Source organism: Pantherophis guttatus, chromosome 13, assembly GCF_059756535.1.
Source record: "Pantherophis guttatus breed Tessera chromosome 13, ASM5975653v1, whole genome shotgun sequence".
In the NCBI taxonomy this organism is placed as follows: Eukaryota; Metazoa; Chordata; class Lepidosauria; order Squamata; family Colubridae; genus Pantherophis; species Pantherophis guttatus.
The window spans coordinates 25,154,156-25,278,128 of record NC_142075.1 but is presented as its reverse complement, the minus strand read 5'-3'; the positions used below and the strand labels follow the sequence as shown (position 1 = coordinate 25,278,128).

Here is a 123,973-nt window from a genome sequence, read left to right as displayed (position 1 = left end):
TATACCAATCTCCACTTATCTCTGGGGGAGAAGGGCATAAACTGCAACATTTAGTTCCAGAGCCAACCTGTCCCTAATTTATTGCTATTGAGCAACAGATCAGCTTTGCCAAAAGGCATCAAGTGGTGCACTTTCTATTTCTTTCAAACAGTCAACCCTGTTTATTACTTCTGGAAAGGAGCTGGGGGGGGGGGAGAAAAATCCTCCAAGCATCATCATAGCATGAATGAAAACATATGTCCACTCATCTCTCTCTGTTAGAGCAATTGCCACATCAATTTTTCCTGAGTTTCTGAAAAGTGCTTTTCTGGAAACAAGCAGTCTGTTCAACCCAGCGTAGCACGCAGGAATGCGATGCTGTGTGCTGTGCTGTGGACGAACAGACTGATTGCATTTGCCACTGATAAAGCCAGGTAACTCACCATTCAGGGGAAGCAGACAAAGGAAGACAAACAGAACATTCTCGAGCGTCATCAGCAAGGACGGAAAGAAAATCTGCAGAAATAATATCCATGGTAGAGTCATCCCTTAAAAATGGATGGCATTTGTTCAAATTCCTCATGGTTTCCAGAGGAGAAATTCCAAATCATTTCAACAGAAAGATTCATTCTTGAGAAACAGTATGATTAGGATTTCTGTGCATTTTGATGGGCATAAAGGTCTAGATAATTATTCTAGATATTTACTATCGCTCACAAAACATGCGATTGCTTGAACCAAACCAAATATCCCAGGACAGCAGGTGTTTAGGCACGTGCTGAAAGATTAAACATCCAAGAAGTAGGTAAAGATTTAAGAGAGGAATTTGGGAGGCAAGTCAAAAAAAAAAAAAAAAAAAAAGGTATAGCAATTAAAGTATTGAAGTGGGCAAGGGACGATGGATAGATGATTTCTTTATTTTTGTATTGTTGTCTTGATTTACTCCTCTTCTTTCCCATTTTTCTTGTAAAGCATAGCAAATAAAGTATTGAAGCGGGCAAGAGATGATAGATGGATGATTTTTTTCCCTGTTCTGAGTTATTTTTCTCTCTCGCTCTCTTCTTCCTTTTCGTTTTTTCTTTTTTTAAGTAGGTAACATGATTAGAAGTTAGACATGAAAGAAAGGAAAAGTTTCTTAATAAAGGGTGATATGATCAAAAGCTAGAATAGGTGATAGAAACAAGGGGGAATATTAGTGTATACTTTTTACATCATAAAATGAAAGCAATAACAAGAGAAAATGTGGAATAATTGAATGATAGACTATAAATTAATATAAGTATGCATTATTATTAGAAATATATAAGCGTATTGAATGTAAAGATTATGATTAACTTGATTAGTTTTATTTGTATTAGAATGTATGACACTCAGGTGCCACACTGTTCACACATTGATTTGGTATTTTGATAAAAAATAAAAAAACTTGGGGAAAAAAGAGGAGCGTGCTGAAAGCTCTTACAGATTGGTGGGCTGCGTTCAGATGAGATGTTTAGCCATCACACAGCTTCTTCAGCTGAGACATTTTGCTTTTTAAACTACGGTCTCTCTCTATGCCCAACCAGTTCATTTGTGTACGTCATCCTTGTCTTCCAGGAGGCCATTCCTTCCCTCTGAAGGAGGAGACCACAATCCACCAAACTTTATGCGGGGACAAATTGGTTTGAGTTAAGGTCTCATCGGAGTCCTTCATTTGTACATTATCTGCTGCAAAAACCAGCCCTTTAGGAAGGGCAGCACCAATGGTGGCTTGTTCAGCACCGACGATTAGGCAAATTCTGGTCTGCCCCAAGGTGCAAATGACATGATGACAATAACCAACAAGGAAAGAATTTTGGATGGACGCAGGGGTGAAATCCAGCAGGTTCTGACAGGTTCTGGAGAACCAGTAGTGAAAATTTTGAGTATTTCGAAGAACTGGCAAATACCACCTCTGGCTGGCCCCAGAGTGGGGTGGGAATGGAGATTTTGCAATATCCTTCCGCTGCCACACCCACTGAGCCACGCCCACCAAGCCACAGAACCGGTAGTAAAAAAATGTGGATGCCACCACTGGATGGATGGATTCATCCACAAGCGTCATGGAGGAATTGCTCCTCTGTGTGGACCAGGGTTGGGTGGGCTACCCAGGACCAACGCAGGGCCCAGCTCTTTATTGCCTTAATTTCTCCTAAAGACGGATCCCGCCCAGAGTCAGTGGGAGCGGGGCGGCATCTTCATCTGAAATATTATCATTTTCCCTCCGCAGGTGTGTCATGGCCAAACACCCTCCGGATGCCAGCTGATGCCAGCTGCAGGCCTGCCATTCAAGACACCCCTCTGGCCGCGTTTGAAAACAACGTGGCTGTGAAGTAAAAATAGCCCCAGGACGTCAATGGGTTTTCCTCCCTTTTCACCGGAGGCCTCCCCCGCCCCATTCACCCAAGGCAGCCGCTGCCTCTGCGTGCCAGCCGGGCAAAGGTCGCTGGAAACGGCACCCAGGCGCGCGAGGCCCTTGCAGCTGGGGAGGCCGGCGGGGTCTTGGGGAAGGGACCGGGCACAGGCGGCTCCCTTGCTCTGCTGGGGGTGGGGGGAGGGCCGGGCCGGCCAGGTGGGCAGTGCCAGGAGGGGCGGGGCTGGTTTGGCTTCTGCTGCAGCCACTGGAGCTGGAAGGCCGACCGAGGCAGCCCTGCACGTGGGGACGCTGCGCCTTGCGGGTCGGGCTCCCTCCTTGACCGCCTGCTTTTCGCGGCCGCCATCCCCGCCTCGGCCTCCAGGGCTCTTCCGAGGCTGATTCACCGCCCCCAAACTCCCGCGTCCCCCCACCCCCACCCTCTCCGTTGGCAGCCGCAGCCCTTTTAGGCTCCGGGCGAGTCAGCGCGTTCACACGACGCGCGTCTCACGCCGGCTCCCGGAACCGCCTCCCGGGCGCCACGTGCGAGCGAGCCCAAGCCAATCAGGGCGCGGGGAGGGCCGCGCGCCGCCTCGCGCTCTCCGGCGGTCGAATAGGGGGCCGCCTGGGCGGGGCTGGACAGCCTGGCCACGCCCATCGCGCGAATCTCTCCCCCCCCCCCAGGCGCTCGGCCAAAGCGCGGGCTGGTCCCTTCCTCCTCCTCCCCCCCCCCCCCGCCGCCGCCTCGAGAGCGCGGGTGAGAAAAGGGAGGGAAAGCCGGCTGGTTGGGCCGAGCGCGCATGCGCGGGACCGCCGTCGTCTGAGGGCGGAGCGGCGTGGCGGACGGGCGCGCGCCTCCTCCTCCTCCTCCCCCCTCAGCCTTCTCGGGCGCGCGCCCAGCTGGCTTTTCCCTCCCGCCCTGCGAGGAAGGCCCGCCGCCGCCTTCGCCATGGTGCTGGAGTCGGTGGTGGCCGACCTGCTGAACCGCTTCCTGGGCTGCTACGTGGAGAACCTGAACAAGTCCCAGCTCAAGCTGGGCATCTGGGGGGGTAAGCGGCGCCGGGGGGCTCCCCTCCCCCACACTACGGCGGCCTGGCCAGGCTCGGGGGGGGCAGCTGTCAAGGGGAGGTGCAGCCCCCGCCCGGGGCCCTCGCAGGCAGCGGGTGGGAGGGGGGGCAGCCCCGGGGACCCCCCCTTCTCCCCTCCCCTCCCCTCCCCAGCTGCCCCTTGGAGGCGCTTCCCCTCCCCCCCCGCTCCCCTGCAGAAGGGGGAGAAGCCTGGAGGGTCCCCCGTGGCTTTATGGACGCCAATGCATCGCCCCCCCGCCCCCACCTCAGTCGCCTCTGGTGGGGGAGGGGTGTTCTATAAAACTGGGGGGGGGGAACCCAAAACAAAACCAGCTAAAATCTTAAAGTCAGGCAGACAATAAAGATCTTGCTGGTCTTTGGAGCCGCATCCGACCGCCAAGCCTCCCTGGGTGGCCTGAAGCAGCAACTGACTCTTGGGACTCCTGGGCCGCCTTCCCACCCTGCAAAACTCGGCTTCAGTTCCTCCCGCTCCAGCAATCATAGTAAATATAGAACAGTACACAACCTCGTAATTCCTGTTCTCAAAACTTGGCCCCTTTTCCTTGGTTTGTGTCCTTTGAACGATCTGTGGCTCTTAAGTTCTGCTATGTAAGAAGACTGACCTAGTTTTGCTTCTGAAAACACGTGTAGGTCAGTGTTTTGCTCTCATGCTAGATTTCTCCTGAACACCCTGGCTTAAAAGTTAAAAGAATGTTATCGTGACATTTAAGTGTGAGTAAAAAAAGAGAGAACATTTTAATGTCATTTCTGTTAGTCAGAAGAGCCTTAGGAGGAAGACTTCTGGCATTAACAGAACTAAAACTGAAGTTGTTGCTTTGGTTGAGATAAATTTCTCAATGACTGGATAATCCAGTTTTCCCAGTTGCAGCATAATCGGAAACATTTTCTCTACAAACCACATTGTTGTTTTGCGATTGTTTGCATTGGAAAGTCTCCAATTAGAATACTTATACCTGGAAGGTGGATTTCAGTTGTACAGTATTTACATCACTTCTGAAAAAAGGGCCAGGCATTCCTTATTGACTGAGTTCTATTTCCTCGTTTGAAAACAGACTCCTGGAAAAAAGTCCCTTAAAGTTTCCTTAGGTTGCATATAATCTAAGCTTATTGTAAAAACAATTCTTGCTTTTGTGGAGTCAATTTTGCAGAAAGTGTATTTACTTTATGGATTGGATTGAAACTTCATTTGGGTTGAAGCCAGACCAGGGGAGGGGCAGGAAAGGGCAAGAAAGAATTGAGGGTTGCCTTGAAAAATAATCTGGCCTGTGGCAACTAAGAACAACTGTGTGTAACTGTGTTGCAGATCATGAGATGTGCAGCCACGAGATAGCAGAGTTATGAAACAATAGGGGCGTAGCAGGCTTGAAATCACAATGGATTCTTTCAAGGTCCCTATCAAGGTTGGCTCCAGGCTTTTCGTGGAGATGTTTTGCTTTTGCTTTTAAAATCTGTTTGCCATTGGTTGGAAAATGGTATTAAAAAGATAGGATGTGTTTTGTTACGAAATGGCAGTTTTTCAGGAATGAGATGTCCTCTTAATTCTTCCTGTGGGTTTGCGATAACAAAACACATCCTATCTTTTTAATACCATTTTCCAACCAATGGCTTAACGCATTGTAAGCCGCCCTGAGTCTCCGGAGAAGGGCGGCATATAAATCAAATTAAAAAATAAAAAATAAAAAAAAGAGCTAAAAACACAGCGCAAGGACGGAGTGCTCCAGAGTTTGCCCTTTCATTTTAGCTTCCCTAACTTTTATTGTGATTAATCAGCATCTATAGTTTCCTCAAAAAAGTTCACCTTGTATTTAATCAAGATAAGCGGCTGATAGTTTTCTCTGCTCTTCGTGGTTGTAGCCATGATTCAACCTCGCATCTGTGGTCTCTGGCTCCTTTCCTCACCAGAACTCATAGAAAGCCCTCCTCTGGTTAGAGGTAACTGATATGAGGAGAGCTGTATGCATCTTCTTCTGATTCAGGCTGTCAGAACAACGGGTACTTCACATAAAATGGAAAAGTTCATGAAAAGGGGCTTCCGTTTCAGTTCCTTTCTGATCTTCAAGCCAAAAAAGAAAGTACTTCGAGGATGCAGCAGTTTGGTTGCAAGAGTCTAAATTTGTGTCTAACTTGTAACTAAGTTTAAAAATTGCACTGCTGCTTTTTTGCTTTAAAACTGTAGAACTGCAGAAAAAACAATTACTACCAACCTGCCTTCCATTGAGGACCTGTATACTGCACCAGTCAAAAAGAGAGCTGTGAAAATATTTACAGACCCCTTGCATCCTGGACATAAACTTTCAACTCCTACTCTCAAAACGACACTATAGAGCACTGCACACCAGAACAACTAGACACAAGGACAGTTTTTTTCCCGAACGCCATCACTCTGCCAAACAATTCCCTCAACGCTGTCAAACTATTTACTAAATCTGCACTACTATTAATCTTCTCATCGTTCCCATCACCCATCTCCTCCCACTTATGACTGTATGACTATAACCCTGTTGCTGGTATCCTTAACATTTATATTGACTGTTTCCCTATGACTACCATTAAGTGTTGTACATTATGATTCTTGACGAATGTATCTTCTCTATTTATGTACTCCGAGAGCGTATGCACCAAGACAAATTCCTTGTGTGTCCAATCACACTGGGCCAATAAAGAATTATATTCTATTCTATTCTAAAACCCGTGCCGGGTGCAGTAGGAAATTGCAGCAAAACACATTTCTAGAGATTGGCCCTGAGTCAAATACTACAATAAAATTCAGGGTTAGTCTTTCACAGTAAAATTCTGGTGTTTCTTTCCTGCTCAGATTGAGGAAGTTCCAACGTACATAGAAGGTTCTATTTGTGCTCTACGTACGTTAACTTTCTTTTTGCAGATGTGTCTGCATTTTCTCTAAAAGATTAAAAACTACGTAACTGATTAACCTTAACTTTGTTTTTCCTCTGGGTCAATTATTTATTTGTCACTGCTCAGTTGATGGCGCCTTCCAAATTTTGTTAGTGTTGCTGCTGTTGAAATTAGCATGAGAAAGTTAACACAATTCTTACACTGCTTTGTTCCTTTCATGGTTTTATAACAAGAATGAAATCAAATGTGTCCAGCACTGCCTATTTCATTCCTGTTTAATTTTCTGTTGCAGTCATTTTTTTACACTTGTTTTAATTTTTATGTTGTCTCCTAAAACTGACAAGAAGAGAGTAGGCTACAAATACTGACAAATGCATAAATAAGCCAATATTTCATAGTCACTAAATATGCTCAATACTTAGCTGGGGAGGCATTCCCCTCCCCTGACATTTTTAAAAAATGCCTTGCTTTTATTTGTGGATGTTGTCATTGTGGCTGCGTAAACATCAGCTTTTGTGATTAGGCAGATATGGTGGGAATGTGGCTTATAGATATCTTGTTTTCTTTTATAGGCAATGTGGCCCTTGATAACCTCCTAATCAAGGAAAATGCTCTGGTAAGCAACCTGGAAGTTATCAGCAAATTCTTTTCATTACCTCCATGGATCCAAACTATGATTTACAAACTTGTTAAGATCCAATCTGGGTCAGTTCACCAGGACCAGAAGTTCAGTTTTTCCGAGCTTTCGGATTTGTGCTGGAGCCCATCCTCAGGGAACTACTCTCTACCAAAATATGTGCTTTGGGCTATTTTAATAATACATTAATAAGTGTAGTTAATGCAGTTTTGATTGGCTTAAGAATCCTGGATTTTGAGTTTGCCACTCAAACTCACAGCATGGGGGTCATGCCGTAGGTTTTGTGGTGTTGAAGAGATGCCCCATCCAGATAGTCCTGAAATGAGGAAATGCCAAGCCAGAGCTTCTAGCACTTTCTTTAACTTCCCATGTTAGAGCAAGCATGTTTCATCTTCACCCTGGCCTAATTGATCTCTCATCTGTAACGAAACTAGTCAGAGTTGGGAGCAGATTTATGGAAAATCTAGTTTGTCATCACAAAAAAACTATGTGAGTCATTGCCCCCCCTCCCCCCCGTCGTCCACACCCCAGTTGCCTCTCTGAAATATGTTTCCACTCTTGCATGAATAGGAAGGAAAACTCAGCATCCCAACCTCAGGGCTGACTCTTCTTCCCAAGAGATTCCAAACCAACCATTGCTATAATAAGGCAGCTTGAAGCGACTGGTCCCCTTTCCTGCTGGGACAAAGCCTGCCTGACTTGACCATTAACTTTTACTATGGGTCAGTGCTAAAAAAAAGTATCTTCTTTTTCTTGATTAGAGTGAATTGGACGTACCGTTTAGAGTAAAGGCTGGTCAAATAGGTAAGTTCTTCACTCAGAATGATTTTTAGGTGGTTCTGGGCATCCTCTGGGGCTGCACTGGAAAAATACCTGGAGATTGAAGCTAGCCAACATTCAACAGCCACCCATTTAGCAAAACGGGCTTCGTAAATTTAGCATCAATCAGGGACGCAACAATTTTACTATTGTTGGTTTGTTTCCAGGCACAGACCAAGTGCAAATCATGGAATAAGCAATAAGGTGCATTTGAATATTGTTCTTACAAGCAGAAGGCAGAGGCTGGTATAGTCGGTCTCTGCTTGCAGCTTATTTAATGTGTTAGCAGAACAAATGAAAGCTAAATGGAGGATGTCTTGTTTTTAGATAAGCTTACTCTGAAGATTCCTTGGAAGAATTTATACGGTGAAGCAGTCGTTGCATCCCTAGAAGGCTTATATCTTCTTGTTGTCCCTGGGGCAAGTAAGTTTCTTGGGGTAAATTTGCATTGCTCAGTGGACTTGTATTGGGTCGATGCCCTGCCAATCTCCCTATGTAGGATGTATGGCCAGCAGAGCCTGTGCAAAGCAGAAAGGCCTTGGCTGTTTTGAACACAGAATGTCATAACATTTCCCACTTTGAGTATTGAGAAGTCTTTGTGGTTTGAAACGTTCTCAAAACGCTTGAAACAGCTGTTTTGTACTCAAAATAGAAAAGTGGGTGAAATTTCACACTTGGAACTAATTTGAAATTAAAAAAATTTCAACCTTGAGTTCCTGCTGTCCTTTACAAAGTATCCAGGCAAGGTAAAATGTTGGTTGAAGTAAGCCGATGTGTCTCTGAGGCTCTCCTTGCAGTCCAGGACTTCCTAAGATTAAGTCCTGTGAATACGTGGAACCTACCTGGCTGCCAGGTGAATCTGCGTAGGATTACACTGTTTGTCTTTCTTTGTTGGTAAATCTTACATGAAACATCCTTCCAGCAGGCTACGGTTACCCCTACGGTTATGTCATTGGCCTTAAGTGTGTGGTTTAGATGAAGAAGATCAGGAATATCCAATAACAGATGGATGCTAAGAAACAAATCATACTGAGGTTCCGATTCTTAATTTCTGCTCTCTGGAGATTCTGAGAATTATAATTATGGAACTCATCATCACAGGAAAGAGGAGCTGCATAGGTTGATGTAAAAAGAGCAGGATGAGGGTCTGATCGAGATGCTACCTTAAGGATGCAATATTGAATAAAATATGACTTCCTTGTTTTTTTCCTTGCAGGCATTAAATATGATGCAGAAAAAGAAGAAAAATACCTACAAGATAATAAGCAAAAGGAGTTGTCAAGAATTGAAGAAGCCTTACAAAAATCAGCAGAAAAAGGTAGATTATTTTTAAGAGGTGCACATGACTGATGTGTTCAAAACTACTTCAGAGTCCTGGAAAATGCCAAAAGGCAAAATAACTGCATTTTTATTAATTTTACAGAAGAGACGTGAAAATCTCATTTTCCATGCTCTAGAGATATCACCATACTGGGAATTTTATGATTTCATTTTCGTCTTTTACGTTGTCTTCAGACAGAAGCCCCTTGTCTTGCCTAATTAAAAACCAAATAGGGCAGAGGGACGGTTCCCTTAAAACATGGAATCTCCCTGTAAAGGGAAGTTTTCAGAGACAAACATGGCTGTGGGACACGGTTTTGTTTCTTGAATTGCGTAGGCGCTCTCTTGCCTCAGTGTTCAAAAACATGTATTGGTTCAGCTTGAAGAGTTGCTTCTCTGCTTTGAAATGTCTGCTTTTTGATTATGCTGTCCTGTGGATGAAGGCGCTCCTTCAGATCTCATACATGGCCTGGAGAGCATTGTGCAGTCGCCCGGTGGGTATGCATGCTTAACCACTCTAGTCAAGCAGTTGGAGGAGGGAGGTGGAATGGCTGGATTGCAGGTTAGCAGTCGACATCAGGGGTCTCTTTAAGATTTGTGGACTTCAACCCCCAGAATTCCCCAGCCAGCCATGGACTCTCAGTTTCTGATGACAAAATCTTTCTTATGATGGACATTTGAGAAAAAGCAATGCTAGTAAAATACCTTCTCAATTCAGATTGAAATTGTTTAAGACTATGCTAATGTTTCAGTTTGAAGTAGCTTTGAGAATTTGTTAGCTAGAAAATTAATCTTGACAACTGAAAAGGTTATTCTATTTCATTTTATCTACACTTACATGAAAAATGTAGAAACGCCTATAAATATTGCAGTGAATTTTTTATTTCAGGCACTTGTGGAAATTTAATTTAGCAGTTCTGATGAAAAATGATATTTTCCTCAGTTACCTTCTTAATTCCCCCCCCCTTTATTTCTGTTGCTTGCTTTATAAGACTTTCCTAACTTTATCCTTTTTCTGTAAAATTGCTTACATTATGAAGGACGTAAGTCTAAAAAGACTAAAAAACATTTTAAGAAACCATTTAAAGCTCGTGAGCACTCAAAAGGTAGGTACAATGAGCAGAATTTGCTGAACATTTCTGCTTGCTGCTTCTGTTTTTTATAAATTGATTTTAATAATTCTGCAGTAATATGTGTGAATTTATCGTTGCCAGTATTGTTTTCATAAGAAATGAATGTAAAGAGAGAGAAACAAAAGGAAAACTAACAAAGCTTTTTCATGTTGTACATTGTGTTGAAAAGAGGGCTGCAGATTTGGAAAAAATGTCTTCATAGCACTGGGGAGAAAATGGTTTATTTAAGACACAATTCAGTTGTGTGTTGTGTTTGATATTTTCCATGTTGGCTATTTCTCAAAAAATATAAAAAGTGTAGCCTCTCTTTGGAGTGTGTTGTATGATTTAATAAATTAGGTTAAGGTCTAAGATCTTCTTTAGACTTTGCTGTGTAACAAAGAAGAGGGAAAAAAAGGGGAAATGCTTAGAAGCGATAGTAAACAGATGATGTTTAATATGATAATTGAAGGAATGCGATGGAAACTAACTTACAAATTATTGTTTAGATAAGCCAAAAGAACAGAAGAAAGATACTTTCTTGGAAAAGCTTGCAACCCAAGTCATCAAAAACGTACAAGTCAAAATCACCGGCATCCATATTAAGTATGAAGATGATGTAAGTGGCCTGGAGCCTGTGCAAAACTGACAAAGAGTAAGAAGCAGCAGCCTCTTATATGAAGGGCTGGGCTGCTTATCTAAGGACCAGTACAATAGTTTGTTTAAGCCATTGTTTAAGCCATAAACAATGGCTTAAAAAGTAAATAAAATATAAAATACATTGTTTCTTGAAGAGGCTGGCAACTTTCCTGTGCAAGATTTACAGAAGGTTGTTTTTGCTTCAAAATATGTGAAAAGAAAGGAATTGCAAAACAACTAAATCCTGTATTTTATTTGTTAGCACCCATTTTGGATCTGATGCAGTTTTTTTTTTTGCATGTAACTAAACTGCAAATGCATTTATGCTGGGGTGTTTAATATTCCTTATGAAGTATTTTCTTCTGTACTTGTAGATCACAGATCCTAAGCGACCGATTTCTTTAGGAATGACTCTGGCAGAGCTCAGCTTGCAGGTAAGGGAAAGAGGGGTTTAAAACTTCCTGGTGGGCTGACAAAAGAATGGCAATTTATTTTAGGCTGTGTTTATTTTCACACTGGAAACCATTCTTAACGACAAATGTTACTTAATTACCGTGGAAGCCCCATTGCAGCTTTATTAACAGTGGGAAATTAGTGGGGAAGGTTCAAGAGACATTTCTAGCTGTGAGACTTTGACTAAATAAATCCTTCCCTATGCGAGAAAAGCTTGACACCTGAAAGAAGTGTGAAGCTGGCAGGATCATGTTAATGTCTTTTTTTTATTTCCAGACCACAAATGACAACTGGACTCCTTGTATTTTAAATGAGGCTGCGAAGATCATCTACAAGGTACAGCTGTCCTTGGGTCCAAGCACAGCAGTTTCTCTTTAGCAGCTCCTAGAGGTACCTGGAAAAGCGTATTCAGGGACATGAATTTTAATGGCCAGCATGCTTAGTGATGCACAGTGCTGAAGCCTGAAGGGTTGGACCCACCGTGGCAGGGCTTTTGATCTCTTATTCTCCCTGTGAATAGTGGATTCTCGGTGCCTCTTTCTTCCTCACTTCCCCAAAAGCTCAGATACCGGTTTTTGAAAGCTGGCTTGTGCTCTGGCCTTTTAAAAGCATATTTTGATGCTCCCTCGGGCAAGCAGAACAACTCCTTAATTGGCTGCCAGCCCCAGAAGTCCTTTTGGCAGCTTGTCTAGATCAAGGCAACGTTCCTCTGAAACAACATTGTTCTGGCTGGCTTTGTATCTGCCTCGGTAAACGCCTGTCCTTTGATGCGCTTCTGCAAATGCTCCTCTGACTCTGTTGCTGTTTGAGGGGTCCTTGGCACTCTTCGTTGCAGCCCCTAACCAATTGCATCTTTCCTTTCAGCTTTTGAGCCTTGATTCCCTCAGTGTCTACTGGAATGTGGATAGTGAAATGTATTACCGCTCTTCCCGGGAGCAAATCTTGGTAATTTAAATGTTATTGTACTTTGTGAACCGGCTTCTTCCTGTCTTTTCACTGATAAAGTTGATAGACCAGTAATATAAAATGAGATTAGCCAGCAGCCAAGGACTTCCACTTCAGGAAATTTCCTTTGCATGATGTCACCCCCAAAGCCCACGACTGGCCAGATTTAATGGGCAAGTTTGTAAGTTGAGAAACGGGAGTCTTCTTCCACACCAGTGTTTCTCAGGCTTTTCAACTTTAAGATGGGAGGACTTCAATTCCCAGAATGCCTCAGGTAGCATTGAACAGTGCCCTAGATAGAGGGAGAATTTAATAAACATTAACTTCAAATCAGGCAATTTCGCAATGGGACGCTGCCTCTCAAATATAATGCCTGGTTTTTTTTTCCTGCATTGTTTCCTCTGATGAGGCAAGAGAGAAATGACACATTCTGACATGTTTTCCTAATTAAAAAAAAAAATCACCAGACCCATCACTGTGTGGACATTTTGCAGCCAAAGAGCAGATATTGTAGGCTACGTGTGAAAGGCTAATCGGGGATGTTCAGTACACAGGTTCTCTGGAAGGAAAATAACTTCTAAGTTAAGTTATTTTTGTAGCATGAACTCTGCCTCCTTTAAAAGTGGTGAGTTCTCCACATTGTCACATGAGCTTCATCCAGACTATGTTGTCCTAAGCATTTATCACTGAAATACTTGAAAGGTTGTTGGTTTCTTGCCGTGTACAGGAGCGGTTGAAAAAAGGAGTCCCTTCTATGAACCAAGAGCTTCCTGACTATCAGTACAGTAAGTGGGAAGGACAGAACTGAAGGCGCAGAATTCACCTCTGGTAATGGCAGATGGTCCGTGGGTTGGAAGAGTGGGCAAACTCGTGAGGATGAAGCTGGGGCTTATTCAAAGGAGGTGTGGTTTCTGTAGGGACTCATTGAAGCCTGCCACCAGGTAAAGAAAATGGGTGCGGGGTGGGTAAGGCTCTCATGGCCATGGAGTTGTGCTGTGGAGAGGAATTTAGCCAAGAAGTCTAATATTTGGATAGGAATAGAAGCAGGAGGAGAGGATAGGATGAAAGAAATAGGTCAGACAGAGTTCGTGTCGTCTCTTGTGCTGAAGTTTGCACCATCATGCTGCCTGAGCTCACCTACGGGAGTTGTGATTCATAAGCCACGTTTTTTGGTAGCGCATGACAGGTATCCTATGCCAAAGCCGTAGCATTACTAGTATAAACCCAACTAGTAATGAGTAGAGTAGCATATTTTAATTCAGAAAATTTCAGCGATGGTTTCACTTCGATTTTTATAGAAACGAGTTCCTAATTTTCTCTCTTTCTCTCTTTTTTGAAAGTATTTAAACCCGTATCAGCTTCTGCAAAACTCTACCTTAACCCTCATGCCGAAGAAGAACTGGAAACTCCCAAGGTTGACTGGGCCATGGAAATCCAGAGCATCGCCGTTGAACTCACCAAGCCTCAGGTAGGGGGATGCATGTCACCCATTCGGATCCCCCCCGGAAGGCAGGTGACGACTTCTGTAAACTCTCCTGGATGAAGGGGTGTTCCCAGGAACTCTGGGCTGTGTACAGTTGTTAGAAACATTTGATGCATCTTCTTGGGCAATGCTTCTCTGGTTAAGATTCCTCTTGTGTTTTTTTTCTTCATTTAGTACCTTAGTATGATTGATCTCTTGGAATCCATTGATTACATGGTCCGAAATGTCCCGTATAGAAAATACAGACCCGAAGTACCTGTGCATGGGAATGCCCAACAGTGGTGAGCTGCAGATATTTCTGTATTACAAGAGTTCTTCAGTGCAGCAAAGGGCAGCCTTTGTTGAATCCCAAAGGAGAGGGGCGGAAAAGTCCTCCTAAGCAAGTGGTATTTTCAGAAGTATTTTAAAATATTGAAAGAAGAATTGTTTTGTCTGCTTTGGCCACAAAAATTAAGGGAAGATTTTGCAGAGGAACAACTAGGAGCACAAACTCCTTCAGTTGAGGAAATGCTAGGTTTAGGAATTCTTGCCTGCAAATATCCTGCCTGCTCCAGGTCTTGTTCCTGTTCGTTCAAATGGTTTCTTGTTTATTTCCCAGGGTGAAATAATGTGATTGTTTCTTACAGGTGGAAGTACGCAGGAAATTGCATTCTTGACCTTCACATCAAGCGATACACACAGATGTGGTCGTGGAATCATATAAAGAGCCACAGGCAACTTCTGAAAAGTTACAAAAATGCTTACAAAGTTAAACTGACACAAACCAAATTGTCAGAGGAAAATCAGAAACAAATCCAGGTAATTGAACCAAGGCCAGAAGGGCTGGCAGCTGCAGGGCATAGCCTTAGCAGGAGGAGGAGGAGGAGGAGGAGGAGGAGGAGGAGGAGGAGGAGGAGGAGGAGGAAGGTCATAGAAACTCCATGTCTGCATTTGCTCCACAGGACTTGGAGAAGGCTCTCGATGTTTTCAACATTGTTTTAGCAAGGCAACAAGCACAAACCGAGGTAGGTCGTTTCCCCCTCCTCTCCCCCGGTTCCTTTTATAAGGATTTTACAATAGTTAATTTGAGTGAGCTTTACACACCTGCTTTAGAAATGGCTGCACTGACCATCAATAGAAATACTTCCAGGGCAAGTTACATTGTCAGCAAAACTGTTTAGAAGTGTTTCTAAAAACAGCACATTGAGAAGCTGTTTGTAATATGCTAACACAACTTTGTGCCCTTTGCAAATGATTTCATTCGAAGAAATCTTGCCATTTTATTTCTTCAGTAGTGATCATAAACTAGCTATTGGCATACATACTCGACGATTGCAAAATGGCCGTTTTTGGTGGTTTTTCCTACAATTTTAGTATTTGGGGGATTGTTTAGTTTGTATAAATAATACATTTATTTCTGTTTGCTGAACTTGAGGCTGGTGAAAGTGCAGAACCTCTGATCCTTTGATTTGTAGATTGTGAGGTCAGGACAAAAACTCTCCAAGAAATCCGCAGATGGGGAGAAGAAAAGTGGCTGGTTTTCTGGCTTTTGGGGCAGGAAGGAACCCAAGAAGAAAGACGAAGAAGAAGACACGTCAGTCCCTGAAAGTAAGTCTGAGTCTGTCCAGGAGCCCCGAGACCACAGAGTGGCTGGTTGCAAAGGGCTGAGCATTAAAGCAGTCATGGGATGAAGCTACCAAACTGAACAGAAGCGGCTGAAGGGAAGGCAAATGAACCCTGGTACCAGCTCAGCCTCAGGGGCTAAGTGCCAGCCCTTCCTTCTCCAAGATAACACCTTCTACCCTTTCTGCAGCTATCGATGACCTCATGACCCCTGAAGAGAAGGCAAAGCTGTTCACCGCCATCGGGTACAGCGACAGTTCCCACAACCTGACTTTACCCAAAAAGGTAATTGCGCCTTTGGATTAAAGCTGGAGCACCACAGATGAGCGTCTCCATTTCTCGCGGGTGAAACTTACAAGTGGGCTGTAATTCATCTTTCCTACCCTGTGTTGGGGAAGGGGAGGGGACCCCGGGTGTCGTGTCTGCCTGACGTTTATGATAAAAACACCCCATTCGATAATACGACTAATGCTCTGCAATGCTTTGGTCTCCCGTTTAGTATGTGGCCCACGTGGTCTCCCTGAAACTCCTAAGCACTTCCTTTACTATTAAAGAGGACAGGGATGTCCCGGACACTCTCAAAATTCAGATCATCGATTTAAGCACTAAAATCTCGCAGAGGCCGGGCGCACAAGCTCTGAAGTAAGTGCCAGTTCCAATTTCATTCTGTGCGTTGTGTGAATCTGGGCTTCTCGGTTTATTGAAAAGGTGATTTCTGTGGTGGTATTGATGGTAGGCCTGTAACAGTTTGGCAGAACAAAACCAGAATCTCATGGGCACTTCTTAGGTTAAAGTTTGGGCCCTCTTCCTACTCCTGCATCAGCTGGGCTGTCAGCCTTTTCATTTCTTTTTCATTAATTGTACAGGCATTTTCTCCTCTTTAAGACGGAACCTCGTACAATTGCTTCCTTATAGTTTGAGGAGGAAAAACCAGTTGCCTGTTGATAATTTGCAGGATAGAGGCAAAGCTTGAACATTGGTACATGACGGGCTTGAGGCAACGGAACATTGTGCCTTCTCTCGTGGCCTCCATTGGGGGCGCTGAGTCGTCTCTGCTTGAGATCAAGTTTGAGACCAACCCGGAAGACAGCGTGGCTGACCAGAGCCTCTTCGTTCAGTCGCAGCCCGTAGAAATCATCTACGATGCGGTGAGTGAGAGTGGCGTGAAATGCTTCTCGGTTCTCAGTTTGATCGTCTTCCTTTCCTATCTCTGTGTTTGCCGTTCCATGAGAAAAAAAAGAGATTCAATTGATAACTCTCTTTCTTAGAGAACAATCAACGCCCTGGTGGAATTCTTCCAAACTAACCGAGGCATGGACCTTGAACGCTTAACCACGGCCACCTTGTCGAAACTGGAAGAAATTAAAGAGAGGACTGCCACAGGTCTGTTTTGGATACATCAGATGATTAAGTAGCCCCTTTTTGACCCTGTAGCTGCAGAGGAGTTTCCCACTGCCCCCGGGGGTTGTGGTGTATTTTAAGCAGAATTCTGTTCCAGCGGGGGAAGGGGAAGGTGCTCGTCTCAGCTCCATTCTGTTTCTTGTCTTAGGGCTGATGCATATCATTGAAACAAGAAAAGTGCTGGACCTCAGGATTAACTTGAAGCCTTCCTATCTTCTTATCCCACAAACTGGCTTCCACCATGAAAAGTCAAACTTACTTATTTTGGACCTAGGTACTTTCCAGGTAGGTCATGATGATTTTTCTTAAAGATTGAAGGCAAGAAATTAATAAATTAAAATTTGGCGGAAAAGAGGAATGTGTTCCTCTCAGGTCTAACATCATCCCATTGAGTGCTGATGAATACAGCTGTGGGCCAGTTGTGTTTAGGGACACATTTGTGAAAACTACGTGACAGTTGCATGTTAAGCTGCAGAGAAACTTATCATTCAACAGCTGAAGAGCATCAGCCAAGGTCACCAGCAGAACTCAGGCAGTTCCTTGGAAGAGATCATGGACAAAGCCTATGACAAATTTGATGTAGAAATCAAGAACGTACAACTGCTGTTTGGCAGATCAGGTATGATGCCTCTAAACCCCAAACATTCTTGACTGCATATCAAGTGGAAAGCAGTTGGCACAAATGGTGCAGTATTAACTCTATAAACCTTGAAATTTGAATCTATTTACTTCTCTGGAATTTGGCAGGTGCGCATACTGAATTTTTCGTATTTTTTTTTGTGGTATCGCTAGGGCTTACTAGACTTTTATGCATCAATATTATTTATTATCATGCTAGAATTACCAAAATATTAGCAACTCTTTAATTGCATTTTAGGGGAAGATTGGAAAAAAGCCCGGTCTGAGCCCGCATCCTTGCTGCACATATTGCGTCCCATGGACATGTGTATCCAAGTTGCCAAATCAATGGTGGAGAAGGACGTCAGAATGGCAAAGTAATGTAGCAATTTTAAAAGCTGTAAATATGGTTCAGTTGTTTCATATTGCCTAAAGGTGGAGCAGGCCACGTTTTTGTGGCTAGGGAGCTGACCTTTTATTCAGTGTGCTTGTTGCTGCTCCAGACCTCTTAAAATATTGCTAGAGTGGCATCCTGGGCAGGAGTGGGAATTCATGGCTTGCTTTTCATTTTGGGTTTTTTTGGAAGAGTTATTTTTAATCGTGGCCTTTGGCACACTGAAACTACTGATCAGTGCCATGAAATTTATGTATCCAAATCTTCTCGGGACAAAGTAGCCAGCCAGTCTCCCTGGAGACCTTCTAATGGTCTTTTAAAAAGCTTTCCAGATGTACCTTAACATTTCTTGGATGTTTCTCAAAATCATTACTTTAGGCCCAATTGAAAGAAAGCTGTTGAGCTGGCGGTTCACTTCATATCTTTGTAGCCAGAGATCAGTGCATTTGTTTGTAAAAACAAGATGTTAATTACATTTCCTTTGATGGTGCCTTCTATGCAGTGTGTGCCAATTTCACAGCCCTGCTGGGTTTTGGTCTCTCTGTGTGTGTGCGTGCGTGCTTTACCTTCTAGATCAAGAGTGTAGCGGCATTATTGGCAACCTAGTTCTGTTTCTTCTACATTTTTATATCCTTAGGTTTAAAGTGTCAGGAGAGCTTCCTTTGGTTCACCTGAGAATTTCTGATCAGAAGATCAAAGGGGTTTTTGAGCTTATTGACAGCATTCCTCTCCCACAGAAATCCGATGTTTCAGTTTCAAGTGCAAAGGTATCAAACTCTTTATACATTTGGGGAAAGTACAGCCAGTAATTAGCATAATTGTTGGCATTTCCGAGACACAGAAAGGTCAAATGTGTAATAAATACTAGTGAAGCAGTCATGCCAGCTTGGCACTGCTGTGAGAACATTCCAACCTGAAGTGTTGTATGTAGATTGATATGAAAATATTATCCAGTGGTTTCTCACTGTCTCGCATTCTTTTGCAGGCTCCTGCCATTCCTGTGGTTTCTGATGGAAGGAAAGACTTCCTTGGTGCCACACTATTGCTGGAAGAATTAGAATCAGGTAAAAAAAAAGGGGGGGGGCATCTAAAATTACGGCAAATCCAAGGCGCTTGGCTATTTTAGAAAGCATACTTGTGGCTCAGACAACTTTGCGTTAAAATCTTTAAATGGGACATTTAAAAAAAATCAAGTTATGGCAAATGGAATTTCCCCCCTGCAAATGACTGTACAAATCCAATTTTATTTAAACATTGATGAACTAGTCCATTCCAAAGCGAATATTTTGATGCCCACAGAATGCCCTAATAGCACTTTCTTTGTTCCTTAGAATCTGAGGATGAATATTTTGATTCTGATGATTATCCCCAACAACCAGAGAAAGTGGTTTCCCCGCCCAAAAAACAGCTAAAGAATGAGACTAAAACTATTCAGGAAGAGCTGACAAACCTGCAATTAAAATTTGAAATTAAGGAGGCAAGTGTGAGGGTTTTTTTCTGCATCGCTTTAGAGATTGAAGTTCAGTTCACAAATTGAGGCCTGTCTGTAACTGAAGATGCCCAGATTTCAAAATTCAACAAGTGTCTCTTATTTAGGTGATTTTGGAACTGACCAAGCAGCTGCAGAGAGAAGAAACAATACTTGTATTTAACGTGCAGCAGCTTGGGATGGAAGCTACTGTTAGAACATTCGACCTGAGAGCTGAGTCTTACTTGAGAAAGATTAGCCTGAATTATTATGAAATTCAAGGTAATTTCGTTAATAGGTTAAGCAGTTACAAAAATGTACTTTTGGACAGGGGTGAGAAAGAATGATTTGATTTGTGATTTGATTAGCCTGAAAAAAACTTTCTACCCAAAAAATCTAAAGTTTTAGTCTAAAAAAAACAAAACAAAATTGTTATGGATTTTGTTTAAAAGAGCTAATTATAGAAAAGACTTAGTTTAAAAAGCCATGCAGGCTTTACATAACCTGTCATTTCTTAGATCTCCTATATTTTTGTAGGTAAACGGCAGGAAGTTCATTTGATTAGTTCATTGGATGTCTCCGGATTAGACCTTTTGAAAGTAGAATATATCAAGGTAAAGACCTTTAAAAAAAAATGTTACCAAATGATACGTACTGAACGGCATGGTCAAATAATTGCTTTGTGTACAATATGAAAATTGTGTTTCAATTTTCAGTCACATGTTATGTTTCCCCTCAGGCCGATAAAAATGGTCCAAAATTTCAGACAGTTTTTGACAATACCGAACAAAGAATGGAGGTAAGGAAAATTTAAGAAAACTCATCCTAACCTTAATTGTAAATAAGGCTGAGTTTGCTGCTCCTAAGGAAGACCCCTCAACTCCCTACCAAGAGAGTGGGTTGGGTAGAAAAGACTAAGCAGGGTTCTGAGTGGTGCCTGGCTTTTGATAAACCCTTGTTTGTGTTGCTGCTCTCGACCATGTCCAGGAAGGTGTCCCCTCTCTTTGGCCCTCCTTCATTTTGAAATAGCCTGCTGTGTCCTTAGCCTGCTAAGTCAGATGAAGAAGGGGCCTTGAGTCCCTTTTAGCCATCGTGAGGTGTCGGATGACATTTGGAAGTAAGTCTAAGAATAGAGAACCCAAACTACACTTAAGAAAATGGTTGCTTCACTTGGGGATGTTGGACTGAGACCCATTTATGAAATGTGCAGGAAAGCCAGGATGCAGGGGTGCCCTATTTTCCCCAAACCAACAATGTAATTCCTGGGCATCAAGAAAGTGATTCTGGTGGAGTGTTGGGTGAATGGGGAGATCATGCTTTTGAAGAGGTGCCTTTGCCCGCCCCCCAAACCCCACAGGTGACCTTCTCCTCCCTCCAAGTGGTGCTGCACACCCAGGCTCTTCTCTCGGCCCTGGGGTATCTCATGGCTGTGGTCCCAGCAAGGGAGAAGCAGCCACCAGCCCTGCAGAGACGGGAAGAGACCCAGAGGAAGGAGTCTGCTGGGAAGGAAGGTAATGGGCAGCCATATTTGGGTGCCATTTTCTCCTCATTCAGGATGGCCTGGAACAGGTCTACATCTTGTTGATTTGTTAAAAAAATCTCTCTCTACAGTGGCAAAAACGAGCAAGGACAAGGATGTGTTTAATTTCAAATTCTTTGCCAAGATGGAGGCCTTCTGTTTGAACATTTGCGATGAGAAGAACAATATTGCTGAAATAAAAGTTCAAGGTAACGGGAAAATGCCTGTTCTGTCAGTTCTTCCAAGCTGTCGAGAACATTCTCTTAAGCTTGAATTATTGAAATATATCCCATCTATTGGAGGACTTTGATTTCACTCGTTTCTGATTTCTCAATTCTGATCTTGTATAGCGGAAGGCCAGTTAAATAGATGCATTTCCGCTGGTTTGAAATGAAGGGGGGGGGAAGGCAATTGGGTATAGATCTGGGCACTTCAAGTGGTCCACAAAGACAGGACAGAAAGAGATAACTTCCTCGGCTTTTGTCCCAATATATTCAGTGGCCCAGAAATATTAGAAATATTTCTACAGCAGCTTCAAAATACTTTTGGAAATTGAATAACACAGTAAAGGTTTAGTTAGGGCTCTGAGATTTCATTTCTATGGTTCTTAGCAAATAATTAACCATTTTTTTCCTTTCAGGCCTTGACTCCTTCCTTTTTCTGCAGTCCAGTCAAACTATTCTCTTTGTCCGGCTGAAAAATGTTGTTGTTATTGATGTTGACTCGAGGACAATTCATAAAAAGGTACAGTTACTCCTTTGATTGCAAGACTTTTGAGCACCAGAATGGCTCTCCTGTATTTTGTACCAAGAGACACCCCACAAGGGCATCCGGGAAGTTTCTTTTCCAGGTGTTTTGGAAGAAACAGCCTGTGCAAACTCGGTCCGAGCCCATTTGGGTATTCTCCATGTCCAGCTTGGCTTTAGAGCTGCAGTCTTGAAGAACCAGCGAGGGCTCCATGCGCTTGTTGAGCATTGCAAACTCATCTTTTGGATAACCATCTAGAAACTACCAATCCAGCCCATGATATTTTTGCTTGCCCACCTTCTAGGCGGTTTCCATAGTCGGCGATGAAGTCTTCAGTTTCAACCTGGCCTTATATCCAGACGCCACTGAGGGAGAAGCTTACATGGATATGTCCAAAGTGGATGGAACTGTGGCTCTCAAAGTGGGCTGCATTCAGATCATATATCTACACAAATTCCTCATGACACTCCTGGTAAGACTGCCAACTGGGAGTTGTTGTTGTTCTGTTTTTCACATGGCATGGAAGGAAGTTTTTATATTGGGATGCAAAAAACAGTCTCTCTCTCTCTGTGTCATACGAGTAACAGGAAGCTGAAAAATGTGTCACTTAAATATCACAGTTAAGTAATGGTCCACTGCTCCCTCGCCCCATTCCTGACCTGCAAACCTCTTAACTTTGTCACAGAATTTCCTCAGCAACTTCCAAATTGCCACGGAGGCCTTGAGCGCTGCTACAGTGCAGGCCGCCGAGAAGGCTGCCACCAGCATGAGGGACTTTGCCCAGAGGAGTTTCCGCCTCTCCATGGACATCAACCTGAAGGCCCCCGTCATCGTCGTCCCGCAATCTTCCGTCTCTTGCAATGCTGTGGTCTTTGATCTTGGGCTGATTAAAATACAAAACCAGTTCAGCCTGGTGTCAGCGGAGGATTGCTCGCTGCCTCCCATCATGGATAAAATGGAGGTGCACCTCACCCAGCTGAAGCTGTCCAGGTAAATCCGGTTCCTGTTTACCCGTGAAGCGCAGCGTGATTGGGGAGGGCTCCGTCACGTTAACCCCACAATAATCATGTGACTTCCTCTAGGACAGTCTTGCAGCGAGGGGCTTCACAGCCTGACATTCAAATTCTGCACCCCATTAATCTGGACCTTTCAGTCAACCGCAACCTGGCTGGGATGTGGTATCACAAAATACCCCTGCTGGAAGTCCGAGGTTACCTTGATACCATCAGCGTAAGTTAATTTCTCTTCCCAGGGTCCCCATAGAGGGGCAACCAAAGATAGCAAGAAAGACATTTCTCCATTTAAAAGGAAAGGAATGGCAGGTCCCCCAGCTGGCTTCGTTCCCAGATGCTGCTGGGCTTTTAAAAAGCAGCTCATGTGACTATGCTGCAGCTCTATTTTTTGGGGGGCAGGGAGAATCCTTCATTGTACATTCCCCATTCTATCAGGAATTCTTGGATTCTGACCTCTTCAACAGCTCTTGATTAATTCCATTATGAAGAGAGGTGCCTTTTCTGGTCTACATCCTCATCAAAGGGTTGTGTTCGGCTTTGCTGAACTGTCCCCCATTTAGAGGCCTCCTTTGAGACTATGGTGACTTGGGGGAGTAACCTTGTTATCCTGGCTTTTGCTGAGGCTTAGCCCCTCAGGGACCCCCAAATGTGGCCTTTGGGATATTGAAGGAGGAAGAAGAACCACAGAGAGGATTTTTAGATGGATGATGGTTATAGTGTTATGGTTCCCATAATGGTCTTGAATGGAACCTTCACTTTGCCCTGTTTACCACAGAAGTAAGAAAGATTGGAGTGATAAAAACTGTGGAGGGATTTGCCAAAAAGGCGGATGAATATTTGTATTCGACAGGCAGGGTTGGGGTTCGTCCCCCTTGTTCAGTGGCGGTTCATTCAGTCTGAAGAAACGTAACCTCCCCTCGAAATGCCCCTGTTTCTAGGTTATCCTGAGTCAGGAGGATTTAAATGTTCTGCTTAAAGTTATGAATGAAAACCTGGCTGAAGCAGACAAAACCGACCCTGGGGCAGAACCAGCAGCGTCAACGGAAGGTAGGAAATCTTTGTGTGGGTCCCTGTTCCCAGGTTGTGTAGTTGGAGCGTTTTTCCTGCAGGGAGTTTAGGAGGGAGCTAATCTGCCAGTGCTCTTCTGTGGACAGGCAGGCAGGTGGCAGCAGACCGAAAGGTGTTCTTGGCCTGATCCAGGCTCACAGCTCATGACTTAAACTCACAAAGAAGCACTGGTTTTGCAGCAAGGTGTGAACAGGCCTTCTTTAAATGGACGTCTCTTGTTTTGGAATTAGCAGGCAAGGTAAAAGAAATGGTGCCGTTGGCTGGGACCCCGAAATCCAGCATCTCGGAAGAAGCCCTGACGGAAGATAGAACCAGCCTGCTGCTGAACTTTGAAATAAACAAGGTAGGGAACTTATGAATCTCTGCCTTGATTCAGTTGTAATTGCCCACGGATCCTCCTTTGTATTTATTTATTTATTTATTTTAAATACCGCTTATTTGCTTGGCAGTGGAGCATTCAACTTCTGAATCGGCCTGTAGCAGCAGCAGCTTAAGGCTAATTCAGACCCAAGGTATCCCGTTTCCTGAATAAGTGCTGGCAAGGATGGCCTTATTTGTTCTCCTTCCTCCAGCTCCTTTCTGGCTTCACCCAGACCGGAAGAGCGGGTTATTGTTAGTGGTCCACCCGTCAGTTTATTCCCAGCGGGCTTTCAGTATTTCTCTGGAGGGCCTCTCCCTGCCCTTGCCCTTCTAGGTGATGCCAATGGCTGAACTTGGCAAAGCTTGTGTTTTGCCTTCCTGTGGGCAGGAGGGCTGAAAAGAGATGGGGCAGTAGGTTAGCACCCCACTTGCCAGGCTCATTCTGGCTGGTGAGAAATGGTGGGGCGTCTCAGTACTCCTGAATCAGAGCCATTTGGATGGTGCCTCCATCAGGACAAGTCGAGATCATAACTTGCTCTGTTCTGATTAAAGGCTCTGTTGATTCCAGGATTTTTGGCATATTTGTGAATCTGACAGACGTGAATTCTTGTTTCTTCCTGCAGCACACTACCCCCCCTCCTTGGAGATGGTTTGGCAAAATGGCAAATGTAGATAGACAACTGGAATATGAATGGCTGGTGTATTTTTATGTGTCCATGCTATCTTTCATATACTTTATTTTCCCCCTTTCAGGTCTTAGTAACATTAACAAAGCAAGTGGAAAAGCAAAGCTTTCCTTTATACAGGCTCACAGTATTAAAACTCGGAAGTGAAGGTAGAATAAAAATGCACGATATGACTCTTACAGCATATCTTAAGAAAGTCCAGATGAATTGCCTTGAATTCACTGGTAAGTCTTATTTAATGAAGGATTTCCCAAATGAATGTAACTCAGATTACACACAGGTTTTTAGAGGACAATGTTAAACTGCAGATCACATTTCTCTAATTATTTCAATTTTGTGTTTTGAATTTTTATTCTTATTCGTCGTGCAAAGCTCTATTTGAATTTTAAGCATTTTAAAGGGTTTTGTTTAACTTGCTATTTTTCCATAAAGACTCCCATTTTCCGTGTTCCTTTAATCATAAAATTTAAAATTTGGGTAGTTTAAAAATGACATTAGAGAATATCTATGGCTAGAATTGTGAGAGTTTTGATTAGTTTTGACTAAAAAAAAATCCCTAAAGAGAAAAACTAACATTGAGATATGGTATAACTTGGTGAAATAATGATTAGTGGAATGTAAATTTTTAATCCTAAAATAACCCAGATTCTCCTCCTTAGGCAGGAGGATTTCATCAAGCTTATGAAGTATCTGTTTACTGTATATTTTGGGTAATTTCTCTGAAATTCTACTGATTATTCTTTTGAGGAAGATTGTATCGATGAAGAAATTACCCTCTTTACTGTATCAATCCACTTTTCCTTTCTTAGGGACTCTGTGGTCAGTGAGTGGCTTTGGCTTACAATGGTTTAAGTATGAATTTTATTCTTTCTACAGATTCCAAAGGAGATCCATTAAATATTATTAGTTCTTCAGATGAATCTGGCAAGCATCTTCTAAAGATGGAATATGTTAAGGTTAAGCACTTCTTTAAAACTAAAAATTACTGTGGGGTATTTTGAGTGGATGCTTAAAGCAAAAATGGCAGTGTATTTTATACAGAGGATTAAAGTGAAATAATGCAAATTAATGTATGTTACAAAAAGCCGAATTAAATCTTAATTGCTAGAGGTTTCTGCTAGAAGGCTGGATTGGGTTGGTCTCTCTGTCAGTTACATACAGAGGGGGGCTCATGAGGAAGGCAATGCATCTTCCTTTCGCCTTTTCTTTCTTGGGAATTGAATAATGCCCAGCTTGGACTCTTCTGTGGCATTTCTAAAGGTGACATGGTGTGGGGCTTCCTCTACTGAGATAGCAGTTGGCAGAAATAGGTAGATGTTGAACCCAGGGCTGCCTGCAGGATACAGTAAAAAACGACGAGGTGGCGCAGTGGTGGGATTGGACCAAGAGGAGCTTGGATTGCAGTGCTGTGTCCCACAGCTTGAATGTTCCAACCGCAGGTCCCTGCCTGAACGTAACAGTTGGCGTGAATATGCGTGTGCTTTGCTATGGCTTCGCCTTCTGCTGCAAACTGAAATTGTGTTTCTCGTTTAGGCCGATGTTGATGGTCCTCACTTCGACACTGTTTACAACAAAACAAAGCAGTTGCTGAATGTGAGTATTGTCACCTTACTGACTTAGCTACCCAGGGTAGGATGTCCTTTGGAGAACAAATGCTAGTTTAACTAAAAGAGTTCAGATTCCAATTGGATTTTTGAGCCAAATAACTCCCATTTATCCTAAATGGGCTGAAAGGCCTTTTTAAATGAGAAAAACCTGTTTTCAGGTGAGCGATCCCTCCTTCATGTTTTTTCCAGGTATCCTTTTCTTCGTTAGACTTACTTTTGCACACCGAAGCCTTGCTTTCTATCATGAATTTTTTCACATCTGCCTCAAGTGGCCTCACGCCAACTGAGAAGGGGGCTGAAGTAGAGCAACCATCAGAAGATCCCAAAATAGCTGTTGCAAAATCAGGTATCGGAGGGTTGATCTCTCTCTCTCTCTTTCTGCCAATCCTATTTAATACTGAGGAACCAAGGTGATCCCTTTTGATCATGATGAGCCAATTAAATTCATTAATTTAAGAAGCATTTTGAATTTCCAAGTTTCTTTGCATGGGTTTGAAGCAGCAGGAGGGGGGGGGGCACAAAGCATCGGTGTGTTCACTGCTACAAGACCAGGGAGGAGGAAGAGGAAGATTGAGGCGCATGGCTGGGGAGGAAGGCCCACCATGCTGATCGATCTCTTCTTGTTCCTCAGATGCTGCCCCTGCAGCCATCCCTGATGATGTGTTCGACTTGAAGCTCACTGCCCAACTGAATGCCTTTAACGTTTTGGTCTGTGACCAGAAAGCTAATATTGCAGATATACGAATTCAAGGTAAGCGCATTTGAAATAATGCACGGGAATTAAAAAAAATCAGCTCTCTTCCTTCCCAGTTACCGTACTTAACTCTGCTATTGCTGTAGGATAGAATTCTTCTCTTTCAGTCCTTGGGTCAAATACATTTCCTATAGCAGCTAGTAATGGATTAAGTGTAAATTCCCTAAGAAAAATCCCGGTGTCCAAACTTCAATCAAAAATGGAAGACATCCCCTTTTATTTTTGTCCTCCTTCCTCCCCAGGCATGGAGGCCTGTGTGTTTACCACAACAAAGCACACTGAAGTTTTTGCCCGGCTTCGGGATTTCATCATAACCAACGTCGATTCGGAAACGGTTCATAAAAAGGTGAGTGTGACATTGGGAGTGCTGAAATGAGCCTCATGGACCAGTTTGGCAGAGTTAGGAACAGAAGAGACGCTCAGAGGAAAAAGAAGCACATCTGAATGCATACTCTGGCCCGTTCGCACGTCGCCTTTTCCCCTCAAGATGGAGAAACTGAATTGGAGGACAGGGAGGGCGGCCTGGTGGAGCTGGAAACTTCTGAGGGGCAGGGGCTGTTTTAGGTCATGATCCGACAGCCCAGGGACCCTTTTTTCGTGCTGTTGGTCAGGGCAGACCAGCTCATGATGGATAGTATCGAAGAGAGAGATAATCATGGTCTCTGTGATCTTTGCAGATAGTCTCGATAGTGGGAGACGAAGTCTTCCGGTTCACTATGTCCCTTTATTCCGATGCCACCGAAGGAGACGCTTACATGGACATGTCCAAGTTTGATGGCAAAATGTCTCTGAAAGTGGGCTGCGTTCAGATCGTCTATGTGCACAAATTCTTCATGACGCTTCTGGTAAGAGAGCTTCTTCTTTCTGTTAACTTACATTGGTCTTCCCTAACCTTGAACACTTTTAAGATGTGTGGACTTCAATTCCCAGAATCCGCTTCATCTCTCAGATCCGGAAGATGAAGCGGATTCTGGGAGTTGAACTCCACACGTCTTAAAGTTGCTAAGGTTGAGAAACACTGGCTTACGCTGCAGTTTTCAAATGTGTAGGCTCAAAATCCCAGTCTCCTCACAAAGGACGGAAGAGAATAAAATTGGTCCTGGCAGTGCAGAGCTTGGTCATTACTTCTTCTTCCTTTACATTGTGACACTTGAGAATGAGATGGTTGGACAGTTTACACAACAATACTTGTTTTCACTTCTTTTTACTCACCTGGGGGATCCATTTACACCGTCCTTTCTTGACCTTCCAGCGGTGCTGCTTAATTAGGCTTGTAATTCTGTCCTTGTTTAGCATTTTCTCAACCACTTCCAAACGGCCAAGGAGGCACTGAGTGCTGCCACGGTTCAAGCCGCAGAAAAGGCCGCCTCCAGCATGAAGGATTTTGCTCAGAAGAGCTTTCGCCTCTCGATGGACATCAACCTGAAAGCTCCTGTCATCCTGATCCCTCAGTCTTCCGTGTCCAACAATGTATTGATAGCTGATCTTGGCTTAATCAGAGTTTGGAACGAATTCACCCTGGTCTCTGCGGAGAAGAAGATGCCTCCTCCGGTGATTGACAAGATGGATATCCAACTCACCGAGTTGAAGATCTCCAGGTATGTCTGTTGTGAGCTCTTTCCCCTCGAGGTCAGCAGACAGATGGCTGCCCATGGCAGGCTTTCCTTGCCTGTTGCTGTGGGGTTTCTCCTGGCAGTGGGAACACCTTTCTGCAGCAGAGAAGCCATTCCTTGAAGGTTTGACAAGAGACCCTGCACAGCTCTGTGAGAAGGTCTGAAGCTTTAGCCGTCTTCCGCCACCTTTGGTTATGAATGCAAGCATAAACCAGTGTGCAAATGGCAGTTCTAAGCAAACCATCTTGCTTTTTTCCCCCATCAGGCACCGGGAGGGCTTTCGAAGGGCTTAGTCAGGGTAGGGCCCCCGTAATGAGCTAAATTGTGTTGGGGCAAAGCAGAAAGCAGAAACCAAAGCAGACTTTCCCCCAGTGAACCTCCATGGAAAAGCCCCTGTGGCAGGATTTGGATTAGAACAGGGGTTGTCCAAACCTTGGCAACTTTAAGACTTGTGGGCTTCAACTCCCAGAATTCCCCAGCCAGCATCCCAAGTAAGTGAGCTTTAGGCCTTGGAGGGCTATTCCCAGTGACGCCATGCGCTGCCGGCAGCAGGGGCTGGTTTACTCAGAGGGCCACCTTGTGACTCTCCATTCCCGTTTAATTTGTAGGACGGTGGTGGGCAACAGACCTCAGCCAGAGACCGAAATTTTGCAGCCAGTCAATCTACAGCTGTCAGTTCAGAGGAACTTGGCCTCTGATTGGTATCTGCAGATTCCAGGGATCGCCATCCAAGGAGACTTAAAGGCCATGCTGGTAAGGTCACAAAAAGCCCAGAGAGCCATGATCTCTGGGAAGATAAGCTGTGGATTATAATTATCACTTGGGTTCTGATAGAGGTTACATTGATTTTGCCCTTGAAGAGGGCTTTGATTTTCCAGTTAGGCTTATCTCCACTTACAACTTTTTTACATAAGGTTTTTTTTTTCCCTTCTGGCTGGAAGGATTCCTGCCCGTTTTGAACACAATAGAAAACCAACAATTTCTGCCTTTTTTGACAATGCCGCAATCACTCTGTGTGTATATGTTTGCTACTAGCTAATTCATGCAGACCCATCAGAGTGACAGGCAGGTATTTCCTACCTATGCTGGCAATGAAATGCATCCCCCCCCCCCCCCCCCGGAGTCTGCAATCTGGCCTTTGGAGGTGTTTTAATAAACCCTTGTGGGAAGGTCTTGTGCCGGCCTAAGATTGATCTTTACTATTTGCATAAGGTGGGGGTGGGGGGTGGAGGGAGGAAGCCAAAATGGGTGGCGTTGCCAGAGGAAAGCAGTTTAATAATAGATTCTTCTCTTTGCAGATCTCACTCAGTCAGGACGACTTGACTTTGCTCATGAACATTTTGCTAGAGAATCTCAGTGAAGCTGCTGCAGATCCCAAAGTCACACACTCCACCTTGCCAGACGCTCAGAAGTTTAAAAAGCCCAAAGCTGAAGCTGTGGCTGGCCTTGATGAAGGTACGTCTTTCCCCGAAGCGGAGCATTTAATTCAAAGAGTTGCAAAATGCATCATTTGGTTGTTACCACCATCAGGACAAAAGAGTACCTGGGAAGCAATGGGGAAAACAAGTTTGGGGTGTTAGCTAGAAACCTGGAGACTTTGGAGGTGAAAGTGGCCGGGTGACTTTGGGTTAGTCACTGTGTCCCAGCCAGACGACCTCACAGGGTTGTCCTTATGTATAAGAGAAGAGAACGTTATAATGGGTTCTTTATAATTCCCCTTGAATTATAATTTGAATTCCCCTTGAATTCAGCAAAAGGTAAAGGGGGAATAAAAAGAAATGGCATCACGTTGTATGCTGGTCTTTGGCTCTAATGAAGTCTCCATTTGTGAAACAGGATCAAAGGGGGCTGGTGTTGAATGGAAGGTCATGCTCTCAATTGCCAGTCTTCAGGCAAGCCATGGACATGGCTTCTTTCTCGTTTCTCAATCACCCAGGAACCCCTGAGATTCCTGCAGGTGAAGCATCTGGGGAAGCCCAGCTGAAGAAAAGTGTGGCCGTCATGTTTCACTTCAACTTTGAATCGCTCTCCGTCGTTCTCTACAATGCTGATAAGAACCAGGTTGGTCACAAGACAAGATTCTTGAAAGCCAGTTTCCTTGGCACCCCGAGATAGAATGTTAAAAAAAAAGATCACAGGCCAAAATGGAGAGTTTGTTCCAAAAACATGTGAAATTTGATCTTTGAGTTTGTTAGCCATTTGTATGTGCCCCTTCATATAAGTGCGCGCGCATGTGCATGCACACACACACATGTTGTTGATCAGGCCTCCAGCCTTCCCTGCCCCATTCCAATTCCTGGCCCCCTCTCCCTTCTGATATTTTGGGGGCTTTCTCCATTGACAATCTGGGCATCATGATGTCAAAGTCTTAAGACGTTTTTCTTGAGAGAGAGATTTCTTCTACGTGAATTGAATTTGGTTGTTTTAATAGAAAAAAGTTCTCCATCCGTGTTCTTTCTCTGTTCGGATAGATAGCCCAAACTAGGAGAAGTGTCGAGTCTCTGAGCTGTGAGACTTCATCCCTTTATCTCGGCCATTTTTATATCTCATAGAAATCTCAGCTTTCGCTTCACAATAGCCACTTGCGCCTTGGAGAACTCCGGCTGCATTTCATGAGATCATCAGGACAAATGTTTTCGGACGGCTCTCTGGATGTCAGCACTAAGATGGAAACATGCACCTTGGATGATCTCAGAGAAGGGGTCGAGAAAGCATCTGCAAGGTCAGCTATCCAGCAGTCCTTTGAAAACACCACCTCCTGGCCATGAATGCCATCGGTACTTTGCTTAACATACGTGGTCAGCCGTGAAAAAATCTACCTCTTGTACAGAGGCGGTTTGGAATTTGTTTGAAGGTCTGTTGAATCCGAGGCCTTGCAGATGGTGGCCTTCTCATTAGAAATTCTAGGAATCGGGGTAATTGGAGGATACAAAATTGGATTAATCCATTCCAAGTTCTTCCCCCATAAATTCAACCATCTCATCTATGAATGCATTTCTGTTTTGCAGAATGCTAGCCAGAAAGGACGGTAAAGATGATATTGTCATGATTGATATCAACTACAAGCAAGATAAAAACGGGACCGACATCGTAGCTGTCTTGGATCAGCTGTATTTGTGTGCCAGCATGGAGTTCTTGCTGACAGTGGCCGACTTCTTCATTCAGGCCCTGCCTGCAGCCAAAGTGGCGGAAAAGCCGGCCCAGTTTGCATTGAAGCCAGCTTCCCAGGGAAAGCCTAAGCCCGAGAAAGGTCAGCAGGCGGAAGGAGTTCTGCACAGCCGATCTGAATATCCTTAATCCTTACTCACTGGGCAGTTTTGCACTCTTAAGGCCACTGGCTTTATTTTCAGTTTAGGATGTGTTGCTCCATGGTCAGAGCAGAGATGCCAAGGCAGGGACTTAAGCGCAGGATTGCTTTATTTTTATTAGCCATGGTGATGATGATGTATGCTATTACTCTGTTGTGATAACCATTTCATAGAGCCATGAACTGAATTTAAACTTTTACAGCTGCAGCTGCGCGATCAAACATGTCAGTCGTAGCCCACATCATGGATCCAGAAATTGTGTTTGTGGCCAACTTGACCAAGGCCGATGCACCCGCCTTGGCAGCTTCCTTCCAGTGCAGCTTCATGCTGTCGGGGGGCTCCGAGGCGCAGCAGATGACCGCTCGGGTCCTGGACCTCAGGGTGCTGGCCTGCCCCTTCCTCCGGGGGACAGCAAAGAAGAACGTCACCACGGTGAGCCCCTTGCTGGGATCTTCCCCTTTGCAGGGGGCTTCTTTCCTGCCAGTAGGAAGCGGGCATTGACCCCAATACTTTGCTGGTGTTCTTTTAGGTGGTGCATCCATGCTCTTTAACTGTGGAAGCCACGATGGATACTTCTGGAGTGCAAAGCGTGGATGTGAACATGGACACCTTGATTGTGAAAGTTAGTAACAGATTGCTCACCCTGATGCTTAGGTGCATGTCTAGAAAAATCTGTGGCTGAGCTGAGATCTACAGTGTGTAGAGTCCCTGGAACTATTCACTTCATTCCTTCCTCATCCCATAGTGAACCTTCATTCACTAATCCACTATTCCAGGGAGGATCCCTGCAATACACACACAGTCCTGAGCTTCTGCCTTCTGATCCTCCACAGTAAAAATATTGGTTTGATTTTATCAGGAATAATCTCACCATCACTCTGAATTTATATGTAAATAGCAGCTCTTCAATGCAAGCTGATAGGTCGAAAGCCCTTGATTTAACCCAGACATTGACTCTGAAGGGAGGATCCGGTGGCTGGGGAATTGTGGGGGTTGAAGTCTACACCTCTGAAAGTTGTCAAGTTTGAGAAACACTGGTCTCCAATTACTGCATGCGTTATAAGTGAATCGCTCAGCTCTAGTATCCTTTTTCATTTTTAAGGTGTCACCAATAATTCTCAACACTGTCATGACTATCCTGGCTGCTATGAAGCGACAGACCAAGGAGGAAGAATCTGGAGGGACCCTTTGTAATCCTGTGGACCTCTGGAGCATCAGATCTGTGGACGAGTGCCAGAGTTGGTTCCTGGGCGTTGACATGGCCACAGAAGCCACGGAAGCCTTGCTAGCCAGCGAGCAGAGTGAAAAAAAGGAACGTTTTGAGGTGGTGGTGAAATCGGTTCAGGTCACCCTGGAGTGCGGCTTGGGACATCGTACTGTCCCTTTACTGTTAGCAGAATCTGCATTTTCTGGAACCGTAAAAAATTGGTCTTCTCTCATGTCAGCCCGAGCTGATGTGATGCTGGAGGTGCGTAAATAGGGTCCATGCCTTGACCTTCTGATAGGTCTCCATGCCTCTTGAGTTGGGTTTTGTTAGTCAGGAGGAGAAAGCTCTGCATGCTTCAGCTTTGTGTTCCATCCTGCACCCCAGGTGAATTATTACAATGAAACCCATGCTCTCTGGGAACCTCTGATAGAACAAGTGGATAGAGAAGGACATCGCTGGAACTTAAAATTGGAAGTAAGCAAGCATTTAATGTTCCTTTTTAGCCATTTGTTTTCTGTGCATAATAAAAATGCAAAGTGTATTTTTATCATGCTTTGGGGAAATTGGTGGTCTGGAACTTCATTAGGCAGGGGGCATTTAGTTTCAGTTGGTCCTCTGTCTCCCAGATGAATAGCTTTTCAGGACCAGTTACAGAATTAATATTAATTCAGTGCAAGCAATTATGCAAATGTTTTCTCTAATGTTTGAATAGCTGAAGAAAATGTATTGTTCCGCATTATGTTTAATACTAAAACACCACATATTAAATGTATTTAAGCCAGTGCTTCCCAAACTTTTTCTTTCATCACCCAAAACCACTCATCAAAAAGTCCTTTTTACACATTGTAATTAAAACACCAACTGCACAGAAAAACATATGGGTTTTTCTGTGCAGAAAAAAGAAAAACCACTTTTATGCAATTCGGGTAACTTACTTGAGTTTAGGAAATACTGATTGGGAACTTCTAAAGAAGAATTTGCTTCCCTTTAAATTCACCTTTGTCTCATCTTGCTATTTTTCTTCTTATAAGATTAAAGGAACGCTTTGTCTGCATTCATAGCTCTTCCTTTTATTTTGGGGAAATAAGCAAGTTCACAATTTGGGTATCATGCTGCCTTTATTCTAGACATTCATAGACCAAAGGACGAATTACTGTCCAAATTTGGGACACCACATCGGGCCTTCCCTGGGATTCAGATGGGCCTTTATTGGACTTTCTCCTTTTCCTCCTTAGATGAAGACAAACCCCGAGCAGGACAGAGGTCTGTTGCCAGGAGACGACTTTATCATTCTACCTGAACCCCAGCAGCTGATCTCTGTCTCTTCAAAAGACACCATGAATATAACCATATCCAAATGTTGCTTAGCTGTCCTTAATAATCTAGCCAAGGTAAGTTTGATGAGATAGGAGAACGGACCCTTCCCCTCCTACGGTTTGGATAGAATTCTCCCATGTTTTAATTTCTTTGATTGGCATTTCACCCCCGTTCTTCAAGTAGTAAACATGGGCTTTGTTGTTAGGGCTTCTCGGAAGGAACCGCTTCCACTTACGACGCTACTTTGAAAGACCGGGCTCCCTTCACGGTCAGAAACGCTCTGGGAATCCCTGTCAGTATCCACACCTGCAGAGGCCTCCAGGTTGTGGGGTTCCCTAAAAGTGATAGCATTCAGGGGGTCGGACCTGGTCAGAGCTTAGAACTGGAATATGCCACCTCGGAGTCTCTGGACAGAAGAAGGCTTAGCATCCTACGTCGCCAAAACAGCTGTCTGCTAACTCTGAGCTTCGGTAAGGTGCTGCAGCTATTCATTGCTATAATGGTATATTCTCTTTCTTCATCCTTTTTTCCGTTTTATTTTTTTCACTCTTAAGCAATTTTTATGCTCAGTGTATTTGTTAAGCGCTGGAGAAATCAGAAGCTTCAGGCAGTTCAAATGAATATAAAGATTGATTGCACTCTTAAGCTTCCTACAGAAACCTGAGCTACTAACAGTCAAGGGAAATGAGCGGGAATTAAGGAAGCATTTAAGGGTGGGCTGAACGTAGCTCTCTTGCGGACGGGCTGGGACTCATCAAACTTCTTACGCATTTGACCCCTCCCTCTGGCTCAGCCTGGTCATCTCCTACATCTGTGTTATAATTTGTGGGGTTTCCCCCTTTTTCTGTTATTTTTAAAAAAGGAATAATCAGTCAAATAACACTGAGCTTTAGGAAGGTGAACAAAGCATTTCCAAATGATCGAGAATGATTTTCAGACAAGAACTTTTTAAACGCTTCCTTTGGTTTATCACGGTTCTGTGACAATAAATATTTTATTTTCCTTGTAAGCAGATCAGGTTATGTACAGTAGCTGTAAGCTTCTGGAGCCTGAATTATAATTGAGTTGTAAACTGGTTTTATTTTTTGCAAGAAACAAAGGTGAAGGGATAACATAAGGAAAATTGCTTTGATGCAAAACAGGGCCTGAAGGCTACAGTGAGGTCTCAGCTGTTCCCATAGCCAAGCCAGGGCGGAGGCTCCACAGTGTGAGAGCGCCCCAGAGCAGCTCCTCCAACTCGGTCGTGGTGCAGATAGATGCAGAAGAAGGGAACAAAGTGATCACCCTGCGCTCCCCTCTCCAGGTAAATCCTGTGTTGTGATTCTGCTTCGGGGTGTGAAGCCTTGCACACGTTGAGCGTGCGGTGAAAAAGTGGTGCTTTCCTGCAGCCCCGATCCCATGTGGAAAACCACACCCTACTGGCAGGCAAGGGTACTGTATAGAATCAGGGAGAAAATCCCATTCCCTTCTAGCAGTGATGATCTTCCCTAGTCAGGTCATGAAATGTCTGCAAGAAAACCACCAAGCTTAGAGACCATCAAGAACTCTACAATTCAACCCCGAACGACAGAAATTCTCTTCTATTGGAACCATTAATCTTTTCACGTATTATTCATGTTCTATTTTCCATTTCAGATTAAAAATCACTTCTCTGTCCCGTTTATAATCTACAAATTTGTTAAGGATATTAAACAGCTGAAGCCTTTAGGTGTGTCTCTTCCAGAAGAGGAATTTCATGTTCCATTAGATTCGTATCGGTAAATATTTCACTTATTCAGATACTTAAGCAGTTCTATTTATTGCAAAGGATTCCGAGGATTTGCGCTGTTTTTTCCTACAATGTCTTCTGCTTTCTGTGATTGGCTTATTAGATGTCAGCTGTTTGTTCAGCCAACGGGCATCTTAAAAGGACAATATGAGCCATCCACAACCTACATATCTTGGCAAGAAGAACTGCACAGGAGTAGCGAAGTTACCTGTATGCTTCAATGCCCGGCCACCGATACCAGTTTCCTGCCACTCCGCTTGAAAGCCACGGCCGTGCCCGATGAGCTCAACTTCATCGCAACTCACAAGGAGAACTGGGAGCCGGCCTACATTATTCATTTCTACCCCACACTTACCCTGCAGAATCTTCTACCTTACTCTTTGCAATACATCCTCGAGGTACGTTAGTCAAGAGGGGCTGTGATGCAACTCAAAAAGGCCCAGGGGATTTCAACATTCAGTACATTCCCCCCCCCACTTTTTTTTTGCAACACATCAATTTGTCTTTCTTCCACTCTAACTCTACTTAGTGATACTTAACTTTGCCCTGACTGCTTTTAGCTCCCTCCATCCTCTTGAAAGGGAAATAGTTTTTAGAAGCATTTTAAACATATGGTGATGAACTGGAGAGCTTATTATTTTCCTTTAAAAAACAAAAAAGGCCCAAGTTCAGTGTATCCTAGGATACGGGTAGCACCTGTAAGCAGTCTGGGTGGGTGCACAAGAAGGAATTCCTGAGCTGTTGTGTCTGAGGCAAGTGAAGACTGTCTAGTCCAGGGATCTCCAATCTTGGCAACTTTACAAGCGCCTGCTGGCTGTGGAATTCTGGGGTTTGAAGTCCACGAGTTGTAAAGTTGCCAAGGTTGGAGACCCCTGGTCTAGTCCACTGTTTCTCAGCAACTTTCAGAGGTGTGGACTTCAACTCCCAGAGTTCCCCCCACCAGCGTGGAAACTGAAGTCTACACCTCTGAGAGTTGCTGAGATTGAGAAAGGCTGGTCTAGCTGAACTGGAGCATCTCCGCTAGGAATTGTGCCATGCTCTCGAAATTCTGCCATGATGGATGATGGAGAATTGCTGTTCCCGTTTGTTTTTCATACTCTTGCCTGGAGAAATTACGGTCATTTTTTACTTCCACACTGTTCCAGACAGATGGTGTCCCCAAGTTGCTTTTACAATATTTGAATTGTGCATTGCAAACATGAAGGGCCTAATTCTGTCTCAGTGTCCCAAGCAGACAATGTCCATCCACGTCAGCCCCGCCTGGTTCTGCTCCTCTTCTCAGGCCCTTAACGGCTTCCAATGCTCTTCGCAGGGCACAGCAAAGGCCCACGAGCTGCATGAAGGAAGCGCTGCTGATGTTCTTCACTCGAGAATCAGCGGGGAGGTCATGGAGCTGATCCTGCTCAAATATCAGGGCCGAGACTGGAGCGGGCGCTTTCGTGTCCATGAGGCACTGCCGGAGTTCTTCCCGGTCTGCTTCACCTCACATTCTGCAGAAGTGGCTACGATGGATCTTTACCTTCACGTCAGGAAAGCCAGCACCCACACCACCCTCTCGGTGTATAGTCCCTACTGGATCATCAATAAGACTTCCCGCGTCCTCCAGTACCGCGCCGAGGACGTTCACGTGAAACACCCAGCAGACTTTCGAGACACCGTCTTATTCTCCTTCAAGAAAAAGAATATTTTCAGTAAAAACAAGGTACGAGGCCAAGCTTCTGTCCAACCTGCCTGAAGAAGCTCCGGTGATTTTCACTAATACCGTCTTCTGCAATTTGGAAAGGTTGGGCTCAGCCTGCTTATAAAAATTGCCTCTTTCCTTTGGTTAATAGCCCACTCTTTTTGAGGAAGCTCCAATATATTTAATCAGCCTAGTATTGATTCACCCTCTAGACAGTGCTGGACTAAATGTTTCCTAATTAATTTTATAGCTTTTTTTTTCTTATTTGGTTTTTCTGATTCACACTTTATTGCAGATTTCCCCCTCATTTTTCTTAATAGGAAATGAGCAATTTGAATGCTGCTTTGAATGGATCTCAATTTTCTTTGTTTATGCCTGCAGCTATCCGAGTATAGATCCAGTCTCTCTCCCTCACTGCCACCTCAGCGGTGAATTAACATTTTTGTCGCTATCTTTTCAGGTGGTCAAGAATGTATGAGATCTGATTTCTTGTGATTTTCTATACTTACCTTCCTAACAGTCACCCCTTGTGACTTGTTGCTGGAAACCTGAAGCATAATTGTAGCTTCTTGATATTAGGAACGGACATCTCTGATTTTCAGAAAGAAGCTCTTTGTTTTCTGTCCTCCAAATTCTCCCTTTTTAATCTAGATCCAGCTGTGCATCTCCACCAGTACTTGGTCAAGCAGTTTCTCCCTGGATACGGTGGGAAGTTCTGGGTGTGTGAAGTGTCCAGCCGGCAACATGGATTTTCTGGTACTGTTGGATTTCTGCACTTGCTTCCTGCTTTGACAAATTGCTCTTGTTTGTTCCAGCCGTAGGTATCCGAACCCCTTATCCTGGTCTCCTCTCAGTGGATGGGATGGGATGGGATGGGATGGGATGGGATGGGATGGGGTGATCCTTGGTCAGGGGAATCAGATTCCCTCATCCAAAGCCATCCCTTAGATCAGCACAAGCCAAAACTTTCCTAAACCATGTTAAAAAACACATTCTGCTGAGTTTTCTTGAAATATAAATGATAATATCATTCTGCAGGTTGGCGTTACTATTCAAATGAGCAGCTTCAACCTGACTCGGATCGTCACTCTGATGCCATTCTATACCATAACAAACACCTCTTCCTTGGAGCTGGAATTTGGAGAAATAGGAGCTGATGGATCGTTTCCTACTAATAAATGGAATTACTTCTCACCCTCAGAGGTAAGAGCATTGGGAGACCGAGTTTGTCAGTTTAGCTGGCTTGCTCTCATGTCGTGTTTTCTGAAACAAAAGTTTGTTAAGAGTTTCTAGTTGTAAAACATAGTTGCGATGTTAGCAGTTCAGTGGCCAGCAGCATGACTTGGAAGGAGCTCTATTGTTAAAAATGATCATTGCTTATTATTGCTCTCTGATTTAATCCGATCCGTTGGGACACTAAAGCAGCACATTCAGACAGAGATCAAGTGGTAATAATTGAGCACCAAACTTTACAACCTTCCTCTACAGCTAATGTGGAATCTCTAGAGGGCACCAGGTTGGAGAACATGCCAACTCCAACTTCTTACAAGACATTAATCAAAACAATTGGCCCACTTATTTCTTTATCTACACCTGTTCCCCTTTTTCCTGCTAGTGTGTTGCGTTTTGGCCTGAAAGTCCTTCTGGCAAGCTGTGCGTCAGAGTGAGCGGCTCCGAGCAAGTCTCCAAGTCCTTCTTCTACAACCGACAGGACAAGGGAACGTTGCTGAGCCTGGAAAAAATGGTAAGATTGCAAGTACGCTTGTTCTTCTCTTTTAAGGCTCTGAAAGCAACCTGGGGTCCTGGCATGCCTGTCCCCCCGACCTTGCAGGTGGGACTCATGGTCAAGAGCAACAGCAGGAGGGAGCTTCCTGCCACTTCTGGAACTGCAGTGAAACTGCCAAGATGCTGCAGGCATCACTTCTGTTCCTTCCCATAGAACACGGGTATCCTGGTGAACGTCAGCGTGGCTGAGCATTCCATAGTTATCAACTTCTCCGATTATTACGAGGGGGCTGCCCCTGCATTGGTCATTAATCAGACTTCGTGGGCGACTCTGAAGTACCAGCAGAGGTAGGTGGGAAGGCGCCCATGTCTTGAGCGAGAGGCGCTGCTGTTGTAGAGCACGGGGCATCACAGGAGTTTCCCATGGGTGTTTTTTAATCCATACAGCGGCCTGCAGGAAGTGATGGAACTGAAGCCGAAGGAAGTTAGATTGTTTGTTTGGGCAGATCCTACAGGGATAAGAAAATTAAGTTGGAACTATGCACAAAACACCGGTGAACTCGATCTTCTCAAGGTAATCTGTATCTTTAACAAACCCTGTCAATCTAGCACTCTCAGTCTTTATATGCTCCTTCCTTCCTTCCTTCCTTCCTTCCTTCCTTCCTTCCTTCCTTCCTTCCTTCCTTCCTTCCTTCCTTCCCTCCCTCCCTCCCTCCCTCCCTCCCTCCCTCCCTCTGGAAGTAGCATTTAATTTTTGAATCCTAAAGCCTCCTGCTCAATATATTCATTTGGGCAGCTCATTATTTTAGAGCCTAGCAGCCCCTTTTCAGCAATATTTGTGTTACTGTCTTCAATCCCTTTTCCTTGCTAATCAGCCAATGACTATTTTTAAAGCTAAATTAAAGGATTCACTATTTTAACAAAAGCGTATGCAAAGGGTTTCTATTTTGCTGCTTACCATCCTTCCCCTTGCTTCTTCTTTCCTGCCCATTTAGGACGAGTGTGGTCAGTTTCCATACAATGCCAACACCCCCATCCACTGGGTCTCTTTCCTGGATGGGCGGCAGAGGGTCCTGCTGTTCACGGAGGACGTGGCTTTGGTGTCCAAAGCAAGGCAGGCTGAGGAGATGGAGCAGCCTGACCAGGAAATAAGCATCGCTCTTCAGGGCCTCGGCCTTTCACTGGTCAACAACAACAGGAAACAGGAGATCTCTTACATAGGCATCACCAGGTAATGTTGGTCGGCAGGGTGTGTGTGCAGGTAATGCTTTCGGTGCAAAGCGTTAGTTGGTCATATTTCCCTAATCAAATGCCCATTTTGGATTCCTTTAACATAAGAAAAAGCTGCTGAAGACAGATTTGGGAGGTTTTTCTTTGACTCTTAAGTGACATTCGGTCTCGGTCACATTGCAGAGAAGCAGCAGCCTCACCAATTTAGAAATTAAATAATTAAGAGATATTTCCTTTAGCGGCGTGCAATATATTTCCCTGTAAGGATTTCGTTTCTGATTCTCCCTTTACTTTTGCAGTTCAGGCATTGTCTGGGAACTGAAACCAAAGCAAAGGTGGAAGCCCTTTAATCAGAAGCACATCAACCTCTTGGAACAGGCTTATCAAAGGCATCTCTCTGTGCAGAGCACGGAGCCTTCCGGCTGGATGAAAATCAACAACAATTTTGAGGTAGGCTGGAGCCACAGAGGAAGGTCAAACCCTCCAAATGGCAGGAATACAGCTGAGCCTAAGATGCTTGGCAAAACCTCTTCTTTGTGACTCTCCACTCCCTTCCAGAAGTGAGAAACTCCTCCAGCCGGTTCTTGAGTTGTGGGGTCCTTGGTGCTCTCTGAGCTTGGTGGTCTCCTTGCAGACATTTCACTACCAGACTAGGCAACACCATCAGTGCTAGGCTAATGCTAGTTCTTGAGTACATGGCAGGGCATTTGAGCGTTGAGAAACACTCTAGCATATTTCAGCATTTAAGGTTTGTTGAGTAGCATCGAATCAAGTTTATTGAAATTTGAGCTCCTGAACAATGCCTGACTTTGGGCCTTGAAGACAAGCAAAATAGTCCACAGCTATTCAAGGTGTAGTTTTCAGTGGGGCAAGGGGCAATACTGTGTGTTTGTCACTGTTGTTGTGTTTGTAACAAGTGACAAACACAACAACCGGGATACAGTTGGAGAGGAAGAAGATTTTCACTGTTTCTCAGGAGTTGCATTTTGGTCTGAAATGTCCCTGTATCTCAGGGTGTGAAGTGAGGGGCAGCTCACATAATAGCAGCTCTGTAGCTCTACTTTCTATTTCCAGATAAACTTCGATAAGGTGCCAATGGAAATGCGCCTTCCATTCAAATGCATAATCAAGCGAGACTTTCTGTCGGCCATCCAAATTGAATTCAAGCAGTCAGCACATCAGAAGAGCTTACGGGCTCAGTTATACTGGCTTCAGGTAGGTTCCTTTGCTCTTAGAGAAGGCTAATCTCTCCCCAGGGATTAAGAGGCTGGGCTTCTTAAAGATGATCACCCCAAGGTCTGCCAGAGTCCCTTATCGCTGTATTTATCCAGGGTTGGCTCCTAGAAATTCACTTGGTGGTGTTCCTGAAAGAGAAAGGACAATAAAAATGTTACAGCCGTGTTTTGTAAGAAACATTAACATCACAATTTTTTCCTCAGCAAATCCTCTAAGGTTTTCCTCTTAATCTGGTGTCACAAGTCTACCGCCTTTCTAATCCATTGGCATTTTAGTTAAATAGATGCTGGCACATCCCACCTGCAAGGTTCCTTGTTCAGAAATAACCGCTAGACTGGCAGACTGGTTAATGCTCTCCATATATCCCTGTTCTCCTCCCTTCAAGGTGGACAACCAACTCCCCGGTTCCATGTTCCCGGTGGTGTTTCATCCTGTGGCTCCTCCCAAATCCATCGCACTCGATTCAGGTGAGATGAATTTCAAGCACCGATGGACCAACAAACTCAGGGGTGTCCAAGCACATCACCCTTGATAACTTTTTAAGACCAGCCGACTGGGGAATGCTAGGAGTTGAAGTCCACCGGACTTAAAGTTGCCAAGGTTGGACATTCCTGAAGTAACCAAACCAGGTAAAATAGGCATTCAATTCATCTCTCTCTCTCTCTTTCTTTTACTTAGAACCGAAACCTTTAATTGACATCAGCATCATAATTCGGTTTAATGAATACAGCAAAGTGTTGCAGTTCAAGTAAGTAAATTATATTCAGCCATATCTGAAACATGGTTACCAACTAAAACAACAACACATTCTTCACATTCAGAGAAAAGGTAAAACAGTCCACTGATTCCATATTTTTTAGCTTTTGGCATCATGTTCAAAGATGACTTCCTCCACAATTCTCTCTGGAAGATGTGGTGTCTGATGGCAGGTTCTGGCAGATAGAATCCGGGGGTCCTTCCTGCTTTCCCCATTCTAGAAGCAGGTTTCTTGTGTCAATTCTGATTCTGATTTCCTTCTGCCAGGTATTTCATGGTTCTCATCCAGGAGATGGCTTTGAAGCTGGATCAGGGGTTCCTAGCAGCTGTGATTGACCTCTTCACTCCAGCCACAGACCCAGAAGCTGGGAAGCAGAAGGTAGTCACCGTCTCCACTTGGGAGGGATGTTTTAAAAACTGGAGGGATTAAAAAGAAAAAAAAAACCTTTGAAAAAAGCATAAGCATGGGTACCGAAAGGCTTAAGATATTAACTAAAGAAGTTTCAGTAAACAAATGTGAAAATGTGTAATGTTTTTCTTGAACCCAATTGAGGATACCTGTTCAAGCTTATTTCTGTTTTAACAGACCGGGTTGATACAGAAAGATATCGATGCTCTTAACACGGAGTTGATGGAATCCTCCTTGACGGATGTCTCCACTCTTAGTTTCTTTGAACACTTCCACATTTCTCCACTGAAGGTTTGTTTTCAGAGAACAGCAGCTCCTCCCCCAGAGATTGCCCCTGGCACAAGGCAGTCACAGGGCATTTGCAAGGGGCGAATCATTTGCCCAAATGCCTCAGATTTAGGTGGGAGCTTTGAGGTTTGCAGTTTGGCCTAAGTGCCAAGGCTTTAGCGCCAAAAGCACTTATTCCCTCCAGTGAGCACCGCCTGAGACCCCCCTCCTCTGAGGAGAACAACACAGCCCCTTCCTCATTTTCCTGTTTTACATCCTTCCATGAGCCCAGCAGGGAGAAAATGGCTTTGTGGCGTTCGGGCTCTGCTTCCATATATGGTAAAGTTTAATTTCTTTCTCCATTAGCTAGCTAACTAGATGGAAGAAAACATCTCTTGGGTTAATTTGGAATAATTTGTGGAACCTGCCTTAAATTCTGCTTTTTTTTTTACACTTTTGAGCCTAAAGCCTTGTTTTAGAGGACCACAAATTCCATAATTTGCTTTTCATTATCACGGCCCTAATAGAAGGCATTATTTCTGGTTCTATTTCTCCCTGTTCCCCAATATTTTAAAAGTGTCTTTTTTATCAGATGGTTTTTGCATTTAAATTTCTTAAGTTCTGTGCAGAAATGCTAAATTGAAAATTCAACGGAATGTTCCTTATGGAATTCTTTGATTCCCTCCTCAATTTAATAAAATGCAAACAGGATCGAGAGCCAGCTTTGAAATAAGGTTGATGTTGAACTTTTTGAAAGTAGACCATATGAATGAATGAATGAATGAATGAATGAATGAATGAATATGAATATAAAACATGCCAGAATTAAAAAAGCTGACAGAAATGAGTTAACTGAAAACTCAATAGTTTTTTTAAAGTGGTATTTAAATGAATCCTGCATTCAGCAAAGCTTAATAACTAACAATGGCTCTCTTGTTGTTATTGTCGTTCAGTTGCTAAGTCATATCCAATTCTTTGCGGCCCATGGACCACAGCACGCCAGGCCCCCCTGCCCTCCACCGTCTCCTGGAGTTTCCCCAGACTCACCTTCATTGCATCGATGACCCTCCCTAACCATCTCCTCCTCTGCCGTCCCCTCTCTCCTTTTGCCTTCCGCCTTTCCCAACACCAGGGTCTTCTCCAAGGAACCCTCTCTTCTCATAAGGGGGACAAAGTATTTGAGCTTCAGCGGCTGTCATAAGCACTGCTTTCTCTCTTGCCAGCTCCATTTAAGCCTTTCCTTGGGTTCTGGCACCGACGGATCCGAGTCCGGCCAGGGTGACGTGATTGCCATCCATTCTGTCAATCTGCTCCTGAAGAGCATCGGAGCCACCTTGACCGATGTGGATGACCTCATCTTCAAGTAAGGGGCTTCGGGGTTCATCTCAGGAGGTTCTTGGGAGTAGAAGCAGCCCGGGGACCTCCAGTGGGACAATGGGTCAGGGACTGTACAGACAGGAATTCCTGTATTTCCTGGGCTCTGTGCTGCTCCTGTCAATCCAGATGTGGAGCAGCAAAAAAACCCATTGGATCAATAAAGATTGAAAAATCCATACGCAACAACATCAAAATGACAGTACCTTTCCAAGGCAAAAGATTTAAATCAAGTCCCAAACCACAAGAGGGATTAGATTTCATAATGTATCTATCCACAAAGCCAGGCGGTGATAGCTTTTCTAAAATGCAGCCACGGAGATCTCAGGCAGGAGTTTAGGTCCCTGCAGACGACATTCCCTGCAAGGAAGGCCTGGGAAGGACAGACAGGGATGTCCCAGAGACACCCAGGCCTGAGCCATGAGCTTCTTGTCACCCTTCAGACATGCCTTAGAGGATGAAGTTTTGCAGGGCTCAGTCGCTTCCCATTTCCTTGCCATCACATGTGTCAGTTCTTGGACATGCCAACCTGGGCTTGCTAGCAGGGAAAGGACTATCACCCACACAAATAATCTCACGCTCTTTAAGCGGTGAGGAATGTCAAGCCTCTTCTCTAAATCTGATTTTGACCCCCAATCTGCTTCCTGGATGACTTGTCAGCTCTGCTGGGTTTCAGTAGAATGGGATGAAGATAGCTTGCTCCACAAGGCCTTCCTATAGAGTAGTGTCTGTAAGATTCTTTACATGCAGAGGACAATAGAGTTCTAAGCTACAGATCTTCATGAGGCTGTTTATCTGCTGCTTTCAGGCTTGCTTTCTTCGAAATCAAATACCAGTTTTACAAAAGAGATGAATTGCTGTGGAGAGTCATTGGCCATTACAGCGGGCAAGTAAGTTGTCCCTGTCCTTTGCCCGTCCCTCCCTCCCTCCCTCCCCCTCCCCCCTTGCATAAACCCCATTAGCAAGTGCAGCCCGGAGCCGTTGCGGTTTCTCCCCTGCTTAAGTGCTGCTACTTTAGACCTGATAATCCCTCCTCCTTTCACTCCCCTCCTCTCCTGCTTCCAGGATAGGCCTGCCTATCGTTTCAAACACTCATTTTTTGTGTTCTTTTTTGTTTAAAGTTCCTGAAGCAGATGTACATTCTTGTGTTGGGGCTGGATGTCCTGGGCAACCCCTTTGGCTTAATCAGAGGCCTTTCGGAAGGTGTGGAGGCCCTATTCTACGAGCCCTTCCAGGTACAGCGCGATGATTGACAGCAGAAAACCTGGGAACCTGGTGTCTGGGGAGGTTCCACCTTCCCACCCCACCAAATCCCCCTGCCCCAATGCTTTTTTAAGAAAGGCCTGTTTCGGATGGAAGCCCTGAAGACGAATAAACCCCAGGGAAGGGGGATATCCGTGAAATCTCGGCTCTCCTTCATGACTCCCTTCAGGGCTTCTGCCAGTTGTGCGATAAGAGTCAGGATGTGGAGTCAACCTGAAGGCTCCTTTGGCTTTTCCATGCTGGCAGCCGTGTAGTTTTAGGTAAATTACTCCAAGGCTTCAGCTGCCGCCTGAGCCGTCCACAGCCACCATTGACAAGAGCAGAGTGCTGGACGCCCTTTGGACGCTTAGCTTTGCTCTCAAAGTCTGCTTGGGATCATCTCCTTCTCTGTAGGGAGCTGTCCAGGGACCTGAAGAGTTTGCCGAGGGGCTTGTGATTGGCGTGAGGAGTCTTCTTGGCCACACTGTTGGTAGGTGGGGCACCTTCGGTGGGTGGAGAAGCTTTCTTGAGCTGCTCTCCATTGGCGCATCCCTAAACTCCCCTTGGCTGGCAGGTGGTGCTGCAGGCGTGGTGTCCCGCATCACTGGCTCGGTCGGAAAAGGCCTGGCTGCCATCACCATGGATAAGGAGTTCCAGCAGAAGAGACGGGAGGAGATGGGGCGCCAGCCGAAGGACTTTGGGGACAGCCTCGCCAAAGGTGGAAAGGGCTTTCTGAGGGTAGGATGTTCTTTAGATGCTCCTTGGAATTCTGGGTGTCTCTCCCCCCCCACCCCAGCTGTATTAAATTAACTCCACCTCCAATTGGTGCTGTGTGTGTTGTGTTTTGGGTCTGTGTCATTTTCTCCTGCTAGTGAGTAAAATAAATAAATAAATAGACAGCCTACCAAAACAACAGAAATAGAACTATTAATTACATGCAGTAACATTCTGTTTTGATATCGTTTTCAAGTGTTAGGTGTTTCCTAGACATTTCGGGGACAAGACGTACCCTCCCCCTCTGTGTCCTTTGTTTGTGCGTGGGTGAGGGTGGCCGGAGAGCCCGTTTGAAGGTGGGGAATGAGTTTCTCCAGAGACCAAGCTGGGGATCCCAGGGTACCAATCGCCTTCAGGGGCCTGAGTGCCTCCCTTTCAGGAGCAGCAGGAGTGATGAAAGGATGCAGTGATGTAGAATGCAGTTGGGATTTTTGACCCTACAGCATTTGGCACTTTTTTCTATGGACCAGAGTTTTCCAAACATGTCAGAAACGTGAAGCTGGGTTGGAATTCCTAGGGCTTGTCCAGCTTCTTCTGCCCAGCCAGCCAGTGGCCCAGAAGACCTCCTGGCACCAGAACCTGGCAAAAGTTGCAGCCAGTTCTTGAAAGGCGGGATAATCTCCTGCCCCACAAGGCTCTGGTGCCTCTGCTCTCTGGGGTTTAGGTCGATTTCAGCCAGGTCAGCTGGATTCATGCTGAGGAATTCCTAGAATCGACACCCAGCCTTCTCATAGCTAATAGGACAAGCTAGTTTCCCAAATTACTTTTCTTCATGGAAAGTGGATTATAGCCTTGTTTTTTACAGACTGGGTCGTGTGTCTTGTATTATCAGAATTTCTGCTTCTGATGAATTGCTTTCAGATGAAAATTTGAGCAGGCTGAACCTGTCTTAGCTTTGAACTCAAAATTTCCCCCAAAGTGGAGGGTTGGGGTGAAATGAATGGGAAACTTTGCCATTCCAACCTGCAACTCCATCTTTTTCCCCCCTGCTTTCTTTAAGGGAGTTGTTGGCGGAGTAACTGGGATGGTCACAAAACCTGTAGAAGGTAAGTGAGCTGGAGTAAAGTTAATTCTCACAGAATTCAGTCAAGAAGCATATAAATGACAGCAACTTTGTAACTGCTTTGCTGCATGTTCCGTTTAAATGTCCCTGATTGGAATCGCCTGAAATATGAAGTCATGACATGAAGCAAGAGATAACAACGCTAAAGAGTGAAATGTTAAAGAGAAAACCAATGCTTCTTGCGGATGGCCTGAAATTAAAATGCTTTGAATTTAGTGGCACTGTCTGCAGTCAGAAAATGCCATCCTAATTTTCTCACCCTTGATCCTGAAAGGTGCCAAGAAGGAGGGCGCGGCTGGCTTCTTCAAGGGCATCGGGAAGGGACTGGTGGGAGTGGTGGCCCGCCCAACCGGGGGCATCATTGACATGGCCAGCAGTACCTTCCAAGGGATTCAGAGGTGAGTCCAGCAGCCGTCTGGGGGTTACTTCCCAGGCCTCCTTTTTCAGAAGGAGACAGGGGCAGCCTCGCTTAGAAATCGGCATATGAGAACCCAAGTGAGAAGGAGAACATGGACACACACATGAGCCCCATGTCGTCTTCTGGTTGTGTGCATTGGGCCTTTCGGTGCAGAGCAGCAGGCCACCTTCTGCTAGCTGCTCTCCCTGAAAGAGTTTCTGGAATGGAGTCCTTCTGGAATGGGCTGTAGAAGAATCCGAGGGAACGGATCTTTCCAGAAGGCCCCCTCGCTAGAAAGGACTTCCCTTCCCTCTCCTCACAGAGTGGCCGAGTCTACTGAAGAAGTCTCCAGCCTGCGCCCCCCTCGCCTCATTCGCGAAGACGGGATCATTCGGCCCTACGACCGAGGCGAGGCCGACGGTTGTGACTTGTTTGAGGTACAGTGTTTAAACGTGGCTGCCTAAATGTGCCTCTGTGTGTGTGCGCATGAAGGGCAAGTGCAAGTGGTTTTTCTGTTGCTTTTGTGGATGTTGACTGTGGGGAGCCCTTGCTGAAATTGTTCTTTCCCCCCCTTGTTGTGCGATCTATGAACTGCATCCCACACCCCTTTCTAATGTTACTCTTCTTTCTCCCTTTCTCCTTCCATGCATGCCCAATCCCGGCTGGACCAACGGAATCACCCGTTACGCTTCTCTTTTCCTGATTAACTTAACCATCTTTATCTGCCTTGGTTTGCTTTAAACGTAAAAGACTTAATTCCGGAGACATCCACTAGTTGTGTGTGGTTGTCACTGAGCCTTTGCATTTGTTAATACTTTTGATAGTCTTCATTTCGAATGTCGGGGCAAATGTTTCTTAATGCCAAGAGTAGTGAGCTGCTAGGAAAGGGGGCTCTGGATAGGAAGCGGCTGGAGAGCGAGATAGGAAAGGGGGCCAGGAGAGAGAGGGCTCCCCTTTGGGGAGGAGACCCTTCTTCCTAAATGGTTTGTAATGGAGACCAAAGACATTTTTGTGAGAGTTATTGCGGAACATCATTTTATGATATGCAAAGAGGAGGGTCTCTGGCTGAGGGTCCTATAATAAAACCGCTGGCGTGTCCTGAGCATTTGATTCTGCACTGGCTTCCCCAGGCAGGTGGCGAAATGTGCACTGTATTTGGCATACTTGTGTACAAGGTCACAACATACGCTCAAAAAAGGCAGCACAGATGCCATGATGATCTCACCCAAGTTTTGTCCTTTCACCATCAACATGGATAAAAATAGCCAGCTACATATATTTTACTGTGGGTGGATATTTTTGGGATCTTCCTGGGGACCCTAAGTTAGAAACTTGTGTGACTTGTAGTTTCACAGTCAATCTTCCATCAAAATCTGACTGGAACATCTACTACTGTAGAATGTTTGTTAGGGAATCTGACCATTTCAAACTATATTAACACCCAGAGGTCCCTTTGTAGATAGTAGGTATCTTAAGAGTCCTGTCCAGGTTAGTCAGCTGATTATCTTCCAACAGTTACACCTGTGCCTTGATGCTGAAAAGGAAGGATGTATTAAGAAACATGTATTTATTTTAATGTTTTTACAAACGTATATATTTCCTTTCAATGCATGGTTTTGCTACATTGATTTAAAGATGACAAATTATGTTGGGAGACAGTGTATCCTTATTGCAGATGTTTTGGGGATAATGAAACAATTCTTTCCCCAGAATATGTGCTAAATCCGGTTAATATTGAGAGCAAGTAGCCCCAGCTGCCCACCCAGAGCAGCAGAGGGAGAATAATGGCCCCTGCCTGCCCTCCTCTTTTGTGGAGCTGCCCTCCCTCTCAATGGAAGAGAAGCCTTATCTTTCTCAACAAGGCTTTCCTCCCCCTCCCCCAAATAAAGCGAGTTCTTGGTAATATTTCCCACTTCATATTGTTGTTCAATTTGTAATGTTGCAGAAGTGTGTACATAATGCTATGAACTGGTGAATTAAAATTTTGTTTTTTGTACCTAAACTTGTGAGAACCTTTTTTTTGAAGGTGAGTGACAGTTGTATCCTCTGCCACTTTCCCTGAGAATTGGGCCCCTGTTTTGAGAAGGGGCCGATAATCTGCAGTCGCCTTTCGGATAGAGAGAGCTTCAACACCTGTTTTCCCCAACCAAGATAGCCAGTGAGGAAGAGGTCAGGCTCCTAGACATCTGGATGGGAACCTCATTGCCCATCCCAGCTGCAGAGGGAAGGGGGGGGGCAATTGGGCTTCACCTCCTGTTTCCTTCGAGTGGCATCTTTGAACTTCATGGGAGACTTTTGTTCTTCTCTCGTCAGCCCATGTGGCTGCTCCCTTCACCCTGCCCTGCCCTGCTCTCTGCTGGCTCAGGACTGAAGGCCTCTAGATAGTCTCAGTTGCGGCTCCACTTCACTCTGCCTTCACTGCATCTCAGATGGGGCTCCATTGGGAGGGAGGTCAGTCCAGAACAAGCCAGTCGTGCCTTGTGTAAGAGTTTAAACACTGCAGCTGTGATCTAATCTGAAGCATTTTTACTTCCTCTCCAGAACTCCCACATCAAGAAGCTGGAGGCCGAGAGTTTCCAGCACTATTGTCCAATCCCAGGAAGAGGAAAGACCTACATTGTGGTCACCAGCAGGTATGGCCAGGCCAGCAAATTGGAAGGAGTTTTTCCCCGCTCATCCTGGAATTTAACAGTCTAGGGCAGGGGTCAGCAACCTGTGGCTCTGGAGCCGCATGTGGCTCTTTCACTCCTCTGCTGCGGCTCCCTGTCACTCAGAATATGCATCACAACCGCCAATGTGCAACACCTGCCTGCACGCGATTTATTGAGCTTTTCAACTCCTGGTAGGCCAACCCTGGATAAATCCAAGAAAAGAAAAGTTTCAGAAGAAAACAGAACGTTTAATTCAACTACCTATGCTAGTTTTGTGGCCGCTCAAGAAGTAGTCAGGCACGGGAAGGGTTTTGTGGCTCCCGGTGTTTTCTTTTCTGTGGGCAACAGGTCCAAATGGCTCTTTGAGTGTTTAAGGTTGCAGACTCCTGGTCTAGGGAGCCTAATTCTGAAAGATACTTCCCCGACATGTTCTCTCTTCATGACCTTATTGAAGGAGATGGCAGATGCTTTGGCTCTGCAAAGAGTTGAGCTGGCTGAGTAGACCTCAGCGGAAGCTTATGTTGATAGTAGTGGAAGGATGCCTGGGAATCATTGCAAAGCAGGATTGTGCTTTGCAATTAAGCTGAGTCTCTCCACAAGTAGAATTGGGGCTTTCTTGGGGGGGGGGGGTGTTCTACATTTATTCTTTAGTGGAACAGGATTGTTTCATTCAAGTTAAAATGCCTTGGTCTCGGACCCATTGTGGATTGTTTCTTCTGAAAGGGAAGTCCTAAAATACTTTTTGGTCACTCCAGGAGAGTCATCTTAATGAAAGAAGTGGAGATCCTAGGTCACATGACCACAGACTGGGATTACTTATATGAAGATTTTACACGACCCCCCAGGACAGATGAAAACCTGCTGCAAATCTTCGTTAAGGTAAGAGAGTCTGATCTCGGCATAATAAGTTTGACCAAAGCATAACAGCTATTATTAATCAGCAGACAAATTTGTTAGTTAGAGCAACACGAACCCAGAACCAAAACCTCTACTGTGTTTCAAGGATATATTTTGAATTAACCTTGCTGTATTGATTTTGTTAGTGGAGTGGTAGATTAATGCCGCATCTCCTTTTGTGAAATAAATAATAATTTTACTCCTGGAAATAATAAGGTAAGGAGCTCAATCTGACTTTGTTCTGAAAGAGAGACCAAAGTCTGTCTTTCTCAATAGAAGACATGGCTGGAAAAATATGGCCCTCTATGCCCTAATAAATGTCTTCAAGTATTGGAAGACTCTCTGGGCAAAAACAACAGAGGGGTTAACTTTGGATGTGAAGGAGTTCCAAGGTGAAATCAGGCAAACTCAGAAATACCTTCTGGTTCTTTTTCTGATACATAGTTGAATATTTTAAGTGTTTTGTGCCATTTCTCTCCCCCCCACCCTCCAAGTTTTATTTATTTTATTTATAATACTTTTCATCTCCATCAAACAGTGTGTGAACTCGGTACAGTTATTTGAAAATTCATAATTCACTTACTTGTTGTTGTATTCGTTACAATAGCATTGATAGTATAACTCTATAACAATTTACAATAATACATAGCATCATCATAAACGTCTCTCCATAGTAACATTTTCTTTTCTTACATCTCCTCTTCTGTTTCTATTGTCTAGCCATTGATAAAATACATCCCACGTCAGAAAATATTCAGTTTCTTCTCTGTCCCTAATAATAAGTGTTAATCTGTCCATTTCTGCGCATTCCATTATTTTCTGAATCACCCTCTCATCTGATGGGATCTCCTCACACTTCCATTGTTGTGCAAATACAATCCTAGCCACAGTCAGTACATGTAAAATCAAATATGTAGTCTTTTTGTCGTATTTTTCTGGTAGGATGCCCAAAAAAAATGTCTCTGATCTCAGTTCAATATCCTTCTTTGTCATTTTTTCCAGCCAGATATGTATTTTCCACCAATATTTTTTAGTTTTGGGACACGTCCACCACATGTGGGAGTATGAACCCAGTGTTTGGTTACATTTCCAACATTTGGCTAATCTGTCTTTATACATTTTAGCTAACCTTGCCGGTGCAAAGTGCCATCTATAAAACATTTTATACAGATTTTCTTTATATGCGGTTGACATTGTCATTTTTACATTCCTATCCCATAGTTTCTGCCATTTATCTAATTCCATTGCGTGTCCCAAATTTTTAGCAAGCATTGCTAAAGCAATCATTGTCCCCTTTACCTGCTCACTTCCTAATTTGATGCTCAATAAGTAACCATATAATTTCTTTATCAATTTATCATCTCTTCCGATTAATATCTGGTCTAATTCTGTTGGTTCTTTATTAAAGCCATACATTTTTGCATCTTTCTCATAACGCAATTGTATTTGCATTTGTGGCCACCATGCAATTTTTATTCCTTGCCTACTGAGTTCCTCTTTACGGTTAGTGTTCCTAAACAGGAACTCAGTGTTTTATGCCATTTCTAACAGGACAAAGGGATACTGCCATTCTCCAAAAAGGAGAGTTCGGGACAAGAATTAATAAAGAAAATCCGACTACCGGACGTGGCTGCCGCAAAGGTAAGGCTCCCCTAACGATTCAGCCGGGACAGAAGCTTGGCGCTGACTGTCCTGGGTCTTTGCCTTTGAAAGGTTATTTCACAACTTCCCGAGTGACATTTGTACGTTGCAGTCTTTCCTCAGGCGAGGACATTAAGGCCCCGTTTGGTCTGCAGTCTTTCTAGGGCAATGTCCAGGGGAATCGGGTTTTCTACCCTCCACACTGAAGATTACATTTTGCTTAATTAGAAAATGTCCTTTTTGGGGCATGAGGGATGACCCTTGCCTCCCTGAGTCACTATCCTGGTCACCTCGGACACTTTCTTAGCCACAGCGGATCATGAGCATCGAGTCTCAGAGGTAGACAGGCAGAGGCATTTCCTCAAATCTCAGCTCGTCCTCCAGTTACAAGCAAAATGGATCCTGCCCATCACAGTTGTAACTGACGATGGTCATAAAATGGGCTACAGGCACAGTTTTGCAGAAAACCAGACACAAATGCCAGTTTTCAGCAAAACTGACATAAACCATGGTCACGTGATTGAGTCACTGGAAATGACCCGGTTGCCGAGCGCCTGACGTGCGGGTCATGTGACCCCCGGGGGGAGGTGAGCTCCGGAACTGTGAATTGGAATTGCAAATCCTCCCCAGGTGAGTCTGTCGGAGCTTTGGACAATCGCTAAGGTCTACCTGTAACACTTCCTGGGTCATCCTCATTGTGCCAACTCTTGGTCGAAGATGGCAGCGGCAGCCCAGAGATGGGTGTTTCTATCTTTGCAAGAAAAAGTTGCTCATTTTTTCAGGAAGGGGTTCTAATTGCCACATTCTGCCGCTTTGCAGAGAACGTGTCAAGCCATCGATGCGGCTGAAGCCAGCAGGCACCAGCAGACCCTGGTGAAGCAAGCCTCTCTGAAAAGAAGCACATCCAGGACGTGACTGGGACACGGGGGGCCTTGGCTCAGCCCCTCCTTCAGGAAATGTCTTTGGGGGAACAATCCATGTGTGGCCTCAGCTTTACTCTATCTAGACTGCAGTCGGTTGTGGGTGTGCTTTTAGAAAATCTTGACAATCGAGACCCCAAAGAAAAAATCCCGAAATTCCTTCTGCTTTAAACCCCCTTTTACTAAATGAATTAAAATTCATTTCTACTGCCTTCGACAGAAAATAAGTTTTCCACGACCCTCCTATCAGGTCTACTCAGGGGGAGATTTTTGTAATGCAGAAGATTCCAGGGACTTCAGTGGATGATAGCCATGCAGTTGTAATCAGGGACAGATGTTCTTTCTTCATGCTGGTCAGTAAATAATGCCTAATTATGCTCATTACTCTTATTTAGATTTATGTGATACAGAAATGAACATTTGGCTTAGATCATAAATTCTCTTTTTGAAATGTTCTTCACATTTCCACCAGATTCTCTGGTGACAATATATACAAAAAAATACCTAGGCTTAAAAGAAGGAACCGACTCAGGGTCCTGGCGCATTGCATCTCTCACCACCAAATGCAGAGGTTGAAAGCCCACCTCCCTCAACTCCGACTGACTCTTGGCTCCCTTATCTCCCTTATCTCCTCCAGGGAATTTTAGGCTGGAGTTCAGCAACACCCAGGTGCTTGCCAGGGATCAGACCCTGGGTGGCTCAACCCCTCTGAGAAAGACTCTTCCATCTGTACTATTCCTGTCAAAGTCCTCTTTGGAAGCAACATAGTAAATCAAATGGGCTGCCACACAGGCATTTCTGCTCAACATTCAGTATTTCCTAGCCCAGTTATTTGTATTGGGGGTTGGGGGGGATGCTCTCTTTTTGCACACTTGTTTTAGGTAGCACCTTCATACTCACAACATGCTAGCATTAACATCAACATGGCCAGAACTGGTTAAGGATATTTTTAGCTCCGTTTATAGTCTCAGCACAGCCAATTTACACCCCAGAATAATCCTTCAGTGCCAAAGAGTTTGCAATGAACAAGATACAGATTTATATGTCAGCAGTTACAGTCAAATTACAGTAGAGTCACTGCCTCATGCAAAACACAATAGCACAAACATGTTATTTACAAAATAGCAGGATCAATGCCTAAATAATATTAGGCTCTAATTTAGAACTTTAAATGAGGAACAAACTATTATGGCCAGATCAGAGTTAGCAGGTAGACATCTTCAAACTTACCTAGTTCACTCAGGAAGTTTGGCTGTAGGTCATATAAAATGTACTATTTTCTGTGTTTACTTTTGTTACGTATATTATATACTGCCAAATAAAAATATTTTACATGCAACTCTTTCTGTGATACCATCGAAGAATGTTAATTGTGCTGCACAATTCACTCCATCTGCAGAGGGATGCGTGGCTGAAAGTCATCAGTCAAACCCTCTGAAATCAGGTTGGATTGCTTTCCACAAGGGGGTAGCATTTCCTTATTTTTACAGCCGATACTTCAGCCTTTCTGCTGTATGCTAAGAACAAGTTGCACAAAGCCACAAGGCCTGTGTGTAGTAGTTACAAAACTTCACTTCTTGTGTTTGCACACAAGAAGTACCTGTGTCTGGACTAAAGATGGGAAGGCGTGGAAAATAACCAAAAAAATTGGGGGCAGGGGGAAAAGAGTTTCCTCCCCATTTTTTTCCAGGTGGCTTTAGAAAACCCTGGGTTTCCCCCAGTTTTTCCATTTTTTTCCCAGGCCTTCCCATCTGGGCTTTCTCCAGAAGAGTGTTCGATAACTTTAAAAGTCTTAGCACCGATACGTCAGAATTGTTTGGTTTTATTCCCAGACTTTTGTTGACAAGTTTAAAGGCTGAAAAATAGTACATGGCACATTACTGAATCAAACTTAAAAGCTGGAAAAAAAATTTAAGGAAGGAATGGAAAAGTCATTGGGGTAATGGAGATAGATTTTATTTTTATAAAATAAAACTCATCTGATGAAACTATCAGTGATAAGATGATAGAATTTGTAAAGCTGGCAAGCAAATGAAGAGTAAATAAATCCCGGCATCTATTTTGACTTGTAAGTAACTTTAGAAATAATTGAAGAGGGCCGGGCACATAATAACTATTAGCCGGCTAAATTGTACTGTCTGAATGCCAGCTGTTTTCCACAGTTCAAAGAAAAGGCCATCTTGAGTTCCCAGGGGCTCCTGCTGAAAGACTGAGGAGGTGGATAAAGCTCAAGGCACTGGCTGCTGTTTGAGGAAGAAGTTCCTTGAAACGTCCACAAGGCTGCAGAAACCGGGTGACCCCATTGGAGACACCTGAGCACTTGTACACTTGGCCCTGGACAAGAAGGCCCAGCGCGGTTTGCAAATGGCATTGGGATGCTTGGTACGGCTGCAGTCGTCTCTGAGCCACTCTCCCTTCGTAGAAGCTCTTCTTGAAGACCTCTTCACATCTAAAATGTTCATAAATATTCAGAGGAAGTGGCGTGAGACCACGGGGTCTCGGAAAACGAGTCTAAACGCTGGTGCAGCAGCCAGGAGACCTTCCGTGCATTTTCATCAGGTGCAGAAATAGATTTTTACTTAATATGAAATGCAAAGTACCAGAGAACCACTTGGGCAGTATTGGGTATGTTTACATTGCCGTGCAGCCTGAGCTGCTGCCAGGGAAAAGGGGCAAAAGGAAGCCGAGGACGATCACCTGCGTTGGTCTGTGAAGAGAGACGCAACCTTTGATTGGCTGGAGCCCCTGCGGGCTTCTTCAGTAATCAATCTATTAGTCTTTGAACTGCCCCAAGATGCTTCAGCACCCCGTCTTTTCTTAAATGGGGGAAACGGGTCAGGCAGCTGAATATTCATAAGACCAACCCTTCTTAAGAGTAAGGTGTGCCTTTCCAAGGCGTACAGGTAGCGGCCGTAAGATAATTAGTTGCCCAATGTATTATGCATGTGCTCTGGCATCCAGCAGGTGGGCTGGATCCTCACAGTGGAGTCCTCCAGGTCGCTGCTGTCTTGATTGAATAGAGGGGTGATGCAGGCTGGGAGGGTCTGTCATAAGTAAAGCTGTGCCGGCTGCAGTCGCACGCCCGCATTTGCACAAGAGTTCTGGAGCCAGAAATATATTTTAAAAAGTTTTCCGGCCCTGTCATTGTTTAAAATCCAGGGATAGAAATTATTTTGGATGTTCAATGTCAAGATTTTTTACATCCTTTTCTGAAGAAATTTATGAACAATAATTAATAACGTTTATTCCTGTTTATGTGTCATGCCTCCCACCAGTCAATACCTAGCATAATTCCTTCGGAGGCTCTCTCTAAATCTCCCAGACAGAAATAATTTTGGGGAATGTAAGCCAGGCAGGGGGAAGACAGAGTTCAGACGTGTGTGTGTGTGTGTGTGTGTGTGTGTGTGTGTGTTGGTGTGTGTTGCAAGGGCTATGCAATACAAAAGGCTGCATTAAATTAAAAATGCATTTTTAAAGACGTCTCATTGCCACGATGGGAACGAAATGTTGGATTAAATAGATTTTGGTCTGTTGCAACAAAGCCTTTGTGTTCTTAAATCACTTGGCCTGCAATGTCCAGCACAGAAATTTGGACCCGGATTGTAATCCAAGTTGTGATGTGTACATTTTAGCATGTACCTACGTCAATATATTTCTGATTTGCTCCCAAAACATCCTTCCAGATGGCCGGATCACGTGAAGAGGAAACCTGTTTAATAGTCATTTTATTGCTTGTTTTCCATCTCTGTTGCTTCTGAAAACTACCTGTCACCACTGCTTTTCTTCTCCCAACTTCGCCCTTCCATCTCTTGGTGCTGTGATTTGCCCTGCCCGTTGGCTACTACAGAATTTAAAAAAGGAAAATTAGACTTCTTCAGTTTTGGGCTCTGGGGAAAACAATATTCTTCTGTCATTTGATAAACTAGCCCCCAAAGGGTTTAGGTGAGGCAAGGCTGCAGGAGGCTCGCTCTAATTAAAAGCCAAAAGACTTTGTGCCGCCTCTCCTCTAACAAGGCAGCCCAGCCAAGACCTTCGGAATTGCAAGGAGAGAGGAAAGCGCCCGGGTGCCCAGGCCTTGGTCTGCTGGAACACCCAAGTTTTAATGACTCTTATAGTGGCCCCTTTAATGACTCTTCCACCCGTGACACCTTGATATCCATCTTAATTTTGGGATTCTTCTCAACGAGACAATGATGAAAGATCTCTTCCCCAGCTCCAGCGAGTGATCAATGGCAGCTGGCGCTCGGTGCCATTGTTTACGGCGCCAACTGGAGGCTCGGGGCAGATCTGGGAGCACAGTAGCCTCCTGTGGGCCCTATGTGGCTTTGAACTTCTCCTGCCTCCGAGGCAATACATTTTTATTAGTCCCTTTTGGTGACCCCCAAAAAGATCAATCATGTTCCCAGAGTGCAGATGGCATCTGCTTGTCCCTGCAGTTCCAGACGATTGGGCTGGAGCGGTTGTGATGGGAAAGGAGGAGTTTGGGTTCCTAATGTGATGTTTATTACGGCCAAACCTCAAAATCTCGCCCCTGTGTGCTTGGGCAATGAAGCCCCGTCTTCCCAGAGACCCCTTCCGTGACCATGGAAGAGGGCAGACGGTGCTTTTCCTGGGCCAGTTTGAGAGCAGAAAGGCCGGGAGTCAGACTTCCTCTCTCTTTCGGTTGTCTTCCGAGGCCGGCAACGGTTGGTCCTTTTCCTTCGACGCTTCCTGTTCTGAGCATGGGTGGCTTTGCGTAAAAGTAAATTATTTGCAAGCTGTAATTTTTCAAATGTGTCAAATGAAATTCCGAGCACGTCTCTTTCCTTTTGTTGAGAAGGCGAGAGGTGCAGAGTAATATTTGGCTAAAAGTCCCCCTTTGGTTGAAAAGGGCCCTTTTAACTTCACCAAACTTGCTATTAATATGTTGCATCTGCCCTAACGTTTGGCCTGCCAGCCTTTTTCTTAACTTTGCAATGTTGGAAGTGACTTCTGAGCCCTGCTGTATCCTTGCCTGCTGGCACTGCAAGTAAATCTTTCTAGTTTGGGACTTTGTGCAGCTGTCGGGAGAGAGGAATGCCCAATGTAAGCTTCCTGGGCTGAAGAACAGTTCAGTTAAGCTTCTTATGTGAATTTCTTCCCTAGAAGAAAGGCTGCTTTCTGTATACTTATTTTTAAATTTCTCTTCCATACAGAGAATTGCCTGGGAAATGTGATGGGCTGGCAGTTTCGGGGCTTCGAGCTGTCCATTAATCCAGAGAAGAGAGTTTAATAAACTGCAGATCCTCTTTGAAGTCGGTCGTCTCCTCCAGACCTGAGGGTTCAACTGGAAACAGGGCCATCTCAGCCTCCTTCCTCCTGTCTATGGTGGGCAAACCAAGTTCTCCGACCTTTGCTGGTGGAGAGTAGAAGAGGAAGGGATGGGTGCTTGCTTTGAGCTAAAGGGGAGGGTTGGGCTTTTTCTGGAATTTACCTTTCAAGGTTTTCCCCTTCAGAAGGCCTAACCCATGGCCTTCTTTGGGAGAAATCTTGCCTGACCATCTTTTGTACAGTAATTTCTCAAGAAAGGGCACAGAATTCAGCGCTGAATGCAAAACCTTCATATCCTCTAAAGTTCTGAGGCAAAACTCCTTTGCCCGTTAAACAAAGAAAAGAATTTTTTTTGGGGGGGGGGAGAAATATTAGTCAAACTATTGAGATAATGTGACAATTGCTTAAAAGATAGTCAGATAAATAACCCTAAGATGGAATCTGGTGAGTAAACAGCATGTGATCTTGAAACACAACGTCCTACTTCAAAATATGCTGCAAAAGTTTTTCCCCTCAACAGCAGCATCAGCATTTCCGAGCGCCCCCGGCTTTGCCTTCAGCTAGAGATTATTCACTTACTGACATTTATCCTACAAGTGATTCAAACCTGTCATCAATCCAAAGTTGCTCCCAAACTGTGAAGTTAGCAAAGGAAGCCGGGCTTTGTGAGGGGGATAAAAATGGGGGCCGCTCATGCCGTGGTGGAGAGAATCGGGTTCCAATCCTCTCGGAAGGGGTCTTGTAGTCACTCTCTTCATTCCGTGGGTCAAATGAAGTTGGAAGGACACAGACCATGGGTCGTCTGTTGGCAGCCAGAGGGGGCCAGAAGAGCAGCTGCTGGAAAGCACCAGAGTCAGTGGCTCTCTTGCTTAGGCCAGGGTTTCCCAATCTTGGCAACGTTAAGACGTGCGGACGTGCAACTCCCAGAATTCCCCAGCCGGCCATGGAAAAGTTGAGCTCCAGGGCTATGGTGATGAAGGACCTGGTGCCCCAAGACGGATGGAAATATTAGGCTGGGGCTGCATCGAACAGGGCTGCAATCATCCTAGAGTGGTGACTTTTCCAGACCAACTACCTAAAGCTATATGCAAAGAAGCAGCTTAATGACTCTGTAGGGCAGGCTTCCCCTCTTTGCTGCTTCTCACGATTCCTACTCAAGGCCCACATAAGGACAGTTAAAGCCAGTGATGGTTGCTCCCGGTTCTGTAGAACCGATAGTAAAACAGGTGGGAAGCTCCACCCACCTGCCACAACGTCATCATGGGTGATCTGCGCACGTGCAGAAGTGTATGTGCATGTTCCCGCTGCAAACTGGTAGTAAAGGTAAGTAGAACTCACCCCTGGTTAAAGTATCTTTGCGGTGATGACGTGTGCAGAGGCCTTTGGCGCCAGCTCCAGCTATCTGGGACAACACCAAAGCTTGCTGGATTGGAGTGGACTCGTCTGGATCCAAGGTTAGAGAAAAATGGCAGAAAATGTGAATGACACTGGAATTATGAGTAGGCCAAGAGACCGTCATTAGCTCTCCATTTCAATGGTCTCTGGCCACTAATCTTTCATCAGCAAAGACTGGTCCTGAGAAACCCATCCTAGGATGGTCACATGTGATAGATGCACGCTTTTGAACTGGAACACAGACCAGCTTATTTCTGCCTGAACTTGGTTTCACCTTCATCCTTCGCTCAGGTGCTGCTGGCACTTGTGGAAGCCGGTCTGCCGTGGCCGGAAGGGACAAAGTCCTCTGGTCGGCAGATGGCCTTGTGGTTGCTCTTTCCAACCTGCCTCAGCTGACCATCTCATCCCAGTAGGACCAGCTGTTCCACTCACTTTGGGGCCGCAACACCTGATCGCTTCTTTGTCTTCTTTTTTCTTGCGGCCAAACATAAATCCTTGTTTTTCCGACAGTTTCATCCACCTGTGCTTGCCCTGAGCGACGTATAACCTTATGCCAGGTTTTCTTCACTTTAGGTAGCTATAATTGCATCAAGGTTTGCAACCTGTTGACAGAAGAGCTGAACAGGTGTTTCTTAGGTGTTTCAGAACCGTTCCTCTGTGTGAAGAGAGGAAGCCAACATCTATCTCGGCAGACCTTTCTAAACCACTATAGCTGGAAGGAGTTGTCAAAACCCATCTTTGTTTTACACCTAAGGGGAGATGAAGCTGCAATCGATTAGAAGGTTCCTACTATCTTTTGCTGTTAAAAATCACCCTTTATAGGTGATGTTGGGTTGGCTGCATCTGTGTTAGTCACTGACCAGCCCTAATCATAGCTGTGAACATCAGGAAATAATGAAGGATAGTTCTTTGGGGGTGGTTTCGGGGATACTTTATGCATCCTAACTTCTCTGGTTTCATGCCAAAAAGCCAGTTCAGCCTTGTTGCTTTTGATAAATCTCAGAAGAAATCTTTCTGTTCTAGAAAAATACAGGGTTTGGATTCAAGCTTTACCTCTCTGTTAGGAAAAGTTGTTGCACTGCTCTCCATCCAGAGTATCTATATAAAAGGAGACCAAGACAGGAAAAGGGGGGGGGGTGATTTCTATTTGGGGAACCAGCTTGCAAGAAGGAATCTCACGGAAGCTCTAGTGTTGGTGAAAACATTTTCTGTGCTTCCTCTTCCTCTCCGGGAACAAGTGAACAATGAGGGGTCCTCGATGATCGCTGAGCTTCATTTTTTCCTTGCAGACATTTTCCTTTTAACAAAGTCCTTTTTAATTTCCCCACATCAGAGTAACCCCGTGTAGCTATGCTCCAAAGGAGAGGAAGTGGGTACTTTGCTCAATTGGGTTTCCAGGCCAACAAAGGGCAAGGGAGAATGAACAGAATAACAGAGTGCGAAGGGACCTTGGAGGTCTTCTAGTCCACCCCACTGCTCAAGCAGGAGACCCTCTATCATTTCAGACAAACAGTTGTCTAATCTCTTCTTAAGAACCTCCAGTGATGGAGCACCCACAACTTCTGGAGGCAATTTGTTCCACTGATGAATTGTTCTCAGGAAATTTCTCCTTGGTTCTCTCCTTTAGTCTGCTTCTTCTCCTTCAGGTGCTTTGGGGAACAGGTTGACCCCCTCTTCTCTGTGTCAGCCCCTTGAATATTGGAATCCTTTATCATGTCTCCCCTAGAATGCCAGAAGGCAGAGTGACCCAGGGATGAGAAGACAGGGCCCTGCTCCGGAGCTTGATACAAACGGAGCCTCGCCCTGAACTCTGGAGCAGGAGAAATGCTAAGCCTGATATCTTGCCCTGCTGAGCACGCTGGGTGTCGAGAGTAATTTCCCAGCGCCCGATCTAGATGGCTGAGCTTCCAAATTTCTGAAGCCTGTGAACTGAGGATGGCAAGCAGTGAAAAGGTCCTCAGCAAAGCAGGCAGGAGGCTCTGAAGCAAAATGATAAAGCTGAGTAATTTCATTAAGAACAGTTGTATTTACTGGGAGCCACAGATGGTGCCGTTTAGCTTATGGCCAATTTGTTAAGTTAAAACGAATATAAAGAAAGGCAGGAAAGTATTCCAAGTGAGAGGTGGTTAAAAATTTAAGCAGGGACCAGATGGCTGAAGATGAACATTTATCCAAGTTTGGTGAGGAGTAGCCTGCCCTGCCCGATTGGAGAGGTGTCTATATCGGAGCCCTTGGAGGTGCCAGGCCTCCTTCGACCCAGAAGGGAACCACCAAATCTTGTCTGCCTGTTTGTTAGTTTTTAAAAAGGGCAAATCCTGCAGACTGGCGGAGTGGGAATGTTCTGCTCTGCTCTGCTTTAGTCAGTTGGCCTTGGATGACTAGCAGGAAGAACCAAATTAGATCTAAATGTTGTTTTCCAGAGGTTTTTGCTGTCACATAGGCATTACGTTTCTTTCTTTCTTTCTTTTTTTAAGCCTGGAAGCTCTTGGCCAACTCCCAGATCAGACAATATGGTTTTATCATCTTTAACAATGATGCAGCTCAAGCAATCATAAAATCACCGTTCAATGTTCTGTAACCACTGCTGTAGGACATTTTGGGATGACAATAAATTATGCTGTGTATTGTCCCTAGTAAAAGACCTTTCCACAACGGGTCCCTTCCGCTGGTTTCCAACCTGGTCTCTGAATATTACTTCTAATCCTACTTTTCCTTTGGTGAGAAGATTCTCTCTCTCACACACACTACCCCAGTTTGATCTTTATAGCAATCTTGGGAGGTAGATTGGGGTTAAAAGGGGGCGATTTAAGATCTTTCTTTCCCCAAGTCAAGTTCTGTTCAGCCAAATGCAGACAAAAATGTCTTTTCAATATTTTTCTCACAGCCAACACTGATAAGTCTGTTTGTAGATCCCCAGGGAAGGAATTCCAATGGTATATATCAAAGAGAATATATAAATACTGATTTAAGACTTAAATTGTTATTAGAATTCTCTGGCAGTTCATATGCTTCCTTGCAGAAATTTATTTCTTCTATTAAAGAGAGAGGAACCACCGCTTAAAAAATGTATTATAGCGAAGGGTTTTTTGTTTCAACATGAATGTAGCTCACATCCAAACCGTTCTTCCTACTGGTGTATTCTATGCATATAATATGAAAATGGAGGATTTATTTATATTTTGCTTTTAACTGCACAAGAGAGAAAGGCTGGTACTGAATTCAGTGGCGTGGCTAGAAAGACAATGGAGGGGAAAACTCCTTTAGGCCATATTGTGTAGTTAATATTTCAAATTAATTCAGTTGATTATGCATCAACCAATAGGCCAAACTCAGCTTTAGGTGCCATAATTTATGGTACAGCATTTTGCCTGAAGCAATATGAAAGCCCTGAAGCAGCATGCTGAATTATTACACCAACACAATACAGAAAACTTCCTGGAAATGTGAGGTCAGTTTCCTGCCATTTCTTCCAAGTCCAAGAACCAGTTGGGTGGACAACACTGAAAATCATCCTTCCTTGGATCAGCAGTAAATGAGGGTACCTGAGAAGATTTGAAATGATGGAGGCCCACCTCTTGCGATGGGTAGAAGAGTTGACAAAACAGGAAAGAGCAGCTTCTGTTGATCCCCTGAGGCTGGAGAAGCAACTGAGGACCACAGAGAGATGGATTTCTCATTGCATGGAGGACCAGTTCCTCCAGGAATACTAGAGACCCCACGTTACCTCCAAGGACTCTTGTAGCAACAGAACAAGAGTAGGAGAGAGCTTTGCCTCCATTTCCTATTTCTGAGCACCTTGCCTGAAGGCATCTGCTAGCCAGCATGAAAAGCAAAACGCTGGCCTGAGATGGTCTGCAGCCTATCCTGCAGAGCTCTTCTTAAACCCTCGTGTGCTTAAGGTATGGCAAGAGAGACTGCTCAACACAAGGAAGGAAACCCTATCTATTAGGACTATTGGCCTTGAAGACTCCATGTTACATTTGAGTGAGGGGCAGCAAGACTTCGATTATCAGTTGCAGGAGAACAGCAGGAGAAGAAGAAGTCCTCCCTCCCCAGAAGATAAGCACCCCAGATTCATCCTTCTGCCATGTGATTAAATGGAAGGTCAGGCCAGGATGGGCCTTGGTGTGATCCAACAGACCTTCTCTTACATTCTTATGAATGTCTCTCTTTTTTTTTAGCGATTATAACAAATGATTATGAAATTATCTGAGCATTCTGAAGCATAATAAAAATGTTGGCGTTAATAATAACAGAAAAAAATTGTATCCGTTACAGCAGCAGGGAAGGCTTTGAAACCTAACTTTGTACATGATTTGTGCTGAGAATGGAGAAGATGCGTCTTTTTCATGTGCTTCTTGAAAACCTTGCGTCTTCCCTGGTGGTATAATTCACTCTGTAATTGTGGGTCCTCCTCCCCCTTTCCTGTTACAAAACAGGAATACTTTATTGAAGAAATAATTCACTCCAGATTATCCTGCCTGCTGTACTAAAAATTTCAGTCCTTGTGATGTCAAATAACATCTAATCTCTGGCAAGAGTCTGTGATTTAGATGAGAATCTGGAGGCCTCTTGGGCTGTTAGTGCGTTACATACATTATTAAGAAATAATAGGGGCAAATTCCAAAGACAGGACAGCCAATGTAACAAGGGGACATTGATTGTCAGGGAGAAAGAAATTACATTTTCCCCTCTTTTAGCTGCACAGCAGGTTCTCAGACCTGCCAGGCAAGCCTTCTGCACAAATTTAGGTGCGCGGGCCTGACAGATCTTCACATCTGGAAAACTAGATAATAACAACAATTCAATTCAAATAGAAGGAATGAAAATTACATTTTCAGTCTTGATGCCAGATAGAAGCTTTAGATGTTGAGACAGAAATTTGACTTTGCGTGAATTGACGATTTGAAAAGCAAAGGGGAAAGGCGTTGGATGGGTGGATGGGTGGAAACAGTAGGAAAACTCTTACGTAAGTGATAGACACAGGTCTTCAGCAAGGTTTTGTGGTTTGTGAGGCCATTGACAGATGGCACAAAAGCTGGTATTGCTTGGCAGCCATGGCTGCTGAGTTCATGAGCTTCTCCTTACAGATCTGAAGGGTGGCAAAGCAAGGAACACTATAATGATTTTGTATAAGGGCAGCTGAGAACTTGTAAATGGATGGGCCTCAAAGTGAAATCCTCGGGCCTCTGGGCTCCCACCGCATCCTTCAAGAGCTGTGGGTACAATTCCACCTGGGCTGTCCCCACAGCCAGTTTGGTCCAGCCCTAACCTCCAAAGCTGCTACATGCTCAGAGGATCCTGCCTCTTTATTTAAAAGTAGGATCTTCTGTTTCTCTGTGGATTGCTGTGGATTGTTTCCTCCTGCTGGACTTTGGGAGCCTCTTGACCTACTGATAAATGGTCTTGGAACATGCCTGGGGGTCACATGTACCTTTCTAGTTCATCAGTGGGCAAGAGAAGGACAGGTAACTTTCTCCCTCACCTTGATCCATCTTGGCCCAGGCAGGAGAACTTTGCACAGGCTGTGTCTTGGAGAAAGATGCTGAACTATATAGTGCAGTCGATGGTTGCAGCATTTGCAAATTGTTAGTTTGACTCTCGATGTGTTTTCTCTAAAGTTAGTTTCTTTGGAAGTTACTCTCAGGAAAATGTGTTTTGGTTTGCAGCTTCAACCGATTTTATTTGGTCTGGCCAGGTGTGTTTTAATGAAGATGCTGATGCATTGAAGGTTCTAAAATGCCACCAGAAAAGAATTGACCCACTTCTTTGATAGATGACTTGGTCTACTTTATTTTTCTCCTTACTTCACACACTTAAAAAAAAGAGAAGCGATGGAGTTGTTGGAAGCCCAGGCTATCAGGCCAAGACAATAGCTTTGCCGTAACAAATATTGAGAGCTTCTCTTTCAAGGGTTTTCAGCATTAGGGCTAAAAGACGCAGGGGGAAACATTTGGCACTCTGGGTATCTCTCAAGATCTCAAATCCCAGAGGCTGATCCTGATCAATGGGTGAGAAGGGCTAGGGGGTTTGGGGGCTACGAGATCCCTGAACCCTGTTGTACTCACGCTAAGAGAAAAAGTGGACCATTAAATCTGACAAATCTAAACAATCTAGGGAGGCAACAAAGGCTTTTGTGACACCTTGAAGTCTACTGTGGTACAAGTTGCCATCCTAAATTTGGCTTGAAGGCCCATGATCTACTCAGGGAAGGGAATTGTAGATGGTTCACAGGCAACTGATGCCTTTTAATCTTCTTTTAATTCTGCATGGTTGACCATATCGGTTACTGGGAAGATGATGAAGATGTTTGATGTCTTCCTTCCTTATTCGGTCCCCCGTGTCTCCACCAGTCTCGCCCCTCCATGCAAAGCACCTTAGTTTTTCTCTGGGAAGCTTGAAGGCTATCAGAAATTCTAGGGAGATACTCAAGGTAACCTTCAGCTTAGCACATCCCCAAGCTGCTCACCAACATTGGTGTGTGCGTGTGTGTACATTTTTTCAACTTCAAAATATCTCCAAGCTTTAGAGCACTAATTTGAAAGGAAGGCATCAGAACAGACAGCAGTTTGACTTGTATTGAAGAATAAAATTGTAGAATAAAACAAAGATTGTCAGGGCAGCATAAAATTCCCCCCTCCTTCCTAAAATATCCCTTCCTTCCTTCCTTCCTTCCTTCCTTCCTTCCTTCCTTCCTTCCTTCCTTCCTTCCTTCCTTTTCAAAGAATATGGGAGTAAACTTGTGTTCTCAGAAGTGAAAAGAACAAAAATTGAGCTACCACTCTATCCATTACTCAGCTGCATCTAACATTAAGCATTTCCCAAACTCAACTTTCTGGAGTCTAGAAAGTTATTTTTATTCTGCTTATTTAAAATGCAAGATACCAATATGTAGCACTGGAGTTCATGGATGTATTAAACCAAAATGCCATCAGGCCCACCTTGCTGGGCTTAAGAAGCTTTAAAAATAGAGCAGGAACATGGGGGAGGGGGCTGAATAAAGACCCCAGCTCTACTGGATTAAATTCCTACAGCTTCTTCTGGCTTTGGTTATTCTATTTTGGCAACTGAGGGAGATGAGTGGCCCAGAAACATGAAACATAAATAGTTTAAAAAAAACAACAACCCTGAGCCTTCTTCAGATTTCTCCCAGTTGAGACCTGGAAGCTACGTGCAACCACCCATATTTGCTCAGCTGGTTGTAAGGCTAAAGACGATCCGTCCTGTTGGTTTTACAGAGGTCCAGGAACCCACTCCAAGCACTTACAAAACGATTAAGTTAGATTTGAAAAAAAGAGCGCTTGAAGGAATCCAACAGAGATTTATTGTTATACATACTTTAGTTATAAAGTGCCATACTTGGATTTCTGTTTGTCAGTGTTAACGTATAACGTTTGATGGCTATTTTTATTGCTCCTGCTGGACTGCTTAAAAAAAAACCAGTTATTTCTGTTGCAGGTTAGTGATTCTGCCCGAAGGTCAAAGGTGGTTTGGAGAAAGGCTTTAGGTCGAGAGATTTGCTTTTGGGCATTTCTCTTGCCTGCGTGGCATGGAAAGACCCAGATAGGGGACTATTACTCAAGAGGAAGGTAAGGGGCCTTCAGCCCTGCTGTTCTGAACAGCAGTGAGGATCCTAAAGTATTCTCCGCTTCCTTTGGTTACATTCCTTTGCCCTCCCCCCCCCCCAAAAAAAAAAGAAAAAAAAATACTTTTTAGCCTCTTCTTCCTCTTTCGGCTTCTGGGCAAAATGGCAGCCATTCGGCTCTTGTCCCGACCCAAGAAAAATGGTGTCTCTGGAATTTGGAGAGATGCTCTGGTTGCGTGTGTGCGCGTGCGTGTTTCCAAAATAGCAAACTATTTTTCACGACCACCATGCGATCCGGAGTAAGTTGAAACAAGTGCACAAACACACAGGTGCCATCTGCAGAATGGGGATGCAGCATGTAGCCTCGTCTCTCTGCATGTTTGTGTTTATATATATACAATCTCCTTTCACAGCTGGCCAGCTGTTTTCTCCTCTGGGCCAGACTGAAGCATCCTGGTAGCACTAATAATAAAACTATCCTTTTGAACCCGAGAAGAACATTTCTACAGCCCCAGCATGGTCCAGGTGGGATAAGAACGAAAATCTTCATGGTCTCCCCATATTTCACTGCTGGAAATAGGAATATATTAGTAAACATATAATTATGGAGGCTGATTTCCTTCCCAGTTCATCTCTTCCTTGTACGTTTGTTATTGATTATACTGCACGCCAGAGGTTTTATGTTGAAGGACAATTTTGAAACTGAAGGATTTTGTTGCACTGAAGGCTATTGCCAACGCCTGTCTCAAGTGAGTGGAGCAACTAGCATTACTCACCACCTTTCCATATTGTGAGAGCAATTTCCACCAGGTACCCTGGTCTGGCTTGTGTGAAGATTGTGTCAAAAGTCAGATAAAATACTAGTTGCACAACTCAGCTTCCAGGGAGTTTGAGTCCCCTGAGTTTCCCCCCCCCCCCCAATATTATCTCCCCTGCTGCCTTCTCCCCTCTTTCTTTTTAAGATGAAGCAAGCTTCTTGGATAATAGCTGGCTCACAGTATCAAATTACCCCTAAAGTGAGCTGAATTGTGTGTAAATCCAATCCATTTGTTTCAATTGTCCCATTTTACTGCATTTTGTCTCCATTTTGAAATCAATCCATTGTCCTTCACTCCTGCTCATTTTGCTCTAAGCCTTTTCAAAGGTTTGGCAGGATTGACCTCTATTGCCATGTCCCTTGTGCAAGACCTCCAGCTGCCCCTGGAGAGCACGGAGACCCTCCTCCGTTATCTCAAGACCTTGATGGGAAATCCATTTCTGGAGCCCAGGCACTCAGGGCAACAGCCCAGCCCCATGCTCTGGGACAGGATAGGTGTTCTGCCCTGCAGTCGGTGAGGGTGCCCACCTCTGGGGTGACTTTCTCACTCAAATTCCATCAGCCCCAACCCATTTTGTGACTTGAAATTAACTTCGCATCTTATCTGGGAAGATTCAATTGCTAGGCTGCTCTGGTCAGTCTCTCCTCTCCTCTCTTCCCAATTTGCAGAGCTGCCCACATGCATCCTTCCAAAGGCAGATCACAGAACAGTTTCAGCTCCCTCCCAGTTGTCTGTGAGGTAGCTCACGCCCAGCCTGGCCTAGCCTACCCTGTGCTTCCCTTTATGACACATCTGTTGAACTTCATTATTTCAGGTGCTTCTCCAGAAGGTGTTACTAGGCTATGGAAGTTAATGGTCTCTCACCATTTCCACTTAGTTGAGGGAGGCACATGGGCCAAGAGAGCTGCGTTCAAGGGCAGTGGTAGGCGAATAGGACTGTGAGAAGAATCTCTCTCTGTCTCTCTCTTGAAAATCCAATAGGAAAGTCATTTTCTCTTCATTAGTTGTTGCTGATATAAATGAAGATGGGGATTTGGGAGATTTAAATATTTAAGCAGCTCTCTGCAGTGCAGGAAATGTAAACAGCCCACAACTTGAGCTGAGTAATGGGGGAGGGGAGACTGTCCTCCCTTCTTCCTGCCTCCCATTACATGGGTGTATGGAAAGCAAGTGGATGTTAACTTAAGGCGAAGAGCCACCACGCCCTACTCTCTGGGGTAAAGTCAGGAGGTCTTACTCTTCTGGACCTTAACAGCACATTTGGACCGTCATGCAAAGAGTTCACACGGCTTCTGATGGACTTCTGATAAGCCAGAAATGTTGACTATACAACTTCTGGTGAAGGACTGCAAGGCACCACTCCAAGAATGTGCTATTGATGCTGGCAGCACCATGCTCTTCAGAAGGAAGGTTCATTTCATCCTCCAGTGCTTGATTGACGGAGTCCAGAACAATCAGATGACGGGACATGATTTCTATTCAATGTTTCCATCTACTCCATCTCTGGAATCTTGGTGGACAGGTGAGAATAGGACTAAGGCAAAGACTTTATTCCACCCTGGAAGTACAGATGGGAAGAGTGTTTCTCCCTGTCCTATGGATGGGATTGTTTCCTTCTCTCCAGGAAGAACATTGATCAGCCAGAAGAAAAACCCGATTTCTAAGGTGGTTCCATGTTGCTGCTTTCTTTCTTCCAAACCAGATTGCCACAAGGGGACGCCTGTTTAGTTCTCCAAGGGCATAAAGTCCTTTCGCCCGTCTCCGTACCTTCAGGTTGAGTTGGGCCAAATGCCAAATGCTGGAGAGGAAGAACAGTTTGTGAAATGCACTGACCGACAGTACCTGCTGCATCTCATTGTGGGAAGATGATGCCAGATCAAAATGGAGACCCGTTTGGTCCAGCCAGGCAGCTTTACCTTCTGCAAACTCTTGATGGACGGGCTTTGATTCATCACCACCAATAGGCAGTTGGGTCTCCTTGGAATACGAGCTTGCAAAAGGGGCGCTGAGCGTACGAGGAGGCCTGGGCTGCGTCTGCAGAAGCTGCTGAGACCATCCGGCCATGTTCACTTGATAAATGCATCTGCCTTTGATTAGTGATGCTCAACGGAGAGGATTTGGTGCTCAGAAATTCAGGCCACATGTTTGGCTCCCCTGTCCAGACACAGCCTGCCTCCTCCCTGGTCTGTCCTTGTCTCTCCAACTTACCTCATCCTCTCAGAGAAGGGCTCTTATAACAATATGTGAGCAGCATCCATAAATTGGATTCAAGAGCTCTCTTGCCTTCACCCCAGATGACCTCAAGCCCGGTCATCCTTCCCGTGGAGTTCACTCAATACACGCATTTTATTTACTCTTTGAGGGGGGGGGAATAAGATCTTCAGAATTGTTGTTTGTTTCTTGGAAATGGGGTTTCTTGGGTTGGGTTTTTTTTTCCCTTTGGGGGGGCCTCAACAATGTTTAAGAAACCTCCTTTTTTGCAAAGCAGAGATCCACAAACCTCCTTTTGCTCTCAAAATTGTGGACTGAGTTTTTATTGTATATGTGATTTACAATCGTTTTTTTCCCCAATTGCTCATGAATATTGAGCAGTTCCTATTCAAAGAGATATTCATTCATTTGTTTGTTAAGAAAATGTTCATGGGTGCCCATCTATGTGACTCAAAACAATCTTCAATTAAGAACAAAATTCACAGGACCAACTGAACCTGATAAAGCCGAAGCACAAAGCTACAAAAAAACCCTGACTCTACACCCCCTTCTGCTTTTGCTAAAGGCTGATTCTCTGCCCTGCGACCCCTTCCTCTGTTCCAGTGCTGGTTGCTAGAAATGCCAACGATGCCCACTAAAGATGCAGGAGACAACACATCAGGTAGTGCTGAAGCCACCCTTTTCCTCCCAGAGCTCCCCCTTGAGACCTGTGGTGGTCCACCTTCTGTGAGCAGGCGGTGGAAGCAAACAAGACTTTGGCCTCTGCACATTCCTCTTCCACCAACTTCCATGGTGGCATTCCACGCATTTTGTAAGAGCCGCCTGGAAGAGTGTTAAGAATCTGGGGTGGGGATGGAGTCGCTTTTCCTGGCACCCTGGAAGATAATCCAGAGTTTTGACTGAACAGCTTCATGGTTTGCCTTTGAGTCAGAGGTCAGCAGTTTGTCCCCCTGCGGTAGCCATAAAGGAGCTGTCCGGCCCGACTGGGTTCCTCTGGCAGGACACTGGAGGTCTTCAGAATTGCAACACATGCGACCTCAGGCTTGGTGCGATATTCAAAATAAAGTGCCTCTCACCCACACCCTTGACTGATGTCAGGCCCACCACAATCTTGCTGCCTTTTAAACAAAGTTCTGATCACGTTGTTCAGCAGCAGATCTATTTCTAGGTGTTTTCCCAGCTTCTGGCTTAGTCACTTTTCCAGTTTTGTTCCTGTGTGCAAACCTAGCACCCCGCAGTCAGTAAATTGGACTCTGGAGGCTATGTTGTTAACTAAGCAGTTTTGTCTGCTCTCCTTCCACTGGGCTGCGGGGATCTTGACCTGAGCCCTGGAAATAGACTGCTCCAGACAGGTCCCCTCTGGAGCCCCTCCAAACCTCACAAGGCTCAAAGAGTTTGAAGCACACTTTTGCAAAACTTCCTTGCTGCTTATTTATGTAGCCTGAACGTGCTGTAGACCTTTCTGGGATCACTTGATGCCTCCAGTCTAGCACCATCCCTCAAACGCTGCTGCCTGTGCCTCCTCTTTTAGAAGATGCCAAGAGCAGCAAGTTGCTCACACCTTTGGGATGTGAGTCATCACAATGCCTTCTGCCCGCGTGATGTTTCAACGGTCTTTGATTGTGTCCCTTTTCCATCTTTAACAGTTGTGGAAGAAAACAACCAACCGACCACAAACCAATGGAGAAGGGGTGCTTCCTATAACTTTCAACTTCAACCAGCTTTGGCACTGTGTTCAGAATAATTTCCTCCCTGCGCGAAGAGGAGGATCTGAACCCAGTTGGCAACTCTGCCAACCAAAATTTGCATCAGCGCAGAGATGTTTTGTGGCAGGACCAGCAAATGTCACTGCTGTCCCTTCGTTCGTGTCTTGAAAGACTCAAAGATTCCTTTCGGTGGAAACTGAAGTGAAGTGAAGCTAGGAGGAAAAGATGCACAGAACGAGATCAGGAAACGCCTTAGATTTACACGTCAGGATTTGACCTGGAAACCAGCCAGAATTATTTAAGGTCTCTTGAGTTGTTCCAACCCCCACAACCTCTCAACAGTTTGAGTTCATGGTAGGGGTAGGTGTGGAAGGAGTGACTTACACAACGCTGGCTGGCTGGGGAATTCTGGGAGTTGAAGTCCACCAGTTTTAAAGTTACCAAGGTTGAACACTCCTGATTTACAGGCTGAATCAGTTGATTTGGACACTAGCAAAACCATTCTGCAGGCTGAGGCATAAAGGACTTAAAGAAGCCAACCATTGACGCTTCCCAAATCTCTTGACTTGGCATTTACAGAGAGGGGGGTGGAGGAAGGGGAGAGCTTGGTATTTCAGTATAGATTCCCTTTCTTAATAACTACTAACTTTTTACCTTTTTGCCTTTCCACCATAGCTGCGGCACAACTGAGTTGACATTTTCAAGGCACTTCCAACTGCACCTCCCAGATCTTGGAAAATGTTAGCCAACATTGCGTAATTGCTATCATTTCATTCCACTTCTAAGTTGCAGGGCTGCGCCCCCCTTCCCCACTCCAGTAAAAATCTCTCAATTTACCTTTTTTTCTTTTCAAGGTGTCTTTAAAAAAACAAAGAAAATATTGTGGCCTTCTTTGTTGTTGTTTCAAGTTTGCTAATTCAATTAATTAAACCTTTCAAGCTGAGAATCTGCTGTGAGTCCTGGGGAGCCCTCTTCCCTGCTTGATTCAGCCCCAACGTTGCTTTCAAGAGGCAGACTCCGTGGGCTTCCCAAATCAAGTCCCCAAGGGGCTCAACCCCCCCCCCCAAGCGGGATTCTTCTTTCTTTCTTTCTTTCCTTCCTTCTTTCCTTCTTTCCCTGCAAGGGGAATGGAATGAGGCCTTATTAAATTCCTACAATTGAATTCGCTTAAATTCCCTCCAAGTACGATATTTTGCCTGACAAGCTCTGTCAAGAAAAACGGCTTTCGTCTCACTAATTAAGACATTTCTTTTGACAGGCTGGATTGTGTTTAAGCTCAGTGTGTTGTACACAAGCTAATAATTTAATGTTTTTTTCTTCTTCTTCCCCCAATGCAACTAAATATGCTGTAGCCAGAAACTGTCAAAATAACAGAAGATTCAAACTTTGGTTTGAGTTTTGAAGAAATGCAAAACCAAAGCAGGGAAAGATACTCCTGTGGGTTGTTGGCTCGGCCTCCCTTTATCTAAAAAACATGATGGGAAAGGCTTCAAAACTTTGCAGCTTCTGGCCCTCTCCAGATGCACTGATTTCTGGCTCTGGTTTCCAGATGGACTTCTAAGGCAGCCTGGCCAAAGCTGGCTTGGGATGGCGTGAATGGCCATCTCAGCACATCTGGGGGAGGCCCCAGTCTGGCGATGGTCCACGAGATTAGCTCTTCTCTTTAGGGAAGACACTTCATTTCAGGGCTAGACAGAGATATCCTAAGACTTTGATCAGCAAGTTAAGTTCTCAATATACTTTATTTTTCAGACCCACATAATTTCCATCTTATAGATTCTGCACTGGCTCTCAATTGTGGTCACAATGATATATGGCGGTCGGTTGCAAAAAGGCTGGGGCAAACAAACTCCTTAGGGAGCTATTAAGCCAGCAAGACTCCGCTCGTGGCCTTCTCATTCCTTCCTGCCATAGGTTGAATGGCTCTTTCCAGCATTGATTGACACCTGATTTCAGGCCACTATGCTACCTTTGGTTTACTCCCTGGTCTCTTATCATTCATAACCTTCTTGGTGTTTCCTCCAGGGGCTGAAAGCAATGCACAGAGTGCACCCCAACAACTCATTCCCCCAGAAGAGCAACCGGTGAGGTCAGTGGGGCTGAAGAGTGAGTGACCCACCAGGTCCAGTGGGCCAGCCCAGTCCTGCTCTGCAGCCCCTACCCCAGGGCCCCGAGGACTCCTGTGGCCTTAGGACTCTTCTTGTTGGAGCTTCTTAGTACCATGAGCCTTGCCATCTTCTTCCTCCTCCACCCCTCTGTTCTCGTCTCTTCTTGTGTTGTATCTTCTCCACTTCCAACTTGCAGTTGGCTTAACAAAAGCTAATTCTTTTGCCTCCTTCTCACCTTTTCCCTTGGGACCGAACATCCCCTCCATTCAGTGTCTCTTTCTTGAATGAGGAACCCTCCTACTTTTCAACCAGGTGCTTAGGTGGGTAATGAAATGAAATGAAATGAAATGAAATGATGAAACGATCTCTTGAGGGAGAACATACCGCAATCTGCGGAAGATTTCTTCCAGATGCTACAGTCTCCTTTGGAAGACTCCCGTCCAGCCGATGGACAGGACCTGCATTCTGGATAGGTTGGAATGAGAGGCACGTGAGAAGGTCTTTCTTGTATATTTGCTCAGAGTAGACCCTTGTCTTTCTGCTCAAAGATTCCAGACAGATTAACAAAAAATAAATAAATAAGGAGAGATCATTGAAGTCATAACTAGAATCCTCAAAGAGCCAAAACCACAAATGCCATTTTGCAGGTTTTTAAAATGCCAAAAGAAGTGGGAAGCCCTGGAGGGCATCCTGAGCTGGGGGGAGGGGCAATTCTGCAGGGTCTCCCCCTTCTAGATTCTAGAAAGAGGAGCCTTGTGTTTTTTCCCCTTATGAAAAAAATGGCCATTCTTGAAAGTGCTTGTGCTTTGTGCTGAAGTCAATGCATGAAACACTTCCCATCTGTTCCTAAAATTATTTTACATTATTTTATGTGTGCCTGTTTGAAAATGAATCAATAGAAGTATTTTGTTTTTGAGAAACACCAAACCCTTCCTACCCATGCCAGCTTTTTGCCTCTGTCTATGGAAAAAGAAATAATTGGAGTCAGAAAAACTTGGATGATGGACTTTTTTTTGGCTATGATATGATGTGTCAAGGAGTTCCCAGCAGCCAGCAACAACTTTGCCTGAATTCTTCCAGCTCCTGGTTAATTATGTGTCTTTGTGTTTTCTCTGATGAATTTCTTTGTGGTGGGAGGGCAACAGTGTGTTTCATTCTGCATCTGAGTTGCTCTGTGGCAAGGGGCAATGCCAGAACAAGGGCCCTACGGCCATGACAGGTGCTGGAGCCCACTTTTCTGCTTTGAGGTGATACTATTATTCATTCATTAAAAGCACCGTTTCTAAACTGGGAAGAAGATGAAACGTTGGCCTTCTGAACCCAGTTCCACAATAAACACCCCCTCAAAGATAACAATGAACATTTCCTCCTATGCAGTTACAATCTTGATGCTCTTAGAGTTTGTACAAGTATTTTCTGTAGGGATGCATGACAATAGCCAGTTTTGTCCATGTCTCATTCTGTGATCCTGCAAAATCTGTTGAGCTTGACAATGTTTTATAGTTCACAATGACGTTTGTAGGCATTTTGGTGCCTCGTTCTTTAAACAAGCATTTTGGTTTGCAGTTTTGACTACCGTACAGTCGGCATGTACCGTTGCCTTCCTACAATGCATTCTTCTACATTATTTTCATGAATATATGCGGTTTTGTACGTTTCCATTCTATACCTTTTTTTTTTTAAAGTGATGCTCATTGCAAAATTTTAAAAGGGGAGAGTTCTGAGCAGTAACGTAAGCCTTGGCCCGTAATCCTTGGTTTGCTTGTGAAGTTCCTGTTGGCTGCTGGCATCCAAATTTAGCTTCTTCTTTTCTTCAGCTGGAAGAAGTTACATTATGGAAAAATGCTTGCAAATCTTAGCTGTGTCACACCTTATTAGTCATACAAACACTTAGAAAGCAAAGGGAAGAAATGCAGCCTTCCACAAATGTGCAGAGGGAGGTTATTTTCCGTATTGATAAATGAAAAAGCATCACTCTGAAGCTTCTCCAGATTTACTTCGGCTCAAACTGGACCGGGTTTTAGAGCCTTATATTCTGTGAACAGTGCAGTTTTCAGAAGGAGGATTATACGCAGTTTTGAAAAGCAGTGGAGTAGGAAACTTGTGCTCCAAGTTGGCAAAATCTTTAATTTCCCTCCACCCAGCTGCCCTGTTAGGCCTCCAGTCTATCCTGGCTTTTGTCTCCTTGGGAGAACTTCTCCAACTGCCAGCATTGGCTGAGATCTCACGCAGGTAGATGAAGCCACAAAGCTCTGGAGGCCAGAAACGGCCCATTTGCCAACTTCTGGAAGTCCTCCGGAGGGCCTCCGGGGTGTGTGGAAAAGACCGTTTTTGCCCTCCTAGAAAGCCTCTGGAGCCTGGGGAGAGAGAAAAATGGGCCTACCAGGCCCACTGGGCCATTGCGTGCCAAAAGCGTGGGGAGTGTGGGGGGAGCACGTGCATGCACGTAGGTGGGGTGCAGAGAATTATGGGTGTGGGCATGTATGCACCTGACCACTCCCTGCTCCCCCCAACTTTTGGCACGTGATGGCAAAAAGGTAAGCCATCCCTGGCCTATGCCATTCCAGACCAATGGTTTCCCAATCTCTTCTTAAAAACTTCCAGTGTTGGAGCACCTTCAACTTCTGGAGGCCAGTCGTTCCACTGATTAATTGTCCTCATTGTTAGGAAGTTTCTCTTTAATTCCAGGTTGCTTCTCTCCTTGATTAGTTTCCATCCATTATTTCTTGTCCTGCCTTCAGGTGTTTGGAGAATAGGTTGACCCCCTCTTCTTTGTGTCACCCCCTTAAATATTAGACACGGCTATTGTGTCACCCCTAATCCTTCTCTTCTCTCAGTCTGGAATTTCCTGCTCTGCCCTGCCTAGCATTGAGCATAGCTTGTCTCATTTTTCTGGATTTGAGGACCACCCGATACCCCCAAAATGGTAGCTTGCACTTGAACGATTGAGTCGCCAAAGGTGTTTTGCATTGGGGAGGGATCTGGAGACAGGGAGAAGAACAAAGACTCTTCCAAGCTGGGACCTTTTGAAATTTGAGTTGGCGTCTTCTAAGGCGCCCTTCAAAGTTCAGCAGCGTTCTTCTGCATGAATTGCTCAGAAGGAAAGTCCTCTTCAATATTTGAGGGCCGCTTCTTTCTTCAGGACACCATGCCAGGTCCAGGTCTAAGGAGCCTCCACTATAGGAGGTTCTCCCATTAACAACGGGCATTCTTGGCTGCCCTCCTCCACATGGCTTCTTACCTGAGGCTACTTTCCTTTAATCAGAGCAATTCATCACAGAGCCTCTCCTGGATTTCACTGCCAGCCCTTCTCTTCTGTTGAAACCAAAGAAAGTTGCAGCTCCAGTTTTGGTGGGTGTGAAAAGATCCATGTATGTTGAATGAGGTATTTGTTTTACCTGCACTCCTTCTCTTACCATCTTACCATCTTCCCCTACAAATTCCCAGCCCTGAGGGAAATCTCTGCTTTCAGTATCCTTGACAGGTACAGCTTCTTCTGTTAGAGGATGCCTGGAAGCGATTCCGGGCACTGAGTTCTTCATCTGGTTATGGAAGCCCATCTCTCATGGCCAAATCCCGTTGGGGTGGTCTCCCTTGACGGAGGACCCTGCCCAACCTCCAGCTGGCCACAGATACGGTTTCCCTCCTTGTTCTCACAATATCCAGGATTCCTAGACTGAAAGAAGATAGAAAGTAAGACGGGTCCCAACGGTGCTTTTTCAAGAGGCAATTGGCCTTTCTTTGATTTCTCCTTGAAGACATTTCGCTTCTCAATCAAAAAGCTTCTTCACTTCTGACTTCAGTTCTGTCATAACTGAAGAAGCTTCTTGGATGAGAAGCAAAACGTCTTCAAGGAAAAACAAAGAAAGGCCAGTTGCCTTGACCTTGATGACGGAGAATCTCCATAGACAAAATAAGGCAGGGCCGAAGAGAAAGAGGCTGCATACCTTTGCTGCCATCTTCTGAGAGGAGAGGAGAAAAGGGCATATTCATTTGGTGCCATGATACTACAAGAATAGGCCTTGGTGTGCAGCAACTGACCAGGTGCCTCCCGTTATTCGGGACTTGGGGAGTGAGTAGCCCAACCCTTTTGCATCTTTTCTAATGGGCTACATTTTCCTCCCTTTCCTTCTACAGCTTCTGAAGGCAGAGCGATTGCTGCAGAGCTGAGAGAGCCTCCGTCGGGCTTGCAGAGCCGCTATGGAGGAGGTCCAGTCAGGTGAATTTTGCTGAACAAATTTGCTGGGGGGAGGGGGGGGAGGGGGGGAACCCACCCATTTTGACATTGCCCTGAGCCATGGCTGGTTAAACAATGGCTTATGGAACAGTCCCATTAATAATTCGCTGGCCACCTGCTCTTCCAGGAATCACTTTGCAATCCATGCTCAGTTCATAGAAAATGCTGACCTGGAGCAAAACAAGACACAATATGGTTTAGCATAATATGTTAATACAGTCCCTGAATAAATAAAAACACTCTTTTGCTTGTATTCGGGCCATGGGGCCTGCATTGCCTGCTAAGCTGTGGCAAAAACTCCAGTGGAAGCGCTTAGCAAATTAAAGGCAAGATCAATTGATTAAATCTAATTTTAACCAACTAAGAAGGTGCCCCTGGTTAATTGGAGAGAGGCTGCAGATGATTCCCTTTCTTTGCATGTGGGGAATGCTGTTTCCGATGCGATGCCTCTTTGGGCAAATACGGGCTAAGATGCTCCTGACTTCCCTAAAATCTGCCTCTTGTTCCAGGGAGGTAACGCCAAAAGCCAGATCAATTCATTCCAGGTGTGTTCATTTGTGTGCGAATGAAGAGCGAGTGGTGGCGGTGAAGGTGATGGACCAGGAGTAGAGATAGCCCAGGTTCTGGTCCTCCCTTAGATACGGAAACTGCCTTCTCTCCGAGCCCTGGACTGCCACCTCTGCCTTTCCACCAGCATTGGACCAGCATGTACAGTGTAGTTCATCATCTTCAATTAGGAACCCTTCATCTTACAGTGGATTGAGTCCAAGTTGTTCTGATCTAGGCTTCCTGAGTCATTAAAACACACAAGTAGTCCCAAAAACCTCTTTTATTGCATCAGCTGTGAATTCTGTTCATTCACAGAGGAGTCCCAATTAGTTGTAAAGAGTCCTTCAGGAGAAGTCCTTTGGGATAATCACCCACCTTTATCTCCCTTGACATGTTGCCAAAGACCTAATTGGCAAAGCCACACGGAGTCCAGAATCAAACAGAGCTTCAGGCTTTAAGCTGAACTGAATGAACAAACGTTGCTTCCTGCAAAGGCCCTCTTTTAAGCCTTATGGGAGGGGCCAATCATCTCCCAGCCCTACTTCCGAGTCATCCCTTTTGTTTTAGCTGTTCTTGCCTTCTGGCAGCTCTCTGCATGCGCGCACTGGGAACAGGCTCCCCCTGTTCCTCTGTCTCGCTGAGGTCCGACTCTGGAGGCTCCGGAGGCAGCACGTACCTCCCAGATGGCCCTTTCTCTGCCTCTGATGCAGAGCCCTCATCCGAGCCTTCCCCAGACTCCACGACTGGCTCATGGTCCTCCCCAGCCTCCTCACTGTCCGACTCTGCTGCCAGCTCCGCAGGTTGCTGGCAGACCACAACACAAGTAACCCTCATCAGAAATTGTGCCCCCTTGTCCTGCTTTTGTGTGATAGGAATGAGTGCTGGTGTGCTATCAGGATGCTCAGACACAACTTCAGGAGTATCCAGTGCCTGTCCTATTGCTAGGAAAGCGACATGGGTGGGAGCCTCTATGGTTCACCTGCAATCTTCAAGGCCTTTGAGTTAAATAAGTGAAACAACTCCCATCGTCTTCCTTAATCCCCTTTCGTCCTTTTTCTCTTTTGCCTCATCACTTTTGACGCTCCCCATGTGAGTTCTGCAGTGGTGCCCTTTCTGGGGCCCAAACTTTGTAAAATATTCCTGCAAACTACAACCACACAACTCTGTCTCACTTTTGACATTTTCTCAGCAACGCCAAAAGCTGGGGGGGGGGTTTTACCAGGGAGGTGATCTCACCTTGCCCCCCCCCCCCAAATGGTTGCTGCTGGTAAGTGAGGTTTTGATTTCCACTTTCCTACAGTGTCCACCATGTTGGAGGTGACCTTCTCCGCCTCCCTGCTAATGGAGAGAAAGCGCCTGCTTCAAGGTCATCACAGCCACTCAATGTGGACGGAGAGCGGATTGGAGTCCTGATCCCCCCACTTTCTCCACGCCAAGCTTCTCCCTCCTCTTCCCTCCAGGAGTCTTGGGCTACAACCCCTTTCCTCAGCTCCTCTAAAGCCTGCAAAACTTGGCTTCGGTATCTGGAAGAAAGAAGGGCTGCCACAAGATAAATTTGGGGAGAGGTGGTGAGAGATTTGAGCGCCTGAAGTGCTTTTAAATTGCTGCTTAAACAGATGTAACAATCTTGTTTGACAACCCAACCATAAAAACCTCCTTAATAACGCTGCTCGTTTGTATTCCAGATTGGATTAATAGATATAAATATTTCAGGGATTAAACAGGCTCTCCCTGCCGGCAAGAGCAAATCTTCACAGGATGCATGGAAACAGTACAGGAACCCTGCCGACAGATATTCCAGCAGTTTCAGGAGTTGCGTTCTTCGAGCAGGCTTCCTTCAAGACAAAAATGCTGTAAATTCAAGATTGTCCCTGAGCCGCATCACAGAATTCGAAAAGGCTGCATTTTTTCCCTTCTGAATAGCGATGCAAGCTACCGGTGACTTTACAGTAGAGAATATTTGTCCTGTCATTTGGCCCAGAGCTGGGATGAGCCATTTTGCGCTCCACTCACATCCAACCTTCTGTTGCTACCGAATTACAGGATTTCTTGCTTTGGCCCCTCTCCCCATCAAGCATGATCACATTCACATGATTGCAGGGGATGCCGAACTAATTCCCATCCTAGAATGTCTTCTCTCATGTGGTCTTCTCTCGCAGCTAGCGTCCTCAAGGCTTGGCAAAAGGAGAGATTGGAAAAACTAACACAGAGTATCTGTGGCTTGGACTATTGAGCAAGCAAAGCATGGAGACGTTTTGCAGGAGAGACATGCTCAGAGGTCTCGATGAAGTAGGACCGAAGGTGAATTCAGAGCCTGGAGATACTTCAGTAGCAACTAGAAAAGGAAGAGCAAATTGGCAGGAGAAAAAAGGGAAAGAAAATGTATCAGCATGAAGCAAAATGTCAAGAATACTTGGTTAGCGATATCTTGCACATAGAATCAAAGAGAAGAAATCTTCTCAGTTATATTGAGCATGTTGAGAACAAGAAAAATAGTCGGAGACATAAGATGCATCAGAGTCAATCAAAGAGAGATCTTCACTTCACCCCCAATATGTGTTCTCTTGGTTTTGTTTTTTTAATCCAGTTGAGTTGATCTGTTGGGCAGTGGAGAGTGGATGATGGCCAAAGTCTTAGGATTTTCTGTACCGCCCCCATCTTCCATCTTGCCTTACTGGGAGAGTGGAAATGGTTCATGAACAAGCGGAGGATGGTGCGGATAATTTAACAGGCTGTGGCAGCATTTTATCAAAATTATTTATGATGGAAATTACGGTCATCAAATATTCATCCCTTCCTTTACTCATGCAATATGGCTAGGGAAGACATGTTTTTCTCAGGCCAGCCAGGCAGGGAGGAAGGGCTCTAAGCTGCTTGACTGCCTTGGGCAACACTCAGCGAATTTCGAAGTTAGCAAAGAGGAACAGCAATTCTCCACTTTCCGTGCCAGAGAATGGGGACCTTCCACTCTCCTGAACATGTGTGTTGCAGGAGGCTGCCATTTTGAGTGACCAATGGGGGCAAGGTGCAAGTGCCTGGCCGACAACATGCTGTATTTTTCAGAGTATAAGATGCACCTTTTTCTCCCCCAAAAGAGGGTAAAAATCTGGGTGCATCTTATACTCTGAATGTAGCCCTGCCCAGCTTTGCAAACGGAGATTTCAGAGGCTGAAAGAAGCATCTGAAAGAAGCTTCAGAAAAAAAGCCTGAAAGGCTTTTATCTAAAATAATATGGCAAGCAACAAAAGAAGAATCAGTAAAGGTTCTAACCAAACTATGCTAACAAATCCGGAGAATGATACAATAACCAACAGATCAGAAGAGGTTAATCTACATAGCAATACCAAAGAAAGGAGATTGAACAGAGTACAGATAGTCCTTCAGAATAAAAGCCTCTGAAAGAAGCTTCAGAAAAAAAGCCTCTGTTTTGGAGGCTTTCAGAGGCAGAAAAAAAAGTTTTTTCTGAAACAGAGTTTCAGAAGTTTCAGAGGCAGAAAAAAAGCAAGCACCGAGCTCACAACCAACAAACCTGTTGCTAAAATTCACCTCTGGAAACAGCTGATTGGGGGTATTCTGGGAGGCGGATCCACCTGCCAATCAGCTTTTTTCTTATTTTCCTCCCCAAAAACTAAGGTGTGTCTTATACTCTGAAAAATACAGTAGCTAGCATTAAAATCTTTGCAGAATCATCATAGGAAGACTTTAACATGCCCTTTACTTTCCATGCCAATGTTTTAAACAAAAAAGTGTTATTTTTTAAAAAAATTCCGATCCCTGTCTCATCTTGTTTATTTTCAATACCTTGCTTGCATTAGCATTTCTCAACTTGAAGAGGCATGGACTTCAACTCCCAGAGTTGAAGCGATTGTGGCTGGGGAATTCTGGGAGTTGAAGTCCACACTTCTTTAAGTTGCCACGGTTGAGCAGCACTGCCTTGGATGATGCTACCAAATAAGTGGTTGTGTTGAAGTGTGATGGTGATGAAACGGAGCTGCCTCTGTTTCTATGGCTCCTGATATTCTTTTGGATGCGTTTAGACCTTTGCAGGTCGATGCGAGGCAGCAGGGCTTCTGTTTGCCTACTCTGCCTCTGAGGACCCTGCACGCACGGTGGGCCATGGATCGTCCCTGCCCCACTTTGGGGCCTTGCATCCCTCCCATTTTCAGGAGGACATTTGTTGTTGACTGGTCAAGCTCCAAACCAGGACAAAAGGAAGCCCTTTGTGGCTTACTGCCTCTCAGAGCTCCAGACAAGGATACAGGCCAGTGGAGACGAGTTGGCTCCCAGCTCAGCTCTCTTGGGTGGAATGTCACAAGCGCTTGGTATAGCATGGATAAGCCCCCTCTAGATGCAAAGGCTGGACAAGCCCCCTAAAATTCTGTGACTCTTACAGCCCCAAACGCTGAGCCTTTATAAACCCGTCCGGAGAACTGGGGGGGTCTGTGGCTAAAATGTGAAAATGCACAAGCAGCTCAAGGATTACCAACCCCGAGTGATTTCTCAAGAAGGCTTATTTTTACACAAAAAATATTAAACCAAGGGAATCAGGAGAATTGGAAAGGCCAAACAGAATGTGGAACATAGAATCACGGGGCTGGATGATAACGTGGGAAAGAAAAGAAGTGGGGTCAAATAAAAATAATGGGGAGAAATGGGGGTTTGATGTTTAATTTGAGGGACACCAAATGTTTTAAAGGAACGTTTCACTCGCGGAGAGTGATTTTTATTATTCTGATACTACCTGCAATCAGTAACTGTTGGATTCCCCTGTACTTGTGGACATACAGTATATGCCTAGGGCAGCAGGCAAGAGCAGGCGCCTCCTCCAGTCCCTTCTCCAAATGCACATTTTTAACAGATTAATTCTTTATTTCTGCTGCCTCTCCTTCCCTCCCTCCCTGGATCTGCCTCCCCCACAACCTTGGAGGCAGCAGGGAGGGTCAGGCTGTTGACCTGATGGCGAATCCCATCCACCAGTCTGAAGCGCTTTGTTTGCTCATTCAGCCCCAGCCTCGGAATTGCATTACATGTGTAGCCCCTTTTATCTACCAAATGTTGCATCTTGGGCTCCATCGGCCTCTGGATAATAGAAGCCCGGGTTTGATTCACTCTCTGATCTCACCTCAAACATCGCTCTGTCAATTTGCTTTCTAAGGAGGCACTGCCACGACCCAGTGGGAATACGTGTCTTTAATTTGTCCTTTCACCTTCTCTTACACACTTAGAACATCCGTTCCGTCTCTCCCACTCAGCTCGTCTGCATGAAAATGAAACAATCCTCCCCATTGCTCGAGTTTGTGCGGTTGATATTTTCATGCAATTTGTTGTTGCAGACTAGATCAAAACCAATGCTTTTTTGTTGTTGTTGTTTTGCTTATGCAAGGATTCTCTGTCAAAGCAATGTTGCCTTGTCTCTACTTGAATCAGCCAGGCAGGGAAGAGGTTTTCAGAGCTCTCCAAAAGAGCTGAAGACTGGCTTGGATAACAATAGGCGCTGTGCAGGAGAGCCTTGAAGTCCCCACCGCTCGATATGATCCAACCCACCCCAGTTAATTCTCTCCCGAACGGTGGGAGATGGAGGATGCTTTAGCCAGATTTGGGAAATGGTCTTCTCTCTTTCTAACAACTCCCTTCAGGAGAGGATTTTTGAGGTGCCTCTGCAAAAGAAAAGAAATATATTATATACACAACAATGTGAAATTGCAGCTGTCAGTTCTTTAGCTGGTGGCTTATGCTGTATTATTATTATTATTATTATTATTATTATTATTATTATTATTATTATTAACTTTATTCATTAAACATGAAACTCAGTCAACTGAACATTCAAAAATGCATCCCAAATACCATTGACTGGTGCTAATGGTTGATACGGGTTGCTGCCAGCGTCCTAGGTATCAACCAAGTACCTTCTTAAGATGTACGATGTTCCAAGTAGCGCAGTTTTTTGCAGTTCCACTGGTGTTATTGCAGGAAGCTGCAATTTGCTGATGTATCTTATAAAATTCTTGGACATGGTACCAAGTGCCCCGATGACAATGGGTATCACTGTTACGTTTCATCCATAGCCATGTAGTTTCGATGTAGATTATTATTGTTGTTGTTGTTGTTGTTATTGTTATTGTTATTATTGTTATTCTGGTTTGCCCCACAGTCAGCCAGACATTTGGACTGGATTTGACGTTTTTATCCACCTACTGAGTCCTCTTTGCTTCCATCCAGTCAATAAATCCATGCCCACAGTAGCTCCTTGTTCTTAAGAAAATAGGGCTGAAGACTAGGAACAGTGGCAGAATCAAGAAGGATGCCTTCACCCCCTCAGAGCACCCAAAGACTCTCTGATATAACAGAAATGGGTTTTGGGGTCCTTTTCAGGAGGATCCAGCAGCTGCCTTGACCCTCAGCTCTCCACTAAGGAGCTGAAGCAGCCATAGGGACCATCTTCCAGGCAGTTATTTGGCCAGGTGTGACCTTCTCACCAGGGAAGGTGCCATCAGCAGTGGCTACTAAGCATCAGGCCTTCTCAGCTCCCAGGCTGGTACCACAAAATGGAAATGGCAGTATCTGAAACGACCATTTGTGGGGAGAGTCCAAAGGTCAACGCTGCCTTTCCAGGTGCTGCTGCTGTCTTGGCATCTGCCAGCTGGCCTGCCAAGTCGGACTGCCCTCCTGAGGCAGAGCAGGCCTTTGCTTCAGAGAAGGGGAGCTGAGGAAGAAATCCTTTTCACAATGGAGCCTGGCAAGCTGCTTAGTCCATCATAGGTAGACTTTGAAGCTTAATAGCTTGTCTTCTCCCACCAATTACGCCTGAGAAATGGGATCGCCCAGGGACTCCTATCGAATTGTTATCAAAAACATTTCAATTCAGATTTTGACAGCTTCTGCGGGAACGAGTTTCTTCAGGCCAGAGTAGAGACCAGAGAATTGGACTCCATAACTTTCCACTCAAGGTATGGATTTCCTGTCAGGAAAAATAAATCCATGCCTGAATTCATCTACAATTAAAGCATCTGGATCGCCTTTCGCATCTCTTAGTTCTTCGGTTTTGATCGTGAGCACAGAAAGGGAGATTCACAAAGGTATTGCGGTATCGGAGAACGCTCTGCTTTTCGAGAATTAATTTCTTCAGAACGGCTAACGTTGCCATGATGCTTCTTTCAAAACGATGCTGTTTGGGGCTGTTTAAAAAGTCGCTTTGCAAGGGACGGATCACAAGTGCAGATGCCGCGTGCCAGGTTTCTCAGCCTTTGATGAATGCGTCGCTTTCCAGGAAAGACGTGGCATGAAGATCTCAAAGGATGCTTGAAGTTGAGCAGGCTTCTAAATCTCTTCGTGATCTCAGCTTCCAGACACAAGGGAATCACACGGTTGGGCCTGGTTTTGCACTGTGCTAGTGAGTGAATAATATATATCCTTGGTCCACGCAAGGGATAAATCGCGTTTGGCTTGATATGATGCAGGGATGCAGATGACCTATTCTGTAAATCATGATTTGCAATCTGTATTCACCAGCTTAGCCAGACATACAGGCCAAGACCTAATGTACAGATTGAGGCAATTCTCAAATTATTCAGCATTAAAAGGTTAAAAACCATGAGCTGTATGGCCTCGGTTCAAATCTCAGTATATTACTCTATTATTTGGGAAAAGTGATTAACTTTGTCAGCTCATGGGAATAGAAATCCTTACCCAGTGTAGTTATGATACACTTAAAAGTGTCTGTCCTGTCTTCCCAACACTCAAAATCCAGGCTGATTGAAAGGTCTCAAAACAAAGCACAATTAAAGGAGCAATGGCAACCCTCCACTCCACCCTCTTCACACACAACAGCACCTGATGTGGCAGTCTGAGTTGGAAAGGGTAATGATGAACGGTATTTTCATGGCAGCTGAGTTGAGGCCTTCCGTGTAAATTGCTCCAACCTGACACAGTTTGAGCAGGGAGCAGGAAGCAACCTTTTCTACTCTAGGAGTGCAGATTTGCTTATAGGACTTAACGGAACCACCTTACCTTGCCACAAATTCTTAGCAATCTGTCTTTAATTCCGGTTTCCCTCCACTTGTGGTTCTCGGTGACTGCTGCTTCCTAACTACCCTAGAGCCACGCATCACAAAAGTCTCCCTGAATGGCCCCAGGATGCTTTTTGAATTGTTCGATGAGGTGTGATTATATGGTGGGCAGATTCCACCCACATCTTGAAGGTCTTGGCCAGGGCTTCTGCTGCCTGCAGGCGTGTTCAGACACTGCAGGAATAGCGATTTGGTCCACTGATCTGCAACAGCGGCGCCTGCGGATGACCTTGGGAGACAGGAGGAAGAACCACAGACGGGAGGACCGACTGACTACTGTAAGGGATGCCTCAGGCCGCAGAAAAAGAAAAGAGCCGGAAGCCTCTCGGAAGGGACCCTTCTTGGTTTTGTAAAAGGAGAGGAGGAGAGAAAGTCTCCTGAGACTGATGTTAACCCTTCGAGGTAGTCCAGACAAGAAGCCCAACAAAGAATCCTAGCTGTATTTCTTATTGTAAGGTTCTGAGAACCTTCCAAGGCTGCCCAAGAGAGATGGACGCCCAGTGAATTGCGCAAGTATCGTCTCTCCATTTGTCAGTCTCCAAGCTAGGTAGGGTAGCCTTGAAAAGCCCTGGCAAAAACTCTGAGGCTCTCCTCAGCACAAACACCTGGTTTGCTAGCTCCAAGTAACCAAGGCAGGAGAGTTCTAATTATCTAGGGAAGTGCTAATTATCTAAGGTATTTAAACTTTAAATATAGGAAGCTGGGACCGGCTTTTTACATTTCCTCCCTAAGCAAAACTCTCTCCCTCATCTGTCCTCTCCCTCTTTCTCTTTTCTCCCCAGCTGTCCAAAAGCTCCACCTTCTAAACAAAATCTGGATTCCACAACCTTATTCTTATTCCCGATTCCTTCCCAAGAAATAAATTTCGGGATAAGTGGCAAAAAAAGAATGCTCCTCCCACCCTCCTCCCAACATCCCCTGCCAAGTTTGTTGGCAAAAATACCTATGGCCCTGAGTCAAGGCTACCCTCCTCTCTATCTTCCAGGAAGCCGCCGGTTTCTGTTTGCAGTTGCCCCCTTCCCAACCACCGAGGAGGGAGCTGGAGGTACCAGCACAAAAGAGCCCCACCCCCACCCCGAATCCTTAGCCTGCTGTGAATGACAGTTGCAAGCCCCTGGCTTGACAGGGTGGGTCACCACCCTTCCCCTTCAGCTCTTTCCCACGTGATCTATGGAGAGCCTCCCTCCAGAACCCGAATGCAGATGAAACCGCAGGAAGGCAAGGAGACCGGAGGAATAAAAACGCCAGCCAGCCCTGCATTTTGCCTTGATCTTGCCTTATTGTGCTTTTGCAGAGCCATTTCCTTTCCTATTCCTGTCAAAGAGGGAATAACTCCTGGGATCAGGGTTGCTCAGTGCTGCAGCTTTACAGCTTGGGGAAAAAAAGAGAACCCAACTGCAAAAGGGAAGTTCGGCTTTCTTCAGGTTGGTTCCCTGTGGGTTGCCAGGGACAAAGGGCCTGTAGGACACAAAGGCAGGATTGGATTTAATCATCACCAGCCCCAACATTCATCGGTCTGAGTTAGCAGAACGGGGGGGCGGGGGTTGAGTGGGCTTGGATTGGAGAAGACTCACCAAATACAAATAATAATTCCAAATACGAACAGATAAAATGTTGGTGCAGAGCACACCGGACTGAACTGTGGCTGCAAAGGAAGGAAGCGTGGAACATCGACGTGGCAATACCAGTGGAACAGAAGACAAAAAATTGGAGAACATCACCCAAAATCAAGACTTGAAAATCAAACTTGAAAGATCATGGCAGGAACTGGCTGTGGTGGTTCCAGGGGTTATCAGTTCACTGGGTGCCATACCACAAAATCTTGGACGGCACTTAGAAAATCTGGGCATTGACAACTTTTCCATCTGTCAGTTGCAAAAGGATCCCACCCTGCTTGGATCAGCCCATAGACCACGCCAGTAATTATGACATGCTGGGTCCTTGGAAGGGACGTGATGCATATGGAGGCCAACATCTGCTAAAGACCAGCACCTCTGCTTTCACGTTGTGGCATATAATAATAATACTACTTAAGTGTGGCAAGAAGATTGCAGACTGACCACAAATTATGATTGCAATAATATTTTTTTTCCTATAGAACCACCAGCTGGAATTGTAGGAGGAGAGCTGGATTAATTTATGATGCAAACTATTGCAGAGAAACCTGGTAACCCCTTTTCTGGCTAACAGAATTTATTAAAAGGCAGCAGCGTTTCTGAGTTGCAGCTTCTTCAGATGCATGGAGTGGCTTGACGGATGTCTGAGGAAGTGGATTGTTCAGATGGAAACTCTAATTCCAGGAACCGTAATCCCATTACCTGTGGCTGAATCTGGCATCTTAAACTGAAAAATACTGGACGTGACACATAATCCGATGGACATCTTCCTAGCTATATCCAGGTGGTGGGTGGAGTCTTTTGGAAAATGGCTAGTCTATAAATCATTAAGGCAATAAAAACAATTAATGTTTTGAACCACAGAAAGAGCTGAGCTTCAAAATCTGGGCAGTCCCATATAAGGCGGATGTGGAAGCAAAATGAAAAAGGGCTTGCGGTAAAGTGACAATTAGGGGCTCATGATGGAGTCAAGTTGGCTGATGGCATGAGTAACCTTGATAAGCAACTACTTATCAAGGGTTTGGGGTTAAAAATAGCAATAGCAATAGCACATAGACTTATATACCGCTTCATAGTGCTTTACTGTACTCTCTGGGTGGTTTACAATGTCAGCATCTTGCCCTCCAACAATCTGGGTCCTCATTTTACCGACCTCGGAAGGATGGAAGGCTGAGTCAACCTTGAGCTGGTCAGGATCGAACTCCTGGCAGTGGGTAGAGTCAACCTGCAATAATTCTGCATCCTAACCACTGCACCATCACAGCTCAAGGAAGTTAATGCTATGAAGTTGGTTCTTTTCTTGGAGGTTGACACGAGGCCTACTGCCCATTTTCAGGGGAGGCCATAAAGCCCACCTTGGTCTAACATCAGATCTCAACTTAAATCATCCCAGAAGGGTGAAATCAGGTCCATCCGTGGCCTGAATGGTGGCCACGTCGGCAGGTCTTGCTGTTCCTTCAAGGCGGCACTCGTACAAAGGCATTTATCTCTGGATGTTCCTCCGTGGAGCCACCTGAAGCCATGGACTTCTCCTCCTCCTTTTCCTTTATCCCCTCAGCAGCGTTCTGCAAGGCTTGTATTAAGGGTGATGAGGATTTGTAACAAACCTCTCACCCTTGATCCTGCACCCCTTGGAATATTCGGAATGGCTCTGGCCCTCCCCGCTCCAAAAGGATGTTAGATTGCTGGAGAAAGTGCCCCAAAGCTCAACCCTAGAACTCAAGAGGCTTGCACAGAAGTAAGAGAGCAAAACCATGAAAGACGATGTTGCAGACGATAAAAGAAATATAGCCATAGGATCAGAATTAGAACACGCACAGGATATTACTGGCTACGAACTGACTGTTCCTGAAATCATAATGATCGCTAACACATAAATATTATGTAAGATACCAGCATGGCTCCTGCTGCTCTCCCTCTTCTGCTGCTACAGGACTAATTACCTTCTCTGTGTGCAATGCTGCAGGAGCCCTTCCAGTGAACAAGGTCTCCCCTGCTCTGCCTCCGTGCCCCCATTTGCATTCCTGGTGATCCGGGAAGGATGCCCCCTCCCTAGCCCCATCCCCAGATGGGGGTCCAAGCCCTCTCTCCATTTGTAAGCAAACAGGGCATACTCCAGATCAAAACAGGGGCTTCTGGAGCAGCCTTGGGGAGGGGAAGCAGAAGAATAAAGGAGAGCTTGAGATTTTGAATTAGAAAGCTATATTTGACCTCGGGAATTCAAGCTGCCTGATAAGAAGTTTTCAAGAGAGGTGGGAGATCTCTCTCCATCTTTGTCAAATAGTCTCCAAAAGAGAAGAAGGAAAGAAGGAAGGGGGGGGGGGAGGAATGGAAGGAAGGAAGGAAGGAGAGGAAGGAAGGGGATTTTGTTTCTGCAAAGTTGTTCACACATTGGAGCATTCCTTGGCTTCTGGCACTCCTTGGAGTTTGCGCTTCACTTGCCATGGAAAATGTGTGGCGATGCACACATGAAATTATGGAAACTGTGTCCCAGCACATCTAAAGCACATGCAGTTGAGGTTGAGGGCTACTTTAAAGGAAGATGTGGGCCGGCAGACAGAAAAACAGGCAAGAACGTGATCAGGCTCCTGCCATCTGCAGGTGTTCTGCCCGGAGATCTTTCTGAGGTGTGTTTCATGATGGACTAAAATCTGCAGCTCTGGGCTCATTGGGGCGGGAAGAGAAGGGGCTGAGCAAGCCTAAGGGCCGGTCTCAGGTTTATGCTATGGATTCCCCACCCCCGCTCTGTGGATCTGCCTCTTTGATCTCTTCCCGAAAACCAGAGAGGAAAGTGCATCCTCGCCCAGAATGATGGCATGTATCTGCACAAGGGGAAAAAAAAAAAAAACCTTCTGTGGATGCCACTCCTGTGTCTGCCTTTTTAAGGAAAAAGCCAAAGGGCCGTGGGTCGAAGGGCTCCTGCTCTCAAAAGGCAGGCAGAGCAGAAGGCATGCAACAGCCGGAGCGTCAACCAAGGGCCCTCAGATCCTGAAGGGGCCCAAAGGACTGCAGGTCCAGCTTGATGGGTGGGACTACAGCTGCCCTCTGTGTCCAGAGAGAGGAGAGGAAAAGAGCAGGTCTGTCCCTTTGGGATGGGGGAGGGACTCCCAAAGACCATAATTTTGCCCCCTGCTTGCGTTTCCCCCTTCCCTTTGGGGTAGCTGCATCCCACCCTCTCCGCCTCCTGCATCCACGAGGGGAAAGTTTAGGAGGTCTGACCTTCCCCAAGGAAGATGTGTCAGCATCTCTCACAAGGTAACGCCTGGTGCGAAGGCTGCTTCACAGGTACGGCAAAGCTGGGAGCACTGATGATAATAGCGGGTGTGAGCCATTGTCAACGCCACCCCCGTGTGCCAAATTGTACGAGTAAGGCATGGTGACACTCAATTAAAATTCCTGGCTCCAGTTCTGTGGTGAGATAGGAAGAGAGGGAGGGGACAGAGGTGCCCAAGGAAAGCATTCCACTCAAAATATGGATTTCCATTCGCTCAGCACAGACAGCGATGGAGGCCGTGCCCTCTTCCCATTCGACCTGGAAAACTAAGCCAGGCATGAGGGCACAAAATAGGGCTAAGGAACAAGCCAGTTTCTGGAAATACACCAGAATATCTTTGCAAAACGTTCTGCTTGGGCTCTTACACAGGGCTTTCAGTCCTCATTCCTTGTCTTTGAATTCCTGCTTCTGCAGTAGCTTATTTCTTTGGTTCCCATTGGCTTTATTCCCATTGCTTTCTATGGGAAAGCTGTTCTGTTTTCCCCCCCTGTTATGTTTCAGGTGTTGTGCTATTTTTTGATAAAGAATCAGAACTGCCATGTTTCAGGGGCATTGAAGGAAGGTTCTCCCTTTGGGAAGCAATGAATCAAGGGACACCGCAGAGATTTCCCTCAGCTTCCCAGGAAAGTCCAGTTCCTTCTCTTGCTCAAGACCTTGCTGCTTTCTGACCCACTGCCATGCTTTGTACAAGATTTCAGAAGATTGTCTGAAGGATCTCAAGGTCAGGAAAGAGATGCATGTCTCTATAACATGTAATGGTGGCTAAGATTTTTACCCCAGGACAACAAGACCCAAAATATTTCTTGGAGCTTCAGGACCAAACAAATACTTGTGGAGATCCTTGCCGAGCCCACCGCCCTCTTCAACAAATGTTCTTTCCATGTGCCTCTTTGCACAATGCACTTACTGAAGATCCGAGACTCCTTGTCCTGGCAGGAGAGCGCAAAGTCTGGCTTTTCAGAATCCAAACTTCATCTGGGGTGGAGGAGACCCGGAGATGAGATGTCCCATCCTCTTCCCTCGTTTTCTCAGTCTAAGTTTCCCCCTGCTCCCGTCTCTGCCACTGGCGAGTCCCTCCGAGCAGGTGCATCTTCCTTTCTTTCTTTCTCTGGACAGGGACCAAGATGTCTCTTGCTGCTTGGTGTTATCTTAATGTTCTGCCTGAGATTTATTAATAGGGAATGGAGAAAGGACAAGATCATTTTCCATATCATAACCACTTGGCAGAAAGCCATAAAATAAAGGGGAGGTAAAAAATCCAGATACAGTCCCCATCGTTTATTGCCTGGCAAAGTCTGTCAAGGGAAGGTCATCCGAGATTTCTCACCCATCAATCCAGGAAAGTGATAAATGTGTCACTCGCCACCGTCTTAATCTGGGCGGGGAGTGGGGGGGGGGGGAGAGCAGGGAGAAGATGCTTCTTCTTTCAATGGAGATTGATTTCCGTGGGGAAGGGATGCAGCAGCTGGAACAGACTCCTTGGCCTTCACCTCCTATGATGGGGGAAGCAGCCTGCTTGAGGATGCCCCCAAACCTGTTGATTACCCATTCCATCCACTCGGTGTTACCCTTCCAGCATTCCTTCTTCCCCCAATTTGTCACCTTCTGTTTCTCGAATCGTAGAATTAGTAGTCCCTTGGGAAGTCTGCCCCAGCTGGAAATCCTGGTCCAGCTTGCTTCGAAGGGGGCAGCTGGGGGACGTCATCTCCCCAAAAGGCATAGTTTGAAGAGGGTGACAGTAGGACTTAAGTGGTGTCCTGGATGGACATCTCAGCCAGTGTCAAGGGGAGGCAGAATGGAAGGTTCCAGAACATCTGGGGTTGGCAATGGTAGAGTCCTCCTTCGCTATTGAAAAAGAGTCTTGAATTTTACGGTGAGGATGCCAAGATGCAGTTGACCAGCTCCGTGTAAATCCAGCCGAGAATGGCTCTTCTGAGTGACTCCCGGCTGAAACCTGTGAGCGGCTGCTTTGCGCATGGGGACCCCTGAACCAAGGCGCAACAGACTGGAAACTCTAGGAAGGCTTCTCTGGAAGGAAGCACGAAGGCTTTGAACATGAATTAAAGATGAGCCTGACTTCTGGGGGTTGCGCCTGCTGTTTGGAGAGCCTCCCTCAAGGGCTCAGCGCTCTCTCAGAGCCCAGGATTAAGAGGCAGAATGTCCAGGACCCCGAAGGGTCAGAGGACCTGGGGGGGGTGAAGGCCAGGAATGGCCAGGCTGAGGCCTTGTGGCTTCAGTTTTTTGCTACACAAGAAGAAACATGGGATGCAATTCAAAGGGCCTATTTAACCAGCAGCTGGAGGCTGGGTGAAACCAACTCTGCAGAATGGGCTCTCCAGCAAAGGGGAGCCATGAAGCAAGAACAGAATGCCCCATGTAGGCCCAGGAGAAGGCTTCTGCCCTGTTTGGCCAGAGCTGTGGGTCTGCTGCTGCTGTGGAAGGATGTCTCAAGTGGGCAGGGGCATGTGGGTTGGGGATCTGTGCAGAGACTTCACAGATGCTCCTGAAAATCCACCCTTCTGGCCCTGATGATCAAAGCTGGGCTGATCAGAGAGCTCCCCAGAGCCAGCTGTTGCTACAGCTGGCTTTGGGCAACCCTTGGCAGCAGCGTCTGAAGGACTTTGCCGACTGGAAAGGGAACCCCTCAAACGCAGGGGCCTCCTCTTGACAGCGGACATCATGGAGAGGAAGCCAACTTAAATCTGGCCAGCATGGTCTCTGGCGAGAGCGGCTTGTGGCATTCAGGCCATCAGAAGCAGACAGCAAAGGTCTTAGCTGGAGCTGAAGGCTGAGCTAAGAGCCTTCCCTAATCCTGCCCTCCCAGCCGCTGCGGGCAAGCTGGGAATCCGTGCCATGCACCGGCTCTCAGCTGCAAGGGAAAGCATGCTGAGAAGGGGAGATGGATTTGAGGAAATCCCTCGAGTTTTTAATTCCACCAGCAACACACTCCCTGGAGGTGTGGGTGCGGGCGGGCTTTTCTCCCAGCCTAAACCTGGAGACGTAATCCCTCTCTTTCCATGTGTTGCCTTGCTTCAGAATGGACACGGCAGGGATTTGGGGACCAGGGGTTGGCAAGCGGGGACAGTAGCATTTGTCTCTTGGAGCAAAAGCAACCAACTGGCTGGTGAGCAACCCTTGAAGGTCCGTATGTCAATGAGTTTTGCCTGCTCTCCTTTGTGCTGAGTAGAGGCATGCTAATCCAAGCTTCATTTCGGTGTGTGTGTGTGTGTGTGTGTGTGTGTCTAAGCTTCGTCTGGCTTAGGTCCATGGCAAGGAGGCCTCCCTGCCTCTAGCATCTGCTGAGAAGGTCCACCACGAAGGGGTGAAATCCAGCAGGTTCTGATAGGCTCTGGAGAACTGGTAGTGGAAATTTTGAGTACTTCGGAGAACCGGAAAATATCACCTCTGGCTGGCCCCAGAGTGGGGCCGGAATGGGGATTTTGCAGTATCCTTCCCCTGGAATGGGATGGAAATGGGAGTTTTTGCAGTAACCTTCCCCTGCCACGCCCACCAAACCATGGCCATCAAGCCACACCATGCCCACCAAGCCACGCCCACAGAACCGGTAGTGAATTTCACCACTACCACCACGCTTCCCTTCCCAGTCCCCCCATCTTAAAGTGGATAAGGTTGAGGAACCAACCAATCAAACAGTCCAAAATCAGACCATGACGTAGAAATATCCAACAAACAATATTCGGACTAATTTGCATCTCATAAAAAGGGAAACACCTGTGTTCTGACAGGTGAGCACAATTCAAAGCGCACTGACAACATCTCCTCGAATGGTGACAAAACGTTTGAAACCAAATTGGAGCTCAAACCAACCAAGCCTAACTACCAACCTGAGCTACTAATATTCAAACACATTTCAAAGGTAGAGGAAGACTGGACTGGACTACAAAGTCAGAAAACACTCCAAAAACATTGCAGTTCTGGAACAGCGGAATAACAGGCTGCACTCATATTGTAGTCTGGAAAAAATGTGATTTTGTAGATGCCAGGGTCAAGAATCCTTTGGATTCTTTGCTGAAAATTCATCCAGAACAATTCCTTACATTTATTTTATTGAAGGACAGTCATATATACATTTAAAAAAAAAAACAACCTGCTTTGATGTATATTTAATTTTTCCTTTCCCCAATTCACCTTTTCTGAACAATCCCTCTAATTCCGCTCCAGGGTTCCTCGGTGCTGGGCTGGTCCCAGAGCACAGGGCATCTCCCAGCAACTGCTCCCTCCTTAAATCTTGGTGATTTCCTGGCTACCAAGCCAATGGCAGATAGCTGGCCTTATCTGTGCGCAGCAGCAGAGATAAGATAGTCAAAGGGGTTTTTTTATTCCCCTGCAGCTTGGCCCTAACCTCTCCGGAGGGAAACTGGATTAGCAGCTTGTTTTGTTTTTCAGAGTAGAAATGCAGAGTTTAGAGCTGGGGGGGGAGGGGCATTGCAACAATCCTGACTTTGGGCCGGATTCCCACACACCCCTAAACCCAATCGCAGTTTAACCAAACAAGGGTGCTGCTCTCCCATCTTGGCTGCCTGTGTTCATCTAGCTTGGTGTCTTGTGTGGGACGAGGGTCCTTTGCAGTGATGGGTTACCCCCAGTTTGGATCGGTTCGGTTCGCTCCGCCCACCGACCCTGATGTCAATAGGGAGCTTCTGCGCATGCGCACGGCCCCATTGCGAACCAGTAGTAAAGGTAAGTACAGCCCACCCCCGGTCCTTTGCTTTCCAAGGAATGGACACAACACACAGCATAGCACCCTTTAGTGCAGCACACGCCTTCCCCGGTCACAGGGGATTCTCTGCTCACCTCCGCCCTTCTAGGACCGTATCAGATGATGTGGCCACCTAAGGAGGTCTTTAAAATCCAAGTCTGTTTGTCCAAAAATGCTCCCTCCATTTCCCCCCAGCTTCCCAGTTCGGAAAGTCCCCGGGGGCCGTGTTAAGTTCTTGTTGTTGTTTTGAAAAGACAGCAATCTGCAGTGATTTTTGGTGCTGCAGCTCCTTCCCATAAAGGCCTCTTTGACCCAGGAAGTTTGCCTGCAATTGGCTGGGAGAGAACGCTCACCGTCCTGCTTTCTGACGAGAGGAGTCCTGCTATGGCCTTTGCTGGCTCCTCATTTTTCCTGGGGCGGGTGGGCGTTTGGGGAACAGCAGTGGCTCCTGTATGAAGACCTGGGTGATGTGAGCAGTTTCATTTTTCTTTGTGGTCTCAGCTCTTCTGCTCCAAAGAGATCCCTGAAGGGCACCATCTGAGCAGGAGACGTGGCTCCATGGCCCCGAAAAGCAGGTGCGGGGACAAATCTGACACACGTCGCAGCTGCTCAGGTATATTTTGAACCGTTGATCACATATTGTCAGGCAGTTCTGTTTTTTTCCCTCCTGTCACCTTCTGTCATCCTGCTCTTTGAATTAGCTGAAAACGGGTGACTTTGGAGTCTATTAAGGGTGCCCGTAACGGAGTTCAGCCTGATCGGTGCCCCCTGAAAGGAAGAGAATGGAGAAAGATGAGGGGCCCCCAGGGTATAACGTTGGGGTCCAGATATGGTGCCCACTCCCCTCGTTTTCGCAGAACCTGTAAAGCCAGCCGAATCCTTCAGCTTCCTTCCTCTGTTGCCGTTCCGATTATATGCTATCTGATCAAACTTGGATATTTCCGTAGCCTCTTCTTTTGTAAAAGCTACTATATTTCACTCCGGCACTTTTGATTTATTTTACCATCTGTTGAGAACAGTCTGCTATCGACAGAGATAATTTCCCATTCTTTTCACATCCCTGAAGGTTTGGCAGGTGGTCAATAACCTTGACGATGAGGTGGGAATGGCCTCTTTGGCATATCAATTGCACTTCCCCAAGTGGCTAATTGATTGGCTCCTGTGTCCAGCCCAGTTTTCTAGATGGGTGCAAAAAAGAAGCAGTGAAAGGCCCCTTCAGGAAGGTCCAGAGAGGTCATCCATCCCAGAGGCACAAGGAGATGCTCCATGTAGCTCTTTAGCCGGTTCCCAGAGCCTGGTTTCCAAGCCCTGACCTCCAACTTGGGATCTGGAACCATGGTCAGATACCATTTTGGGTGAACCTGGTTAATCGAACAGTATGAACATGAACTTCATTTGGCAAGTCATCCATCTTCCAGCTTTGAGTTTCCTGACAGGCTCCCCTAATCTCTCCCCCCTCCCCAACTTTTGAAGACCGCCTTCTTAGACTCTCTGAAGCTCTTTTGATGTGCTGCATCGGAGGGAGCGGATTGTTGTTAGAGCCAAAACGGTCGGAGGGAGGGAGGGAGGGAGGGCGGCTGCTTGGAGCAGTTCGCCAGGAGCCGCCTGTCAAAAGGAAGAGGAGCCTGGGGAGGCTGAAGGGGGACCGTGACAGAAGGCGGGTGAAGCCTGCAGGGGGATGGAGGTGAGGAGAGCAGATGAGCAGCAGAAAGGTAAACAGCTTTGGAGGAGCTGGGACTGGAGGAGAGAGCAGAGGCCAGGCCCTGCTCCTCCCAGCTCCGCACTTCCTGCCAGAGGTAAATATTCCAGCAGTTGTGTCTTGTGCACGAGGGGGAACTCGGCTGCCTGAACCTGGGGCCGCTACTCCATCACCCCACTTCATGCTTCCTTTCTCAGAGGGGTTGGAGTTTGGGGTCTTCACCCTGTGGGTTCCTGGCTGGAATAACATGGCGGTTGCTTTCAGAGTGAGACTGGAAGTTCCTTCAAACCTGCAGACGGATGTTCTCTGATGGCAGCTTAAGCAAGGTCACGTCTCTCGCCCGTTGGATTCTGGGAGGAAGGCTGGTGCTGTACCTCCTGTTGGCGGTTGCAATGGAAAAGGAGCAGGGACTCTTTCCTGCCTTCTAGGTATCACAAGACAAGGCTGGGAACTGGGGATATCTCTGCCCTTCTGTAGGGAGGAAGGGGTTGCCAAAGAGAAGACTCCAGGCTTGTTAGCTGCATCCAACATGGCAGCTTTATTGTCATGGTATATCATGTATAGAACGAAATTGGTTGGTATATGGGAACACATTTCAGGACTTCTGGCAGATTCAGCACCCAGTTCCTGAATAGTCCCCTGGTGTCCTCCAGATGCACTGGGTCTCATCCCCCCCCCCGTCATCAGGGATTCATACGGTCCAACATATTCAGAGGACATCACCTTGAAGACCATCTCTGGTCTTTGAGACTGCTGGCTGCGGTTGATGGAAGTTGTGGCCCCTGAAATCTCAAGGGCAGCATTTTGGGGGAATCTATTTAATGTGGTTCCTGATCCAGCTCTTCAATGCTAGGGGAAGGGAGTCAAACACCTATTTCATGAAAGCATGGCAAGCCATTGTTGGTTTATAGAATGGTGGCTTGTTCAGAAGTTCCAAGTGTAGCTTTGGGTACAAAGGCTGGTGCTTTTGTCCCTCGTGGTGCTGGAAGTTTGCAGCCAGGCCAGGCCAGCTCCCTAACATACAGGATTCCATCCTCCTTTCCATTTTGTGAGTACCGGTCATTAAAGAGGGGATGGTATAGGCCACCATTTAAATCGAAGAGTTTCCCGTCACCCGAGTGCTGAGTTCCTACCACCTTCTGCCGTAGACGGTCTAATGAGCTTGGGTGGGATTAGAGTATTTTATTAAATATTTTTGGATTCCAGCCCAGTTTCCTCTTCACCTTCACGAGAGGTGAACTTCTGTCTCTGAAAAATCTTCCATTGATCTTCTTGCTCTTTAAAGTTCTTCTGGAAAGAAAGACATGAAAACAACTGGCAAAATATGATTTAAGCATCGGATTCTTTTTCTGTTCCTTAGTGAAATCAGGGATGGTGTAAAAACTCCCAATGCAGGGTGGGGGTGGGGTGCTCTTTTGGGGGGCTTGTTTTCTATCTAGATGCTGTGTCTTCAGGACTACCTGGCTCTTGTCTGGGCTTTCATCAGAACGTCACAACGGGCAGACGGAATGGTTTAGGAATGACCACCATTCACACAATGGGGGATTTCAGCAGTGGTGAAATCTAAACATTGTCGGTACCGGTTCTGTGGGCGTGGCTTGGTGGGCGTGGCCAACTTGACATCAAGTACGTCACTCACTGTTAGAGCCAGGAGCTGCACATCCTGAAGCACATTCTGCCCTTCTGAAGCCCCCCACGCTTTGAGTTTCCCTCCGTCATCTGGCTTGACTGCCCAAGCGAACTTTGGAGCCTTCTCTTGCCTCTTGCTATCCCGGAGGGCTGCGCATGCCCCCCGCCAATCCTCCGTACAAACTGCCCGCCCCATTTCTGCAAAGAGGGGAGGGGGATGCTGCAGAAAAGGCCACCTTTCACCAGTGCCTCCCCCGTGGGCTTTGGGGCTCCAAAGCAGCCCACTGGATTCCCAGCTGGCCACCTGCCTATTCTCTTTGCAGATCTTTCCCTTCGGCCTGGGCCGTGGTGCTTACCTGGGCAGGCCAGTGTGGGTATCCTTTCATCTTGGCGCTCCCTTGCCCGCCACCTCCATGTGCTATGCTTGGAAGGGGCTGCTGCTGCTGTACCAGGAAGGGCCTGGCGTTTCTCTCAGCTGCAAATGCTGAGATTTGAGGTCTACCCAGTTTCCCCTAAAATAAGACATCCTTTGATAATAAGCCCAATTGGGCTTTTGAGCGCACATGCTAAAATAAGCCCCCCCGAAAATAAGCCCTCCCCAAAAATATTTAAACGCATGCACAGCCAGTCCCCGCTATTTCCTCTGGTTTCCTCCATGTGCCTCAAAATAATAAGACCTCCTGAAAATAAGGCCAAGCGCTTATTTCAGGGTTCAAAAAAATATCGGACAGGGTCTTATTTTCGGGGAAACACGGTACAAATTGTGTCAAAGGGTAAGCTATTGATGACTGCGTGGAAAGGAAAGGAACTGAGCGTGGGACGGAGAAAGCGCGGGGAAAAGTCCAGGCGGATTGAGAAGGAGCAATGGGTGGGATGTGGGAAAGTGGACAGAAGCATCTGGGCAGAAGCGCTCATTTTTTAAGGGTGCTCAAGGCTGCCTAAAGAAATATTAGGAAGCTCAGCCCTGGGCCCTTTCCTCCTCAGTGGCCAGTCCCATTCTAAACTTCCTGTAGAACTCCTAAGGCCAAAGGGATTTAAACGGGGCCCAGGGACCCAAAAGCTGGCTTTCTCAGAACTTGCACAGGACTCCCTGTCACCTGTCACGTTTACTTAGGGGGAGGGTTCGAATCCTGGAGCAACGGGGAAACAAGCACCTTTCAGTTTGTCGCCAACACCTCAGGGTTGGAGTGCGTGCTAGCTCCTCATCTGAACCCATGCCTCCACTGGCGCTGCATACGGAGCTGAAGACTTCATAGGCAGGCCACAGTGGGATGATGCAGTTGTCTGCAGCCAGGGCCAGCCCCACGCCCTCTCCGTCCCATGCTCAGTTTGTTTCCCTTCCACGCAACCATCAATAGCTCGCCCTTTAACATGATTTATAGACCTTAAATCTCAGCGTTTGCAGCTGAGGGAAATGCCAGGCCCTTCCTGGAACAACCCACTGCTCTCCCTCCCCTCCTGGCTGCAGACCTCCACCTGCCCTCCCGAAGCACCACCGCTGCCGTGCGCTTTCATTTCATGGCGGGAGAAGGAAGAAAGCGAAGGGTGGCAGTGCTCCGCTGATCCCATTACGGCTACCATGGGTTCTTTTGGAAACACCTCCTATAGATTCCGTAGAAGCAGCACCTTCTTCGAATAAACCATCTCCGGCAGGACTTCTCAGCCCACTAAGGCCACGGGGCTTGCCTTAGTTCAACTTCTTCTTCAAGCTTATATGAACAACAATTCAGCAGCTTGGAAAGTTTAGAAGCCAGCTATTTAAAAACTTTTATTTTTCAAAACTGACAATTTGGAGGGGTGGAGATTGTAACAAGCAACACCTCAGGGATTTTAGCAGCTCTCTGCCAGACACCTGGAGTGAGATGTAACCGGAAGGAATACGGAACACAGCCCAGATGGGGGGGGGAGGAGGAGGAGTGGTTGGCATATCATTGTTTGCGTCTTCACATGTTGTGTGAATGCAGCTCATTGTGGTTTATTCTATAAACCAGGCTTAAATAAACTACTGTACTGCTTAACCTGCTGGATGAACCAGGTCATTGCATTATAATTTTAGCTACAGCTATAGGTCTATTATCCATCTGCCCTTTTACAGTTAAGAAAGATTAAAAATAAATAACCGTGGGATGCAGCCCTTCCCAAACTTGCTGCCCCAGGAAAAGGGGGCCAGTCCAGAGCTCCAGGGGAGCAATTAAATCGGGCCGGGCCCATTTGAAGGGGAGGCAATACGACCAGCCCAACGCAGAGCGATATGCTAATTACCCAAACCTCCATCTAGCCGCCTTTCTTGCATTCCTTCAGAACTTGACGTGGCCAAGAGATCCTAGATTACCCTGGAGGGCCTTTGCTGGAGCAGTTTTAGACATAAAAGGATGCTGGAACAGTCTAGGGGGCTTAGAGCTCACCTCAGAATTTTACTTTGCTCCTCTGCAAAGTAAATCTTTGCAGGATCTTCAATCCCTGCACACTCACAACTACAGCCTCCTTACAGGCCCCCCTCATTAGCAGTGCTCCCCGAGAAGCATCAATTAGGCGGGCTGGCTGGGGGGGGCAGATGCTCAGCCCCCAGAAGCTTCTGCCAAGGAAATCATTGCCCTGCCCTGATGCCACCTGCCTTGCCTTCTTCTCCCCGTTTTGATGACCTTCAATGTTTGAAGGGCCAGCTCTTCCCCAGGGTCACCTGCCTTTGCCTTAAAAGTGCCCCAAAGGTTTAAGGTTTTTCTTGATTTTTGGTGCTTTCAAGGAACCCTTCAGTTTCCCAGAGAATTTCAGAGGTGAGAACCAGTTTCCCTAATTCTGAATTCTCTGGATCTTCTGGAGGTTTTGATAGCACTCTTTTTTTGTGTTTCTTCAACCACGACCTACTACTGAAACCTTGGTAGGCCATTCTGGAGCTCTTTAATGTAGGACAAGCTGCTCTTTGATGGTTTGCCATAAGATTCAGAGTGTGACCTTGTGCATCCAGTTCTTGGCGAACCACTTTTTAGGAGTGCGAAATGCCAGTTTGTCACCCTTTAAATAACACTATCTAAAATGTTCTTGAGGTGTTCTGTTGGGAAACAGAGAGGCCCACAAAGATCTGAACAACCTACTTAAAGCTTCTGCTTCCAACGGGTTTCATTTGGGAGTTTGTGTGTGTTGATTTATATTATTATGGATTCTACCAGTATTAGATCAGAGCAGCCATCCTAACTTGGTTGGGCCAACTCCCATCATCATTTGGGCAGAACGGCCAAACGGTTAATGTGCTGCCCAGAGGACTGTGGGAGCTGAAGTCCAGCGGTCTAGAGAGCACCAGGGTGGGAAAGATCTTCTAGCATCCATCTGGGATCCTTTGCCAGAGTAGATGGCCCTCTTCTTGCATCCCAGCTGCCTTGATCTGGCACCACTTTTATTTCATCCAGGTGGGATGGATTTCTAGGGAAAGTGGGCAGCCGGAGGATGATGGCATCCAGAGGGAAGACTTCTCCTGGGTGCTTCAGCCTCTCCCTGACTTTCATTACTTTGGCTTGTTTTCTTTCACTTCCTCTCCCTCTGCTGTTCCCACTGGCGGTTTTGCTTTTGAATTTTTCAAACTCTTCTTGCCAGGTTGAAGCATCTGAGTTGGGGCAGCAACAGAACTCGCTTGGAACTCTCGATGGTGTATTGTGGTTGCCCAGCATCTCTGACACCTGCTCGTCATAGGGGCAGAAGGAAGCAAAGGGGGGGGGGGGCTGTCTCTGACCGTCATGCCAGCAGCTGCCCCGGAGGCAAAGGGAGCTGGATGGGGCGCGGGTGGTGGGGCCGGAGACCCCAGCCCGTCTTGGTCAGACCGAAGTGGGGGAGGCGGGGTAGAGTCGGCACCACTGAGCATCCACAGGCCAGGCTGGTCTTGGGGCAGGAAGAGCCGGGAAGCGGAGGCCGGCCGGGGGCCGGGGCCGGGCGGGTGGGAGCCGGCGGGGCAGGGGCGGCGCGCGTCTCCCCGGGCGGGCGGGCGCGAGCGCGGAGGGGGCCCGTAAAAGCTCTCGCTAGCGCTGCTTGTGGTCACAGCCAAGCAAGCTCGCCTCCCCTCTGGATCAGGCTCCGCTCCGCTCGGGCTCCCGCCCCGCACTCGGCGCCGCGGCTGCTCCGGCTGCGCCCGGCCCGGCCCGTCCTGCCCGCCCCGCCGCGCGGCGCGTCGCCCTGGCCGGGCAGCCGCGGCCGGACAGCCCCCGCCAGCCAGCGCGCCATCGCCGGGCCGGGAGGGGGCAGAGGCGGCCTCGCCGCCGCCGCCGCCGCCGCAGAAACATGGAGTCGGCGCCGGCAGCGCCCGAGCCCAGCGCCGGGGAAGCGGGCGGCGGCGGCGGCGGCCCCGGAGAGGCAGAAGCGGCGGCGGCGGCGGCTCGAGAACCCCCGGCCGGCGCGGAGCAAGCGCGGAAAGGCGATGCGCCGCCGCCTCCCAACCGCAGCAGGCACAGCTGTTCCGGCGGCAGAGGAGGCGGAGGCGGCGGCGGCGGAGGTAGGAGCGGGGGGGCGGGCGGAGGGCAGGGCAAACTTTTCCGGGCTGGGAGCCGCTTGGGCGAGAGGCGACGCGGGGGGGGGGGAGAGGCTCTCGGGGGCGCCTCCACACGTTACGCGGCTCTTCCACGTGGCAGGCGCGCCGGCTCGCCCCAGCCGCCTCTCTGGCACGCGAGGTTGGCCGCATCTGGGGCGGGGGCGGGGAAGGCAACTTTGCCGGGCAGGGGAGAAACTTTCTGCCGGCCCCGCCAGCGCCTCCGGTCCTCGGATGGGGGAGGGGGCTTGCGGGGCTGCCCTCTGCTCGCTTGGCTCCGCTCAAGGGGGAAGGGGCGGCTGTGGCCCCGGGCTGCCCTCCACTCTGCCCGGAGCCCGCTTGGGCTGCGCTCGCCGGTGGAGCCGCCCTTGGCGCCCCTTCCTCCAGGAGGCCGGGACCCCAAAGCTCGGGGGCTCGTCGCCCGGGGAGGGGGGATGCTGGCACGCCGCAGGGCAGGGGGGCTCCTTCCCGGGCCTTGTATCCCCCCCTTTAGCTCCCCGCCTTTCGGCAACCGGCAATGGGGGAAGGAGGGGGCGGCGGGGCAGGTGCCGCGGGGGGGGGGGGCGCTTTGGCGGGGCAGCCCGGAGCAGAGAAGCGCCGCAGCCGCTTATGTAACACCTTCCATCCGAGAACCGATCGGGGAGGGGGGAGAGCGGCAGGCTGCCTGGGGTGGATGTTGGGTCTCCCCCGCCGCTTTTCTTTGCCAGCCCCCAACTTCTGCGGCCTCCCCAGGCTCGGCCCTCCGGCCCCGATTCCTGCTCCCTCCTCTTAATGGGGGGGGGGGGGTTTGGGGAGGGAGAAAACGCGTGTGTTGACTACTGGCTGGCGGAGCACGGGGGGGGGGGCGCTGGGCTGGCAGGGGGGCGCCCAGTTGCAGAAGCGCCTCTTTCAGGACCGCTCGGCTTCCTCGCTGAAGCCCAGCCAAAATTACATAAAGTGCCGGGCGGGCGGGCGAGCGGCGGGGGCTCTTCCAGACGAAGCTCCTTTTGCAGAAATCCGGCGCTAGCAGCGCGTTCGCCGGTTCCTGGTTTTCATGGGGGGGGGGGGGGGGGAGCAGCTGTTGGAACCTTCTTAAATGGGTTAAGCTTTTGATACTGGTAACCTGCTGACCCAAATGTGTGGCGATGCCGCTTCTGTCTCTCTCCCTCCCCCCTCCTGCCCCCCCCCCCAAATCCTGCTGAGATTAATCGGGGAAAGCGCCGCCAGGCTGCTCCCTCGCCAAGGCTCTGCACGCAAGCGCTGCCTTATGTAAGAGCCGAGGGGGGGGGGGCAGGGCAGGCAGGAAGACAAAGGAGGGGCAGCATTCCTGAAAGGAGGGCCAGAGCCAGCTCGGGGTCAAGGCCAGGGGGAAGGCAGAGCAGCCGGGCCCGGGACCTTTGCCTCGCCAGGCCCTGGAGCTGGCAGTGGGTCTGGCCTTGGGGGGGGGGGGTGAGGACAGGGAGCAGCGCTGGCATCTCCTGCCAGTTGGTCATTGGGGGTGGGAGAGCCCCTGACTTGCAGCCTCCCTTGGTGGAATTGGGGGGCCCTTCGGAGATGGACGGTCTTGTGCCAGCAGTGCCAGGCCAGCAGGATGTCCCTGGCAAGCCCCAGGGACGTCATGTGGGGTGGCTGCAATGGTGCCCTTTGTTTTTCTCCTGCCTCTTGGATTTTGCGCTGGCCCTGCTGAGCCCCCTCCCATCTTGCAAAGACTGTGGCTGGGGAATAAAGAATTGAATCTGTAACAGGATGATGGTCTTTGTAATGCCTCTCCCTCTCGGTCTCTGGAGTCGCCAGCATTAGTGGCTTTCTGGGAAAGGGGTGGGAGGGGGTGATTCATATCCTGGGGGGTGGCAGTGTTGCAGAGGAGGGGAGGAGGGCTGAGAGGATTCTCCCTCGTGGCTCCTGATGGTAATATGAGACTGCAAGAAGTTACAAGACAATGGCAATTTGGGGTCCCAGGTCTTAAGGGCACCTGCGGGGGGGGGGGGGACTGTGGACCTTGTCCTAGGCAGGAAGGGAGAGAGGCTGAGTCTTCCCCTGGGCCAGTCCCAAAGCCTGGGCTTCCGTCCCCCGGCTGAGGTCTGGGATGCTGGCAGATGTGCGGCCAGGCCTGAATGTTTGTTACATAAACCTTCCGCATTGGGCATGCAGAGTGGCACTGGAACTGAGCGCCCCGATGCCAAAGGGCAGAAACACATTAGTGCTGCATGGGAGGAAGCCCTTCGCGTGGCGTCTCTCCTTTTGTAGGTTGATCTAATCGCTTCCAGGGCTCCGAAGCAACCTGCTAGGACAGCGCGGCTTCTAGGAGATGGATGTGCTCGCAGAAGCCGTGGCAGCGTGAGGCGGTTGGGGAAACTAAGTCAGCCGCAAGCGGGCAGCCACGGCAACCCACGCCGGGAGGCTCTGCCGGCTCAAGTTCATCGCTGGTGAAACGGGCTCAGGTCGTGGCTGGCGGGTGGGGTGAGGGGCAGTCGTGGTCTTCTTTCTCGGCCGGAAGAGGGATACGGTCAGAGCCTTGGCGCCCACCTCCTTTGTAGCTTGCAGAGTCTGGAAGAGGTGGGTCTCCTTGTGTCGAGGGCAGGTCTGCGGCGGGTGGCACTGGCACATTGAGCAACCTGCGGGCAGCATTGGAGCCCTCTTGCCCAGGCAGGACAGGCACTTCCGTCACTGGACTGAAGACCCCACCCCCTCCATGGTGTTCGACTTGCATGGTTGGGGGGGAGGGAGGGAGGGATGCCTGGGGGCGGGCGGGTGGGTGTACGCATTCACAAACACATTCACCCACATCTATACATTTGCTCGGCTGTCTGGCCATCTGTAAAGCCTGCACTTGGCATTGCTCTCAGCTTCTCTAGGCGGCATTTAAAAACAATCAGGAGTCTGTGGCGCTTAAAGACTAACAAATTTATTGTGCCACTTCATCAGGAGCTGGGCTGTGGTCCAAGAAGGCATCTGTCAGGATAAATCTGTTAGTCTTTAAGGGGCCGTAGGATTTGTTGCGGTTCTAGCGAGTCACTCCGTGCCTTCCAGGCAGCTGGAGTTGGGGAGTGCCAAGGCCCTGGAGGGTGCAGCTCCTCCAGTGGGGATGGGGTGTGGGGGGGTGGCTGTCTCCCCTCCCCCCAAATGAGAGATGTAACGAGATGCCCAGATGTGTGGGGCTGGTTGCTGTGAGAATTCCCAACCCTCGATAAGGAGTTTGGGGGTTTAGGGGGTTACTCAGTCTTCTAGTCCCTCTGAGGGAAGGGAAGGCTTTTGTCTAAGGAAATCACGGAGGGTGGGGGCCAGCTTGGAGGACTTCCAGCCTCAATGGAGGGGGGGAGGGGTTTCAACCCTATCCTATCTCGGCTGCCCAGGTCTGCTGTCGCCATGCCCAGTTCTCTGCAGCGTTATCAGCAGCTGCTCTGGCCGATGGAGCCACCACGGAGCCAACCGGCCTGGGCAAATCTGAAAGGGCCTTCTGCTAATCACATGGGCCTCGGTTGTGCCATGTTGGCTCCGGGCACCAAGAAGGCAGGTCCGAAACCCCACAGAGCAGGGTGGGCAGCAGTGAGCCACAGCCTCTGTTTCAGCTCTCGGCCTCTGCTGCCCCCTCCCTGAAGTGGGGTGGTTGAGCCCCCCCTTCCAAGGGGAGGGTTTCTCCTTGGCACCGGTTTCCTTTCTTTGGGCATCATAGGGAACCTTCCGGGGAGGGAGGCCGCATGGAACGCCTCTTGAGCCTCTCCTAGAAAGAGGCCAGGGACCCAGCCACGCAGGGGGCTTGTGCGTGCAGGACACCCCATGCAGAGAGGTCCCTGTGCCCCTCCCTTGTAATCCATCAATCCCAGAATCCGTGACTCGGGGAGCTGCTTGAAAGGTTCAGGCCCCTCTGCAGGGTCCCTTCCGCTTGCCCACAGGCGCCTCTGAACCAGCCTCTTCCTGGCTCAGAGGTTGGGGTGTCTGGTGGGGGGGGAGCGGGGGCTTGCAGGTGACTTGCCAACCTCCCTCCCCACTAATTACTCTCCCGTTGCTCATCTGCCTGGTTGCCTGGAGCCGGGCAAGCCCAGCGTCTGTTCGGGGAAAGCAGGCCCGTCATTGAACGACTCCTGCTTTATGGAGACTTTGGTTCAGGGTTGGCAGTTGGTGTGTAATGATAAATTATCCCCAGCGAGAAAAATACGCACTTGTCTTCCTCCCGTGTTTCCAGTTGACAAGTCTGTGGCTGCTCCTGCCTTCGGAGAGGCTCTCCGGCTGATGCCTGCGTGTGTTTAGCAACCAGCAGTCAGGATGACACCAAACCCGGTGATTATTGGATCTTTTTGGGGGTGGAGGGGGTGCCTTCGGAGTCAGCGTTCCCTCCTCTGCTCTGCGTCTTCCCTCGCTTTCCCTGTTGGGCTCCTGCCTGTAGCCCACCCTATGGGTCTGCCAGGGGAGCTGGGCTCTGCCTTTCTTTGCAGAATTTCCCTCAGCTGTCCTGAGCCTCGGATCTGGCCTCATGCTGCCTCCTAAGACCCCACTGGGCACAACCTGAAATCAGGATGCAGGGCTTCACAGGATGGATGGATGGATGGACCAACTAATTGTGGTTTGTGGTGGAGCTGATCGAGGCAGCCTTGGCAGCCTTTTGAGAGCAGATTCTGTAGTATTTGAGCTTCAGATTTGTACCAGGAGGGTGTCAGTCCTGGCTCAACCCTGAGACTTCACCCAATATTGTTTGCAAATATCCAGAGCTGTTATTCTGGTTCTTGTGGACCAGAAACTTGGAACACAGTTTTGGCTGCTATTGTGTCTTTTATGTCTCTGTGTAGAATGTGTGTGCACAAGACGCTTCCAGCCACATCATCTTTCCTGGAATAACAGCTCTTTTTTGGGCGGAGGGCCTGGGCTAAGCCCCTCTGCCTTTTTCCCTGCTGGAGTGACTTGCTGCCCCACCCCGGCGCTCCCCTCCCTCTGTTCAGCCCCTGCCTTTTGCACCGACCCCTCGACTTTATTCCTTAAATATCCTCCTTCCGAGTGATGTGCAGAAGGCTGTTTTTGCAGCACGAGTTGAACTTCTTGATAGCGTAACAAATTTTAGCTTAGCTTGCTACTATTCTAATGAGCTTCCTTCTGGCTAGATAGAGAAAAAGAAAAAAAAAGGAAAAAAAAAGAGAGCTTCAGCCTTGCTGGAAAAAGATTCCTGCCCACGGATTTGACAAGTAAGTTTAGCCGATTGTTGAAAAAGCAAGCTATGATTACAGGCTGGCAGCCGGCACGACCAGTGCTGCATTTTAAAGCAGGCAGACCTAATGCTTATTGGCAAAAACAAGGCGTTTGGGAGCCGGGGGGGGGGGGGGGGGGCGAACCGGGGCTTTTCTGAGGGAGGGGGAAGCTGAGCAGGGTGTGCTGGGCTCTGGGACTCCCTGGGGGTGGGGGTGGGTGGGGAAGGGGAGATCTGCGTACAAAATAAACCGGCCTTGGGGTGAGCCTCCTTGTGAGGCCGAGGACCCAGCCGTGCAGCCTGCAGCCGCTTTTGTTCATTCGTATATTTCTTTATATGCCGCCCATCTCACTGTCGAACAACTCACAACGTCCTAAAACAAGAATATAAAACAATTGGAATGTTAGAAAACATTAAGTGTTAAAAATTAAAAGGTTAAAATGAAGAGAAAAAGATTGTTAAAAAGAAGACCAACGCGTAAACGGGGTGGAGGTGGGACCTTCTAGCCGCTTCCAGAGTGGGAGGTTGCACCGTGGTTTTCTTTTTTAACCTTCCCACAGCCATCCATGGCTGGGGGAATCTCCTGGTGGGGTCGCATCCAGGTGCCCGGCTGGCTCAATGCGGAATAGCCATCGGAGATCATAGTAGATTTCAACGGGGAATAACTATATTCTTGTGAATTTGGATATCCAGGATGGCCCCGAGTCATATACCTTCTAGGCATCAAATCACAATCCTGAGCATTTCTGGGATTTAATATTTGATTACTGATGTTGCCTTAAAAGGGGCTCCGCTCATCCCATAACATTGCCCTTGATTGTGGCAAAAATGGTTTCTGAGTTGGAAGCCCCTTCTTTGAAGTGTTCTGACTTGGGAAGAATGTGTGAGATTCGCAGAAGTGTCTCAATAGCCACGTTGGAAAGGCCAAGCTCCAGAGTTGTAGTGTTCTTTAAGTTTAGAAAACAGACGACCGTTGCCACCGGCGATTTTTCAAAGTATGGATTGTATTCACGGGACGTAACAAAACAGGGCAAGCTGTCCTGGTGCAGGGAAGTGCGGATTTTCTTGGCAAGGTTGTGCAACTCTTTTCACAAGAGCTTCCTGGATTCTAGCAAGCTGGCCGGAGTTTTCCAAGCAATGCTAGGAAGGAGCCAAAGGGCCCTCTTTGAATTCGCTTCCTTGGCACTTTGGAGCCAGCTGCCTTCCTCTAAGGAAGCCTTCTTGGCTACCGGCCCCGGGGATGGAAGCCCTGCCCCTCCCCAGACCACCCCGCGCAGGATGCAGCTTTTCACAGGAAGTTTTTAAACTTGGCTTGGCTTTGAGGTTTGGCACGCTGCAGAGGCTCTCCCGCTGGACAGGCATGAACAGCCCACAAATAACTTGATGTTGGCTGCTTTCGCAAACTCAACATTTATCACTCACAGCTCATTCAGCAACAGCAATGGACACAACTTCCTTTGGATCTGTAGGACTGGCATGGCCGGAGGGGCCCTGAAGGAGCTGCCCCAGCCAGAATCGGAGGGGCAGCTCTTCTTGGGCTCTGCAGGAGTTTGAAGCCATTCGTTTTAAGGGGGGGGGGCAGGTGCTTGGCAGCTAATAGCTCCCCAGAGGGCAACTTACCCACTGCTCCCAAGGAATTCCCTTTGCAGACCTTGGGGGAAGGGCCTTTGGAATCCCATCGCAGTGGTTAGGCATATCTATCGCAGTTCTAATTCTCCGCCTTTTCTCCTGGGAAAACTGGAAACATCTAATATCTCCCCTTGTTCCAGTCCAAAGGGAGTTGGAAGAGGGAATGGCAAGCTGTGTTAAAGGACCTGTGCAACATATTGGCTGAACCGAAGTGGACCATGTCTTTGGACAGAGGATGTTCTGTTCTCCTCTCAGTCTGGGCTTGTGTGTATGAGACGGAGGGAGGGAGGAATGAAGGAAGGAAGGAAGGAAGGAAGGAAGGAAGGAAGAAAAAAGGAAAGGAAAGACCCCAGGATATGACTTGCCACTTTGGGGGCTTAATTCACCAACCAGAATAAGCTGGTGGGGCTTCTCCTCCTGAGGTCAAGCCAAATCACATTGCCCTCCCCGATGCCTGTCTGCGGACACACTCCTTGTCCTAAACCTGCAGAGTTACATTTACCAAGACGACAGCCATGTACTTGGGATTTAGTTACATAAGAGCTGCTGCTGCTGCTGCTGCTACGTTTCAAGTTCCGCTAATCCACCCTGGAGCTGGTGCAGCCTCTGGAAGCGGAAGGCTCCCTCTGAGGTCAGTTTTCTGGGGACGTAATCCAAACTTTACTTACAGGCTTCTAACTGCCTTTTGGTCCTGTTGAGGCCACCTGGAAGTTTTCTGAAGTTTGGGCTGAAGGAAGCCACTCTGGTGAGGAGGATTTGAAGTCCTGGGTTCAGATCTCTGCTTGGCCATTCCATGAAGCTGCTTGGTTGATCCTGGGCCAGTCTAATCTTTCATGCCACCCAACAGAATGAATGGCCATTAGTACCTCGAGGGACCCTCATTTTAGAGACGGAAATTGAACATGAACGCAAGGCAGTCCTTGGGTGAGAAGCAGGGATGCTTATCAGCATGGATTAATTGATGGACAGTCATGATTTGGGGACATCAAATTGTAGCTATTGAGTGCCAACACAAGGCTGAAGCCCTCAAGAGGTCTTTGGGCAGGCATTTGTGGGGTCTGTATCTGTTTTCCATGATTTCCAGAGTGACTCTTTGGACACACACAAAAGGAAGGGCCTGAAGCCATCCTAGGTTGGCCATGGTCATCTTCTGGATCAGGGATCTTTCCAGTAGTACCTTGTGGTTGGATTTTCTGAAATCTTGCTGAACTTGTGAACGTGTTTCCCCTTCTCAGTGTGAGCTTTGCAGAAGGCTCTTTCCTTTCCTTTTACTCCTTTCTCCAGATGTTTCCACCCAACAATTTTCAGACCCTTTGCCAGCCCTGGAAATACGGTCTGGTCACCCTGAGCTGTGGAGAAGACTGTGGGGATCTCCAAACTTGGCTGCTTTTTGTGGACTTCAACTCCAGCAAGGCTGGCTGGGGAACTTTGGGAGCTGAAGCCCACAAGCCTTAAAGTGGCCGCTTGTCCTGGACAAACTGTTCTTGAAAAGATTTCATTCTGGCTGGCGGTTGCTTCACTGGTGGAGAACTGAAACCCACCGTGGTTGTGAAGCCATTCTCAGCCTTGAGAGACCTGCCTGTATGCAGAGGTGGCCTGGCCCCCAGAGGCTTGTCCCAGAGCCAAGCTTTTTAGGACCTCCGAAATGGGCCAGATAAGAGGGGTTTTTTTCCTTTGGGTCCCCCTCTGCATACGCCTTCATTGAAGCCGTCCCTTATTCCTGCAAAGCAGAGAGCTGGGCCTTTTGTGGGTTTCCCCCCCTCTTCCTGACGCCGGCTGAATTTGTCTTGTGCCATCAGAACAGTCTCAGGACAGCACTAGGGAAGAAAATGCCTTTTGCATTCCAGCCGGCCCCTGGGTAATTCTCAATTATCCAAGTTGTGTTCTAATGTATGCCACACTCGCCCCTTGCACGTTCCCCGCAAATGTCTACACCACTCCGAACATTGTTTTTCCAAGCTGGCAAAAGCTTTTGCGAGACATTAATGTTAAAGCCTTTATAATCTCCGCTAATTATGAACATTACCATCCTATTCCCTGCTCTTGATTGTGCCTGTATGGGGAATATCAAGGTAATGATGATGGACCAGTGGTGCCGTCATACATGCGTGCGAGCTTTCCTAATTAAGCCCGCTTTTCTCTCCTGCAGACTCCCTGAGTTGGGCGCATGGCGGAAGCATTGAGAGCAGCGCCTGGTGTTCCTGGCCAGCGTGTGGCCCCTGGTGCCCGCCAGGCGTCCCTTTCAAAGCGGCCTTTTCCAAGATACATTGTCCTCAGCCACAGGCCAGGTTTACTCATGGAAAGGCCAGCTTGGGTAAGGGAGGCTGTGCCCAGCCAAAGGCTCACATTTGGAGCCATCGGATGTTTGCGCCAGACGCCTCGGGGGCTGTTCTGCAGCTCCATCCGGCTTTGATGTGCAGCTCTGTTCAGGATCGTTGACGGCTCCTGGGTTTACCTGTCCCACCAGCATCTGGTTCCTTTCAATTTGGCTTAGCGAGGTGCATGAAACGCATGCCTGCAGCTCACAGATCCGTTGAGGTGGCTTGCTGCCCATCTGAACTCGGCCAGTTGTGGATGAGTCACGATGATTTAGCGAGCCCAGATTGTGAATGCAGTCCATTGGGGGCGCTGTAGGGACCTTTGCTCGTTCAGCCCTTTGTACGCAATCCCAGATGGTCACAGATGCCAACAAGCCCTCTTCAGGGTGGAGGAGGTGAGAGTTTGGGCCCTGAGTTCTGATTCAGAAGGGCTCTGCTGGATCCCTCCCATGGGGTAGATTTTGTGGGCTGAGCTTCATAAAGCTGGGGAAGGAGAGATGGGAGGGGGTTGAAACAGCATCTCTGCCTTGAATTCATGCCTTGCAAAAGCCAAGATCAGGTCCTCAGGTTTGCATTCAGATGCTGGCTTGAAACCGTCAAAGCGGGCAGCTTCTTTGCGCCCATGAAACAGAAGCTACAGAGAACAGAGTCTTGTTTTGGTTCTTTATTGATTCTTCTGAACAGCGGCATCAACAAAGAGAAGCTGAGCAGCTTTTCCGAAGAAAGGCCTGGAATACATTTTTCACAGTACAGGCAAAAGGATCGCTGGGTGTTTTTTCTCTTCGTGGGTTTTTTTTTATGGTGGGGGGAGAGAAGCAGAGTGGACAGAGAGGGCCAGTTTGGCTGTTATTGCTGCAATTCGACATCAATTGCTGCAATTGAAGGGGGGGTGCAAAGTGCCAGGAGGCCCTGGGACTGAATCGTCTTTTTAATAAAGTCGGCTCCTTTGCGCGGGTCAATTTTCCAAAAGGAAATCACCTGGTTTGTTTTTTTTCCTGTATGACGTGTTTTTAGTCCAGTCCAAATCCCGGAACGTGTTTTGCTGCAACTCGCCAGGTGCTGAGTGTTGAAACTCAATTTTGGAGCGATAAGCTAACTTGAGGGGCTGCATCCCTGTGTGTCTGAAGGAATTGATTTGTTTCCCTATTAATGTGCCCGCTTTAAACGTGGTGGTAAGAGTAGCATCTGGGGCCCCCTTCAAGCCTCCTTCCTTGAATGGGGGTTGCACAATCACTTCGCCCCCCTCCCATCCCCTCTGGAGGCTGGGGGAGCTCCGCTTGCCTTCCTCTCCTTGGCGGTTCAGAGAAGCCAACCTTGCTGGTCCTGTCGGGAGGTGCAGCGGCCAAGGATGGGCCCAGGATCAGCCACTGCATATCCCACCGCAAGGGTTTGTTTTGCAGGCCTTCTCCAAACTGAAGCAGAGTGAAATGTGGGAGTGGGAGGGGAGAAGAGATGGCTGCTTTGCTGGCATTCTTGCCAGGAAAGCATTCCCCCCCCCCCCCCGGTCTGCTTCCTTGATGATCTTGGTACAATCTGGAGTTACGACCGGGATTGTTGTAATGATTAGAATTCATTTCGGCTCTGGCTGCCCTCACCTTCCTCTGGCAGGCTCTGGAAAGCAGTCTTCAGCGTCGTTGTCTGAAATCATTAACATGTTTGTTAAATAAAGACGTGGAGTCCATTAGCCTGTGAATAAATTATGCAAATATGCCAGAAAGCAAAAGAAATTCAGCATTTCTCCTGCTGCCAAAGGGAAGGCGTTTTTGTGAATTGTAGATGGAAGTGGCGATCTGGGGTTTCTTTGGTTCCTTTTGTGCAAACAGGCTTCTCCAGAGAACTTAAACAGTGTGTGTGTGTGTGTGTGTGTGTGTGCCTTCGCTAAATTATGGGGAAGCCCCTTCCCTAAATGAACCGCCTCAGCTGGAACTGCCCAGGAGAATCTGGAGGCTGCTTCTGTTCAAGAAACACAGGCTGAACGGCAGAGTCAAGCTGGGATCATGGACCATGCTGGGTCAAGCCGTGGCTCCGTCCAGTGTATTACGTGAACTGAGCCAATAGTCATTTACCTAAGAACCAGGCCTTCCTGGCTTGTATGAAAGTATTTTTGCCCTTCAGGATTTTGTTCCGCTGTCTGGGAGGCCTCTTGGATAGTTGGAGGGTGATGTGCCTTCAGCTGGTGTCCTCTCCTCGCGTTCCAGATGACGCAATGGCCTTGTTAGATCCAGACCTTCTCCAGAACTTCCAAGAGCAACTAGTCCAGGTTGAGCCAAGAAATGCTTGCCTGCTTTGGAGCTGAGCCTCTCAAACTAACATTGAATGACCTTGCTGTTTTCCAGAAGCATCCCTCCCTCCCTCCCTCCCCTCCCCTTTTTAAGCCCTAAATGAGTGGGATGTTGCTGGAGGCTCTGAATCTTTTGGGGCTTTGTTATTTTAGGAGACCTGACTGGTGCATGTTGGGGATTTGTGGCAGAATCTTTCAAATCAATAAAAACACACAAGACCTCAATATAGTTTACATCTTTGCCCAACGCAAAACTCTCTGTGGCATAATCAGAGTGGTGGATTTGCCAGCTCCGGAAGTTGGTCAGATGCCCACTCTTTGCTCTGGTCAATGCATTGGGGTGGTGAAGTATGGGGTTTTACTTTTTGTGGGTTTGTTTTGAAGGAGTGGTTTCCATTTTTTCAGGCATCTCTTGGCCTTTGAAGAGGAGAGGACTTCAGAGCCGTTACGGATGTGATTTCAATGAGCAACAATGTAGGGGAATGAGAAGTAGACTTTGCGGTGTAGGTTAGGAGGGGGAGGAGAGCCAGGAAGCTTTGCTTTCCACCAGGGAGGAGCCGGGGGTGGGGGGGAGAGACAGTCTTCCTTGACAAGCTTGTGTGGCTCAGTTTTCAAAAGCAGCATCTTTTATTCATTATTCCTGATGCCAACTCCCCCATCTCAGATGGGTGGGAAGGTTGGCATGCTGAGAGACCATTTCTACGTCAGAAGAACTTGATCTCTGGAGGACTTTGGACCTTTGAGGAAAGTAAAAGCTCTGGGTTTGAGATTGGGAGGAAGAATGCCAGAAAAACCAGCCCCTACATCCCCACCCCCTTGGCCAGCTTCTAATTTTCAACAAAGATACTCCAGATGCCCCACAGCTGAACTGCTCCAGTTTCTCCTCATCGCTACCTGCGCAGAGAGAGCCTCCAAGTAGCCATCTTAAACCGATCAATGATGGCTTCTTCAGTCAGGCTACCCGGTCTATATTTTAGCACTTCTAAAGGCCACCCATGTGGGTCACCGTCCTCTGCTGTACCTAAGCAACAACTCCAGAGGTTGAAGGAAAGGCTGGCCTTTTCAGCTGACGGCAGAGTCATTTTGATTTGTTCTATTCCAGCCTGGAGAAAGCTGGAGCCCAGGAACCTCTTGGGGATGAGGCCTCCTTTGCAGTTCTCTAGACTCAGGCAGTTCTTCCCAATTTCTAGCGTAGACTTGGAGCTGTGGGTAAAAAATGGATCTTTTTCTCCCTGATGGAGGAACCTGCAGTTCATGCTGAGCTCCTCTTAATTGGCCACAAATCTGTCCTCTCAAGTTGTGGCAATGGGCAAGAGTAAGGCAAAGGAAGGGAACCGACATGCAGAGTTTGAGAGGCAAAGGGGTTTGAGCTCTCCTGCTCTCGCCTTTAAACAGTCAGCAGTGGACTTTGAAGCTAGCAAGATGAGAGAATTTGTGGACATTATGGGGCTGAGAAAACTTGCCCAACTTGTCCAGCTCTTGGTGGGCATCCTGGAGAACATCTCCAAACCTGTTTTTGTATATGCGTCTCCAATTCTGAGCGCTTCTCCCTTCCCCATGTCCTCATAAACTATTATGCCCAGTTTTTGAGTGTTTCTTGCTTCAAAACGATAGAGGTCCAGCTTCCAGTTGGTAATACTCAAGGTTAGAAGCAAAAAAAAAAAAAGTTTGCAGCCACAAAAAGTAGTGAAGCCCTTGCAAAAGAGTTTTTCCATCTCCTGGAAACCATACGTGAAAATCTCACCATTCAGGTGAGGATTCTCAGATGGGACAAAGGCAGGGGTGGGTTCTACTTACCTTTACTACCGGTTTGCGCGCCTTCTGTGCATGCGCAGATCACCGATGATGACATCCGGGGTGGTGGGCGGGACTTCCCACCAGTTTTACTACCGGTTCTTCCGAACCGGTCCGAACCGGGGGCAACCCACCACTGGACAAAGCCTTTCCTAGGAGGGGGTGGGGGCAGGATTGGCACCTTTGAGACTTTTCTGGGAGGGAAATAACACAGATGTTAAGCACCTCACGCGTGTTTCAGCCAAGTGAACACAGGTCCAGTTTGATGGACTGATCAAAACCATTTTAGAACTAGAAGTTTCCAGTTTGTTACATCCTCTTTCATATTGAAATGTATTAAAGATTCTGTTTAATTACCAGACATTAAAGCATCAAACAGATTCTTCAAAGGTATTGACGGGTAAAATAACTACTGACTTAGCTGAAATTCAACTTCATTAAGACTGTTCATATAGCAGAAGGAAACCTAAGAAGATTTTGTTCAAAGATAAAGATCTTTGGATATTTCCTTCCATCCTGGTGTCTCAGCTTTGATACTAGCTAATTGAAGATTTCTATTCCAATTAAGGTTCATTGACCACTGAATTGTCAGAGGCTCACTGTCCTGGCTCTGAAAGGTAGCCCCCAAAGGGAGCTGAGCGGTCGTGGAAGTGGGAGCTCACCTGCCATTGAAAGAAGGAATTTGCTTCTGGTTCTCCCTCTTGAGCTCATGGAGCCCTAAAAATAACCCTGACAAGAGCATCAAGTGCCACTCAATAACCCAGACTCACCAGCCACCACATCTTCAGGGTTGTTGAACTACAACTCACAACCATCCCAGCCAGGGTGGCCAATGGGAGGAGAACCTTGGAAGGTTCCAACTTCACAAACTCAAGATGGTTGGAAGATGGTTGTTCCCCTAAAAAGGAAACACAGCTAACTTGGAAACACAATTTACTCTTAAAAGGCTGTCAGGGGTGTTTGTGAGTATGCCTGGAGGACACAACAACAGGGAAAACCAGATAGTGCCTATGATAAGCTTCTGCAGCATGGGGTTCTCCTGGAGCTGCTGGCCAAATTCTTCTTTGAGATACCTCCTTTTCTTTGTTCTTTGCCCCTTCCTTTTTCAGTCTGCCCCCCTCCACGTGAGGTCATTTTTTTCCTCCCAGAAACATGCATATTTCTTCAAGCGAAGATGCTGGCTTGCTCAGGCAGGAAGTAACTTTCTCCCCAAAGCCATCTTGGCTTGGTGAGTTAGCTGATGGTTGAGAAGTGGACCTCTTGGGCAAGCTTTCCCACGAGGGGCACCCAGCCTGAAATGCCGCCTCCTTTCACAGGCCGGTTTCGGGGTTGTGGGATTCTGGCCCACTTCCTTGGCAATGGCTGCTGGTCTCCACGTTTCCCTTGTGCCGAATGATCTCCAGATGGTCTTTTGTCCACTCCCTCCTTTCCTCACGAAGGAGAGTTGCTCGTCCCAAGAACATGATGGCTGCTGCTTTTAATCTGCAGTAGAGAGAAAAAAATCCTCTCCGGAGGATAAAAATGGGAAGACAACAAACAAGATTCCCGTTATTATTTCCTGATTGGCTTTGGAAACACCAGATGTATGTTTTGGTTCTCAGCCCAGCTGGAAAGCTGTTCAACATTAACGAGAACTTACAATTTTTCATGTTCCTCTTTATTCTTGCATTATCTTGTTTTAATTCCCAGTGTCGGCTGATCATAGAGGAGAATCTAATCTTTGCACCAGCTTTGCTGCTTCCTTTCTCCGCGTGGGGCACATTTGCGTAAGGAACGGCAGGCTGGAGCAGATGGGCCGAGCTGGGCATTCGGGTGCCAACTGTGGGCAGACTCAGGGAGGTTTGCAAGAAAAGCCCGTAGAAATTGCGCATCCCTGGCTTGCCCCGAGCATCTGCCCCACACTTCAGCTCCATAGTTCGGATCAGTGTTCCGTTAATTTTATTGTTAATTTTCTAGTTATTTTAAAGTTTCTTTAAGGGAGGTTGTGAAAATAGATCCAAAATGCTGGCCTTGCAGTGCTTGGTCTTATGACTGATTTGATGACTGGGGATGATGGGGATGGTAGTGCCATATATTTTGGAGGCAAACAGATTAGGACACTCGGATCTGATACAACCACACATACGGGTAATCCTTGATTTATGGCCACAACTGGAATTGTTGTAAATACTTGCCAGTTGCCAAGTGCCCAGTTTTTGATCCTGTGACTGTAGGGGGGCTGCCTCAGTTGTAAGTGCGAGGCCTGGCCATAAGTCACTTTTTTCAGTGCCATTGTAAGTCAAGGACTACCTGCATTTGTGGCTGCCAGACCTGGCTCTTTCCAACCCATTTTTTTTCCGCAGCGCTTTTCTTCTTGCCTTCCCAGATAATCTTTTCTCATTAGATTTTAAGTTTTATTTTATTATTTTTTGTAATGAGCAAAGCCCTCAGGTATCAGATGGCCATAAGTGCTTGCAGCTGTTTGTGTTGTAAAACTCATCAACCACAATTTAGGTGCCTCTCTGAAGCGATCAACGTTTGCAGAGAACAATAAGGAAATGGAGCCGCTAATTGAACGCTGGGCCAGTGAGGGCAGCTCAGAACCAAATTTGGGGATGAAAATATATTTGCTTACCCAACGGTGGCATCTTCCAGATTCCTGCTGGGAACAGCCTGTCCTCCTATCCTCCGTTCTTCGGCTCTGCAAAACCTTCCTCTAGCAGGCAAGTCATTTCCTTGGCCACTGTGTTCGGATTCTGCCTTGCTGACCCAGGTTCCACCTGACTCTGGCCAGTTCCTCCCTCTCCCTCAAAACCCAGGCTGGGCAGTGGTGAAGGTGCTGGACTAGGGTTGGGAAGAGCTGACTGAGTTCGCCTGTAGCCAAGGAGGACTTGGAGTCCATCCTCCTCTCTCAGCACTGGAGATTGGAGTGTTAGGCATACGACTTTGAATTCCTGGAGAAAAGGCAGGATGTAAATCTAAGTAAAAGGGGAAGAATCTGATTTTACAGATGTTCACCTTTAGAAGGGAATTTGGAGTTCTGAAGCCAGTGGAAAATTTCAGAAGTGTTCATTGCAGGATGAACTTGGGTTCAATCAGTGGCGTGGTAGAACAGCCACTGTTTAACCACTGTTCCCACCATGGGTTTTGAACCAAGATCCCAGTGCTTGTGGCATGGATTCACACTCACTCCACTCCAAAAGTAGACTGTTAATCATGTGGTTTGATAGCTCCTTGGGTAGATGCTGGACCAACCTGCTCAGCCTAGGTTCTTTGGAGAAGCCTTGGTCTGCTCCTTCAGCTGAGCAGGAAATACATTGTGACAAGGTGCCAGGCAAACCCCATCCATGAGCAGATAGGAGGGAGGTCATCTGGGGTCTCGACACCCTTGGGATGAGTCAAGGGTTGCAAAAAGCTGGAGGATCCCAACTTTTTTGAGAGTGAGCGGTGAACATTGAAGGTCTCCCTGGGCTTGGATGATATTTTCTTCTGCTTCTGTTCTTCTCAGAGTCACTTTCCCTTCTTGCCTTTCTGACAGTTGATCTTTCCTCCTGCCCCTGGTAGGTATGATTTGCCAATGTCCACCCATCTTTGAATCCCTCTGCCCCAATTTCTCTCCAAACCTGCTTTCCTCCCCTGCACACCAACCCTCTGGAGCTCCACTGAGTGTGATCCTTTCCTTCTTCCCTCAACTCCTCCGCTGTCCCCTTCCATCCTCCCTCCCCCATTTCATATTTGCCTCATTTGAGTTGCTTGTATCAACTGGTGAAATTAATTGGCCTTTGCCAAACAACTAATTACCATTAGGCAATGTTTGATTCTTTGTTAAGTGCTGCTGTGCTAATTACTGTGACTACTTAGCTTGTATTCTTCTGATCCCTTTGATTGTGATTTATTTACTTCTTTGGATTCTACCCCTGGGATTCCCGAGAGGGTTGGGCTGCCTGTGCTGCATCCAGAGCAGGAAACGGCATGTGCCGCGTCCGATTTAAGACCCAGAGAACTGGGAAAAGGCGTTTTTGTCTTGTCTGTGGAACCTCTGCAGGAGATGGACATGTTGGCAGCTGCACAGTTGTGTGGATTTGCAGAGCTGCCTGGCTTTTAACCCGGGCCTCTGGCAGGATAAGAAAATACTAATGCTTTCGAATAGAAACTTAACTGTACCTAGAGTTGTGGAGAGGTGAATAGGCCAATCTGGAGGTAGACCTGGAAAGGGATCAAAGGCCATTGATGAATTTGTGCCTGAAATAATGGAACATTGAACAAATCAACCCAGCGTTCTCACCCGAGACACCATGACCAAGGTCAAATTGTCCTCCTTCAGACACAGGATGCAAAGGTCTATCAGTTCTCTGGAGAAGGCTCTGAAGCTGGGAAAGGTGGAAGGAAAGATGAGAAGGGGACCACCAGCAGCAAGGTAGAGGGACTCGGTGGCAATGAGAGCACGGAGGTCTATCTGTGTGGTCACTAAGAGTTGCCATTGACTTCATATCTGTCTGTCTGCCTGTCTGTCCGTCCATCCATCCATCCATCCATCCATCCATCCATCTATCTCTTTAATGCTTTCTTGAAAGCTAGGTTAGAATTGTTGGGGATTGACACATCATATCTAGAGAATTGTGTTTTACCAGGGACTTCTCTCTGCATTAGAAGGGAGTGATGCAAAGTATAGTGAAATTGTTGCAGGAATACACTGGAGGAATCGTCCAGCAACTCTCTCCCTCCCTCCTTCTGTATGGACTGAAACTGGCAACTAGAAGTCACAGAAATGGTTGGGTGGGTTTTTTGGTCCCCCCACCCCGAAAAGGTAGATCTTGACATTCCAATTCTATTTTTTGCATTAATTAGCTTCAGGATTTTTATTTTTTTTAAAAAAAAATTGGTTACAGCTGCAAGGCAGCTCTGGGCTGGGGGAGGCATTAAGTGAGAAAATGTGAAGATACATTTCATGTTTGTTGGGGAAATTTATAATTATCCTGAAAGGTTT

General features: G+C 46.8%; 1 protein-coding gene and 1 long non-coding RNA gene across 6 annotated transcripts; both read left to right on the top strand.

Moving 5' to 3' along the window:
• Positions 1–3,139: 3,139 nt before the first annotated feature.
• Positions 3,140–55,754, top strand: VPS13C (vacuolar protein sorting 13 homolog C). Of its 5 annotated transcripts, none has more exons than XM_034409392.3 (85): positions 3,163–3,399; positions 6,867–6,910; positions 7,693–7,735; positions 8,078–8,173; positions 8,967–9,068; positions 9,514–9,564; positions 10,111–10,176; positions 10,692–10,801; positions 11,196–11,255; positions 11,551–11,610; positions 12,139–12,219; positions 12,947–13,004; positions 13,560–13,687; positions 13,877–13,983; positions 14,329–14,500; positions 14,644–14,706; positions 15,157–15,289; positions 15,495–15,589; positions 15,804–15,946; positions 16,260–16,452; positions 16,573–16,687; positions 16,854–16,990; positions 17,201–17,324; positions 17,583–17,700; positions 18,355–18,484; positions 18,703–18,781; positions 19,049–19,194; positions 19,314–19,467; positions 19,723–19,799; positions 19,925–19,984; positions 20,543–20,696; positions 20,797–20,913; positions 21,345–21,448; positions 21,756–21,923; positions 22,137–22,441; positions 22,534–22,681; positions 23,403–23,511; positions 23,766–23,875; positions 24,646–24,802; positions 25,455–25,534; positions 26,112–26,171; positions 26,375–26,531; positions 26,817–26,936; positions 27,182–27,285; positions 27,617–27,784; positions 28,233–28,537; positions 29,161–29,305; positions 29,851–30,007; positions 30,489–30,613; positions 31,105–31,274; positions 31,561–31,802; positions 32,063–32,292; positions 32,390–32,482; positions 32,963–33,328; positions 33,452–33,541; positions 34,303–34,458; positions 34,590–34,854; positions 35,527–35,687; positions 36,020–36,141; positions 36,256–36,550; positions 37,465–37,854; positions 38,485–38,589; positions 38,872–39,036; positions 39,449–39,577; positions 39,773–39,906; positions 40,006–40,132; positions 40,554–40,789; positions 41,088–41,238; positions 41,863–42,003; positions 42,410–42,491; positions 42,703–42,772; positions 43,048–43,159; positions 43,367–43,480; positions 44,680–44,819; positions 45,639–45,720; positions 45,952–46,065; positions 46,487–46,562; positions 46,647–46,810; positions 47,847–47,892; positions 48,184–48,307; positions 48,629–48,743; positions 50,848–50,939; positions 51,713–51,836; positions 53,406–53,495; positions 54,315–55,754. In XM_034409392.3, exons 1-85 carry the CDS (start codon positions 3,300–3,302, stop codon positions 54,408–54,410), a joined length of 11,247 nt encoding a protein of 3,748 aa, XP_034265283.2. In that variant the 5' UTR covers positions 3,163–3,299; the 3' UTR covers positions 54,411–55,754. The 5 variants fall into 5 exon arrangements, with proteins under 5 accessions (XP_087734083.1, XP_034265284.2, XP_034265283.2 ...); XM_034409391.3 differs by having other exon boundaries at positions 23,763–23,875; XM_087877957.1 differs by lacking the exons at positions 9,514–9,564; positions 10,111–10,176 and having other exon boundaries at positions 3,140–3,399.
• An 823-nt stretch (positions 55,755–56,577) lies between these two features.
• On the top strand, positions 56,578–59,688 carry LOC117661070 (uncharacterized). Its single transcript, XR_009621990.2, has 2 exons — positions 56,578–56,974; positions 59,590–59,688. It is a non-coding gene; the product is annotated as an uncharacterized LOC117661070 (long non-coding RNA).
• The last annotated feature ends 64,285 nt before the right edge of the window (positions 59,689–123,973 follow it).

Bases quoted from the DNA above. Each gene is read 5' to 3' on its own strand.
- VPS13C (XM_034409391.3), top strand. From the start codon at position 3,300: ATGGTGCTGGAGTCGGTGGTGGCCGACCTGCTGAACCGCTTCCTGGGC. The intron at 19,468-19,722 runs GTAATTTCGTTA...ATATTTTTGTAG, and splicing joins GAATTATTATGAAATTCAAG to GTAAACGGCAGGAAGTTCAT. The intron at 22,682-23,402 runs GTAAGTTAATTT...CCCTGTTTCTAG, and splicing joins GTTACCTTGATACCATCAGC to GTTATCCTGAGTCAGGAGGA.